The sequence below is a fragment of the Chrysoperla carnea genome, chromosome 5 (genome assembly GCF_905475395.1).
Source record: "Chrysoperla carnea chromosome 5, inChrCarn1.1, whole genome shotgun sequence".
Taxonomy (NCBI): domain Eukaryota; kingdom Metazoa; phylum Arthropoda; class Insecta; order Neuroptera; family Chrysopidae; genus Chrysoperla; species Chrysoperla carnea.
This window is the reverse complement of record NC_058341.1, coordinates 73,533,216-73,677,394: the sequence shown is the minus strand read 5'-3', so window position 1 is coordinate 73,677,394 and position 144,179 is coordinate 73,533,216. Positions and strand designations below refer to the sequence as shown.

Below are 144,179 nucleotides of genomic sequence, written 5' to 3'. Positions count from 1 at the left end.
GCATAGGATATTTAGTTGTTATTTTCACTAGAATGAAAAAATTAATTGAAAATTTACACACTTTTCTGAATTTTGACCGCCATCTTTAAAGGGTATGTTTTTCTTTTGATTAGAGGTGTCACTAGGAATTGATCCGTTATTAGTCTATAAATTTTTTAAATTGTGAAGCCGCTATTTTGAAGAAGGTCCGCCATCTTGAATTCCAGTGGATGAAATTTTCGTTTCCTCGAATAAAATCACTCATATTCTTCCCTAGTATCACTGAGTAAAGTGCCTTGCTTTTTTGCATAAAATGCAGTTTTATTTCGCTAAGCCCTAAAAAACTGTCCATAATAATCAATAGTCCCTAAAACTGGACAATTCGATAATCAAGAACCCAGATGTGCAGACACCATTGTATGTATCCACAAACAATAAAATGTATTGTTTTAGAATTTTATTTGGCATTAAATCAACGGGAATACTTTGTTGTTGCAAACGCTTGCTAACGTCAATCCATCAGATGGCTCTATGTTACTGAAATGATGGTTACGCCATCTCACGAAGCGTGCACAACCTCGTTTTGATTACCACATTGTCAAGGATACGAAATTATTGTTCTTCATTGATTTCTTCGTTAATATTTCTATAATCAATATTTACATTATGAAATTTGCTATATTTGAAGTTGATTGATATTATTTTTATTTAAAAATGTATCGATTTGCAATAGAAAAATCTTACGTCCGGGTCACGTAGGTGTACTCATGCATATTTTTAAACCGTACGGTCTCTCTAAAACTCAATTGTGTACAAAGGGCCTAATTCATATTCATTTCTATGAAAAATACAATAAATTTTTTATTTCCAATAACTGTTTTTGGTAATAGATGTTGCTGATTAAAAGAAAAAACTGATTCGAAAAATATAAATTTATTCAATAAAACATAAATTTTACATAATTACCTATATATTTTTAACAAAATGTAATAGTTATGAACTTATAAATAATTACGTTTTTCTACATCGTTAAAGTATGCAATTTATGAAATTTGCGTGAAATTTGCGTGCGTAGTATACTCTGCAACAAATAATTGCAAAACAATATCTAAGGAGCTTGCATGTGCTAGGTAGTGTGTACCTAATACGGTTGTAAAGTTATTTTTTGTAAAGTAGGTATTCGAATTTCATCAATTTTCATCTTACTCTAGCTCATCACACTTTATTACGGACAGTGTAATTGTTTATGCAGTAAAGAGTTAAGACAATGCCGCCACTTCCAGCCAAACAGCAAAAAAAAACCATTAATTATAATTAATTGATTGATCAGATACTGATATAATTTTTTTTTTTTATGTTTGACTGAAAATGGCGGAATTGTCTTAACTCTTTAGTATATAAATAATTACATTGTTCGTAATAAAGTGTGATGAGCTAGAGCAAAAAAAAACCATTAATTATAATTAATTGATTAATCAGATACTGATATAAATTTTTTTTATCTTTGATTGAAAATGGCGAAATTGTCTTAACTCTTTAGTGTATAAACAATTACACTGTCCGTAATAAAGTGTGATGTGCTGGAGCAAAAAAAAAACCCTTAATTATAATTAATTGACTAATCAGATACTGGTATAAATGTTTGTTGTTTTTTGTTTTTGATGTTAGATTGAAAATGGCGGAATTGCCTTAACTCTTTAGTGTATAAACAATTACACTGTCCGTAATAAAAAATAATAATAAAGTTTATACCAAATATTGCATACTTTAACGATGTAGACATTACACGGAACTTTCAAAAAAATGACTATATTTTGGAATTATCTTGACAGTTGTCATATTTGATCCACATGCCATTTCTATACGAGATGCAATTGTAGTGTCCAATTTCCTGAAAGTTCCGAGTAATGTTTTTGTCGAGAGGTTTGCTAATTTTAAAATTTACTATTCCGGAGAGAATTCCGGAATGACAAGTCAAATGTCTTGGGAATATGTTTGAAGAGAACATTAATTTCTTCTTCACTGGCATTATACGTTTTTCTTATGATGAACGTTCCTGTAAATAATAAATAAATGTATATTATTGGCTATTTGTTTACAAATTTAAAGTCAGTAAGTGCAAGTTTAATTCCGTGATAGAACATCCAAAATATTTTATGATAATTAAAAACTAGGGTCCGATAAAATACGCTTGAATTATTAATATAAAATTGATTTTTTTATTAAAATAATGTAAAAGTGTATATAAAATTTTTGAAGTGTGGGTGCTTCGTGACGTTAGTTATCAGAATAATAGTCCTCTAAAAGTTCCGATAAAGTAACTGGAACTATTTGCAGACATTTTCGTCTTTCTCCATTGCATTTGCTCCATTTTGACACCTTTTTTGATGAAGGATATTTTTCAAACAATTTTCTACATAAATGTGTCACTGTGACTTCACATTTAATTATAATTAAATCGTTTGTTGAGTTTAGATTTTCTGGAAGGATTAACGCTCGCAATCTATAAGATTGTTTTTTAATCCTACGAGAGGCCATTTCTCGAACCAATTCAACAAATTTTAAAGTAGCATCTATTTCTATTAAATTTTGTATGACTTCGAAGTCGAAATACGCTGCAACAAACAATTGCAAAACACTATCAAATGCGCATGTGTTAGTTAGCATGTATTTATTTTTTTCTATTGATATTGATCTTAAAGATAATGTATTTCCATTGCGAATTATCGGTATTTTCTGCATTATTTAAAATTTGGCAGCTTGCACATACCCTTTTTTGCCCAAATTCTTCTTCATCCACTGGTTTTACTTATTACATGTGAAACACGTGTGTGCACCAGAAGGTTCGTGTCCATTTTTGCAACAGAACATTGGGTTTCTTAATTTTTTTTTTTTTTCGTCTTGTTTTGACTTATTTGTACATTATGCCAACTTTAGCCTATCACTCATAAAATTAACATGTTTCATAATAAACAAGTCTGCACGCATTGGCGTTGTGTCTGTTTTTAACATTACATTTTTAATTATGTTAATATCGCTTTCCACTGAGGCACTGCTTGCTGGTATACATAACCAAATTTTTTTGATACACACAGGACCACAGTGGAAGCAGTTTGATGTCCTTTAGAAGAAAATCAGCCAATTTCTGATTATAATTCCCATTATCTATGGTACCCTCTTCATCACTTGCCAGTAAATCTTTAACGGTTTTATTTATGTTTTGTCCCCATCTGCTCGATTTATTTGTTTTTTCGCCCAAAGCTTTTGTTTCGTGTTTGTTTTCGCCAATTTCTTCATTTATAATTTTTGTTTCGCCTTCCTCTCTAACATTTATATCTTATATATCATTTTTTCTACTGGTAAGTTTGAAATCAATTTTTTTAATTTTTGTTTGTAAACCTCAAAAATTGCCTTCACTTGTCGCACCTTCAGTTTCACTCTGACTAATTATTAAGAGGCCTTTTAATAATTCTTTTCCGCCATTTCTAAATCCTCTCAAATGATCAACTGCCCTATCAATGATAAATAATATTTTTGGATTCGTTTCTTTGAATCTTTTAGAAAATTCATATATTTTTTAATAAAGTTGCGACACGTCTATTCGAATATAGCAAGCAGGCAAAGCTTTTTTACTTTTACACGTATCCGCATATTCTTCTAGCGTATGTGAATTTGTAAAGCAACGAACTGCTGCTGTTAATCGGACTCATTCCATCAGCCAACATTGGATGATATTTGTATGATGTCTTTCAGATTACATCTGTGTGACTGTAAATAGCTCATTTTTTTCAATAGTTCATCACACAATTATACAAAAATATGTCGCCTGTTTTTTTTTTTTATCAGCCTTTTAATTTTTGTTTTATTATGCTTCCTGTAGCATAGATGTAAACAGACACAGTTTCATTTGATGCGTATAAACGGTTCACATCTAATTGGAAATTTGACCAATAATTCACAACATTGGATTTAATCCTATGTTGTGAATTACCTTTTTCATTGGGCCCAATTTCATTATTCCTATTGAACTTATAAGATCTTTATGCAAATATTTTTCTTGCTTTGACTTGTATTTAGAATTTCGCAAAACATTTGATCGAAACAAATGCGGAGGCTCAATTTTATCAACGCATTCCATAAAATTTTCTGCCATATCGACTCTTAATTTCGCATCTAATTTTTGTGCAACCGCCATTCTAACTGGATTTCTAGGGTGCGTTTTCCACAAAGATTCCCTTCACCTTTAATAAATTTACATTTTATTTTTGTAATCATAGTTGCATTGTTATCAAAATAACATTTTATTATTGATCCGCATTTGCATGTACCACGTGCAAACCCAATTTGTGCGTCCTATATAATTTTACTCCTTTAAAATTGAATCCGCACGATAATTTCGTTCATTTCCAAATTTTTTCGCTAAATTTCTGCTGCCAAGTTCCTAATTAGAGCATAGTTTACTCGCGTGTAGCATAAACCTTTCCTTTTTCTTTTCGTTTATATATTTTTTTGATAATCATCACAAAGAATTCGTCCTTTGGTATGGTTATCGTAAATGCCAGTATATCCGAGTCATAAATTGTTTCATTTGTTGTGTTAAATGTTGAAACATTTGATTCCCCGAGTTTTGGTTCAACACTCGACACATCCGAAATTTTTGTAGATCCATCGGGAAATGTACTGTGTGGTGGAGAAACTGAAGGCTGCCTGCTTACGATTAGTTTTTCTTTAATTTTGTATCTGTTAAAAGTGACAAAGGTATATAGAGACGTTGGTGAAACAGTATTGTCCAATTCTCTTGATATTCGTATCCAAATCGCATTTAATTTGGATACAATTTTCTCATTCTTATCAACAATTTCATCTTTATACTGTATGATAGTATCTCTATTAATTTTTGGGGACCTTGCGCGTACCATGATGAATGATGAAAATACTTAAACTAAACGAAATATCACCGATCTTTTAAGATAAATAATACAGTTTTAAATAGTCAAAATCACACTCGAATCTGATGAATTTAGGTATTGGGTTTTTGATTCCACACTTTTATTTTATTGAATTTGTTTATTAAAAATATAAAAGAACATATAATTAAAACAAGATGCGTCGTTTGTGGTTAACTGTCAACTTTAGTATTATTCCATTTTATGTTGTTGGCTACCCTGACTATTCTGGGGCTTGAATTGCACATACGAACATATTCATATGATAAGACATTCTTCAGATCACACAAACATATTCATACGATCATACATCCATTCAATCACATATTCCAACAGAATCAAGATAGTCAATCGATTATAGGTATGTATGTAAATAATTTCTGATTATTATATTAGCTTATGTCTTTATAAATTTTAAAAAGAACTGTAATTTCACAAACATTAATTATAACAAAAGCAACAATAAAACTCACAAATAGTTTAAGATACCTTTATTTTCAAAAAAAATTCACGGAGGTGTTATAAAGTGCATTTTTGTAAAAAAGTTCAAGGAAGTTTTCTCGTGTACAAACTTTAATATAACAATATTATTAAGTAAAAAAAATATTGTTATATTTAAGATTGTACACGAGAAAAACCGTCTGCCAATCAATTTTTAGTGTATTGAACAGTCTTGCCTTTTATTTAAATAAATGCCAGGCTGTAAAAAGTTTATCTCTGTGTTTTACATGTTAATTTTTAACTATGCATTAATTCATTATGAATGGTATTTTATATATTTTTCTGTTGCTTGTGACTGTATAATATATTCTCTATCATTGGCAAACTGTAAAAAATTGTTTTTCTGTTACAATCTGGGAGTCTATTTGAAAAAAACATAAAAAAGATACATATGTGTACAATTAAAATTATATATTATCAATTTTGTTTTTGTGAAGTAGAACGACTTGAAATTTCTCTGCTCATCGGTTATAATTTTTATCGAGTCGGTAGTATCGAGTGCCCGGTCAGCTATTCCGTAGGTGTTTTGTCGAGTCAGTATTTTCAAAACTGAAAAAAGTAGTAATAATAAAAATTAAAACTAATTCTACGCAATAGGCACATCGGCACACCGGATCAAATCTCATCTCGATGATTGATCTATTTTTAGAAGTATAATTTTAGTCCAACTACTTGCCAATATTGTTATCTGAAAATTCAACATTATTATCTATATATATAAAATGCTTTGTCCTGAATGACTGACGGATCATTGCACAGCCTAAACCGCTGATCGTAGAGACTTGAAACTTAGAGAGTGTGTTCTTTGTATGACGTATTCATCCGATAAGGAAAGAATTTCCAAAATTCACCTCCTAAGGGGATAAAAAGGGGATGCGAATTTTGTATATGGAAAATCTATCTTAATAATTTTAAAGACAAATATAGATCAACGTATGCATGTTTGCCATGTTACTATAGTTTCTTTTTTTTTTTTAATTCATGTGGTTTATAGTATTTTACAGAGTATTTTAATTATGGTTCTCACAAGCGGTATGCAGAAAGGCTTATTTATAAATTGAAAGTATGTAACTATATTTTATCGTTGTACGAAATATTCGAAGCTACTTTTTCAAAGCTACTTAAAAAACTGAACATTCAGTGTTATATTTAACGGAGTAGGATCCAATATACAAGTAATAGCAGCAGGAGTCTCGTAAGGGTCAATTCTGGGTCCTCAGCTATTCTCATATTACATAAACGATCTACCAATCGACAATGACACAAAGATGGCGCTATTTGCCGATGACACTGCGATATACAGAGCCTTTTCTAATGAAAAATATGCCCTCTAAAACTAAATTAGTGAAATTTTCACTAATTCAGCTAGTGAAATTTTTTTCACTGTAAAATTAGTGATTTTACTAGATTAATCAGTGAAAAATTCACTATCTCAATTAGTGATATCAATTTTCAATAATTCAATAGTAGTTTTCATCAGTTAGCAGTTGCTTTGTCACTAATTGTATTAGTAGACAGTTTAGAATTCACTAATTATGTAGATATTTTTACTTGGTTATCAGTGATTTTATGACTAATTGGATTGATGGCTTTGATTTTCACTAATTTATCAGTGATTGTTCCCCTTTTTATTTAGAGTATGCTCTTTATTTATTTGTATGAACCAATCCATATAACATACTTGTATGAACCAAGACATAACAGTATAATATCACAATATTTTAGTTTTATGACCTACGATCCTTTCGTTACTTCAACAGTTTCAAATGATCTTTCGTGCAAAGAGACTGTCAAATTTTGATTTAAAAATTTTGATTCAGAGTAAGTGAAGTTTTTTCTCTTGTTATCAGTTACATTGCAAAATTTTAATCACAGCACCGGCACACAAAAAAAAGTACGTGGAATGTGTATTTGACCGGACCTAATGTGATTTTTCAAAGTTTTTGGTTCTAAGCACGTACTTTATGTATACAAAAATACAAGAAAAAAAAAAGTAAGTAGGTATAAGTAAACGTAAGTTCTACTCTTTTTAAGTGTACAATAGTAAATATAATTTTTTTAGTCCAATAATTATTTTATATGTTTCTAGGAAAGGAGGAATTAGAAAAATTTTTCCGAAGAAGTAACTGCGAACTCTAAAGAAAGCATACGACCCTGCATAATAATAGAATCGGGACAATCTGGAAACAGTTAATTTTTCAAGGCGATGGAAGTAGGCAAAAAACTGAAACCAATATTTGCAGTTGATTGACTATACAGATGTTATTATGTGTTAAAATTGGAGTATCCAAAGGAATTAATGAATTTTTATAATTTAATCGATTACTTTATTTTTTAAATGGGAGTAAAACCCAAAAATATTGTATCAGCTATTTATTAAATATTGTATCAGCTATGTTATTCATTAAAATCAATAATGAAATTCATAATAGTTTCAACATAAGTTAACAATAACAAAGTCAATAAAATTTTTATTAAATGAACATATTTTTTCCTTTTCCTAATAAAAAATTGTTTTACTTACAAGTACCCAATTGAATAGAATAGTATTTTTAACTGATAAATTAGTGAATTCTGATAATTCACAACAATGAAAGAATTAGTAAATTCAGTTAATTTAATTGGCGATTTTCACTATTTCAATAAAGCGTTTGATGTAACTAATGGATTAGTGAAAAGTACTGTCACTATTAAATTAGTTACTTTCACTCACAAATTAGTGATTTAAATTTTCACTTATAAATTAGTGAAATATATTCCCATTTATCAGTTAGTGAATTTTATTTTCACTGATGAATAAGTGATTTCTTTTTTTAACAGAATCATTCAGTGAATTTTCACTAATTCTATGTTGATATGATCAAATTAACTTTTTGAATAATTTAATTCTGAGTTCGGAGAAAAAAATTGAATTTAGTAGATCATTATGATACAAATTGAGGAAACTAAAATCTAACATTTTTTGATGGTCGGAAGGGGTCCAAAAAAAATGGTAAAGTGGCCTAATCCGGTCTTTCGCGTCAGACACCGTCGGATTGAGTTAAAAATAAAAAGTGTTCAATAAGCTTACGCGCCGTAAAAAGGCGAAAAGAATGAGCTGCGAATGAACCCGATTGGTCCATCGATGTCCCCACAAATTGCAAAAAACCATCGATTTTGCTCGAAATTTCAAAACTTCATAGCTCTTGTTGTTTTAAAGATTCAAAGCTGAGATTTAAATGGATTGTAGCTTTTGTACCCATGAAGTATCACACACAATTTCAGCAAGATCGAATGTATACTTTTTGCAAACCGCAGCTGAATGCAAAAAACAGGACTTTTGTAAAATGGCCCTAAAAAAGTTGTGGTGCGGTAACGCGCTATTTTTTTTACGCGAGCATATGCTTCAGTAGTTAAAGTAATACCTACTAAAGAGCCAACCTCTCATCTTTAGTAAAAGTTCCAAAAATATTACTTTTAAATTACTATTATTTTAAATTATAACATTAAAAATAGGATGGGAGTAATGAGAGCAATTATTAAGAGACAGAAGTTATGTGACATTATAGTCTTAATAATTGCTCCCATTACTCCCATCCTATTTTTAATGTTATAATTTAAAATAATAGTAATTTAAAATTAATATTTTATTAACTTTTACTTAAGATGAGAGGTTGACACTTTAGTAGGAATTACTTTAACTATTGAAGCATATGATCGCGTAAAAAAAATAGCGCGTTACCGCACCACAACTTTTTTAGGGCCATTTTACAAAAGTCCTGTTTTTTGCATTCAGCTGCGGTTTGCAAAAAGTATACATTCGATCTTCCTGAAATTGTGTGTGATACTTCAAGGGTACAAAAGCTACAATCCATTTAAATCTCAGCTTTGAATCTTTAAAACAACAAGAGCTATGAAGTTTTGAAATTTCGAGCAAAATCGATGGTTTTTTGCAATTTGTGGGGACATCGATGGACCAATCGGGTTCATTCGCAGCTCATTCTTTTCGCCTTTTTACGGCGCGTAAGCTTATTGAACACTTTTTTATTTTTAACTCAATCCGACGGTGTCTGACGCGAAAGACCGGATTAGGCCACTTTACCATTTTTTTTGGACCCCTTCCGACCATCAAAAAATGTTAGATTTTAGTTTCCTCAATTTGTATCATAATGATCTACTAAATTCAATTTTTTTCTCCGAACTCAGAATTATCTAAAAATTGACGCCACTTTTTTTTTATTTGATCACACTATGTGGCTGGATTTCAACTACAAAAATTAGTGAAATTTCACTGTGATTTAGTGAAAATTCACTAATTTAATTTTAGAGAGTGCGATAATTAAATTACAAGAAACTTTAAATAACTTTATGAAATACTGTACAAAGTGGAAAATAAAAATAAATGCGGCAAAAACTGAATGCATAGTTTTTAGTCACAAGAAAAAAATAAGATTAGGAGAACAAGACCTTTCCATTAAAATAGATAATGAACTGATTAAACCTAAAAGTAATGTTACCTAGGAGTTATTATAGATAAAACACTAAAATATAACGAACACGTAACAAAAGCCTGTAAGCAAGCCTTTAGTATAAGAAATCCATTATTTCCACTTATAAATAAAAAAAGCAAATTATCTGTCAAAAATAAATTAATATTATACAAAGCTTTGATAAAACCCATTCTATTGTACGCAACACCAATCTGGACTAATGTATCAAAAACACTCATTCAAAAAATACAAACAGTACAAAACAAAACACTCAGACTAATAGCGGACGCCAAACCTGGTGAAACTAATCACCAAGTTCGTAGAAAATTAGATATTAAAGACATTAAAAAAGACATTTATTTACAAATTCAAAAATTCTATGAAATTAGTGTTGAGCAACATAAAATTTTGAAAGATGTAGATACTCTAAACAGGGACAATGCACCGTTCAAAATCAAATACAAATTACCGCACTCACTTTTGTGGGATAACCATGGTACATAAAATAGTTATAAGTCTAATTTTAAGCATTAATGTAAATATTAATTTTAAGAGATATTTTAAAAACAAATAATTTATGAGATTTTTTTTTTAATTTTTACCCCAAACAATTAATCAACTAAACAAATAAAAATATTAATATCAATAATAAAATTATAAACAAAACTGGTTATATTGTCATATACAATAGTTACAGTAATTGTAAAATGCAGTAACATACTATGTATAATGAATTTTTATAAATATATTTTTCTTTTGCACAGTTTATTGTTGTACGAAATATTTTAAGCAATGTATATACTGAAAGTTCTAGCCGACAGAAAAGAGAAGATATAAAATTTGAATTATTTTTAAAGATTTCATTCATTTCTAAAGGAAAAACAGTATAATAGATTTTCTTACAAAATCAAATATCCTAGAAAGAATATTTAATACAGAACTGCTAAATAGAGTTAAACATGAACACTATTTTCCTATTCAAATTTTAAGTATTAAAATTGGTATCCAATTTCTGTTCTTAAAAATAAATATTATACACTAATCAAAAAATGAAAATCACTTGAGTTTTTTTTATCATGAAATATCATGATCTATAAAAGAAAAAACTGAACTGACTGACAGGACTGATCGCTCAACACTTATAATCCGGACAATTTAGACAATTGAAATAACAAAAATTCCGACAAAGCCAAATTTTGGTGGAGACCTTGGGTTTACCCTAAGAAATAAAAATTTAAAAGTCCCCATCAATGCCATGCGAGCTTAGAAAGTTATTCGGGGTCAAAGGTCCAAATTTTAGGGTTTTTGGATTTTTCTCAAAAACGGTAAGTTTTATCTCAAAAATACCTCAGACCAAATTTGTAAATCTTAAAATTCTCTACAAAAATGGTCCTTATAATTTTTTTTGTAAAATTCACCGTTCCTGAGATATCGCGATTGTAAGAGTTACGTTCTACATAATATGCACACATTTCCACACCACCTGTGAGGTAGTGTTCTCGGTGCATTTTTTTTAAAGTGGTTTCCCCGATAGGCCTATTCCACAAACCATTATGATGTAATTTTGAGAGATAATACTTATTTAACTGTATGATTATTATTTAATTTAATTGTAGTTAATGATTATTATTGTAGTTTTGGTTTCTTCTGATATTTCAATCTGATTCATATTCTTCACACTCATATTCAACTATCATGTCTTCTCCAATTTCTTCTTCTTCTTCTTCATCAAAATCACATGAATCTCCCTCTGTTGTATTCAATTGAACATTAGAGCAAGTCTGACCTTGGCAATTGGTACACGCTGGAGAACACTCTAACCCGACTTTTCTACAGCCGTATTTGGCACTACAACCTTTCTTTCAATTGCAAAAAATAGTGTTAAGAAGTTTTTCTGGAGCAGGGGGGAGTAAAGTTTGAATCGGTTCCAAAATATTATTTATTAATTTCCAACCCCAGTTTTCAGGGTTCAGTTGATTGCCTTGCTACGTCTGAACTTGATAGTATATACTCGATACAAGTGTTGAATAGCAGATGCCGATGTTGGAGGAAGACAAGATAGTTGTACTTGCTTGTTGTTTCGTGTATTTTTGACAAAGGTTAAATATCTGTACTTATCAATGCAATCTATTTTTTTTGGAGCTCCATAAACAGCAAGAAGAAAGCGAATTCCTTTCGTGATTATTGTTTGAAGTGGAGAATTAATTTCCGTAAATACTTTTGCGCAGTCAATTAAATCTTTTTTTTCAAATAATTTTAATACTGAAGTTTTGCCCCTTCTGTACATTGCCGATGTAGTATTAACTGTCTTGGTAATTGTCTACAAAACAGATAAATGTTAATTTTCCAGGCTTCTCTGTAATAATAATTCTACGACCATACTTTCATCGTAATTTTATAATTCTGTTATCTAAAGCTACATTTTGACAAACATTCTTTAATTCATCTATCGTAAACTGGCAGTCGCCACTACTTTCGAAGCACCGCGTTGAAGAGTGTTAAAAAACTCGCTATTTAAAAATTTAAGAAAAGAATATCTTTTGTTTTTTTTTATAATATAGTTACAGTTTATTGATTTATTGACATTTGATGTAATACTAAAAAATAAAGCTGATAATTGATTTCAAAAATAATAAGAAATATTTGTCTAAAAGTTTAATTAATTAAGAAATAACTAATTATTAATACCTTAATCTAATCATAACATTTGTGGCGACCGTGACAGGACTTATTTAAGTGTGATTAGGATTGAAAAATTTATAAGTTGGTTATTATAAAAATGACGAACGTACTATTAGACAAATTAAAAAGGAGCAGGAAAGCAGCACGATCAGCGTTTTCAAAAGGTGTTTAACGAAGAAATAAATCAAGAGGAACCTATATATGAAGATGTTCAAGTCGCTTTTCAAATATTAGAGGTTAGATCATTTAGGTTAGATGCTTTGAATACTAAAATTTGTGAAGCTATGGTAGAATTGACGGCTGAAAAAGAAGATCATGAGAAAATAATGGAGGATGAATATGAGGTAGCAGCGGAATATACAAGTAAATATTTACGTGCAAAAATTAAGGTTATTAAATTGAATAAACGACAAAATCAACCGGAACAACGACAACAAACTTTTCAACATGCTCCAACCACTGATAATGATTCTAAAAGGAGATTTAAGTTACCAAAAATTGAATTAAAAAAATTCAGTGGGGATTTAAAAGGCTGGTTGCAATTTTGGAGTCAATTTAAATAAGAGTATCACTAAAGAAGATAAGTTCCAGTATTTGACTCAAGCAATGATTCCGAATTCAAGAGCAGCTGATTTAGTAAACAGTTACCCACCAACAAATGATAATTATGATAAAGTTATTGATAGTTTAAAAAGTCGTTTCGGTAACGATGAATTACTAGTTGAAGTTTATGTTCGAGAATTATTAACATAAGTGATAAATAATGCTATCAAATCAAATGAAGAAACGTCATTGTCAAAAATTTATGATAAATTGGAGGCACAATTACGTGCTCTTGAATCACTTGGTGTTACAAAAGACAAGTGTGCTGCAATGTTATATCCTTTAGTTGAATCATCTTTACCAGAAGAGTTAATAAGAACGTGGCAAAGGCAAGCAACTGCGATCAAATGTAAAGACAATGGAGAAAGATTAACTAAATTGACAGAATTTTTACAAGATGAAGTTGAAAACGAAGAAAGACTTAAAATGGCTGTCAATGGATTGAATTTAAATGAAAATAAACATTCAAATAATGTGAGTAATGTTAAATTTAATAAGAAGAAAATAAAGACGACAAATGAAACTAGCATTCCAACAGCTACTGGGTTACTGACAAAGGAAGGTAAAAATGTCAAACAGAATTTTAAAACTTATACTTGTATATTTTGTGGAGAAGAACATCGGAGTTCAAGATGTGGAAAAGCGAAACAGATGACACTTGATGATAAGTGGAACATCGTTAAAGAAAAGAATTGTTGTTTTAATTGTTTGATACTAGGTCACAATACACAAGCTTGTAGAATCAACTCAAAATGTCAATGGTGCGGGAAGAAACATTCAATACTATTGTGCCGAGGAATATTGAATCCAGAGAGCTCATCAAGAGAAACAGCCAAAGAAGATTCAAGTAAATATAATAAAGAAGCCAACTTAGCTAATTTGTCGTTAATACCAGAAGTTTGTCTTCAAACTGTACGGGTAATATTAAAAAATGGAGATGAAAAACGCATAGTAAGAGCAATATTGGATAGTGGGTCTCAACGATCATATATTTCAAAACGAGTAGCTTAAGAAATGAATTATCAATCACATTGTAAGAATCAAGTTGTCCATTTGCTGTTTGGTGGAACTAAAACAAAACCACAGGACCATAAAGGTTATTTAATTCATCTTGAAAGCTTAAATAATCAGTATGCTGCAATTTTATGGCGTTTGATCAAGATATAATTTGTCATGGGATTCCTAGTATTAATAATGGACCATGGATTCAAGAATTATTAAACAATAATATTATATTAACTGATGTGAGTCAAACTTTTGATCCTATTGATATTTTAATTGGTGCCGATGTACTTGGAAAATTAATGACTGGAAGATTACATAACTTAGAATGTGGAATGACAGCAATTGAAACAAGGTTAGATTGGACTTTGATGGGTAAGAAACCTACTTTAAATTATTCTGAAAATGATGCAGCATTAATTGTAACATCGATGTATGTACAAGAAGCTGATATTTCAAATTTCTGGAGTTTAGGTGTTATAGGAATTACTGACCCAATTGAAACAAAATCAAAGAAATTAGCTGAACAAGAAATTTGTGAAAGATTTCGTGAAACTGTAGTTATTAATAACGATAAAAGATATGAAGTATGTCTTCCATGGAAAGAAAATCATCCTCAACTTGAATCAAATAAAGAAATTGCTCAAAGAAGATTACAAATTACGACAGATAAATTGAAGAAACAAGGACTTTATGAAGAATATGATCAAGTACTAATGAAATGGCTAGATGAAGGAATTATTGAAAGAGTTCCAGTTGATGAAGAAAACTCTTGGGGCCATTATCTTCCTCATCGACATGTGTTGAAAATTAATAGTACAACTAGATTGAGACCAGTATTTGATGCATCAGCGAAATCTAAGAATGGAATATCTTTAAATCAATGTTTAGAAACAGGTCCTAATTTAATAGAATTAATTCCTTCTATGCTTTTACGTTTCAGAGAGAAAGAAATAGGAGTAATTTCCGATATTGAAAAAGCATTCTGGCAGATCAGCGTTACTCCAAAAGATCGGAATGTCCTACGTTTTTTGTGGTGGAAGAATGATGTTATTGAAGTTTTACGACATTCGCGAGTAGTATTTGGAGTAACTAGTAGTTCGTTTATACTGGCTGCTACTGTTAAATTACATTTGGAGTTATTATCAAAAGAGGACAAGTTTAAAGACATGTTGACATCTATAATCAAATTAATTTCATCCTTTTATGTTGATAATTGTGTTACTAGTGTAGATTCTCTTAAAGAATTACATCAATTTAAAGAAGAATCAACTTTATTAATGGCAGAAGGTGGTTTCAATTTTCGAAGGTGGGAGTACACTCATAACGAAGAGCCGCATCGTTTAACATCAGTTCTAGGTCTTACTTGGGACAAGAGAGACGATGTTTTAATACTAAAAATTTCAAATTTATCTGAGACAATTCAAGAAAAAATAACAAAGAGAGTTATTTTGTCTATCAGTCATAAAATATTTGATCCAATCGGTTTTGCTTGTCCAGTATTATTGTTACCCAAGTTATTGTTGCAGAAAATTAATACTTTAAAATGGGATATTGAAGTTCCTCAAGAAATTAAAGAAGATTTTGAAAAATGGTATCATCAGTTAAAATTATTAGAAGAAGTGAAAGTTCCACGTTGGATTTCTAGTACTCATAAAACAGAGAGACAAACTTCATTTCATGTTTTCGTTGATGCTAGTCAAGTAGCTTATGCGGCAGTTATTTATATGAGAACGCAGACTGATACAGATACGAAAATACAACTGATTGCTGCTAAATCAAGAGTATCTCCAAATAAAAAGATGACTATTCCACGTTTAGAACTTCTTGCAGCAACTATTGGTGCAAGACTGATGAAATCTGTCCTTGAAACTATGGTTTATGACCAACAAGAGATTTATTTTTGGAGTGATTCAACGACAGTATTAACATGGATACAACAAGAAAGACAGTGGGCTACTTTTGTTTGGAATCGTGTTCAAGAAATTCGTAAAATAACAAATATTGAATGTTGGAGATATGTAAGAGGAGTCTGGAATCCAGCTGATCTTCCTTCCAGAGGGTGTACAACAAGTCATTTGATTGAGTCAAAATGGTGGGAGGGACCAGATTGGCTTTATAACTCTGAAGAATGACCTGCAAGCAAATATTATATTAATAATGAAGAAATAAATAGTGAATTGAAGAAATCAGCAACTAAAAACGAATCTGTAGATGATGTTAATTTAAATAATGTTTCTGCCACAATGAAAGAAAACGAGATAAATAAGATAAATAATGATGAATGGCATTTTAATTGTTTTACACAATACAGTAAAATCGTAAGAATGTTTGGTTGGATAAACAGATTCATTTATAACGCTCAAGTCACTATTGAATCAAGAAATCAAGGAGAACTTTCTGCTGAAGAATTTTTTAATGCTGAAAATATCGTGCTAAGACTTGTTCAAAAGGAATGTTTTTCTGGAAATCAAGATCCTCGAATCAAAGATTTTAGACCATATATAGATGAATATGGGTTATTAAGAACAAAGACTTTAATATCTAATCGAGATGATAACCCTGATTTTCTTGAACCAATAATATTAAATCCAAATCATTCTGTTGTTTTGAGTCTAATAAAACATTATCATGAGAAACTACAACATGCAGGTGTACAAACAGTCTTAAATAAAATCAGAGAAAAGTTTTGGATTCTTCAAGGAAGAAAATTTGTTAGATCAGTAATGAATAAATGTATTATTTGTAAAAGATACAAAACTTCTCATGTTGATACAGAACCTACAGCTTTACCAAGAAACAGAGTAAAAGATGCAGTGCCTTTTGAAATATCAGGTGTTGATTTTGCTGGTCCAGTTTATTTGAAAGAAAATCAGAAGAGTTGGATATGTTTATTCACTTGTGCTGTTTATCGGACTGTACATTTGGAACTAGTAACCTCACTATCTACAGATGCTTTTCTAGAGGGGTTAAGACGTTTTATTGCACGCAGAGGTAGGCCTGCTATAATTTATAGTGATAATGTTATACAATTATCGTTACCAACGAGAACAATTTCACCTACTTGTACCTTAGATTTATGATTTGCTTGTGGTTGTCTTCGTGATAATTGACCTAGATATTCAACTCGAAAACGTTCACGTAAATTATTTCGTAACTCTTGCCGATATCTAAACCTCTTTTTAAAATCCATTGTTTCAATACAATCCAAATCAGGCACTTCTGTACCTGATTTGAGGTTTTGTGATATCTAAACCTCTTTTTAAAATCCATTGTTTCAATACAATCCAAATCAGGTACAGAAGTGCCTGATTTGGATTGTATTGAAACAATGGATTTTAAAAAGAGGTTTAGATATCGGCAAGAGTTACGAAATAATTTACGTGAACGTTTTTTCGTGAACGAATTTACGTGAATTGTTCTCCTTGGTAACGATAATCAAAAAAGTTTAGATTGGCCTCTAGCTAAAGTTATTGGAATAATACCTGGAAAAGATGGTGAAATAAGAGTTGTTAGACTGAAGACTGCGAATGGAGAACTTATTCGACCAGTGCAACGAATTCATCAATTGCAGGTACAGTCACCTAATGAACAGATGGTCCTTCAGGGAAATGTTGAAAAAGGAATTAAATTACCTAAAGCAAAGAAAATAACATTGCCAGAGGAAGATCAAGAAAAAGAAAATGATTCATTTAAAGAAACAGTAATAACGACTAGATACGGAAGACAAATAAAAGCACCAAAAAGATTTGGAGTAAATGATTAATTATGTTATTGATGAAATTATTTTCTTTGTGTTCATTTGTATTAAAATGTTAATTTTTTTTTTTTTTTTTTTTTTTTTTTTTTGAGTTAAAAGAAAAATTAACTCAAAGGTGGGAGGATGTTAAAAGTCTCGCTATTTAAAAATTTAAGAAAAGAATATCTTTTGTTTTTTTTTTTTTATAATATAGTTACAGTTTATTGATTTATTGACATTTGATGTAATACTAAAAAATAAAGCTGATAATTGATTTAAAAAATAATAAGAAATATTTGTCTAAAAGTTTAATTAATTAAGAAATAACTAATTATTAATATCTGAATCTAATCTTAACAAAGAGCTTTGGTGACAGAGTATCTCCCTGTCTTAGGCCGCGATTGATGGGAAATTTCGGCCCACATGTTTCCAATCGCAAATTTGCTGTCATGTTGTTGTAGATTTTCTGGATTAAACGGACGTACTTGTCTTGAACACCGTATCTTTTAAGTGCACGCCAGATGTATATAAGTTCGACAGTATCGAATGCTTTATAGTAGTCTATAAAAGCAATAAATACTGGTATATTATACTCTCTACTCTTTTCTATGACTTGGCAAATAGTTTGCAGGTAATCGCTAGTAGAGAACCCCTTTATAAAGCCTGCCTGCTCTGATGCTTGGTGGTAATCAAGATCGGTTTGTATGCGCCTTAATAAAATTTTGGAAAAAACATTGTACAAACTAGAAACTAAACTAATTGGTCTATAATTTTTGAAATGATAGTGTTGAATAAAGATGTCAATATATTAATTAAATTGTCACCACCGAGTTTAAGAAATTCATTCACTATTTTGTCTTGACCAGGACTTTTGTTGTTTTTCATAGATGTCAAAGCAGCACACACTTCACTTCTTAATAATTCTGGCACTAGACTACATTCGCGTTGAACGTAAGGATAGCTCACTGGATATTTTTCACACACTTGAGAGTTATATAATGTTTTATAGAAATTTGTTGCCGTGATAAGTATTTTATTTCTATTTCCATCTGTAATACCTTGTGTGGTGAGGGCCGGTATCCACATTTTGGAGTCGAATAGATTCTTATTCAGTTTCTTTATGTTTACACTGTCTTGCAGATTTTCGGCAATTGTCTTGTGGTTTGCTGCTCTGATTTCCTTCCGAATTTGTTTTTTAACTAGTTTGTTTGTTTCTATTAGATCAACTTTCTGTGCCATTGCTTTATTTGCCAGGTTTTGGAGCGATGTTCTCTTTTCTATTAAAAGTTTTGTATTTGTCGAAAGGATACTGTTTTTTGCTTGGTTAGCTGTTTTTAGTAAGGTTTGGTTTGCAGCTTCTAAAATGATAGATTCCAAGTGGTTGAAAGTGTCTTCAATATTGTCATTTTGCGTTGTATTAATCTTCGTAAGAGCAGTTGAAAGAGCTTCTTGATATTGACTTATTGTTTTTTCCGTAAGTAGCATTACCTTATTAATATTTAATGGAATTTTACGTCGACGATTTTTGATAAATTTGACAGAGCATCGTACTAGTCTATGGTCTGAAAAGAAATTAAAGTTGTTCAGTACGTTTATATCGGTCACCGCATTGAGATCGTTAGTAAGAATAAAATCAATTTCATTTTTAACATTTCCATTTGGTGATTTCCAAGTCCATTTTCTTTGTTCGCGTTTTTGGAAGAAAAGATTGACTATTTTTAAATTATGTTCGCATGCGAAGTGGATTAAATTGTTTCCCCGATCGTTGCTACTTCCGATTCCATATGTGCCCAGTACCTGTATATTGTTTTCTGCGTTCGTTCTTTTTCCAAGCTTTGCGTTGAAATCGCCTATAAGAAAAATTGTGCCTGTCTTAATTTGCGATAGCACGTTGCGTATTTGGTCATAAAAATTAGTAATTTCTTCGTCGGAATAATTTTCAGTTGGTGCGTGTACTTGAATAATGGTGCAGTTGGCTGAATTATTAATTTTTAGCTTTAAGATCGCTATCCGTTCCGATATGCCTTTAAATTCCAAAATATCGTTTTTCCAACATTTTTTTACAGGAAATCCGACCCCTAGCATACCTTTTCTTTCACCATAATAGTAAAGGATGTAATTTTTATATTCTATTATTTGATGACCATAACGCCGTACTTCGCAAATGCCGATGATGTCCCATTTGACATTATTCAAAGCATTCTCGAGTTCTAGAAGCTTTGAATATCCACTTAACGATCGAACATTAAATGTGCATAAGTAAAAGTGTTCTTTACGTATTCTGAAGGGTGTTGGTCCTTTTCTCCCTCGTTGACCAAACGGCTTGGGAGCAATTCTGTTTTTCTTTCGTGTTTGTAATATTCATTTGTTCCATCATATGTTTGTTTTATAGATACTGGTTCCGTGTTTTCATTTGTCTCGTTCCGTTTCGGTCGCTGTTCGTCATAATAGCTATTCTGATTTATTCTTTCTATTCGTTTTTTGATGGTTTGTACTCTTGATGGTGGTTGTGATGAAGAAAGTTGGAATGATGCTGTACTAGTAATTGGCGTGGTTAAGGAAGTCGCGGAATTCGATCTCGGACGCATGAAATCTCTAATATTGGGATTCTTAATAGAAATATTGGTTGTTTTCGTGGGATTTGATATTTTGGATCTTTTGAGGTCATTTCTTTTTGGAGTTGTTCTGATTATTTCTGGTGAGTTGGAGGTAGTGCGTTTCTTATTGTCTGCCTTAGAGGTTGGAATATTATCGGTTTTATTTACTTGGGTTTGGTTTTCAATAGGTTTACCTCCTAGAATGACTACTCTGTCTTGCCTTAGAACTGCGTTTTGTCCTAAGCTACGCAATCTATCTACTTCGGGTTGTTTCTCTCTTCTTGCTGCCAAAACTTCTGGGGAAAAGTCTTCCTTGATAGTGATATTAAAATCTCTCAAATAGTTTTTGCTTCTAAGTATTTCGATTTTCATTCGCCAAGAAACTAATGCGACCATAAGTGGGCGGTGTGTGTTGTTCAATTTTTTAGCTAATCTTTTGATAAAATCTAAATCGCGTATCCCAAAATCAATTTTCATCATATTTTTAATTAAATCTATGATAATATTTTCTAGTTGAAAATAATTAGTCTCAGTTTTCTCTATACCGAAGAATATGAGGTTTTCTTTCGTAATTCTTTATCTATGTAGTTTAATTTGTGCTCATATATGCATAATTTTTGTTTAATAATTTCTTGTTCTCCTAGAACTTTTTCAGGTTTATCTTCAACACGGTCACTTACTAACTTGATGCTCTTGATATCTTTTTGCATTTCCAAAAACATTTCCTCGATTTCTTCAGACATTTTATTTAAATAAAACTTTCGGTTTGTTTTGATAACAAAATCAATTTGACAGATATGATGTATGTATATTTAATAATAATGTAATAATGATAGAGTTCAACTCACAATTTTTACTTAATAGTTAACACTTGAGTACCAATAAATGCACTGAGACTGTCACCACACTCTGGTATTGGTAGTAAAAATGCACTATAAGTTTATGGTTCACTTATAATATTCATAACCTTTTAACTATCTAATATTTTGTTCGAAATATTTTAAATGAAACAGCGATTAACACGAATTACAATATATGTATTATAAAAGATGTAGAAAGTTTTAGAATTATAAATATCAATTTATGCTTAATAATTTCACTATGAATTTAGAAAAGAAACAGTAATTATTTAACGACTACACAAAACACAACTGTATAGGCGCGAAACGGAACTCTGTAATTTGATATATTAGTTGTTAACTCATATAAGGGATGAGTATTTTGTTGTACTACGAGGGTAGTAGCAATCTGTACCTTATTTTCGTTAACGCCATTCATATCGAGTGAATTAATTTTAAAATCTATCAATGGCCACCCTTTGGGGTCATCTAATAGCCATTGGGGACCATGAAACCATAATTTATTATTAATAAATTGTTGTGGATTTAAACCACGAGAAGCGCAATCTGCTGGGTTTTGAGTCCCTTCCACGAAAAACCAATTATTGGGGGAAGTATTGTCGTGAATTTGAGTAATTCTATTTGCTACAAAGGTTTTCCACCTACTTGGATCAGAATTAATCCAATGTAAAACGACTTGTGAGTCAGAAAAGGCATAAACATTTGAAATTTTATAACGAGGGTCATAAGTATCAATTACAAATTTAATCAATTTAGATAAAAGAACTACAGCTAATAATTCCAATCGGAGTATACTATATTGTTTCATGGGTGAAACCTTTGGTTTGGCTATAACTAAATTTATATGTGTTTGATTTGAAGAATCTACAACACGAAAGTAAATTACACAAGCGTATCCCTTCAAAGAAGCATCTGCAAACCCCACCAGAGTGCAATCGCAATTGTCATTGACACTAAGATGTCGTGAAACTTTAATTTGAGAAAGGGTCGGTAACTGTTCCTGAAAAGTCTTCCACAATGAAACAAATTTTGATGGAGGTTCGTCATCCCATTCGAGCTTAATCTTCCATAATTCTTTTATTAGACATTTTGCAAAAAGTGTAATGGGAGCTAAAAATCCTAAAGGATCAAAAATCCGAGCTAATGTCGATAAGATAATTCGTTTCGAACATTTGTCGGGAGAAGTATTAATTTGGAAGGAAACAAATCTGATTTAGCATTCCATTTTAGGCCTAAAATCTTTTGAAATTCATTATTATCAAAAGATAAAGAATGAGAATTTAAAAAAAGTAAATTTGTGGGAAGATGTTCTAAAACTTGTGGTATGTTACTGGACCATTTAACCAATGGTAAACCCCCAGCCCTGAACATTTCAATTAGTTGGTCACACAACAGTTTAGCTCCTTCAGGCGTGCTAATGCTTCCACAAATATCATCAACATACATTGAATTTTCAATGAATTTAGATGCTGTAGGGAAGTTTAATGCTTCATCATGAGCTAGCTGTTTAACCACGCGAAGAGCTAAATACGGACTAGCAGTAACCCCAAATGAAACGGTCGTTAATTCATATGTCTTTAAATGTTGAGAAGGGGAATCTCTCCATAAAATTCGTTGATATCTATGATGAGATGGATTTAATGAAATTTGACGATACATGTGTTTAATGTCAGAAGTAAGAGCAATGGAAAATAAACGAAAGTTAAGCAAAATGGTTACTAAATCAGTTTGCAATTTGGTACCTTTGTGAAGAATATCATTAAGGGATTTCTGATTTTCACCTATTGCACTGGCGTCAAAAACGATTCTAAGTGGTGTGGTGGAATGACCGATCCGTTCAACTCCGTGATGCGGAATAAAATAATACGGACCATCATCATCTAGTTTTCGATCAACTTCGATCATATGACCCTGAGATATGTAGTCATGAATGATTTCGAAATACATTTTGAAAAAGGCTTGAGAGTGTTGAAACTTTCTCTCGAGGGAGAGAAATCTACGAAAAGCCATATTTTCTGAATTTCCAAGGCAAGTGGGATCTTGTTTAAAAGAAAGATCAACAATGTATCTTCCCGAGTCAGATCTACAATGAGTTGAATTAAAAATTTGTTCACACTCCTTATCACTAGGACTCATAGGAGATGAAGTGGGTAAATTTTCTATTTCCCAAAATTTAGAAACTAATAATTCTAAAGAATTTTCAAATGAACAAAAGGTTTGAACATTTGTTCTAACAGGATGTGTAGTGGGAGCAGAGCCCATAACTACATATCCCAGGGCTGATTGCAACGCAACAGGAAGACCAGGAGGACCAGTTACTTTCCCGCTAGCGATTATGTGTGCATATAAATCTGCGCCGATGATTCCATCGATAGCAGGTAGAGCGAAATAATTTTCATCTGCAAGAAGTAAATCTTTCAAATGTGATAATTCATTGGCATTAACTAAAATCGGAGGCAATTTGTCAACAATTTTATTTATAACTAAACAATCGAGGGAATATTTAGTATTATTATCAAATCTGGAAGAAATAACCAGATTAGTTCTTCCTTTGATAGGTTTGGAGGTTTGTCCAATTCCTACAACAGACGTGTAAGTTTTAACAATTGGTAAACCTAAACGATTAGGACAATTGAATGTTAAAAAATGCGATTGTGAACACGAATCAAGTAACATTCGAAGTTTATGAATTTTATTAAATTGATCGAAATAATGAACGAGAACAGTTGATAACAAAAAAATTTTGCGAGCACACTCTAGTGGGATGTTGCGCGGACAACTCATGAGATGAATACCCAACAAATTTGTCTGTCGTATCTGAGGATTGCGATCCTTTATCACCAGAAGGACTCTCATTACTACCGCTGCAAAATGTAAAAAGGTGTGGTGTTTTGCGAAACAAATAGAACATTTTTCTTTTGATTTACATTTGTTTGTCAATGTTTGCTGAGGGATGAATTTGATTTTTAACAGCATTTCCATCTCCAAAACAACAGTTGATAAATTTTAATTTAGTACCAGTACCATTGTCGTTATTTGGACGTTTTCGTTTAAAGCATCGAAAACATTTTCCGATGAAGAACCATAGAAGTTGGAATAGTTTGAATTTATAAATTAAATACATGCCCATGAGTGATACAAATGATGACAACAGTATTTTTGCATAATGTAATATTGAGTCTTCATGTTGTATAAAGAACGGTTTATTTAATTGCTGTTGTAGCTGTTCGTCAAATTGATTGAGTCTATGTTGTGCATACTTTAATTCTGAGAGGTCCACATGAGTTATTTTGATTGGTTCCAATTTTATTGAATGTAAAGTGGTTTTATTGATGTCTTTCTTTACACAACAATCATCCTCAGTGATGTCGATTTTCGGTATGAACAGTTTCAGCGTATGATTGGATAATGATAACTGCGGTTCCATAGTATAGAAATTCGAATGAGCTTTGCAGATGCCATTAATTGTTAAAATTCCAGTATTTTGTAGAATGATATCGTCGTCTTCGTCGTTCATACAAAGTATGGTACATTGTGTTGGATTTGTTAAAATGAACAACCACTGATTGTTTGAAATTGGTTGCCAAATTTCGGTGGTAGCGTGTAACGTATTTGTTTGACATGTTGGTGGTATTTCTTTTGTGGTGATAACGAATAAGGCTGTTTCGCATGTGTCTTCCGCTCGTTGTCTGGAATTACTTATTTGATTGCATAGAAATTCCGTTGGTTTGTATTCTTGACAATTATCTAAATTCTTTATTAAAGCATACTGTGTTCTACTGCGAGAAACTAGCATATAATCGAAATCGTTCTTTACGTAGGCGAGGATTTCGGGATTTATTTTATGTTGAGCAGGTGGGGGATATATTTTGTAAAGATCTATGGAAGTTACGGGAACTTTAATTACTATTATTAATTTGTCGTCCGTCATAAATGCTTTGGGTTTAATAATTTTGTAATAGTACTCTAAATTTTGCCAACTTACATCTATGGGTAGATGATACTTGATGGTTGCTTGAAGTTCATCAAACAAAGTTTTAGGTGAGATAATATTGTAGTCTATTATGCCATGACGTGCTAAAGATATTGACACTGAATATTTCGTTATTTGTTTTTGAACCATATCATTAATTTTTTTAATTAGTAATAAATGATCAATTAAAGCTATTTGCATAGATTGTCCATTTACTATTCTCTTTGTTTCGGACATGAAACTATTAAAAATTTTTATATTAGTATTCAATTTTGCCTCGACTGTATCGAGAACAAGTATAGTTTGGTTTATATTTTTAATAGTGTCAGATATTACGCGAATTTGACTTTGCATCAACACGTGAGTCTGCTTTTGATCGTTTATTAATGATTCAATGGAGGTTTGATAAAATTCAGCATCAGAACTATCGGGTATCCCAAATAACCATTTAATAGGATAGCTTACAACGTTGGCTAAACCTCTTTTGTTTCTGCTATTTAATGAAAAGTGGTGATTATCAATTTCTTCTAATTGATTTCTTAGATCTAATATTTGTGATTCTAACATGGTTAGCGTCATTTTACAAGTACTACCGTCATTTTCGGTGACTAAACTACAAAATGAAATAGACTCCGAGAAGTATTTTGTTGATATGTCTAGCATGTTATGTAAGGAAGTGAGATTGTAATAGTGAATTAAGGAAATATATTGATTAGCAATTTTTGCATTGCCTAGATTTAAATAAAACAGACCAGATGTTTTATTTATCTTAGTTATTTTGTAATTCAACTCCTTCGTCTGAATTGATGATATCAGCATCATCATTAGAATTATTACCATTTGTATGGTCAGCATCTGAAACATATGGTTTCAGTAAATTATAGTGATATGTTTTTAATTTATTTTTTATTCGTAAAGTAGCCGTATTATTATTATGAATTTGAACTATTTTATACGGTCCACTGTAGCTTGGGTCAAGCTTTTTATCGTGGCGTGATTTCCTGACTGCATTTTGCAGTAACACCAATTGATTGTTTTGAAAGAATTTTTTATCATAGTATTGCTTATTCTGAGTTTTTGATTGTAATAGATTCTTTTTTGCTGCGTCCCTAATATCTTTTGCCCTTTTCATCAAATCTTGCGTAAGATTTTGATAGGTTGGTTTTTCCTTTGGTTTTTCGATAGCTCTAGGAATTTGGGGAGCTTTACCAAAAACAAGTGTATAGGGTGTTTCATTAGTAGAACGATTGATATGAGTGTTATGGCTATGAACTGCCAAGTACACTAGTTCGTCCCAAGTTTCTGGACTATTATCTATGTAAGACCGTAGGAAATTTTTGATTGTGGAGTGGCTACGCTCGATTGAAGCATTGGACATCGGATGATATGGGGTAGTTATTTTATGCTTAATCTGCAACAATTTAGTTAATTCTTTAAACAGTTTGTTTAAAAATTCGGTTCCTCGGTCAGTCCGTATAGCGTTTGGGAATCCGAATATAGAGCAATATTTTAAAAAGTGTATAGCACACACTTCATAAGTTGCTTCTGGAATTGGATAAGCTTGCACAAATTTTGTTAGCTCATCCTGTATAGTGAGGATATAACGATTTCCGTTTTGTGTGATATTGTATGGTCCCATGATATCTAGTGCAACGGAATCATTGAAATCATCGGCAATAGTGCTAATAACTAAAGGTGTTTTAGTAATGTTAGGTTCTTTAGTCATTTGGCAAGTTTTGCAACTTTTAACATATTTTTCGATGTCTTGTTTGATTCCTTTCCAAAAGTTTTTTTTTTTATTTCTTGATGCATTCTAGATATGCCGGGGTGACCTGATAGTATATTGGTATGGTAATCGTTTAGAATTTGAGGGATTTGATCTCTATTAGGATGTATCAAATCTCCTGTAATTAGTTTGATTTTTATTTCGTCAGGCATTATGTAATCAAGCATAGATTCGAAAGTTTCCTGCTTGATATTTCGCGATATATTTGGAATATTAATAATATTGATATTCTTCTGATTATTGTAGGTTAATAAACTCGCAAGGTTGTTTAGAGTTTTATAGAGATTTTCATATTCGATATTCTCATTAGGTGTTTGTTTTAAAAATAATAAATATATTTGCTGATCTTGCTTTGTTGTGTTAAGTTTTATTATTTCATTTAATTTAACACCTCTAGTGTTTTGTAGATTACACTGGGTGGTAATAATGTACATTGAATATGAGTTATTCAATGACATATTTGTTGAGTACGGAATGGCAAGGTTTTTTAATTCATCAAATGGTATGTTTAATTTTTCGTATTGTCTAGGTTCTAGATTTTTTTGATGAAATTCTTTAAATAGATTGATGTTTGTTTGTATAGTATTTACTTGTAATACAGGACGGCTTAATGCATCCGCATTTGTTAGTGTTTGCCCGCCTTGTATATTATCTTATATTGATATTCTAGGAGTTTAAGCCTCCATCGAACCAAGCGTGACGATGGGTCACGACAATTCATCAGCCATTGCAAGGGGCGATGATCGCTTATGATAGTAAACTCAGACCCATAGAGGTAGGGCCTGAATGTTTTAACCGATTGAACTATAGCCAGAAGTTCCTTTTCGGTGGTACTATAGTTTCTCTCTACTGCGTTAAGAGTCCTCGAATAGTAAGCTATAGGTTTGTCTTTATTTATAGGTCCTTGTGATAGAACACTTCCTATAGCATCATTTGATGCATCAGTAGTGAGAATGAACGGTTCGTTAAAATTAGGATTCTGTAGCAAAGGGTCTGTAGTCAGTATCGTTTTTAATTTATTGAATGCTTCAATGAATTTTTCATTAAAATTAAAATTTACATCTTTTTTTAACAACAACGTTAAAGGTTTAGCAATTTGGGCGTAATTCGGGATAAATCGTCGGTAATAACCGGTTAAGCCTAGAAAAGATTTGATTTCTTTTGCATTTCGTGGCTGTTTACGTTCGACTACTGCCTTTATTTTTTCTGGATTTGGGCGGACTCCGCGGTCGCTTATTATATGCCCGAGATAGCAAACTTCCGTACGTAGGAATTCACATTTGTCTGTTTGTAACTTGAGGTTGTGAGCCCTAAGTGAATCGAATATTCTGCACAATTTTTGATTATGTTCTTTCAGGTTTTTTCCGAAAATTATTATATCGTCTAGGTAGACGAAACAGTCTTGTCCTAGATTATTAATGAGTACAGTATTGATTAATCTTTGAAAGGTACTGGGTGCATTTTTCAACCCGAAACTCATACGATTAAACTGATAGTGTCCACGAGGAGTTGAGAAGGCTGTTTTTGGTTTGTCTTCTTCTTTCATTTCCACCTGGTTGAAACCTGAAGCTAAGTCAAGCGTAGTAAAGTATACGGCTTCACCTAGTTGGTCCAGAATTTTCTCTATGTTAGGGAGTGGGAAAGAATCTGTTACTGTGACGTCATTTAGCCGTCTATAATCGGTCACAATTCTCCATTTTTTCACCTTGCTTGCATCCATTTTCTTTTCGATAACCCAGAGTGGAGATGACCAAGGAGAAGTTGAGGGCTCGATAATACCCTGTTCTAACATTTTATTGATTTGAGTTTCAACCTCTTTTTCATGTACTTTGGAGTATCTGTAGTTTTTTGCTGCAATAGGTGTTGGATCCGTAACGATTATTTCATGTTTGATAGTTGGAGTAGAAGTTAGTGTGTCACCCGGTAAGAAGAATAGATCTTGGTAACCTTCACAAATATTTAAAATTTCCTCTTTCTCTTCACTATTCAAATGCGATAATCTTAAGTTATCGTGTAAGCACTTTTTTCTGTGATTATTGTTTTAATTGTAAATGAGTTGTACTGCTAGTATTGTTTTTAAATCTAGGTGATTTAATTTAATTTCAGTACTTAGTGCATTTATTACTGGATACGTAGTTGTATCAGCTGTTATGAGTATATTGTGTGGAATGCTGATTCCATCAATTTTAGGTGTAATTGTATCGTTAGTAATAACACAATTATTTTTATTTTTTGTAATAAATTGTACAGGAACATGATTTATTGAATTTGGTTTAAGATAGAAACTGCTATTAAATGTAATGGAGTTAGTTTTATAACTAATTTCTGCCTGATATTCGGTTAGAAAATCATGCCCTATTATCCCATCATAAGGAATGTTATAGCCTTTGTCGACTAAATGAAAATTAAAACGAAATTCAATATTTGGTTTGTTTAAATATATTTCAATTTTACCAAGTGTTCTTATTTCGCCATTAATTCCAGCTAAAGTGGTTTTTTGTTCAGGAAAGTACCTCGTGATACCATCCTAGATTATATTATTTAATTTAATGATAGAAGTCGATGCTCTTGTATCTATTAAATATTTAAAACTTTTTACTTTTGATTGATTAGAATCAAACGTAAGTTTTTTGTCATTTACTCCAGAGTGTAAGATGACGTGGTCGGTTGATTTAATAGATCCGCAGTCACGACCGACGACTGGGATTGATCGAAGTTTAAATGATTTACTTCAGTATTAATTACATCGCTTTGTGCGATACGAGGGTTTGGATTCATTTGTAGGCTTCTTTGTTTTTTGCGGCATTCGTCTTCCGTATGCCCTCGAAATTTACAAAAATTACAATGCTTAGAGTTGTAATTCGATTGTCCTGTTGTGGACGATGAAACATTAGTGTTGTTACTATTTGAATTGCTTCGTCTGCAACCTTTTGTATTGTGTGATTTGTTTTTACAAATTTTACAATATTTTGTTTGGTTACTTATAGTTATCTTTTTAATGCGGGATTCGGAAGCGAGACTCATTGCCTCGTTAATCGTAGCAAATTGTTTGTGTCGCAGTATTTGCGATATTTCGGGAATAGTGTGATGAGTGAATCTTCTCAAAGCTATTCTATTAATGACTCTCACCTCACTTTCGAGAGTGTGAGATGTTGTTTGAGATTCCGCAGCAATTAGGCATTTGTTAGTAATATTATCTAACCTAATAAAGAAATCTTTTATTGATTCGTTAGGTTTTTGTTTGATGGTTTCAAGTTGTTCCATCAAATAACTATATGATTCTACCGGTTGGTAAATTAATTTAAGTTTGTCTCTTAGTTGTTTAAAAGATTGAATTGAACGCATATTAAGTTTTGTTTTTACTTCGCTGCTTACTTTGGAAAATATTAATAATGTTAAAGGTATTTTTTGCGCTGCGGACGCTATTTCCAAAGCATTGCTAGCGTTTTGAAGAAAATAACTTAATTCTTTTGAATCCCCTTTAAACGGTGTTATCATCTGCGCGATGAAGGTTAAGGGTATCATTTCTGTGTTAGTATTTGTTCTAATATTTGATTCATCAACTGAGCTTGAATCGTCGTTTGCATTTTCATTTAAATTTACAGCTGTGTCGTTTAGATCGTGCTGTGATCCATCGTCATCAGTCGCTCCAGGGGTTAATGGGTTTAAGTTTGCTTGAGAACCAGAAGTCATTATATAGTTAGTGTAAAATTTTGTTTAGGATTTGAACGATTTAAATTTTGCTATTTTACTCTAGTAAAATAAACAGTATGACTTACGGTTTTTTCGGCGAAAGGACGAGTTCTTGAGTTTTCCTTTAAGTACTTGGTACACCAATCGGGAAGCTAGAGGTATCTTCTTAATTTAACTTTTTCTTGATTCAATTGTTAGAAGAAATTCCACCGCTACGTCACCAATTTATGTCGTAATCCAGGAGTTGTTCCAGGAAACGGTTGAACCTTTTAATTAATTTTACTTGGTATTACCAAGGGCAGGGCTTGCTGTCACCAGGTTGATCCTTGTACGTAGATCCCAAAACGGACGGTTACTTCCAATCACAAGTAAATTATTATAATTTACTAAAGTCAAAACTTATTGCTGACTTATGCAGAATTCAGTTTATTACTTAAATCAATTTTTATATTGATTTTAATGTTATATGAAACTTCCTTCCTTTTTGCAATTTAACACTTGTTGACTATTTTGTATTATAATTAAAAATATACCGGAGACTGTATTAAATTAATTATTTATTTATTAAATAATATTACAATTTGAATAAAAATACTAATCTGATTTACATTGGATTTTGTTTCTCAATTTATATAATTATTATTGCTTATTCAGCAATATGTCGCCATGATCTATTGATCATGCTCTGTAAGAAATAATTTGGGAAATATAGGATAATTCAAGATACTGCAATGTAAGTATCCCATTCCAGTCAAGAAGAAGTGACTTAACCAAGCCACGGTTAATGTAAGAAGACTTCCTATATATGACATAAACATGCTTGATACTTAGAGTGACGAAAGCGCCACTGGTCAAGAACTAAAAATATATATCATATTTAGGTCTGTTCCGATAAACAAGATTGAGTATGAAATTGTTTGTTCAGCTAACAAAAATTTCATAACACAACTAATATTTTCCGTAATGTAAACCACCTTTTTATATACGATTACCGCCACTCCTAAACGTCCCAACAACAAAACCTTATCTAAACAAGGTCAAATGTCAATCATTGATTATTCAATAAAATTATTTTTTGTTTTTCAAAAATTTGTAAATAAGTCAGTTGTAATTTGTACAAATAGCTATATAAGTAAATATTGTCAGGTTAATTAAATACATGTAACATGTAAGTCATATGTGGAAAGTTAGAGGTGTTTAAACATAAGGAAGGTCCAGATTTATTGTTAATCGACCAAACTGATCTAATCTCATTTTCTATATTTCAGCTTTTGAAATAAAGAAGAAGTTAACATTTTAATATTAGGGTCATTGGAAGTTATACAAGTTCAAATCTTCACCTTCTTTTGGTTTTAACTTTTCACATATGACTTACATGTTACATGTATTTAATTAATCTGACAATATTTACTTACATAGCTATTTGTACAAATTACAACTGACTTATTTACAAATTTTTGAAAAACAAAAACTAATTTTATTGAATAATTTTTATCCACTTGACCTTCAAGGTAAATAGTTTTAGTAAAATAATATGTATTTTTAACAAAATATTGAACAAGTTTTTAACTTGTTTGTATTACCTGTAATTACGTCATAAACAAAACAGTTTATAAACCTGTTAAATTTTTAATTTATCTTTATGTTCTGATGATCCAAATGATCGAATACATGTAGAACAATTAATTTTTCTTTTGAAAATTTAAAAAAAAAAAGTGGATTATGCAAAATAAATAAAGTAATACAAATATAAAATTTGTTTTAATTCAAATATAATTACGTCATCACCAACCAGGAAAGGGTAATTAAAAAGAAACTGGCTAAAAGGACAGGTAGAAAATTAGGACCTTTAATAAATTGTCCTAAATTGTTGAAAAATTAAAAAAATTATTGTTATTTAAAATCAATGACTATTAACAATTCAAATATCAATCGATATATCGAACCATTGACTAACCAATTTAACAATGTTTGTAGGAATAGTAATGATCAGTGGAACTTATTATCGTAAAACCTGATAAGTAAAATTAAAATGTAAAAAACAACCCTAATACTATAGAAGAAGATAAAAACGTCGAGGAATTATTAACATCGTTACATCATGTATGTATTTCGAACAAATAATAAAGTTATAATTTACTGCACTACATTTAGTGGTATTCATGATATATTTATTGTAAATATTTCTTCACGAACTAAAAAAAAAAAATTTCTAAAATCGTAATATTTCTGGCATTGACTTATACAGTGCAACCTTAATATAACGAACCTCAATATAACGAATTCCTCGATTTAACAAATTTTTCGCAATCCCCTTGAATTGTCCATAAGAATCAATATAAAATATACCTCTACATTACGAATATTTTTTGCAAACAGTCTCTTTATAACGAATTTTCAACTATAATAAAAAATTTAAATACCTCTAAATAACGAAATTCGTCAATTCAAAACCTTTATATAACGTATAAAGTCCCACCAATATATGACAGTTAGTATGCTCCATAGTATTTAATTCACGTCGCGAGAGGTTCCGACACTTTTTTCCTCTTTATAACGAATTTTAGACCAACTTAACCTCATTATTACGAACCTCAGTTTAATGAATTACTTGATATAACGAATATTTACTGATTCCCTTCAGATTTGTTATATCGAGGTTGCACTGTAGTTATACATAGAGTAAGCATTGGTAATCTTTCCATACAGTGAGAAGCGTGCCAGCATCTGAGGTAATTGCTTAAGTAAACAAGGGACATTTATCAAAAGAATACAATTATCAAAAGAATATAGAGACAAAATGTTTTTTACAGCAAATTCAGTGATTTCACTGAACTTTATTCCCTTTTTGACTTAAAAAAATACTTATCACGAATCACTTTACATTTTTTTCATACGAATCTACAATTTTACCTAAGCCATTAAGTCCCTCGTCCTCAGATGTTGGCACGCTTAAAGTCGTCTGACACTCAGTCTATGTAATTCTAACGTCAATGATATCTGGCAGCCCTGAACATGTGATGTATGTGGTAAATTCAAAAATTTAAAATGTAATTTGATATTTATATACAGCAAATTAATAATACACATATATCTATTAATTATATTAGAATTATTAAAAAAATTAGATGATTTAAAAATAAATAAATAATTATTTATGAATATTATTAATAACTTGTACAAACATAATTGTAAACCAATAACAGATAAACGTAAAATAAACATAACATAATATGATTCAAATTAAGATGAGCATTTCTGTGGGCTGTATTATGCATTTTGTTAAAATATATCCCCTTAAGGACCCACAATAAAAATATTTAGCTAGATTATAAAATTATTAATTAGCTAGACCGGTTTCGATTGCTTTGGCAATCCTCTTCAGTAGCATTAAACCTCTTAAAATTAAAAATTAAAAAGTCTTAAAATTAAAAAATATTTACAAATCCGAAAAAAGAACCGCATCAATCTGAAACAAATAATAATAAAATATTACCCTTAAAATTAAAATAAAATATTTACCCGATTATAATAATAATAAATCTTTATGTTACACCCTCTAAAATAATGTAACTGCCTGCTTTCACCTAAAACACAATAAAATATTAAGTTTTAATCCTAAGATAGGATTATCGTTATGAAAATATCAGAAAACCAAGGGATTAAGCCTGAAAATAAAATATAAGATAAGAAAAGTTGTAAATATAAAATAAAAAACACAGAAATAAAAATAAAAATAAAGAGAAAATTAGATTACCAACAAATTAAAAATTTTTATCCTCGGTATACCTAAAACAGAATAAATAATTAGAATTTAGAAAAACCTGTAACAAACCAAAATAAAATTAAATGAAAATCAGCAAATTGCCTGCTTTACTTTATTCGAGAACATATATTCATCCTTTTTATATATATGTTCGATTGTTTTCAAATCAGCGATTTACATTTTTTTATTTATTCCAGATATTTCTAGCATCTCTTTTCTTTCGATGCAACATAATATATAAAGCAGAGCAGGCAACGCTTTTAGTCAGTACAATATATAAGTTCATTTTAATCAAGTTAACAATCAAAAATAGTGCAAGCTCTTGTGAATCAGTTATTGTAGTGAAATTTTTTAAACGTCTATAAAACAAATTGTTTTTTTTTTTTTGTGATATAAATTGTTCACTACATATTAATAAACTTAGGTAGAATAGCAATTTATAGTAAAGCATTTGAACTGCAGGCCAAGAAAGGTAGGAATTGCATAAATTGGGACTGACTACAACTCCATCTATACTTAATAATTAAGTATTGATCCTAATTAGTTTTTTGTTAATTATATAAATAAAAAAGCAAAAAGAACAACAGGCAACGAAGAAAAAAAAACTTTTTATAAATGGATTAAACAATTATTATTAATAATAATTAAAAATTCCAAAAAAATTCCCAATTTCCAGAGAGAATCCAAAAATTTATTTTCAATAAATAATTTAAATACAAAATTATTTTTCCAAAAAATTGATTTAGTGGAGAGCCGTAAAATTTAGTCTAGTGTAATTAAAATTTTGTTTCTAGTCCTAATTTAATAAATTTTTAATAGGTAGCGACTAGGTGAAAATGTGAGTTTGGGGTGTAAATAACATAGTAAATAACAATTAACTTCGAGACTCTTGGAAATTACGAAATGGGGGTTGGGGGATTTAAGGCAAAAAATGATCTCGTAGAGGAAAATGGTCAGCAGGAAAGTTCTTGATAATAATTAATTTTAAAACTTTTGTAAGGAACTTTTTTCAACATAACCTCAAATTCTATGAGAAAATCGCGAAAAACTGTTTTTTTCGTTTTTATTCTTTTTCTCGGTCAAAACAAATTTAATTTCCATGAAACTTTGTGATAGTGTTTCTTTTTAACTACAGAAAATTCATGAATTTTTATGAAACCAAAAAATAATTTTTTCTTTGAGATTTTTCAAATTTTCCGTTAAAATTTCTCATTTCTCAACGACAAACTCTCTGGATATTTTTTTCGATTTTCATATTCTGCTTGGGCTTATTTAAGCCGTTGAAATGTCTATTTTAAAATCGCCTACCTATGTGTAGGTTTACATTTCATTCAACCGCTTAAAATCCTGAAAAACCGAAAAAATCGATTTTTCGTCTGTAAAGACGATTACTCCAAAACGAAAAGAGACATAAAGCTAAAATTTTTATGGCGTGCTCAAGACGTAAAAAGTGAGTTAAATTTAGTAAATGAGCACATAAGTCAATTGGGTATTGATTGGATCCGTAGGATCCATCTTGGAAACCGTTATAGATAGAACAAAAATTTAAATGTAAAGTATTCCTTGTAAAAAAATATACAACTTTTGTTTAAAACATTTTTTCATAAACATCATCGTGTACCCGTGAGGGTGAAAATTACATTAGAAACATTTAAAAACAAAGAAAAACTCAGCCTTGGTCAATTTGTACATTTAATAATAATAATAATAATAATAATAGTAATAATAATAAACAGCCTCAGTGTCAATAACGTAAACAATACTGCCAATTGTCAGTCTAAGCCTAGACCTTCCACATGTACGCAATTGACAAAAGGCCCTCAAAAATGAAATGGGAAGGTTTGATGTTAAATATGCATGAGTTTCCCAATGATATTCAAAATTATGGTAAACTAGGCTATAACTGGAGTATTTAGCTCTCTCTATATTTTTTAAATATAGACGATTCGTGTATTCACTGATTATATTATTAATGTTTTGCAAAGATAAATCAGCCTTCGACCAAAGTTGTTCCATATTATTAGTGGATTTTTAACTGCAATGCCCAATTATATTTATTTGCCGTTCAATCGACGTCATTGTTGGCGAGATAAAAGAGACGGTCTAAACAAATTTTTGGTAGCATACAATTATTTAATTTGAGAACGCTTCTCCAAAATAGAAGAGTTGCGTGGAGAACTTTGACAGCGATATGCCGTTGGCCATTTTCCAGTCGAATGATGTAATTAGGTGTATGCGGGGCAAGTGAAGCAGTATTTTGAAGAAGCTCGTCTGTACTACTTCGGTTTCATTTGTTGACATAACTGCACTTGTCGCAATTCTAGCCTTCCGAACAAAATTTGTGCAAGTTTCGTAAAATATCGAGGAACTGGAAAATGTAACTCGAAGATAGTTAAATTTGCCGACAACATCAATTTTATACGCACCAAATTTAAATATTTCATTTTTGTTAATTCTTCCACCCCTTCGAAAGAGCATAATTTTTTAATTAGAGCAGTTAATGGTCAATTTATTAGTTTGTGCATACTTATTCAAGATCTCCAGCTTCCTGTTTAAGTCATAACAACTATGTCCAAAGATTACTAAGTCATCTGCATACAGCAACAGTCACAAATTATTGAAGTCGTCTATTTTCAGACCCTGAGCACCGTAGCAACGGAAAAATGACTCGATATCATTAATGAACATTGAAAATAAGCACGGGCTCAGAGATTCTCCTTGTAGTACACCCTCATTAAGATGAAACTCTTGTGTGAATTTACCGTTGGCTCTTATCCGGAAGGTTGCGTTATCATAAATCGCTTTGAGAATTCGGATAACTATTGAGTTGACGCCATAACGATACAGCTTATGCCACAACAGTTGTCGGTTGACCATATCAAATGCTCGCTTGAAATCAATGAATGCAGCATATACCTTTTTTTTGGGTTCTGTAAATGTTATTGAACTACTGAATTCAATATAAAAATGTTATCAGTACATCCGCGCCCTTTCCTAAACTCTGATTGATTTTCAAATATCAGGTTCCTCAGCTCAAAGTATTAAACGTTCAAGAAGTATGTTTGAAGTATTGCATAGAGCAATACCCCTATCCCATATGGGGTTTTACCACTGGGCAGTGCATCGACCAATATCGGTGGCCGAGCTTCCGAGCCTCGGCCAAATTCCGGCTGAGCACATTACCAGCTTATGGCCGATTTTCGGTTGTCCATTTACCGTATGATTACCAATCTACTGAATTAACCTAAATTGCCAGTTGTATTATTTTTGAAGTATTAAATACACTAGATAAAGATACCAATGATAAGCTATTTTAAAATAGCAAAATAAAAAACATAAATTTTGTTAATTAAACAACTTAATTTTTTTACTCTTATCTAGGTCCTAGGAACTCCAGAAATATGTCATTCTTATTATTCATTGGAAAAAATTTTTCTTGTTACATCCAGTTATTATTATCATTGATAATAAAAGTGCACTTATTTGCTTTAACCTCACTTTTATGGTCCTTATTTTTTTAAACATATCTTCATATTTTCTTTTACGCAATAATCTCATTATCATCAGCTGATCAGTAACTGATGCCATTTAAAAAAAAAAAAAAAAAACAATGTTTATTTATCACATATGTTTAAAAAAAATATTTCAAACATTTTTAAACTGCACAGTTCTCACAGTATGTTTATTTCTACCATAGGCGTCCCTACGTAGGGGCACGGGGGGGGGGGGGGGGGGGGGACGTGCCCCCCAATAATTTTAATATGTCTCAAAATATAACACCACAAAAAACCAATAATTTTAATGTGTTAAAATATAACACCACAAAAACAAAAAATTAACTAATAATTTTTATGTCTTAAAATATAACACCACAAAAACCAATAATTTTAATATGTCTTATAATTTAACACCACAAAAACGAAAAATTAACTAATAATTTTTATGTCTTAAAATTAAAATATAACACCACAAATACAAATTTCATACACAGTCAAATGAATCATTATCTACAAATAAGATGGATATTATTCGACTTGTTTCGACAACTATTATTTGACTAGTTACAACAAATAAATGCATCAATGCGTAAAAGTAGGAATGTGTTATTATTACATTAGTCTTTTACGATTGCAACTATTATGAATGAGTATAAGAGCTAGCAAAAATATTTGTTTATGAAATTTTTCAAATTACGACTAAGGACTGTTTAATAAAGGCCATAGTTTTTAAAGTGTATGTTTGTATTAGAACATTGAAAGTTTCTGGATTATTTTTTGTTCAGTTTTAATTAAAGATTTGTTTATATCATTTTTGAAATGACGAATTAGGATTGTTTAATTTAAATCGCAGTTTTTAAAGTTCGTATTAGAGTATTGAAAGTTTCGAGATTATCTTTTCCTCACTTTATTAATTATTTTTAATTCAAAAGTAATTTATATGTGTGTGTGTGTGCATTTTGGATATTTTAAATAGGACTTGAATTAACAGTTTTTTTCCACCATAAATAAATTAAAATGTCGAAACAGTTTTCTTTGTTCAAATATTTTAAAAAAACGGAAAACTCTGGAAATATGAATGAGTGTACTCCATCGACTAGTTCTGAGTCGACTAAGAGTCCACCTGAGTCGAAATTGTTGGATTCATCCGAAGAGGAGTTAAATAAAAAGTATAATGAATCTTCAACATTTGCATTAAATGACCCTGGACATGGTATCAACGCTATCGATATCACGGTAGGTCCATACCAACCAGTGGTTGACTTCCCAACAATAAAAATAGGAGGAAAATCACGCAGTTTTAAGGCTAAATGGTACAAAGAGTTTCCATGGCTTGAATATAGCAAAAAACTAGACGCAGCTTTTTGTTTTCCATGCAGATTTTTTTTTCAAAATAAATCAGGAAAAGGAGAAGATAATCTTACATTGATTGGGGTCAAAAGTTGGAAAAAAGCTTTGGAAAAATTTCGCAAACACGAAAACACTGAAGTGCATCAAAAGGCTAAACAGTTTTGGCACGAATACAGGCATACAGGTGAGACAGTTTGCGACAAAATTTCCTCTGTCCATACTATACAAGTTGACCAGAATAGAAAATATTTAAAATTTATATTTGAGTCGATTCTATTTCTGGGAAAACAGGGCTTGTCTTTAAGAGGCCATGATGAAAAAGAAAACTCTTTTAACAGAGGTAATTTGTTAGAACTATTGACATTAAGGGCAAAAGACAAAAAAGAAACATACGAAGGTTTGCTTAAGTCAAAACTTAATTACACCAGTGCTCGAACACAAAATGAAATTATTGGGATCATTAAAACCAAAATTATTCAAGACATTGTTGAAGAAATCAACACATCCTCGTCATTTTCCTTAATTTGTGACGAAACAACCGACATAGCCACTAAGGAGCAACTATCTATTTGTGTACGATACCCCTTTCAAACCAATAATAAAGACTTTAAAATAAAAGAGCGATTTTTAGGATTTGTGGATGTAAAGGATACACTTGCTACAACATTGTTTTCAACCATCAAAGAATACCTTGAAAATACAGGTATTGATTTGAAGAAAAATTTTCAAATATGAGTGGCAAATTTAATGGCGTCTCAGCCAAGTTTAAATCAATTGAACCGAGAGCAATATATACTCATTGTCATGCTCACTTATTAGATTTGGCTATTGTCAGATTTTGCGAAAGCGTAAAAGGTCTCAGGAATGTTTTGAACATTACTAATAGCCTGTATAATATTATAATGTGTTCGTCAAAAAGGTATGCAATTTTTGAAACTGTTAGGAATGAACGTGGTAATGATTCCGTTCATTCTAAACTATTTTCGCTGTCCAAAACGAGATGGACTATTCGCCACCGAGCATTAAAAGTGATTTTAGATAATTTTATAGAGATTTTGAAAACGCTAGACAAAATTTCAGACGATAATGCCAACGTCAAAGTGGCAGCAGATGCTGATGGCGTGCTGAAACAAATTTGCAATTTTGAATTTATATTTTGTCTAAAGTTTTTGTATCATATTTTAAGTATGACAGATATATTATCAAAAGAATTGCAAAGAGAAGACTTAAATATAACCACTCTCTTTCCAAAAGTAAAATCATTGGTGAATTGTTTTACTGATGAAAGAAATGAAATAGAATTTAATAAATTATGGAACGAGACCAAGCAAATGTGTGAGGGAATAAGCGTAGAGGGATTTAATATTAGCTCCCCAAAGGTGCAAAGAAGAAGAAAAGTTCCTAGAAAATTAGATGACAACCCTAATACCGCATTTTATGAAACGTCAAGTAAAGAAGATTTGAAAGTGAATATTTTCTATGCTGGGCTGGACGTTTGCATAACCAACCTCAACCATCGATTTTCAGAAAACGATTACACGAAAATTAAAGACATTATAGATGTATTATTAGAGCTAGAAAAACCTATTGATGAAACAAAAATCATCACATTAGATGCATTTTATGAATTAAATGGAAAATTACCAAATGAGTACAAAATGTATAGAGCCTTTGCAATTACCAACTTTATCAACTCTCAAGATAACATTGAAAAACCGTCCCTTAGCAAGTATGCAAGTCTATTTTTAAAATATGATCTAAGTAAAAGTCTTCCATGCATACTACATTTTTTTGAGATTAGTCTTTCCTGGCCAATTACCACTGCAACGGCTCAAAGGTCGTTTTCCTCACTCAGGCGTCTAAAAACCTATCTTAGGAGTAAAATGGGCGAGGATCGGCTAGTAGGATTAGCTTTGATGGCCATTGAGAGAGAAAAGACAGCTGAGCTGATGTCGGATGTAGGACTCGATATGTTGGTCGAAAAATTTGCTAGTATGCATGGTAGAAAAGTTAGTTTGTATTAAGATGGGCAGATTTTTTATCACAATTTAAATAAAGTCGTATCTTTATTCTAAGTATTAATATTACAATTTTAAAGAAAGATTGATTTTTTAAAGAAAAGACTGTTTTTTATTAATAATTTTTGTTGAGTTTTTAACATTTTAAGAAAAGGTTGATGTTTTTTGTATTTTTATTAATTATTATAATTTTTAAGAGTGTCAAATTTTTTTTTTTTTTTTCAATACTTTTTTGTTTGATACCTATAAATAAATACTTAAAATTTATAACGTGTTTATTTAACTACAACTTTTTCTTCAATTAACAATTTTTTTTTAATACTATTGGTGCCCCCTCAATAATTTCGTCCTCGGGACGCCTATGATTTCTACTAGTAAAATCATGGCAATATAAGTAAAGTTAGGCATACGAACGGCAGCCGTGACTCGAGTATACTCTCTATAGAGAAAATTGTCTCTGGCGCCACGGTATTAGCCGAACTTCGGCAAATCAACGGTAACCGAGGATCGACCAAGGTTCGGTCTTCGGCAAAATGCTCGGTCATCCCATATGGGATAATTCTCCGGGTTGTTTGAGTCTCCCTTTTTATGAATCATGGTAAGGACAATTTGTGACCATCCCTTTGGAATGTCACCTGTACTCAACATTTTATTGAACCAGCAGTTCAGTTCCAACACTGACCACGTCTCACAAATACACCACACATCAACATTTTGCGTAACACACACATTAAACATATTTTCCAAACCTTCAACATTCCAGAACCGTATGACCACATCCTTTAAACTGAGTTGACAATGTTCTTTGGAGCAAAGTTTTTTGAAGACGATCCGCTCTGAGTAGATAGATTTTTGGAATTGTTGGCATTGGAACTAAAAAAATTTTGTATAGATAAAAAATCTGTACGATGAGTATTGGTTTTTTGAAGTTTTTTTTCGTTTTTTAGTCGCTGGTAAATTCTGTTTTAGGGATTCCGTTTCCGAAGACGAAGAAGATTTTTTTTCACTGCCAGAGACGTTAAGGGTGGAAGTTTTCTCAGTTTTATTAGCTTGCGCGTTGTTATGAGATTTAATTTTGTTTTCTATCAATTCAAAGTAAAATATTTTCTCTGGGGTTACGAGCTTATTAAATCTTAAAATCGCACGTACACCCTTCTCTCTCTCTCTTGATGAAGTAGCGGCAGTAGAGCTCTTCTTTGCTTCATTGTTTTAGCTGTGAAATATTCTCTGACGTATATGTTAGATCCTTTAAGGTTTGATCTAGCTTTCAGAATTTCTGTTCTTTTATTCTAATTTGACAATTTTACTAGAACACGTACAAATCCATCGCCTTGAAATTTTATTTCGTAAACACTTTCAATTTCATTTATGGAGCAGGTCATTTTGCTATTTTAAATGTCCAGTATGATTGAATTTAATTGTTTATTGTTAACGAAATCTCTTGGAAAATCGAAAATAATGTTCTTCCTTTTAATTTCTCCCTCAAGAAAATCACAACGCGAATTAAGAGACAAATGTACTACACTACGCAGCAGGCCAGCGCACTAACCACTACGCCCCTATATGTGTTGTTCAAAGTTATGATAATAACTGATATTTCAAATTGCACCTTTCACAACACTTAAAATTACGAGATTAATTGTGAAAGTAAAAATGTGTTGAAGGTCACCAAATGTTATGTTAAAATATTTTCTAAACACTTAAAAACTTTACTAATTAATTGATTAAATGAGTTAATTGATTAAATTATGTTAAAATTTTTATTAAAAATTGCTTTTTTTATGCACAAAAACAAGGTGTTGACAACTTGAAAGACAAAGTAAGGCTGAATTTGTACATTTGTACAAGGTTAATTTGTACGTTTTAAAATATAAAATGTGAAAATTAGAACATTTAAAAATTTTTTTGCAACGCCTAACACCTTGGAAGATATATTTTACAACATTTTCGAATACTTACATTTTCTAATTTCCTTGATTTTTAATAATCGATAAAAATCAGTTTCGTCTTCGGTTAAATTGTACAATTAAAAATTTTTATTACGACTTTCTGAGCCATGCAGCCGGACCTTGCCATACATACGTTTGGAAGACCAATAGCTTACTCATGTATTGGGTCAATGTTATCGATAAAATGTGGTGTCAACCATGCTCAAAATTTCTGGCTGTAATAACAGGTGTGGATGTAGGAAACATGGCTTGAAATGTACTCTTTGTGTATAAAATGCTTTGATAATTGCTCAAGTAGAGAGGAACTAACATTTGTAAATATTAAAAATAAACTGCCATTTATGAATTATTCTGCATTTTAATATTTCATTCTTCATTTGAAGTTCAAATGTACATGTAACAGAATTCTTATCGTATATTGTTCCTTATCGGTTATGTATTTATTATATGTTATCAAATATTTTTTTTTTATAAAAATATAGAATTACAATTTATATGCAAAGAAATTCAGTGTGTTTTCACATAAATAATGGAAAAAAAATGTTTCAAACAAAAGTTGATTATTTTTTTACAAGGAATACTTTACATTTCAATTTTTTTCTATCTATAACGGTTTCCAAGATGGGTCCTACGGATCCAAAACCCAATTGACTTATGTTGCTCATTTACTAAAATTAACTCACTTTTTACATCCTGAGCTCGCCATAAAAATTTTACCTTGATATCTCTTTTCGTTTTGGAATAATCGTGTTTACAGACGAAAAGTGCATACACATAGGCAGACGATTTTAAAATAGACATTTCAACGGCTTAAATAAGCCCAAGAGCAGAATATGAAAATCGAAAAAAACATCAAGAGAGTTTGTCGTTGAAAATGAGAAATTTTAACGGAAAATTTGAAAAATCTCAAAGAATAAAATATTTTTTGGTTTCATAAAAATTCATGAATTTTCTGTAGTTAAAAATAAATTTTTACACCCTCTTCAACCGCCATTAATGTACCTATTTATGGTATCTTAGGGTCGCAAATAATATCTTGGTAACAAAGGTGATAATCAAAATAAATACAATTTAAAATTTTTGTTATTGATTTTTATTTTAGCTTTAGCTCTAATTTTTGTTTACAGATAGATAACTTGAAAAAAATAAATTATGCTTAACTTGAAAAATTATGTGACAAATTTTTCTTAAAATCGAATATATTGCATTTTTAATTTTTCAAAAATTTTTATTTCGAAAACTATATCTATATCTAGATAAAAAATCACAGTACTTTTTTGCTTAAAATAAATCAAAAATACAAAAATATTATTTATTTTGAAAAATTCAAAATTTTATACTTTATGCGAAGATATCGAAAATCAAAATAATTTGTGGAAAAGTGGGGAAACTTTTTGTAATGTGTTAATAAGACCCCAAAGAAATTCAACCAACGTAACCTATCAATAAAGAAGTATAGGGTTCCAGCAGGGGTATATGTGATGTGCTGGAACTTAGCAGGGTGATTTTTGAATTTAAAAAAAAGGAGAGTTGTGCTAGAATGTGCTAGAGTTGTGCTAAAATGTGCCGTCGAGAAAATTGGAAACTTCAAAAAAATACAAAAATAGAAAAATTAAATTTTTCGTCAGCAGGATGATTTTGTTTTTTTTTAAGAAAAAAAAAATATTGGGTAAAATTGTGCTAGGGTTGTGCCGCAATGTGCCGTTGAGAAAATTGGAAAAATACAGAAATGGGAGCCAAAAATAATTTTTTTGTAAAAGTTGATTTCGTTTTTTTTGAAAAAATAAAAGCTGGGTAATATTGTGCTAGGGTTATGCCACAATGTGCCGCTTAAAAAATTTAATTAGCCCAAAAATTGTTAAAGCTATGAACGGAAATTGATTTTGTCCATAACTGTTATTTTTCTTTGTAATTGTACACTTTGTATAACAAATGCCTGTGTCAATACATACATAATTTATACATACATAATTTAAATTGGTTCGCACATACATATGAAATGTATATTTCTTCTATTGGACTTATTAAAGAAAAGGCAAATAATAAGCTTTAAAAGACAATTTATAAATGAATTATCTTATAGACCAATTATGGAAATCTTTTTCCACCAGAAAACAAAAAGATAGCTCTGATAATATTGTGAAAAATGTTTTAATATTGATGTTTAAATATATAATATCTATTTTTTCCGTTTCATCGGCTTTAGAGTACAAGGCCATGCATAAATTTTTCGGGTGAAAAGACCCACCAGGAATAGATTGTTATAATATTGATCTGTAAGATTATTCATAGTAAAGAATTATTTTGTAAGATATGATTTCTTCGAAATTTACTAAAACCATTTCTGCATTTAAAATAAACAATTTTACAAGGACAATATTTGTTCATGCATGGAATCAGTTAAAAACATGGATAATATTTGTGTGTACCTATTGACAAAACGCAATTGTATAACATATACAAACAAACAAAAATACCAATGCATTTAAGCAAAATAAATCGCTTATAACTTTAGCAATTTTCAAAGTAATATAATTTTTTAAATGGCACTTTATGCACAACCAGAGCACAATATTACCCAAATTTTTTCGAAAAAACGAAATCAACTTGCTGACAAAAACATTATTTTTGGCTCCCATTTCTGTATTTTGCCGAATTTTCCAATTTACACAACGGCACATTGTAGCACAACTTTAGAACATTATAAGACAACTTTTGATTTTTTTAAACTTAAAAATCACCCTGCTAACTTCCGCCAAAAAAAAAATTTATTTTTGGCTCCCATTGCTGTATTTTTTCGAATTTTCTCGGCAACTCTAGCAACTCACAACTTTGATTTTTTTAAATTCAAAAATCACCCTGCTAGCTTCCGCCAAAAAGAAAATTCATTTTTGGCTCCCGAATTTTTCCGAATTTTCCAATTTTCTCGACAACTCTAGCACATTTCAGCACAACTTTTTTTTTTTTTAAATTCGAAAATCGTTCTGCTAACTTCCGCCATAAAAATTTAATTTTTGGCTGCCAATTCACTATTTTTCTAATTTTTCAATTTTCTTGACGGCACATTGTAGCACAACCCTAGCACAATTTTGTCCAATATTTTTTTTTTCGAAAAAACAAAATCACCCTGATGACAAAAAAAGTATTTTTGGCTACCATTCCTGTATATTTCCGAAATTTCCAATTTTCTCGGCGGCACATTGAAGCACAACCCTAGCACAATTTTATGCAATTTTTTTTCGAAAAAACGAAATCATTCTGCTGACATAAAAACTATTTTTGGCTGCCATTTCTGTATTTTTCCGAATTTTCCAATTTTCTCGACGGCAAATTGCAGCACAACGATAGCACAATTTTACCCAATAGTTTTTTTTTAAAATCACAAAATCACCCTGCTGATGAAAAATTTATTTTTTGGCCGCCATTTCTCTATTTTTCTAAATTTTCCAATTTTCTCCACGGCACATTGTAGCACAACTCTAGCACATTCTGGCACAACTTTTCTTTTTTTTAAATTCGAAAATCACCTTGCTAAGTTCCAGCCCTTGTATGTATATCCCAAATTTTTTTTGAAATGCTTATTTTGGCTTAAAATTCTCATCTAGTAAATATTTTTGATCGCTGAATACGAATTCGATGTCAGATTACACGAATTCAGCCACGTATTCTAAAAATATTGCTATTTTTAGCCCGAAATTCCACTTTTGACACAAAAACGGAAAATTATTATTATTATTATTATTATTATTATTATTATTATTATTATTATTATTATTATTATTTATTTTCACCATAAGATACAAACGTACATAGGTATAGTCAACATGAAAATTAAATAAATTAAATTAAACTATAAATAAATTAAATTAAACTATATGGGCACGACGTTACAATATGCTTCTTCAGCTCACGTTTAAATTTTGGCATGCTCTCTATGTTTTTTAACTCTCCGGGAAGATTATTGTACAATTCACTTCCAATAATTTCCGGAGAGTTTTTGAACTTTTGCAATCTATAGTTTGCAATATGCAAATCATTATTATGACGAGTGTTATAATCATGTATTTCATTTCTAAGTGGTAGGTTTTGATAATTTTTCCTGATTAATATTAATAGCTCGTAGTAATAAATGCCATAAAATGTTAGCAAATTATTCCGCTTAAAATGATTAACACATGATTTTCGATAATCAAGATTAAACATGAGCCGAATAATTCTTTTTTGTAGTATAAATATTCGTGTGCAGTCTGAACATTGTCCCCATAATATTACACAATACTGCATGGCAGCATATACAAACGCATGATACACAGCCAATAAAGCTTCAGTGTTATGCGTTTGTTTTAATTTTTTGATATAAAAATAAGCCGTGCCTAACTTTTTACACACTGTATCCACATGTCGATTCCATTTCATACCTTCATCCAGAATTATACCTAAAAATTTCATTTCGCTTACTTGCGTAATCGGATATTTTATTGATGACGTAATAATTGATGCATCAATAACTTTATTTTTAAAAACTAAAAATGTTGTTTTAGTCATGTTTATAATTAAATGATTATTTTTGCACCAGTCAGCAAATTGTTGTATTACAATATTCATTTCATTCATTAAACTATGTATATTATCTGAAGATAATATCACAGAGGTATCATCTGCATACATTAATAATTTACCATACTGTATAAAGGACGGAAGGTCATTTATGTAGGTCAAGAACAATAATGGTCCAAGATTTGAGCCCTGTGGAACTCCAATGTTGACACAGAGTGGGCTTGATTTTATACCTTCAACATCCGTTATTATTTTTCTATTATCTAAATAGGACATAAACCAGGAAAGTGGAAGTCCTCTTAGCCCAAGACTTTCTAATTTATTTAACAAAAACCTGTGATTTACCATGTCGAAGGCTGAAGTTAAATCAAAAAATAGTGATAAAACATATCTTTTTTTATCAAGTTCTTTTAGAACATGATGCGCAAATTCATTACTTGCAGAGCAAGTAGAGTGTTTGGGTCGGAATCCATGTTGGCATTTAGTCAAAATGTTTTCCGTTTCTAAAAACTCAGAGAGTCTATTGTACATGATTTTTTCTAAAATTTTAGCAAATTGCGGTAGTAAAGATATAAGTCGGTAATTTTCAGGCTTCGACATTTCACCTTTCTTAAAAATTGGTTTTATCATACTGATTTTTAAAATATCAGGAAATATCCCACATTCAAAAGATAGATTGTAAATATAAACTAGCACTTCCGCTAATTGGGATAAGTTTTCTTTTATAAGTTTAATAGGTATTTCATCAACTCCACATGAAAATTTGTTCTGCATTGATGAAACAATATTAATCAATTCTAACTTAACTACTGGTCGTATAAAGAACGATTTAATGTTAAGGCACATTAATATTTGATTTTCTACCAAATCATTATTGTGGTTTTGTCGGAGTTTTTCGATAGCAGCTGTTGCAAAATATTTGCAGAAAGTTTCTGCATTATCTTTTTTTATCAGTGCATAATGAACCATCCTCACTCATTAACTTAATTTCCCCGTTATTAGGCCTCTTTCTGCCTAAAGAATCGTTAATAATTAACCATTGTTCTTTAGTGCGATTGCTACATTCAAGCATTCTGTGCTTAAATAGCACAGATTTTGCTTTTTGAATGTTGCCTTTATACTCATTTTTTTGTTGTTTGTATGCTTGCATTAATCGGCTATTGATACTAGCCTGGGCTAAATCGTATAAGTTTTTTAACCTCTCACTTTCCTGTATTATGTCGGAATTAATCCAGTCATTTTTTTTTTTTTTTTTTTTTTGTTTTGAGTTTTTTTTATTGGTATACTAACATCAAAATAAAATTGAAAAATTTGCCAGAAAGCATTGTAAGCATTATTAATATCAACACACGCATACACATTATTCCAGTCAGCAGAATTTAACAACCAAGTGAAATACTGCATATTTGAATAAGTGAATGCTCTTTTATAAATATTATTTACACAATTGTCATTTTCAAATTCATTTATACACAGCTCAAGAAATTGACCTTTGTCATGATCCGATATACTCGTCGATATGTTAGCTATTTTGTAATAATTATAATAATCTATATTATTAATAATCATGTAATCGATACAACTGCTGATAGATGTAGTTGTACGAGTTGGTTCTGATACCAAATTTTTTAAATTGTACGAATTTAAAATATCTAACAATCGCCGTTTAGCTGTAGTCTCACTCAAATAATCAATATTTAAATCACCACAAACGATGACATTGTTTTTTTCTGACCTTAATATAAATATTCTAAAAGTCGAACAAAGTTTTGTTCGAACAATGTTATATCCCCATCCGGGGCTCGGTAAATAGTCACTAATAATAATTTTTCTTTATTTTTCTTATACACTATACCCGCACATTCGAAATGAATTTCCAAGTATAGGTTTTTTAACTCAATTTCTTTCACATATTTATTAATGTTACTTTTTGAAAATATCACTACACCTCCATGTTTTCTGGTTTTGCGGCAGCAAGACGCAGCTATGGAATAATTGTTTGGTAAACAACAACTTAGTGAGTTTTCATTTTGCCAATGTTCCGTTAAGCATAAGAAGTCAATATCATACTTCTTAATGATAACTTCAACTTGCTCAACTTTATTAAACAAACTTTGGATGTTTTGGTGGAGTATTTTTGTGCGAAGTTTTAAATTATTCATTCTCGATGATTCTTTTATGAGTCTTCCATTTTTGTTTTTAAATTCTCCCAGGTTGTTGCCTACGAAAAAAATACCTTTTTACTATTGCCCCTTTTGGCCAAAAACTTCCATCGTACATGGTATCCTCGAGATCCGCATTGGCTGCTATCTTAAAGCAGGCATTTGTTCCTTTTGTTTCCAGTTTTGACACCTCAAATATTTTACCAGGAATTTTTCCTTGTAAATAATGGAGTATTTGCTCTTCGGTGGTAGTTGCGTTCATTCGTCCAAGGAAAATCCATAACTTTCGGTCGGCAGCAGAGATTGATTCAGGTTCATTTGAATTCCCGACTACTACTCTTCTTTTCCGTCTTCTTACTTCCGTAAATCCATCTGAATCGTGATATTGTCCACTATTGCTTCCTCCAGGATTAATAGTATTAATATCAGGATTAGGCATTACTCTATTTATAGCCAAATCCTTAATAAGTTTTTGTGCGTATGTCACTTGCTTAGTTTTCTGTGGATCGTTCGTTTTTTGTTTACTGTTTGTTGTTGTTTGGTTTGCGCCTCGACTAATTGTACTTAGCTGAAATTCACTATTTTCAGTACCTTGCATATCATTATTTTGGTTCACAACTTGGCTTAATGTATTCAACTCCATCTGTTGTTGAATGGTATTAGACGCCATTGTTGTGCCAAGCTGGATTTTTTTTATTTCAGCAACAAGATTGTGGTTAATTTTGCGTAACTCTTCAATCTCCAATTTTAAAGGCGTTACAGCCTCAATCACTATTTCTCTCACTGTATCACGTAAAACACTTAACAGACTATCACTTAGCATATCTTTAGGAATATTTTCAACTTTTTTAGATTCACAATTATCATCTTTTTTAGCAGCACTTCTGGTGGCGTAGTTCTTATCCGCCATTTTTATTACGTATCCGCCATTTTTATTAAGTATTTATGGTCCAAACATTGCTCTAGGGGGTATTTTCGATTGCTGATTACGAATCTGATGTCAGATTACACGGATTTTGTCACATCTTCCAAAAATCGTGAAATTTTTGGTAAAGAATTTCAGTTTGTAGGCTCAGAAACGGCATTAAGTGTTTATCAAAAACAACGATCGGATTCGTAATCAGCGGCCAAAAATACCTCCTAGAGTAGTAAGTAAATACCCCCTTAATTAACCGTTTTTGTGCCAAAAAGTGAAATACTTAGCCAACAATGGCTCGGTTTTTAGAATATGTGATAGAATTCGTTAATCTGACATCAGATTCGTAATCAGCGATCAAAAATACCTACTAGATAAGATTTTGGACGATAAATACTTCGTTTTTCGTTTTTATGCCAAAAGTGGAATTTCAGGTCAAAAAGGGTACCATTTTTGGAATTTGTGACCGATTTTGTGTTCTCTAGCATTGGATTCGTATTTAGTGGCCAAAAATACATACTATATGATCATTTTAAACCAAAATAGCCATTTCAAAAAAATTAGGTCTACACATGCTCACCTCGGGAGCCCTATGGCACTTTATGGCTAGGTTAAGTTGACTGAATGTTGCTTGGGGTCCTATAAACACGATGCAAAAAGTCCTATTAAAATCGGTGCTGTTTCCCCATTTCTTATGCATCTCTCTACTATTAATTATTCTTTGGCAAAAAGTTTTTTCTTTGCGCTTGTAATTGCTCTCCCCCAGTATGAATTAATATTTTTTTATTCATAACTTAAAATGTCATTCGAAACATTTCTCTTTTTTAGAAATTTTTTATATTGGTGTATTAATATAACTTTTTTTTAGAGTTAAAATTAGTCTATTCTTTGTGTTTTTATTTTGAGCGACGACTCGCGTGGCCAGAGGTTCATAGTCCCATATAGCATGTGACATTGTACTTATAAACTTCGAAGGACTGTATGAGTTAAATTCAGTATATGCGAGCGAAGGTACGAATATATCGTTACCTATGGGCACCATATCAAGAAACTGTATATTTCCTTGTTCAGCCTCTCCTGCTTGCATCCTTCTTCAGTACTACGTGGTGGTTGTTCACGTACTTCTTCTTTTTCTTGCCAACGCTGTTGTTGCTCGCGTAATCGTTCTTTCGTTGTTGTTGCTGTTTTTGTTGAATTTCGAAATATATTGTTTTGCAAATCTCTCCTTAATTTTTGTAATTCTTCTGGTAATTTTTTTATTTCCTCCTTCTGTCGTTCATTTTCTTTTAATAATCGTACATTTATTTTGTTTTGCATATCATTATTGACTTCCTAAAAAAAAAAAAAATTAGTGGGTATTAATAAATTACAAGAAACGTTCTTCAATGCAACACTTAACAATCAAATTTAACGATGTAAATAAATTATTTTGTGGAACTTACTTCATTATTGATAATTTTTGGGATGTTTGATAAAAACTGCGTATTTTGGCAACTTACGAAAGTCCTTCCAAACAAAAATTGCGGAACTTTTTAAAATAGCACTATGGAATGCAAACGGCCTGGTCGATCATAAATATAAACTAGAAACATTTCTAATACAGCATAATATTGATAATATGCTGGTTTCTGAAACACATTTTTCAAAAAAGACTAATTTTAATATTCCAAACTATATTTTGTACAACACCAACCATCCTGATGCCGATAGAAGAGCAAGAAATGGGATTGCTGTGATAATTAAACAACACATCAAACATCATTCTCTAACGGAATACAAACAAGACTTCTTGCAAGCTACTAGTGTGATGATTGAAGACTGGAAAGGACCCCTCGCGATTTCTGCAGTTTATTGTCCACCAAACTATAGACCAAACAAAGAGGGCTTTATACTATATAAATATATTTATATCAGGAGGAGATTTTAATGCAAAACACCTTCACTAGGTATCTAAAATTACTCCCCCTGGAAGAGGAAAGATTCTTTTCAAGTCATGCAAGAATATCACCTGGGGCATTCATCAACATACGAACCAACATATTGGCCCACAGATAGAGCAAAAATCCCCGATTTACTAGACTTCTTTGTAACCAAAGGGATTGGTTCAGCCTACTTAACAGCCAAGTCAAATCTGGATTTATATTCGGATCATACGCGAGTAATTGCTACAGTAAATGCAACGTTCAGAACGGACTGGGTGAAATGTAAACACCATGTAAATTTAAAATTGGATTTAAAAATCCCTCTTAAATCAAAAGAAGATCTCGAAATTGCAATCAACAAGTACAATAAAATTATTCAAGACGCTGCATGGGATAATACCCGTGAAAAGTCACTAAAAAACAATTGCAAAACTGTCCGGTTAATGTAAAACAGAAAATTGCGGAAAAACGCCGATTGCAGAGAGTATGGCAAAACAGTAGATATCCATCTGGCAAAATGGTTATGACAAAGCAGTTAGTGAACTAAAAGAGTTGATAAACACGCTAAAAAACGAATCTTTTAACGCTTATGTAGAAGGGCTTGGTGCGACTAAAGACCAGGATTATTCTTTATGGAAAGCTACCCATAGATTAAATCACCCACGGGAGCCAATTCCACCTATTCGAAAAAGTAATGAGGACGAACTAATCTGGAAAAAGCAAACGTTTTTGCAAAACATCCTCAAGAGGTCTTCACACCATCACCATCTGAATGTACAAAAGAAGAAGAATCTGAAATTACAAATTTCCTCAGTGCACCATACCAAATGTCAGAAATTCCTGAACTTTTTACCGTGAATTGCCTAGAAGAGGTGTAGTTATGCTGACAATGATTTACAACGCCGTTCTTAGGCTAGGAATTTTTCCCTGTCAATGAAAGGTTGCCCAGGTGATTATGATTCCAAAACCTTCGCACGATGTTACGTCATATAGACCAATAAGTCTATTGCTTATATTTGGAAAGCTCCTGGAAAAACTTCTGCTTAAACGTATAATCAATTTGGTTTCCGTAAGGAGCATGGCGCCAATGAACAAGTACACAGACTAGTTAAAATCTTAAACCAGACGTTCGAAGAGAAAAGCTACTGCTTCGCTGCATTTCGGGATGGTAGCCAAGATTTTGACAAAGTTTGGCATGCAGGATTACTTTTCAAAATAAAAAATTACTTCCACATACTTTGTATTGCATCATCGCATCGAATCATATATTCAAGAGAGATACTTCCAAATCAAGTTTGATGATGAAATAAGTGAACTACATAAAATTCAGGCAGGAGTCCCTCATGGAAGTGTACTTGGGCCAACTCCTTATTTACTGTTCACTGCTGACTTACCAACAAATGAGCTTACTACACTAGCCACATTTGCCGATGACAAAGCTATATTATCTAAGCATTCTGATCCTAATATAGCTACAAATCAGATTCAGCAGCACTTAATCCAAATTAATCAATGGACAAGACAATGGCGTGTAACTATCAATGAAACAAAATCCGCTCATATTGTATTTACAAAGTGTTTCACCGCAAGTACACATAAATCCCACCAAAAACATAAATGTGTAAAAAGGCGTAGATGTCACATAATCCCAATAAACTCAATTACTTCACCCCAAAAAAGTTGTGAAATCCCGTAGAAAAAAAATTCTTCGAAAAAAATTTATAAAAATGGCATAAATTTATTGAGTAACTTTTCCATAAAGAAGCATTAAAGTATTACATTAGCAACTTTTCGGTGACTTCATACCCACACGCTCCTGTATAGGCGTGCGTTATTGCTCGGAAACGATGAGAGCCGTGAACGTGAAATTTGATTTACGGCGTCCCAGAGTATATATCTACTTAAGTTGAAAATTTCAACATTATAGCTCAAGTAGTTTCTGAGATATAAGGGTGTGGAAAAGGGCTATTTGACGTCCTGTATATATAGTCACAACAAAAACATTCACATTTCACATACATCATCATACATTACCCTTTCAATTTTCCATTTAATAATCTACGCTTACGCACTGTTGTGCTATATGATAGCAAAATTATACCACGAGTTGACTGCGTAAAATATCTTGGAATACATTTAGATAAAACAATAACTTGGCGCACACACATTTGGAAAAAGCGAAAACAGCTAGGTCTCAAGTTTAGCAAGTATTATTGGCTTTTAGGTAATAATTCACAATTATCGCTTAGAAATAAGTTGTTAGTTTACAAAGCAGCCTTCAAGCCAATTTGGACCTATGGGATTCAACTTTGGGGCTTCGCTTCAAACTCAAAAAATCAAATATTGAGATTCTTGAAAGATTTCAGTCAAAAATACTCCGATATATGACAGGTGCTCCCTACTTTATTCCTAATAGTGAAATTCGAGAAGACCTAAAAGTGAACACAGTGAAAAGTGAAAAAGTAAAATTCAGTCATTAAGTATTTATTATTAGAAACACATACAATTACATTTTAATTTAACTGAAAATAACTGTTTTTAGAGACTAAAACTAAAATTAATGAATTCATTCATGCTTGCGTGAGTGTAATTTGTTGTTTTTTTCCCTTTGAAGAAAATATTTTTAGATTTTTGTATTTCATGAAATCAAAAACTATTATTATTCTAAAATTTTCTATAACAAGTGAAAACAAACAATGGACTGAGTTAATTGTTGAAATACCACGCATAAACAGTGTTGATTACTCTCACTCACATTACACATACATATATGTCATACATACATAACTAATATAACTGATATTCTCATATAATACATACTATGCAATTTACGCCTAATTTGCGCACTCACGGGTAAGCAGTGAAGTTTACGAAAAAATGTTTCAAACAAAAGCTGTTTATTTGTTTATAAGGAACATTTTTTACATTTAATTTTTTGTTCTACCTCTAATGGTTTACAAGATGGGTCCCACCGACCAAGACCCAATTGACCTAAGTTGCTCATTTACGAATTTGACCTCACTTTTTACGTCCTGAGTACGCTATAAAAATTTCTTCTTGATATCTCTTTTCGTTATCGTGTTGACAGACAGACGTACAGACGGACAGACAACCGGAAATGGACTAATTAGGTGGTTCTATGAACACATATACCAAAATTTTTTTCCTAGCATTAATATTTTTAAGCGTTACAAACTTGGGACTAAACTTAGTATACCTTGCATACTACATATGTGCATGGTATACAAATTTTTAGAATGAATAAATTACATTTCTTACAACGAAGTACTGGAAATTTATATTTTCAATACAAAGGTTCTCGAATATCACAAATTCTATTGCTTACCTTATTAATCTTATTTAATTGAACAACATAACTTTATTCTTCCTTTTAACATTTGCGTTATTAATATTAAAAAAATATTTTGAGTTCACTTTATTTATATAATGTACTACTTGGTGCTTGTAAAATTACTATGACAGTACAAATCGGTCCTGTACAGTAGAAGAATTCAAGCAAAAAACATTAATTTGTTTCAAAACCTAATTTTTTTCCATGTTTTTTGAGGTCAAGTTGGAAGATATTTAATTTAACTAACTAAATAAGACAAATTATAAACATTATCATATTATTATTATACCATGTATATATGAAATATATATACATAGTATAATAAGTTTAGTCCCAAGTTTGTAACGCTTAAAAATAATGATGCTAGGAAAAAAATTTTGTTATAGGTGTTCATAAAATTACCTAATTAGTCCATTTTCGGTTGTCCGTCCGTCCGTCCGTCTGTGGACACGATAACTCAAAAACGAAAAAAGATATCGAGCTGAAATTTTTACAGCGTACTCAGGACGTAAAGTGAGGTCAAGTTCGTAAATGAACATCATAGGTCAATTGGGTCTTGGGTCCGTAGGACCCATCTTGTAAACCGTTAGAGATAGAACAAAAGTTTAAATGTAAAAAATGTTCTTTATAAAAAAATAAAAAACTTTTGTTTGAAACATTTTTTTGTAAACATCACTGTTTACCCACGAGGGCGTTAATTAAGTGCAAATTTTATAGTATGTATTAATATAGGAATATCAGTTGTGTGTGTGTCTATTTAAAAGTAAATATCTTTTGTTATTTACGTGACGTCAAAAAAACAAACGATTGCGCATCAACACTGTCTATACATGGTATTTCAACAATTAACTCAGTCAATTGTTTGATTTCACTTGTTTTTGTTTTCATTTATACTTTGGTTTATTTAAAAAACGAAAAGTGAGAGAGATAAATTTTTGCAAAACAGTATGCCTGAGTTTAAAAAAAGTCAGTTTCAAAGTTTTTTCGAATGATATGAGAAAAAATTTCAGTGCGATGATTATTTCCAAAGGTACAGGATTTTAAATCCAGAATAGTCAATTTTGCTTGGAAAGCGAATATCTTGATCCAACAAGCGTACGGGAATTTTTTCCAGCTTATTTTCGAGAAAAATAATAATAAGGAAGCTTTCGAGTGGACCAATTTGTTGTAAAATAATTTTTTAAATTTTGTAACTTTATATAAAATGCATAGACTACAAGCCCATGCTAAACTTTTTCAGGGTGAAATGAGTCACCGTAAATCAAGTTGAAAAAGATGCTCCTATATGTAAAAGTAAGTTTAGGCACCATGGCAGTGGCAGCATTCAGTTTTGGGCGGTATAGGTGACAAAATGAATGTCACACTCCCTGGTGTCTCACCCCTACACCAGCAAACATGCACGGCGTTGCTGGATACTAACTTAGCATGAATATTCGAAGCTACCCTCTAATTGAATTTATGACTCAATTAAACATTTTTACAAAATGCCATTCGTTAGGTAACGGTTTGTCCACCTTAGTTCACACCCAAAATTTGTTTGCTTACCCTTCAATCTTAAATTTTGAGTAAATTAAAATTTGACATCAGCACCCCCAAATGCGAATTTAAAAAAATACATGTCATTCTTTCGACAACGGTTTGTCCACCCCAAATTTTTGTTTGCCAGCCCGTAAAAATAAGGTTATTACAAAAAAATAAAATTTTACTCTACTTCACAATTCCATCACAATTTATAAAAAATATGAATGGATGGAAAGTTTTTTTATAAGTGGAGTAAAATTTGATTTTTGTCATAACTTTATTTTGATGGGTTGGCAAACAGAAATTTTGGGTGGATAAACCGTTGGTTAACGGATTTCATTTTCACTTTGTGAAAATTCGCTTTTGAGGACACTAAAGAAAATTTTAATTTCCTCACAACTTAAAATTGAATAGTGGAAAATTATAAATTTTGGGTGGCCAAATAATTTTCAAACGAATGACATCTGTATCTTATGAAAATTTGTATCTGGGGGGTGCTAGTTTCGCGGGGCTACGGTTATTCAGTTGAATTAGCTTTCGTTAAAATTCTTCCTACATGAAAGAATTAGCCTTCGGCTCTTGGGCTAACACCTGGAAATCGAAAAGGTCAAAAACTTATACAATGCGGATATTTTTATTATACATATATATTTTTTTATTTATAAATTTTTTAGAATTATGTAAAATCTTTATAAAATTATAAATTTGTACTTATATAATAAAAAACGAGGTCGAGGTACTTTGTTCAACACATGGCTCGATTCCGTTAGTAGTTGAAACAACATCCGGAACTTATTCTATCATTTTTTTTATTCTTTCCTCGCTGACCATCATATTATCGCCGGTTTGTACATCTTTTTTCCAATAATGTTGAACTTTCTTTACCCTGATAAAAAGTCCGATTGAATTCCAATTCAAATTTCCAATTCATTCCGATTGAATTCCAATTCAATCCAATAGAATCCAATATGAAATTTCCAATTTGGTACCATTTATGAAATGCATCCAATCGGATTGGATTCAATCGGAATGAATTGGAAATTTTTTCCAATTAAATCCGATTCATTTCAATTAAATTTCGATTCAATATTTTATTTGGTTTCAATTGGAACGAATCGGAATGAATCGAAACGAAATCGAAAAAATTCCTATTTATGAATCGGAATTTAGACTTAGGTTGCGGGTTCGAAACCAGGCAGCGGCAGTGTGAACAATTTATAATTAATGGGAGTGCAGATTTGATCACATTGTCGTCGCTTGGATAAGAACGAAGTAACCGACTCCACCCACATCAAATCTTTTGTGATTTTATCTTTCTTGGTAATTTTCGATGACGAATCACTAGATGATGTACTCGTTGTTTTTTTTGGTTTACTAATTTCATTTTTAATATTTTTTCGTGAAAATTGACGTTTTACATGGTCTTCAACGTCAGAACATCGCTTCAAATTCACTACGGAATTCACAGTTTTACATTGTTCATTAAAGTAGGGGGTAATTTGTCATCATTTTCACTACTTTTCTGTTTTATCATATTCATTGTTTCTGCATTAACTAATTTTTTTTTATTAACGATTGATGTTTAAACTTTAGATTTAGATATCTGTGATTTTCTGCTTATACTTAAAGAAGCTTGTTTCATCCTCCAACCTTCTGAAAAAAAAGAAGAAATTTTACATCCAATTTTTTTTATCTACCCTCGGCACTAAAAACAGGTGGCAAATTTTTTTCGTTAAAATTTGCATGCATGTTGCTTTTGCACGGTCCTTTTGAGTTTTATATCATTTGGAGAAAGAGAATAAGCTCAATGTTTGTAATGAAGTACCGCATGGAGCACCCACATGTAAAATATACTTGTAATGTAAAAATTGGTCATGAATTTCCGATTGTTTGGACGACAATTCTGATCCAATAATATGTGAATAATATTGAACAGGCCTCGCCGATTTATATGGGAGCTGGTGAAAAATCTTTGTCTGAGTGTACTCAACAAAATTATATTCATGCGAACTTGTGGTTTTTTGATTTGCACCCACATGGTGGGACAGAAGTACCCCACTTCCGGACACCACATTTTGCACCACTTAATAAAACTATTGGATTTTATATTTTGGGCAATTCTCAGCATTTGACCCTTGACGTTTTTTACCTAACCTCACGGTTTTCGAGATGTAAGCATTTAAAAGAAACAATGCGAACTTTCGCCGATAACTCGTTATTGACGAAATTAAAGATTATTTTGTGGTTTCGGTCAAAAATTTGAAAGCCATTATATATTATATTTTGGACACTTCTAGGTAAGTTTTTACTCGTGACAATTTTCAATCTCACCGTTTTCGATATATAAGCGATCAAAAAATAGAAAATACGAATTTTACAATGAATGCTTTTACAATTCTAATGAAACCATTGTTTTCTTGCCTTTTTAATTTTTTTTCATCTGATGAAGGTGTCTCTTTCATGGTAATTTTCTTTCCTAGAATAAAATTTCCAGAAAGTGTTAAATTTTCGGTTTTTCGCAAAAATATGGATCAAGGAGTCATTTTACGGGTAAACCACTTATTATAAAATCGAAAGATAATTAAAAATGCTACAATTTAAAAAAAAATTTAACCCCGTAGGAGAAAATGGCAGCCATTTTAAATAATTCACTAAATTGGAAATTATGGCCGAACTATTGAACGGATTTTGCTAAAATTTTAATCGAAGGTTTTAAGTAATAAAACCTACTATTGATATTAGTTTCATTAAAATCAATCAAATATTTTTCAAGTTACAGTCAAATGAACTGTTTTACCATATATATATATATATATATATATATATATATATATATAACTGGGAGGGGAATGGACGAAATCACCCCAAAAAAATATGACGAGTAGTTCTTAACATTGACTACAAACCTACCAAATTTGGATATGCACCGATGCATTTCCATTTTGGACGCCATTTTATTGGTTGGACATGTTGCACCACTTCGCAAAAGTAAAAATTTCAAAAAATACTTATTTTGATGTGAAAAGAAAAACCCCAAAGTTTCGCTGCCCGAACTTTTAATCCACATAACAGTCTTTTTTTTGCTTAGTTTTACTTCAGTATAGTGAATGCTTTTACAATTCTAATAATACCATTGTTTTTTTGATCTGTAGAAGGTGTCTCTTTCATGGTAATTTTCTTTCCTAGAATTCAATTTTTTTTTTTTATTAATCAATTCCGATACTATGTATTTGAATTTAGTTTTTCAAAAATATTTTTGGAAATTAGGGATGAAGATTGTATAAGATTGACTGGATAACAATAAAATACTCGTAATAATTACCTAGCGATATGATAAACAGACGTTCAACACGAGGTCGAGGTACTTTGTTCAACACATGGCTCGATTCCGTTAGGAGTTGAAACAACATCCGGTAACAAACTTATTCTTTCCTCGCTGATCATCATATTATCACCTGTTTGCACGGTCCGATCCAGCGGAGCGAGCCGGGCAACAATGTGGGGGCGGCAAATCCTGAAAATATAATATACAGTAATCTCGATAAACGGGACTCAATAAGACCAGAACTATTCGGAAAACAAGGATTATTTGGAAAAATTAGTTATAATTTATAAATAAAATAGAACTCTGAAAAACACCATTGGAATCTATGAACACTCGAATTGAAGAAAAATTCTTAGCAATATGTGATTGGTCGGAAAAGGACTCCGTAATATTAGATAGGAAAATGGCTTTCTGTGAAACTTTTTCTAACTCACTTTGCTCTCACGACCAATATGCTCTCACGACCAAAAAAATTTTTATCGAGTAGTTTTCGAGCTACGGGTAATCAAAGCTGCATATATATTATAATCATAGTACCTACATAACTAGGAAAATGGTTTTCTGCGAAACTTTTTTAAACCGCCTCTAAAATGTTCTTCGGATCGTTCTGATCACAAGATCTCATGGCCACGAACTTTTTTAACGTGTAATTTTTGAGCTACGGGCGATCAAAGCTACACGTAAATTATAGTTATAATACGGTCTATATCGAAAACTGAGAGCTTTTAATAAGAATGATCCAAAGAACATTTTAAGGGTGGGTTAGAAAAAGTTGAACAGAAAGCCATTTTCCTATTTTTTAATATTGCGGCCATTTTCCTATCACATATTGTTTAGAATTTTTTTTCAATTCGAGTTTTCAAAATCGGTTTAGCCTTGGACAATTAGTTCTTCGGGTTACTTTAATAGTCAATTTAGATCCTAAAAGATAAGAGATGGAATAACACTTTCAATTAGAAAGTTGATCTTAACCCTCAACTAACATTTTTTATTTAAAACATTTTTTCGAAAATCGTTAGCTTCTATAATAAATGCTTTTACAATTCTGATGAAAACATTGTTTTCTTACCTTTTTAATTTTTTTTCATCTGATGAAGGTGTCTCTTTCATGGTAATTTTCTTTCCTAGAATACAATTTTTTTATTAATCAATTCCGATACTATGTATTTGAAAATGGTAATACTAGTTTTGTAGAAATATTTAAAAAATTAGGGATGAAGGTTGTAGAAAATTGACTGGATAACAATAAAATACTCGTATTAATTACCTCGCGATATGATAAACACACGTTAAACACAAGGTCGAGGTACTTTGTTCAACACATGGCTCGATTCCCTTAGTAGTTGAAACAACATCCGGTAACAAACTTATTCTATCATTATCTTCTTTCTTCGCTGATCATATTAAAACCGGTTTGCACGGTCCGATCCAGCGGGCCGAGCCGGGCAACAATGTGGGTCGGCAAATCCTGAAAATATGATATACAGTTATCTCGATAAACGGGTCTCAATAAGACCAGAACTATGTGGAATTTTTATACCATGTATATATGAAATATGCATAGTATATTAAGTTTAGTCCAAAGTTTGTAACGCCTAAAAATATTCATGCTCCGAAAAAAATTTTGGTATAGGTGTTCATAGAATCACCTAATTAGTCCTTTCCGGTTGTCCGTCCGTCCATCCGTCTGTGGACACGATAACTCAAAAACGAAAATAGATATCAAGATGAAATTTTTATAGCGTACTCAGGACCTAAAAACTGAGGTCAAGTTCGTAAGTGAGCAATATGGGTCAATTGGGTCTTGGGTCCGTAGGACCCATCTTGTAAACCGTTAGAGATAGAACAAAAGTTTAAATGTAAAAAATGTTCTTTATAAAAAAATAAACAACTTTTGTTTGAAAAATTTTTTTGTAAACTTCACTGTTTACCCACGAGGGCGCTTATTAGGTGCAAATTTTATAGTATGCATTAATATAGGAATATCAGTGTGTGTGTGTAGCTATTTAAAAGTGGATATCATTTTTTATTAACGTGACGTCAAAAAACAAACGATTGCTTCATTAACACTGTCTATACATGGTATTTCAACAATTAACTCAGTCAATTGTTTGTTTTCACTTGTTAAGTTAATAATTTCAGTTTCGGTATTGTCCAATTAAAGGATAGTCATCACCGACCGACATCTTCAAAAAGTCAACGGTCTGATCTCCATAATACCACAAGTCACAGGTGCACTTGTTGAAAGTGAACTGGTGGCTTTTTAAAAGTTGATTTTATACTTGTGGGTAGTACACATTTAAAAAATAAGCTAGTGTAGCGCCACTTTCTCTTAAATTGATTGTGAGCCATTCAAGCTTCCGTAGCAATAAGCTAATATAATATTGAAATGAATAATAATTAAATTAGGGGCCATTCAAAAATTACGTCACGGTAAACGCCATTTTTCCCTCCCTTCCCCTTCGTCACGCTGAATCACACTCTTCGTGACCCTTCTAAAAATATTACACGAAAACTACTCCCCCTCCATAGGTAGTTAATTTCGATCAAAAGTATACAAATACTGATATTTTAAAATATTCATTACTTCAATAAAAAAAATTTCAATGACTATCTATCGTGAGAGAAAAATAAAATTAACAAATTAAGAAAAAAATTTAAAGAAATGTTTGATGAATTTCGTACATCACGTTTCCTAAGAATGCCCCGCCCCTTTGTCACATTAAGCGATACTCCTCCCTCTCCCCAGTAGGCAAACATATTATATGACCTAAAAAAACAAAAATTTTTATTTGAATTAAATTAATTTATGAAAGTTAAAGAATAATTTTCATAAATAAATTCTAAAAAAAAAAAAATAATGTTAGAAAGACCCAAAATATACCAAGTGTTTTTGTACCACTAGGCATATACATATCTGTAGTATGACAGTATACATCCGTTTAGTAATGCATCTAAGCGAGAGGTATTATATACATGTATTTAACTTTAGTTGGGAGACGCTTGGAGAGTGGAAGTTTTTTAGTTAATTAATAATATTTGTATGCAACAAAACTCCCACTCTCTGCATGCATACAACAAAAGTCTTGTGTTTCGTATCTGTAGCCTTACAATATATGTATATAATACCTCTCGCTTAGATGCATTACTAATCGGATGTATTCAGTCATACTACAGACATGTATATGCCTAGATGGTACAAAAACACTTGGTATAATATAATATGGTTTTTAAATCAAATTCTTGATCAGAACCACAAAATAATTTCTCAGCAAAAACTCGCACCTTTTTTTCAAACTCTTATACAAGGCGGTTAATTTCAAAATCACTTTACTGTTGAATGAAAATTTAAGAAATAAACACTTAACGGAAGTAAGTGTATTTGAAATGTATTTCTTCTAATGGCAATAATAGACCAGTGCCGAAGCATTCAAAGATAGTAGAAAATGAAAAAAAAAATTACAGTAGGATGAAACCCATTAGAAAAGCAGGGGAATATGATCAAAATGAGAGGAAACATAAATTACGGTCGATCCGAGTTCGGGAAGTGGGAGGGGGTGAGCTTTTAAGGGTAAAAAATGGTTTATCTTGATTTCCGGCAAAACTACAAGTCCTATGGAAAAAAATTAAATGGCAAAGTTGTAGGCAATAAAAAGATCTACAACTTTTGTATTTGCAATTTTTTCACATAACCTCAAAATTTAGGTGAAAAATTCAAAAAACCAAGTTTTTGGTTTTTTATTTATATCTTTGTCAAAAAATTTTTTTTTTCTTCGAAATTTTGTGAAAACTTACCTTATTATGTCCCGAATACACTGTAATTTATTTCATTAAAAATAATTATTTTTTCGCTTCATTTTAACTTAATATCAGAAAAGCACCCTAATTTTCAATCGAAAATTCTGACGTCAAAATATCAGCTTTTTTCAAAAAGTTTGGAGGCTTTTTGTTCCTTGAAATATCTACTTTCTGACGGTGTGAAAAAACAACAATATTTTGAAAAAGTTGTAGAATCTTCTTTAAATAATATTTGTAGATGCCTATTTATTGCTGTTTCAAGATAATTGCCGGAAAAGGAAAGAAAAGTATCGTTAATTCTATATTACACGCGAAAAATTTGTCAAATTTGGCCAATGTTTTTTACAAAAAAGATGAAAGTAAAGGAAATATAAAAAAATGGATTACAATTAATCAAATCTATTTATAAATGTAAAAAAGAAAAAATAACACTGAATCAATAAAGGTTTAAAAAATATCAATTGGTAAAAATTAAATCATTCTTCATTTTGGCAAACCTCCCACCCACAGAAGGAGCAGCAGAACAACATTATTACAGAGCATATTATCAGCTTTAAACTTGGTTGGGTAACGAATTGACAGCAACAGATTGGGGCTGGAAGCAACATCAGCGTGGCAGTATGCCCAAATTTACAGAAAATGATTTAATTCCGGAAGTATTGCTCAAAACTATTTGCTGCAGCTGTAAAACTGAATGTAACAGTTTAAAATGTGGCTGCCGAAAACATGGTTTAAAATGCACAAATTTATGCACTAATTGTCATGGTTCTGAAAATTGCTCCAATATGGAAGAAAGAATCTACGAGGAAGTAAATGATTCAGAGGAAATTATGGATGAAGAACCAATGCAGACTGGAAATAACATTGGAGACGAAGATGATGGTCTTGAAGATTTCGACGATCAACTAGAGTTGGAAAGATTTGTCGAATCTGACGATGAAGAAATGCCTCCAAAGAGACAAAAACTAATGAATAACTGATTAGAATTTCAGATAAGGTATTTATAAATAACAAATTTAACGTTTTTAAAAAAAAAATTTAATGATTAACGTAATCAGAATTAAGTTTCTAAATTCAATAGTACGATTTACATGTATATTTATTTTGTATGAGATTTTCTATGACATGAATGTAATTCGAGTAAAATAAATAAACTTTTTAACTAAAAAAATTGCAGCAATCACATTTTTTGATGAAATTGTACATAGTAATTAAAAAAAATTTTCGAATTTGTTTTTTCAATTTTTTGCATTTTCTAAGAATATTTCCTATAGTAATGTATATTTTTTTTTACACCATCAGAAAGTAGATATTTCAAGGAACAAAAAGCCCCCACACTTTTTGAAAAAAGCTGATATTTTGACGTCAGAATTTTCGATTGAAAATTAGGGTGCTTTTTTGATATTAAGTTAAAATGAAGCGAAAAAATAAATATTTTTAATCAAATAAATTACAGTGTATTTGGGACATAATAAGGTAAGTTTTCACAAAATTTCGTAGAAAAAAAAATTTTTTTGACAAAGATATAAATAAAAAACCAAAAACTTGGTTTTTTGAATTATTCACCTAAATTTTGAGGTTATGTGAAAAAATTGCAAATACAAAAGTTGTAGATCTTTTTATTGCCTACAACTTTGCCATTTAATTTTTTTCCATAGGACTTGTAGTTTTGCCGGAAATCAAGATAAACCATTTTTTACCCTTAAAAGCTCACCCCCTCCCACTTCCCGAACTCGGATCGACCGTAATTTATGTTTCCTCTCATTTTGATCATATTCCCCTGCTTTTCTAATGGGTTTCATCCTACTGTAATTTTTTTTTGTTTCAAAAATTATCTACTCTGGTCTATAACAGCAAAAATAAAGAATTGACTTAAAGACACTAATTTTTTTATTTATTTATGAAAATTATTCTTTAACTTTAATAAATTAAAGAAACTCAAATAAAAATTATTTAATAAAATCAATTAAGTAATTTATTATGAAATAAAGTACAGTGCAACCTTAATATAACGTACCTCAATATTACGAATTCCTCGATTTAACAAATTTTTCGTAATCCCTTTGAATTGCCCATAAGAGTCAATGTAAAATAAACCTTTACATTACGAACATTTTTTGAGAACAACCTCTTTATAACGAATTTTCAACTATCCAAAAAAAGTGCAATAATTTTAAACTATCAAAATTGTGCAAAAATATCTCTAATTAACGAATTTTGTTAACCCAAAACCTTTATATAACACGAAACATAATTAATTACCTCTTTATAACAAATTTTAGACCAACCTAACCTCAATATAACAAGCCTCAGTTTAACGAATTACTTGATATAAAGAATACTTTCTTGTTCCCTAGTCCCTACCAATTTGTTATATCGAGGTTACACTGTATTAAGAAATTTCAAGTTTATTTGCATGCAATTAATTTTTTTTTTGGGCAATTCGTCGTTACAAGTGAAAACAAACAATTCACTCAGTTAATTGTTGGAGTGCTATGTGTAGACAGTGTTGCTTACTCTATCACATTACTCATATATGCGTAATGACATACATAACTGATAATCCCATATTAATACATATTATAAAATTTGCATCTAATGTGTGACCTCGTGAGTAAACAGTGGTGTTTACAAAAAAATGTTTCAAACAAAAGTTGTTTATTTTTTTTATAAGGAACATTTTTTACATTTACTTCTTTATATTATTATTTTTACAATTAACTTTTGTTCTATCTCTAACGGTTAACAAGACCCAATTGACCTATGTTGTTCATTTACGAACTCGACCCCACTTTTTACGTCCTGAGTGCACTATAAGAATATCATACAAAATCATTCTCCAATGTGATAATGGTAGGGAGTTTGTAAATATAATTATCCCAGAATTAGCAAATATGCTTGATGGTGTGAAAATAATACACGGGAAGCATCGCCATTCCCAAAGCCAGGGCTAGATAGACGAGCGAATCAAGATATTCAAAATATGCTTACAACCTGCCTTATCACTAACCAAACAACCAAGTGGTCAGAAGGTTTAAAATATGTTAAACTGATGAAAAATAGACCTTTTCATGAGGGTATAAAGCAAACTCCCTATGAAGCTTTATTCGAAACAAGAATTAAATTGGGTTTGAAAACATCAAATTTACCTATGGAATCTGTTGAACAGCTGGAAACAGAAGAAGATTTAGAGCAATTACTAGAAAGAGAACACACAGTCAATTCACCTTATAGCAAAATCGCTGAAAATGATGAATTTTCCATTGAAACGTTAGATATAATTTTGGATGATGGTTTATTATGCAACCAAATTAAAGATAAAGATGGAAATTTTGACTTAAATTCTGTTTTAAACAAGAAGCCAATTTTAATTGATAATGCTCGAAAGAAAGCAAGGGAAAATTAAAAAAATCAAGCTATCAAAAAGTGTAATCTTTCGAAAGAAAAATTTCCTGCTGCTGTGATTGGTGAGTTAGAGTTTCCATTCCAGACGTTGATCGTGGTAAAACGGATCCAAAAATTTGATTTGTGTTGTTTTGTCTAGGGATGACGATAATAATTTATATAAATTAGGAACTAAACAAGGAGTAAAACAATCTTATTCTAGGCATGAATTCGCCATTTGCGAACAAAAGTTTATATCTTACGAAAATGTTCCTCAAGATGTTGAGAAATCGGTAAGAGAAATTATAGGAATGCAGTCCCTTACAGTCCCTTATATATATTCAGTTCACATATACCTAACTTTTTGGGAAATGTACACATGTTACGGTAAAAGTGTACATTTCCCAAAAGAGTACATTTACCGTAACATATATATACTAATACCGTTTCTTGTTCAGAGGGAGTCCTCATCAGTTTGTGACTGTCTTCTGGTGTCGTTGCTGCAAGCATCGTTTTCTCGAAATCTTCCGTGCTATCAATATTATAATTTTCAGTAAAATTAGCGATGTTACTTGCATCACTTAGATCGTCTTCTTCCACTCTGCTTTCAGTTTCATCACTGTTATAGGTATCTTCTTCGGTTTGTCTTTTATTTAAATTTTTCTTCTTCTGACTTCCATTTACTATTTCTTTTTCTTTATAAGTTTTATAAGCTTTTAATATTTCTGTGTTTCTGTCCTTTTTTTACGTTACTTTTATTCAATGCGTTCATTTAAAAGGAAAAAAAAATTAAACTGTCTTAAACAACTTTTTCCGCTTTTAAGATTGAAAGTACATACTTTTCTTTTTTTCTTTGCTACAGCGGATTCATCTTCGTCGCTTGAATTGTCAAAATGACGATATATTAAATTTGGGATATCGAAATCTACTAGTGCGATCATTCAATTCTGCTACAGTATCTGAAATCAAATATTTTCATGAAAACAACAACTTTTAATGATAAAAAACTTTAAATTTTCAATGATTTATGTCTCCAAATCTCTTAGATTTTCAGACTTTGTAATTTAAAAAATGAAATTTTCAATTTAAATATTAATAATTACATGCTAATACGACGATTAGTATGAAATAAGTATAGTATATTATGTATTCATAACAATTTAAAACTAATAATTTATGAATAGCTGAATAGTATATTATTTATTCATAACAATTTAAAACTAATAATTTATGAATAGCTGAATAGCAGTAGATTTTTAAGGGAGCCGGTGGAAAATGATTGTCTGAGTGTGATGAAAAATGTCATATACGTGAGTGCTTGCGCTTTTTTTATTTACGCCCATGCGGCGGGGCAGAAGTTCCCAACTCCCGGGCACCATGTTGTCTTTATTAAATATTTAAAAAAAATATTGGATTTTTAAAAAATTGCAGATTTTTTCCGAAAATTCGTTGTTAACGAAAATAAAGATTATTTCGTGGTTCGAGCTATACATAAAAAATTTAAGCTTATTTTTTGACATTAATTATAAATTTTGATATTTAAGTTATAAATGTTTATATTTTAGGCTCTTCTAAGAGTTTTTATCTCATTATTTTCATTTTTTACTTGGCCTAAATTTGAAAAATTAGCACTATGAAAATAAAAATTATAATTTTTGAAAAAAAACGTATTTACTAAAAATTTCTTTAAAATGATTATTAGTCATACAAATTTAAATTTATATTTATTATATTTTGATAAATTTTTGTCAATAATTTATACATTTGGAAAATCAAAACTTTCTAAAATATGGTCTTCAAGAATTTCATCTTGAAGATTTTCGTCTTCAAGGTTTATGTCTTCGCTATTAACTGGAATGCACTCTAATCGATTGCTGCAACCGTTGATGCTGCAGTGCTGACATACTTGGCTGCAAAATAGCATCATTTTAAAGAAATTTTTTGTGAATACTTTTTCATTCAAAAATTATAATTTTTATTTTCATAGTGCTCATTTTCAAATTTAGGTCAGGTAAAAAATGTAAATAATGAAATAAAAACTCTTAGAAGTCAAGAAGTATTTAGAATGGTCCAAAATAAAATGCCATATAGTTTTCAAATCAAAAAGGATGAGGTTTGGTGAAAATTGTCAAGAGTACAAAACTGCTTAAAATAGTTTAATTTATAAAATTTAAATACTTTCAATTTAAATTTTTGACTCGAACCACGAAATAATCTTTATTTTCGTCAACAACGAATTTGCGGAAAAATCTGCAATTTTTTTTTCAAATGCTTATATCTCGAAAACGGTGAAGTTAAGTAAAAAGTGTAAAGTATCAAAAAATGTTTAAAATTGTCCAAAATATAAAATTCAATATTTTTTTAAATAGTTAATAAAGACAACATGGTGCCCGGGAGTAGGGCGACTTCTGCCCCGCCGCATGGGCGCCAATCAAAAAAAGCACAAGCACTCACGTATATGACATTTTTCAGTACACTCAGACAAACATTTTCCACAGACTCCCATAAAAATCTACTGACGAGGAAAGAATTCCTCAGTTAGACGGTTTTTTTGGTTTCATTTCCTCGATTAATAATATAATTAAAACGATTTAAAAAATATCTTAATGTTTGCATTAAGGTCAGATTTTTTTAACCCTTTTAATCCCCGAACCAAATAAAGAGGAGTGTTAAGTTTGACCGCTATGTGTGTCTGTGGCACCGTAGCTCCTAAACGGAGTGAGCTGATTTTGATTTTTTGTTATTTTTGTTTGAAAGGTAATTTGACAGAGTGTTCTTATCTATGTTTCAAGTGCGAGTGTAGGCTTCCGTACCTGAAATATTTGACGGGGTTTTTAAAATTTTGTAAATTTAACCTGTTAATTATATTAAACCTTACTTATTATAATTTAATCAGGGCAATTTTTATACATTTCCATATGAATAAATTAAATAATTGCACATAAAATAAAAAAATGCCCATGGACACTTAGTTTTAATACTTCTTACTTTAATACTAATAATCAAATTAACTTCTTTAAAATTGTATAGATAAATTCATTGTTGAATTGTATAGATTGAATGTATATATTTGTTCGCCAATTATTTTTATATTTATTATATATTCATAAAAAATTCAAACTTTGGTAATTTAATGATTAATCCTTGAACATCGATAAAATAAAGCGACAGATTTAATTAGGAAAAATATCAAACAATATTTAAATATATCATAAAGAAAAAACAAGTGAAAACAAACAATTGACTGAGTTAATTGTTTAAATACCATGCATAGTCAGTGTTGATTTCTTTATCACATTACACATACAAACATGTGACACATACATAACTGATAATCAAGTATAGTACATATTATAAAATTTCCTCCTAATTGTCGCCCTCGCGGGTAAACAGTGATGTTTACGAAAAAATGTTTCAAACAAAAGTTGTTTAATTTTTGATAAGGAACATTTTTTAAATTTAAACTTTTGTTCTATCTCTAACGGTTTACAAAATGGGTCCTACGGACCAAGACCCAATTGACCTATGATGCTCATTTACGAACTTGACCTCACTTTTTACGTTCTGAGTACGCTGTAAAAATTTCAGCTCGATATCTTTTTTCGTTTTTGAGTTATCGTGTCCACAGACGGACGGACGGGCGGACAACCGGAAATGGACTAATGGTGATTTTATTATCCTATTTTAACACCTATGACAAAATTTTTTTCCTAGCATCATTATTTTTAAGCGTTACAAACTTGGGACTAAACTTAATATACTATGATATATTTCATATATACATGTAGTAAAAATATACATATTTAATTAATTTATTCTTACCGTCAATTTACAATATCAAACACTTAACAATTGTTTCTTTTATTTCGAGATGAAAATTTTTATGTCTGTTAGTTAAATAGGGTATTGCGTTAGTTAAAAATAAATCATAAAATTTGAAAAAAGTTAAAATTTATGTAAAAATATACTTAAATATTCTGATTTCAAGTCATAAAAGCACTTTTTTCTTTTAAAATATTAAAATTAAAAATCGTAATTTTTAAACTATATATCACGTGACCTAAAACGCGAGTAAGCCCTGCTGTGATGTCATAGCGGTTTGAGGCATAGACCATCAGTTAGTTCAGTGTAGACAGTTGGGTATAATATATACATAGATAAGTATTTATATTTATATTATAATCAGATGTCTATGAATATATCCGTCAAAATTATTTGTGTTATTTCGTATAGTGATACCCATATTACGTCATCAAATTAGATTGACAGTTTAAAAAAGGTTTAAAATTTAATTTAAGTTTTTGGCAAGAAAGCTTGTGTATTTTTCCGAAATAAATTTTTGGTGGCTTTTTATTAGCAAAATCAACATTTTGAGGTACTATGTGTATGACAATACACAGCTCAGAATATTTTCATATTTCATTACTAAACTGTTCACACGATTATGAAATTTATATTCCTAATAAATAAAACATATCAAATTTGAACAGAGACTCCAAAGATATTATGAGTTATTAAAAATTGAACACACGAAATAAAAGATAAAAATTTTAAATGTATAAAATATATGAGCTTGTATGAAAATGGTCTTTATCCTATTTGCATGCCATTAGAAAACTTATAATCTTTAATTAGCTTTGAAAAATTATCTAAAAAATTCGATTTTAAAAATTACATACAACTTAATTATGATTATTGAATTTTATAAATAAGTTTTCAAAGTTAATTAAATATTATAAGTTTTCTAATGTAATGCATATAGGATAAATACAATTTTTATGCAAGACAATAGCCTTATTATTCAAGAAAAGAACCTTATTATATAAAGTAATAAAAATATCTATATAGTCGATTATACTAATTTAGTTTTCCAGTACATTCAGAGATGACATTAATTTTCAAGCGATAAAAATTGTTTAGATTGTGTACTAATACCATGGTTGTGAATTATCACAAAATATTGAATTACTAAAAGTCTTTGAAAATACACTACCTAAAACAGGGTTGACCAAGACCACCACATATCTTATGTTTAAATTCATATTCAGAAACTTACTTTAAAAACATTATTTATTGAGTATATTTTTACTAACTATTACATTGTTATAACTAAATATTTTTATAATTTTTGTACATTCTAAGCATATTTAATAATAAATAAGATAATTAACAACTTATTTTTAATAAACTGTTTCCATTTGTTCATTTTTAGGCACGAAAAATATCTTTTTTCCTATTTTCATAAACGAATTTGTATTTTACGTATTTTTTACTGTATTTGTATTTTACGCTTTAATTTAGTTTTTTTTTTCTGACGTTTTAGTAGCATTTTTTTGAAAAGTAACTAAACTGAATTTTTATCCTTAACAAGTGAAAACAAACAATTGACTAAGTTAATTGTTGAAATACCATGTATAGACATGCCATGTTAGTAAAAAAAAGGTAGCCACTCTTATAGAGCCACTTATATATACATATCATAGACACAACTGATATTGCCATATAATACTATATAATTTGCTCTCTCACGAGCTAACAGTGTTGTAACGAAAAAATGTTTGAAAGTTGTTTATTTTTTAAAGAAACATTTTTTACATTTAAACTTTTGTTTTGTTCTATCTCTGACGGCTTACAAGTGGGTCCCACGGACCCAAGACCCAATTGACATGTGTTGCTCATTTACGAAAAGAAATAGTATGTATGTCCTGAGCATGCTATAAAAATTTCAGCTTGATATCTTCTTTCGTTTTTGATAATTGAAATGGTAGGGAAATTGTCAGGCGGACAGATAGACAGACAGACGAAAGGACAACTGGAAATGGATTTTATGAACACCTATACCAAAATTTTGTTCGTAACATCAATATTTTTAAGCGTTACAAAATTTGGAACTAAACTTAGTATACCTTGATATATTTCATATATTCATATTATAAAAATAGCATTTGAGAACATTTTGTCTATTTGACATTAACACAAAAATGGCGAACAATCTTACTCACATATACAGAGACACCTACTAGATATAAATAATGGAAAATACCGCTAAAATATAAACGTGTAATTTTATTTAGATTTTACAATCCTCCATTATAACCTAGAATTTGTTTAGACCGTGATTTATATACCTAAACTATGAATATATTTTCTATCAACTCTGTGTTCAGGGGCTTAGCACGTGTACTTCCAGTAAAATTTTGTAAAAGTATATTGGCTGAAATATAAAGATTTAATTTTATTATAGATTTTATGTTCTTTTAAATTTAGATAAAAGAAATATGTCGAATTTAATACAAGGAACTGCTTCGGATGAATTGAAACGTATTGTTTGGGTAGACCTGGAGGTAGGTTCAATAAATAAATGTTAACTTATAAATAAATTTTTATTTTTGTGTCAATAATTTGTAGATGACTGGTTTGGATATTGAAAAAGATCATATTTTGGAGGTAGCATGCTTAGTAACTGATGGAAAACTAGATATAATTGCAGAAGGTCCTAATTTAATTTTACATCAACCTGTAGACGTTTTAAATAACATGAATGCTTGGTGCTTGGATCATCATGGAAAGGTAACGAAAACGAAATAAAATAAATTGTAGAAATTAAATAAACTGAACATGAAAAATTTTAAAATAATTATACGCTGAGAACTAAAAAAGCTTTTAAAAAAGTAGGTATGGTGCATAAACTTAAGAATTTTAGCTCAGTTCAATACTTTTCGAGAAATCGATTTAAAAAATAGTTTGGTAGTTTGTGTATTTAGTAGACAAAATAGTACTTTCTCAGACGAGTCTAATCAAATATTTGAATAAAATCATTCGATAATTGTCTTTAGCCTAGTTGGTTATTACAAACTTGTAAGCGCGCTGACGCCCATAAATTTAAAGACCGCACTTTCTAACCTAACTGACTTTTTTCAACACCCTCAAAAAAAACAGTTTGCGCCCGGTTCCGAAAAAATCGTAGGTTTACTTCTAAAATCTCACCTCAAAATTCTTATTTCCTCAACTAAATAACGACATTCATGTAGCGAGAAATGTAAAGAGAATTCATGTAAAGAGAAAATTACTTTTCCGATAGAGGGCGGGAATTTATTTTCCCATACTTGTTACATTTAAACATCCTTTTAGAATACTTTAAGAGTTGAAATTTACAAGAAACACAAATCGAGATAAATGAAAACTTTGTTGTAGGTGTGCAAATTATCGATGATTTGATAATTTTATCTTCTTTGTTTATTTCAAAAATTCTTGACTGGGTATTCGAACATGTTGAAATAGTTGGTAATGAGACTAAACAAGGAAGGTAGAATCTAATTCAATGTTATATTGACTTAGGCCTCAAATTTAATAAGTGAATTACTGAAACATGAAAAGAGCATGAACGCTGCATCAAATAAGGTATTTTTTTTATTTATATGTTGTTTGTAATGTAAAGGCAATGTTAAATCCAAGTTTTGGATCTCGGCAGACGACCGGGTCATTCTTAAAAATAAAAAAAATTTAACCTTATTTCAGTTTTTTCGATTTTGACTCAGAAGGCCTGGTTTTTCATCAAAGATTGTGAAATCATTTTTAAAGTAGGTTGGCAACAATTTGAGGCCAGAACGGTTTTTATAGGATCAGAAGTTTTGGAGATAAAGCTTTTCAAAATTTGGTCAATTTTCAAGTTACACGATTACTTATCCACAGATGACATGCCATACGATAATAAAGTGAACGAAGCATTGCCGGTGCCCGTCTGAATATTGTTGAAAACCCTCCTGATCTGTCAAAAGACGACATCCTGGACTAACCAGGTCCATTAAACAAGTCTTTAAAAACTGGTGTCAGATTTTCAGATATTTTGCATCCATGTATTTACACATATATTTCTTTTTATACCCTGTGTATATGAAATATACACTCTGTACCTAGCTAAGTTGGCTACTTTTTGTTTGCGAAAAAAATTTATTCTTTATAAAAAGCGCTGCTTTCAAAAATATTAACATTCAGGTATTCATTGTTTATAAATTTAGAACAGATAATAAGGGAAACGGTTCAATAAATCATTCCAGAGATATGTAGGAGTGTATTTAAACAATTTGATGATTACATGTATAGAACACGAAGGTGGATATGTTGAGGCAAAAACGAACTGAAGACTGTTTTTATTTACGTCAACAATAATACTTGTAACGTAATGGATGGAAAATAAATAGTCTGTAAACATTTATTTTTTTATAAATATTTTAAATTAGCTAATAAACATTTCAAGTATGGATGACTGGTTAATTTGGATAACAAATAACGTGTTTTATAAATAGGATTTGCAAAATTTAATTTAAAATTGAAGCGGTCAAAACATTCCCTTCGTTAAAAATTCATTTCTAAACAGTTATCTTCAGTTCGTTTTTGTCTCAACGTATCCACCTTCGTGTTCCATACATGTAATTGTTCTTTTACGAAATTGTTTAAATACACTCCTATATATCTCAGGAGTGAATTATTGAACCGTTTCTCTTATTATCTGTTCAAAATGGTCAACATTTCTAAACAACCAATAACATTCCTATCGAACTTTCTCAATTTATAGACACCCTGTACATTCGATGTCAAAAGTGAATAGCTGAATGTTAATAATTTTGAAAGCAGAGCTTTTTAAGAAGAATAAATTTTTTTCGTAAACCTTATAATAAAAAAGTTTTCCATATGTTGCCAACTTAGCTAGATACTCTGTATATGTAATATATATCAAGGTGTACTAATTTTAGTCTCAAGTTTGTAACGCTTAGAAATATTGATACTAAGAAGAAATTTTTGGTATAGGTGTTCATAAAATCAACTAATTAGTCCATTTCCATTTGTCCGTCCGTCTACCTGTCTGTCAGCACAATCACTGAAAAACTAGAAGTAATATCAAGCTGAAATTTTTATAGTGTGTTTAGGACGTAAAAAGTGAAGTTGAATTCGTAAATGAGTAACATAGGTCAATTAGGTCTTGGTTTTGTAGGAACCATCTTGCAAGCCGTAACAGATAGAATAAATGTTTAAATGTAAAAAATGTTCCTTATAAAATAATGAACAACTGTTTGAAAATTTTTTCAATTGTAAATATCATTGTTTTCCCGTGTGGTCCCAAATTAGTAAATGAATTTGATGTCCATTTTCTCTAAAACCATAACAGATAGAGAGTTGAAAATTTGTATGCAGCTTCAACTAGTAAGTCTTGAAAGAGAGGACGCCATAAATCAGGATGTGTTTATTTTCATCAAACTTTGCCCTCTTTGATGGACCTGGATGGTCCAAGTTCTTTAGAGAGATTAGGATCAGTCTTTTAAGAGATCATTAGGATTTTCAACAATATTCAGCCGGGCATCGATAATTCTTTGTTTACTTCATCTTCGTTTGGCATGCCATCTATGGATGAGTAATCGTTTAACTTGAAAAATTGACCCAATTTTGAAAAGCTGTATCTCCGAAACTGTCGGTCCTATAAAAACCGTTCTGGCCTCAAATTGTAGCAAATTTAAAACCCCTGTGGAAATAGCACCCCCAAATGCGAATTTTCATAAAATGTTGATAGGATTCGTTTGTCCATCATTAGTCCACATTGGTCCACCCTCTAATTAAAAGTTATGGCACAGTCAAAAATTTGTACATCAGCACCCCCAGATGCAAATTTTCATAAAATGTTTATGTTATCCGTTTGAAAATTATTTGTTCACGTTTGTCCACCCAAAATTTTTATTTGTCCACCCTTCAATTTGAAGTTATGAGGAAATTAAAATTTAGTTTAGCACCCCCAAATACGAATTTTCACTAAGTGTTGATTTAAATCGTTTTCCATCATTTGTTGTTAAAATTTAGCTTGAATTCGCTACAATACAAAAAATGTTGCCAATGATGCTTAAAAAAGCTGACCATTACATTTTTATAAATTGTGGAGTAATTTTTTACGTTTTAATGAATTTGTTATGGAGAAAAATTTATATTATCGAATGCCGGATGAATTTTTATTTTCGTCATAACGTTATATTGACGGGTTGGCAAACAAAAATTTTGAGTGGACAAACCATTGCCAAACGAATGGCATCTGCATTTTGTAAAAATTCGCATTTGGGGGTGTTAATGTCAAATTTAAAATTCATCATAACTTAAAATTGAAGGGTGGATAAATAAAAATTTTGGGTGGACAAACGTGGACAAATAATTTTCAAACGAATGACATCTACATTTTTATAAAAATTTGCATCTGCACAATTAGAGAGTGAACAAATGGAAATTTTGGATGGAAAAATGTGGATTAATGATGGCTAAACGAATCCAATCAAAATTTTATGAAAATTTTCTACTTTAAAAACGACCATACAATCTTCAATGAAACTATTCCATCCGGGTTAAAATCGGCAATAACTTAAATAAGGTCAACATTTTTTTTTTTTTTTTTTAAGAATGATCCGGTCGTCTGACAGGTTGAAAACTTGGATTTAACATTTCATTTCAATAGAATAACGGAAAAAGATATGGCATTCGTGTTGTCGGTTACAGGTCAGAAATGGTTTTAATCTATGGAGGGGGGTACTCACATAATGGACCTACCGAATCCGCTCGCCCGGAACCTGGGGACTGGAGTTTGGCAAAAAAAATTTTTTGCTTTCTTGTAAGCGATGTAACTCGTAAATGGTGCACTTTAGGATACTGGTGCTGTGGAACTTTTTGTTCTTTAGATGTTTTTCTAAAACTTTGAATAAAAAAAAACTCAAAAACAATTTTTTTGTTGCAAATTTTTTTAAACCGCTGTAATTGTAGTTAATATTGAATATGAGTATAGGCAACAAACTTTCAGTTTTATTAAGCAATTTTGCTTTTTCGATCCCCGTCATTGAAATTGCGATCGGATAAAAACTCAGACCTTGGGGTCTACTCAAATTCAATCACTTTTTTTCAGACACCTAGTGCAAAATGGAATTGTGCAAAAACAATTAGATCAAATGAAACGTTTCAAAGCTAATTTTGTTCTTTGAGGTATCAATTTATCCCTACAAAATGTAGGGGTAAATTTTTTTAAAACAATTATTTGCAAACAAATAAATTCATTTGAAAAATAGCATTTTCTGGACCTGTAACCAACAACAACACGTACAATCCTCAATTCTATTGGCTAATATATATTTGATGCAACGTTCAATGTTTAATTTGAATTAATTAATTCGCATGTTTTGTGTCGCTTTCTCTCTGCTTAAGACTTATAAATTTTACAGTTGATCTATAAAAAAAACAATAAGCCCCTTCTTCACCTCTTATGTTATCAAATCGGCTTGGTATGGAATTAGGCGCAATAAATCAATAATTAGAACGAAACTATAAAACATAGAGAGTTACAAATTTTTGGGAACCTTCAAATAGTGGATTTATTGATTCAAATATCATATCAACCCAATCTGATGTATTTTAAGGGGATGAAAAAAGTAGGGATGTTAAAACTTTTATGTTAGAAAAAATTTATGTTTTAAAATTCGTTTTAGAATCCGCATATTTGAAAGTCATTAAATATTATATTTTGGACGATTCTAAGTACATACTTTTTGACTCTTCACAATTTCCACCAAACGTTACCGTCTTCGATATATATGCGTTAAAAAAGTATGGGTTTTAGCTGAAAATTCGTTATTGCGGAATACAAAGATTATTTTGTAGTTTTGTTCTAATTGATTTGAAAATAGTAAGCGTTTGAAAAAAAACACGTGTATTTAAGTCTCAATTTCAGCTAAAAATAAATAAAAAATATTTTTTTGAGCTTATTAATTAGCACTTGTTCAAACGCTTATATATCGAAATAGGTGAGTTTTGAACTTGTAAATTTTTAATTTACGTCCACATAGTGGGACAGAAATACCCTACTTCCGGACACCATATTCTTTTTATTTAACATTTAATAAAATTATTGAATTTTATATTTTAGACGTTTCTAAGCAATTTTTGACCCCTGAAATTTTTGTTACCTAATTTTCTAACCGTTTTCGAGATACATCACCGAAAATTCGTTATTGACGAAAATCATGATTATTTTGTGGTTACGATAAAAAATTAATTTGAAAGGCATTAAACAATATTCACAAAATGTGACACAAACTCATTCATTCACATTATTATTCACAAAATGTGAATATTGTTTAATGCCTTTCAAATTAATTTTTTATCGTAACCACAAAATAATCATGATTTTCGTCAATAACGAATTTTCGGTGATGTATCTCGAAAACGGTTAGAAAATTAGGTAACAAAAATTTCAGGGGTCAAAAATTGCTTAGAAACGTCTAAAATATAAAATTCAATAATTTTATTAAATGTTAAATAAAAAGAATATGGTGTCCGGAAGTAGGGTATTTCTGTCCCACTATGTGGACGTAAATTAAAAAAGCACAAGTTTACATGTATATGATCTTACACTCAGACAAACATTTTCCACCGGCTTTCATAAAAATCAACTACAGTACTTTGGCACATACCTATTTTGGTGGAAAATCGAAACGGACCACAAAATTTTTTCAAATCTAAAATTTTATACCATTTTAATTTTTTTATTATTCAATTAATCGAATTTCTATGGTTCGTCTGTAAGGCGATGACAGGTCAAGACGCTCCATTTTCTCACTTCTGCCTCGAAGAGCGTTGGAAAGTATAAAATGAGGAAAAACTTACGAAGTTTGTGTCTGGTTTCCGAAAATTTCATATTCTATTTTCGGAAACAGTCGTTGAATACCAGCTCTGTCATGTTTGGGTACTGAATGATAGAACCTACCATTTTAAAACGATAAATCGAGTTGTATTAAAGATTTGATTTTCTAGGAATAAGAGTTATGATTAGATACCGTAAGATTCACAAAAAATTTGCACCCAAAAATCTGTCACTGGCTTACAGTCCAACCCATCCATAGGAAGAAATTTATCTTTTTAAAATTCTATTTCAATTTTTAAGACAGGTTTAATTCAAGAATCATTAAAATCGAAGTTATCACTACCTGAAACAGAAAAAATACTTTTGGATTTTGTTGAAAAGCATGTTGGAAAAGGTGTATGTCCGTTAGCAGGAAATAGTGTTTACATTGATCGATTATTTTTACGAAAATATCTTCCAAATTTTAACGATTATTTGCATTATCGCATTATTGATGTATCAACAATCAAAGAATTATGTCGTCGTTGGTATCCAATGGAATTTAGTGAACAACCGAAAAAGAAATTGGTTCATCGGGCTATGAGCGATATTAAAGAAAGCATCAACGAATTAAAATATTTTAGACAGTCCATATTTAAATAATAGTTTTTTTTTATATTATTTGTAAATAAAGCAGTATTTTAAAGAATTTCATTTTTAATTTATATATTTAAAATACTCTGTATACAGGGTGTTTTTTACCCGACTGAGCAACACAAAGGAGTGGTAATTTGTTTATCAGTCAACATATATGTGTTAGTATATGGCGCGCTAGAGACCAAACGCGTGGGCCGATTTTGATATTCCAGGCGTCGATCGATTTGTCTTAACCTTGCGAGTGCTACTGACGATATTGCAGTAATGAAAATTCAATATGGAAACAACCAGACGCCATATTGTGAAAATCTGTATATGTATGTGGTACACTAGAGACCAAACGCGTGATTCGATTTTGATGATTCAGATGTCACCTAAAAATCAATATGGCCACCACCAGACGCCATATTGTAAAAAAGAATGTATGTGTGTTCCTATATGACACACTTGAGACCAAATGCGTGGGCTGATTTGGAAATTTCTGACGTCAATCGATTTGTCTTAACCTTGCAAATGCTACTGAAGATATGTCAGTAATGAAAAATGAATATGATAACCACCAGATTCCATATTGTGAAAATAATGTATATGTGTTCCTATGTGGTGAAATAGAGACCAAACGAATTAGCCGATCGAGACCAAACGAGTGAATGATTTCAATGATTCTTAAGCCAATCAATTTGTTCCAACCTTGCAAGTGCTACTGAAGATATGGCAATAATTAAAATTCAATATGGCGCCCACCGCCATATTGAATTACGGTAACTATGTCAAATATAGTATCGTTCAATAGCTATTAAATAGACAAATCGATTAACGTAATAATCAAATCGGATTAAAACCGGTTCACGAGTTCGGTCTCAAAGGACCAAACATACATACATACGTAGCTGAAAATGAAAGTCGACAAATTATGGTAAGTGAGATATTGTTGAATAGGTATTTGAAAATCGTAACTAGAAAGAGTACAATAAAATAAAATACAAATATTTAAAAAATAAAAAAAAACCGACTGACTAAAATATAAACTGAAAAGAAAAAGAGTCCAGCAGTTTACATAGCGACTTAACAATCGAGACCCATTAAAATCTACACCGGCTCCAATATTTCTAATAATGGGCCCCGACTGTTTAAGTCGCTATGTAACTGCTGGACTTCTTTTCTGTTCAGTTTAGTTATTAAAATAAATACCACGATACTCGAAATAAAATTGTATATTAAGAAATTCTATTTAAAAAATACAATTAAAATCATACAACGGACTTACATGTCGCTAAATATCGATATTTCGATTGCAACGCTAATATATCGACATTTAGCGACATGTAAGTCCGTTGCATGTTTTTTAATTGTATTTTTTAAATAGAATTTCTTAATATACAATTTTATTTCGAATATAGTGGTATTTATTTCAATAACTATGTCTCAACTCGACTCGACTCAACTGTTCAGTTTATATTTAAACTCAGTCGGGTTTTTTGATATTTTAAATAGTTTTTTTAATTTAAGTTGGCATTGACTTTGAGCAAAAAATGTTGGGTGTGTTAGCGCACATCTTACGCAAACATTAAACTTGACTAAGATTTTCAAGCTCAAGGGAAAGCTCACTCCAATCCATAACTGGTAATCGACAGACGAACACTTTAAATTAGAAAATTGTTACTAAGAGTGACATTTTTTGTTTGAAACTTTTTTCCGCAAACTGTACAGTTTAGACAAAAACGGACTGAAAAGTTATACCCAAAATTGTTTTTTCGTTTCAAAATTGTTATTTCGTATAATTGTTTCTGAAAAATCTAGACACTTCGAAAAAAAATTTCCAAATAATGCAATGTGAAAGTGGTTTGTTTTCTTTAAAGGCCACTTCAAATTGAATGAATAAACAAGCTAAAAGCTAGATTTTTGATATCAATTTATCTAAACTATTCGGTTTACAAAAAAATGTTTCAAACAAAAAATATTTGCGTTTTTATAAAGAATAACTTTCTAATTTGAAGTGTTCATCTAATGTTTGTCAGTTATAAATGGTGAGGCTTTAATTACACCTGAAAACTTAGATCAAATTTGATTCCGGGATAAGATTAGCATTTGTTCAAACGCTTATATATCGAAATAGGTGAGTTTGGAACTTGTAAATTTCGCAAAAATGTGAATATTGTTTAATGCCTTTCAAATTAATTTTTTATCGTAACCACAAAATAATCTTGACTTTCGTCAATAACGAATTTTCGGTGATGTATCTCGAAAACGGTTAGAAAATTAGGTAACAAAAATTTCAGGGGTCAAAAATTGCTTAGAAACGTCTAAAATATAAAATTCAATAATTTTATTAAATGTTAAATAAAAAGAATATGGTGTCCGGAAGTAGGGTATTTCTGTCCCACTATGTGGACGTAAATTAAAAAAGCACAAGTTTACATGTATATGATCTTACACTCAGACAAACATTTTCCACCGGCTTTCATAAAAATCAACTACAGTACTTTGGCACATACCTATTTTGGTGGAAAATCGAAACGGACCACAAAATTTTTTCAAATCTAAAATTTTATACCATTTTAATTTTTTTATTATTCAATTAATCGAATTTCTATGGTTCGTCTGTAAGGCGAACCTGAAAACTTAGATCAAATTTGATTCCGGTATAAGATGTGTGCCATTGAAACTAACATTATTCGTTTGAAGCATTTCCTTCGATTAAATTTATTTATCAAATTTCAAGAGTATATCAACCTAAAAAAATCAATCTGTATGTGATATATATGTATCAAGGTATACTAAGTTTAGTCCCAAGTTTGTAACGCTTAAAAATATTGATGCAATGAACAAAATTTTGGGATAGGTGTTCATAAAATAATCTTATTAGTCCAGTTCCGGTTGTCTATCTGTCCACCATCAACACAATAACTCATAAAAGAAGAGATATCAAGCTGAAATTTTTATAGTGTGCTTAGAATGTAAAAAGTGCGGGCGAGTTCGTAAATGAGCAACATAGATTAATTTGCTATCTGTAAGACCCATCTTGTAAACCGTTAAACCAAAATAGAACAAAAGTTTAAATTTAAAAAAAATTCCCTTATAAAAAACTACTTTTGCTTGAAACATTTTTTCGAAAAAACCAATGTTTACCAGTGAGGGCACAAATTAGGTTAGAAACATTACCTACTATGATGTATACAGGTTTTGTACATATTTTAAACTTATACGTTACATATATTATGTATGTATGTGTTTGTTTGTTTATAGCATATACTATATCTACCCAGGAAGTGAGAAGAAAAATACTCGTATTACTTTGTGTGTAAGAGTGGCTATCTTTCTTTACTTACGAGAATGGCTATCTTTCTTTTAGATTGCGTAATCAACACTGTATATATATATTGGTCTTTTTTACAAATAAAATATTATTATTATTATTATTATACATGGTATTTCATTAATTAACTCAGTCAATTGTTTGTTTCCATTATTTGTTCTAATAATCACGTTGAAAAACCAGACAGATTAATTTTTGTTAATACTGATATGTTTTTGTTGCACATTCTGCACTTTCATTTATACATTTCAAGTTGTAAAGATGAAATAGTTATGGTATAGACTACAGGCCCATGTCAAAAAATGGATGGGTCATATGAACCACCAGAGCATAAAATAATAAACTTGTAAACTGTCCAACTGAGTGCTGGTGAGAATTCAAAAGCGCAGGTAGAGTGAGTACCTTTTGGGTCATATATTTTTGTACGGCATTTTTACCATCGGTAAATCCATGAAAAATAATAAGAAAGCGCGCAGTGCCGTAAAAAATGATGCGCCACAAAGTCGGTAAATTTTTTTGATTTTCTGACAATTTCCAGGGTAAATTTGGTCATTTTATTCTGTACGGCATCAGTTTCATTCTGTTTCAATACAGCTTCTAATCCATTATTCCGAAACGCCGTACAAAAATCATGCGACAAGGGAAAAAAATCGAGGGTTGCAACCCTCTCTCTGTCCAGGGGGTGATTTAAAAAGTACGGCTTCGGTTCCAAAACATTATCTAGTACACAAAAGTACTATTGAAAATAATGCCGTCAAAAAATTATTGCTCATTTGAATGTATATTAATAATTATCTCGATTTCCTGGAATACTTGATTTATAAAGCTGTAAAATCATTGGACTCTGTACGGCAACTTTTTTTTAAACATGACATTGTTACAATCGTTATATAGTATTGCCGTTCAAAAGAAATTGTTCTAAAAAAAATTATAGAGAAATGCAAAAAATGAAATTTTTTAAATTATTGCAAAAGTTTAAATATTCATAGATTAATAAAATATAGCAATTTTCTAGATTTTCATTTTGTTCTAAATAGTATTAAGATAAATAAATTAGGGAAAAGTGATGCCGTACATTTTAATGCAGACCATGTCTTTTAGGCTGATGAAAATGATGTTACCATTTTAAGAGTGTAGTACTTTATGGCCATTTGATGTACTTTGACTACTTAGCACACAGTACAGTATAGGCAGGTGTAGATAAATGCCTACAAATGCTAAACGTCGTAACAGAACGTCGCCTCGTAAGCGATGTATATGTAAATTATATTTATTTAATATTTTTATTACTTTTTTATCAACATGAACTTTCAGATTTGTACAGCATTAACTTTTTATAAATTATTACATTAAGTACAAATAAACTATCTAAATGTCGTATAAAAAAATATCTATATATTCTTACATTTCGTTCTATGGAGTTTTCCTTGAGTTTTTATTCCCCTACAAACCTTTGGACCAACGAAAATGTACGGCATGTAAAAAAATATTATCTACGCATAAAATACTTTCAAAATAAATTAATTTTATGTTGTTTCAAATCACCCCCCGGACCACGGAAATAGAGAGGGTTGCAACCCTCGATTTTTTTCACTTGTCGCATGATTTTTGTACGGCGTTTTGGAATAATGGATTAGAAGCTGTATTGAAACAGAATGAAACTGATGCCGTACAGAATAAAATGACCAAATTTACCCTGGAAATTGTCAGAAAATCAAAAAAATTTACCGACTTTGTGACGCATCATTTTTTACGGCACTGCGCGCTTTCTTATTATTTTTCATGGATTTACCGATGGTAAAAATGCCGTACAAAAATATATGACCCGAAAGGTACTCACTCTACCTGCGCTTTTGAATTCTCACCAGCACTCAGTTGGACAGTTTACAAGTGACGGCATAGAGCTGAATCTTATTATTTTATGCTCTTATGTGATATATATGTATCAAGGTATACTAAGTTTAGTCCCAAGTTTGTAACGCTTAAAAATATTGATGCAATGAACAAAATTTTGGGATAGGTGTTCATAAAATAATCTTATTAGTCCAGTTCCGGTTGTCTATCTGTCCACCATCAACACAATAACTCATAAAAGAAGAGATATCAAGCTGAAATTTTTATAGTGTGCTTAGAATGTAAAAAGTGCGGGCGAGTTCGTAAATGAGCAACATAGATTAATTTGCTATCTGTAAGACCCATCTTGTAAACCGTTAAACCAAAATAGAACAAAAGTTTAAATTTAAAAAAAATTCCCTTATAAAAAACTACTTTTGCTTGAAACATTTTTTCGAAAAAACCAATGTTTACCAGTGAGGGCACAAATTAGGTTAGAAACATTACCTACTATGATGTATACAGGTTTTGTACATATTTTAAACTTATACGTTACATATATTATGTATGTATGTGTTTGTTTGTTTATAGCATATACTATATCTACCCAGGAAGTGAGAAGAAAAATACTCGTATTACTTTGTGTGTAAGAGTGGCTATCTTTCTTTACTTACGAGAATGGCTATCTTTCTTTTAGATTGCGTAATCAACACTGTATATATATATTGGTCCTTTTTTACAAATAAAATATTATTATTATTATTATTATACATGGTATTTCATTAATTAACTCAGTCAATTGTTTGTTTCCATTATTTGTTCTAATAATCACGTTGAAAAACCAGACAGATTAATTTTTGTTAATACTGATATGTTTTTGTTGCACATTCTGCACTTTCATTTATACATTTCAAGTTGTAAAGATGAAATAGTTATGGTATAGACTACAGGCCCATGTCAAAAAATGGATGGGTCATATGAACCACCAGAGCATAAAATAATAAACTTGTAAACTGTCCAACTGAGTGCTGGTGAGAATTCAAAAGCGCAGGTAGAGTGAGTACCTTTTGGGTCATATATTTTTGTACGGCATTTTTACCATCGGTAAATCCATGAAAAATAATAAGAAAGCGCGCAGTGCCGTAAAAAATGATGCGCCACAAAGTCGGTAAATTTTTTTGATTTTCTGACAATTTCCAGGGTAAATTTGGTCATTTTATTCTGTACGGCATCAGTTTCATTCTGTTTCAATACAGCTTCTAATCCATTATTCCGAAACGCCGTACAAAAATCATGCGACAAGGGAAAAAAATCGAGGGTTGCAACCCTCTCTCTGTCCAGGGGGTGATTTAAAAAGTACGGCTTCGGTTCCAAAACATTATCTAGTACACAAAAGTACTATTGAAAATAATGCCGTCAAAAAATTATTGCTCATTTGAATGTATATTAATAATTATCTCGATTTCCTGGAATACTTGATTTATAAAGCTGTAAAATCATTGGACTCTGTACGGCAACTTTTTTTTAAACATGACATTGTTACAATCGTTATATAGTATTGCCGTTCAAAAGAAATTGTTCTAAAAAAAATTATAGAGAAATGCAAAAAATGAAATTTTTTAAATTATTGCAAAAGTTTAAATATTCATAGATTAATAAAATATAGCAATTTTCTAGATTTTCATTTTGTTCTAAATAGTATTAAGATAAATAAATTAGGGAAAAGTGATGCCGTACATTTTAATGCAGACCATGTCTTTTAGGCTGATGAAAATGATGTTACCATTTTAAGAGTGTAGTACTTTATGGCCATTTGATGTACTTTGACTACTTAGCACACAGTACAGTATAGGCAGGTGTAGATAAATGCCTACAAATGCTAAACGTCGTAACAGAACGTCGCCTCGTAAGCGATGTATATGTAAATTATATTTATTTAATATTTTTATTACTTTTTTATCAACATGAACTTTCAGATTTGTACAGCATTAACTTTTTATAAATTATTACATTAAGTACAAATAAACTATCTAAATGTCGTATAAAAAAATATCTATATATTCTTACATTTCGTTCTATGGAGTTTTCCTTGAGTTTTTATTCCCCTACAAACCTTTGGACCAACGAAAATGTACGGCATGTAAAAAAATATTATCTACGCATAAAATACTTTCAAAATAAATTAATTTTATGTTGTTTCAAATCACCCCCCGGACCACGGAAATAGAGAGGGTTGCAACCCTCGATTTTTTTCACTTGTCGCATGATTTTTGTACGGCGTTTTGGAATAATGGATTAGAAGCTGTATTGAAACAGAATGAAACTGATGCCGTACAGAATAAAATGACCAAATTTACCCTGGAAATTGTCAGAAAATCAAAAAAATTTACCGACTTTGTGACGCATCATTTTTTACGGCACTGCGCGCTTTCTTATTATTTTTCATGGATTTACCGATGGTAAAAATGCCGTACAAAAATATATGACCCGAAAGGTACTCACTCTACCTGCGCTTTTGAATTCTCACCAGCACTCAGTTGGACAGTTTACAAGTGACGGCATAGAGCTGAATCTTATTATTTTATGCTCTTATATCGTCCTATATACGTCACCTGGTGGAACATATGACCCATCCATTTTTTGACATGGGCCTGTAGTCTAGTAGAACACCAAGGGAATTTTAAATTTAGGGTTGAAATTATTTGTACCTTATTTTGAACTTTGAAATATCGAAAGCTAAATAATTAAATAAAATTTTCTATATTTTAAAAATTACTTTAGATATCGAAAAATTGTATTCTTACATTTCGTCTTATATTGGCAAGTTATAAAATAATTCACCATCAAAATTTTATCCGGTAAAATTTCTAACAAAGTGTGCTGTAATTTACAAGAAAATATTTTCATCTGAATTGTTATGATATAAGTAAAATTGTAAATAATGTCCGGGGGGACCTCCAGGATTAAAAAATTTTCTACAGAACGGTCTCCCGACAGTAATTATAATTTTACTTATCATAACAATTCAGATGAAAATATTCAAATTCATTTAATTCAATTTAATGTGAAGCTACAAGTCTATAAATAACAGACGGAAATACATACACTTAATTGTTGACTGACTATTCGTTGTGTGCGTAGTCATGGTAGGGACAATAAAATCGATGCCAGCGCTTTAAGTGAAAAACTTTGTAGTTAAAGGGGGCTGTTATGACTAATTTGCAATTCTTTACATGTTAATGTAATAGAAATGTCAAATTAAAATTATTGAAAAACACGAATTAATTAAACTTAATGCATTAAAAATTGTGAAAATAAGAAATCAAATTGAACAAATATTATTTTTCAAATGTAAATTATCATAATTATTTATTTAAATTTGTGAGACAAGAATATTAAATTTTAAATGTAAGTCTTAAATGCAATCCATACAATTATATACGCATCCATACAATTCTATAATTAAAGTAGTGTATCGTTATCATGGAAACGAAACTCACGCACGGAGCGAATATGACATGCTGATACAAAATATTAACAGATGGAAGATATTATATGATAGTATATATATAACACTGTAATCCGTGCATTTTTTGTGACACTCAGATATATTTAACTTCTGACAAAACCATGGGTCTCTTAATGAAAATATTAAGTCCCAATTATCAAGTCCCACGGGAATGCTGTCGAACGGGATAAAAAGTATTCTATGTCCTTCTCCTGGCTCTAAACTACCTCCCTGCCTCGGTTCAGCCGTTCTTTAGTTATAAGTAGTTTAACTAACACGACTTTGTTTTATACATATATATATAGATGAAACAAATACATACCACTGCAATTATTTCACCAGTATTACTTCTGAAATACTTTTGACTAACGATGTCTTCAGCCTTGAAATGTCTTTCGCCAATAAATTTGGAAGTATCCAAAACTGAAATTCCTCATATTGCTGTTTCCCATTTTTTATCACGACATTTTGTGGCTTTCTAAAAAAGGATTTTTTACTATCCCTCTCTTTAAATTTGTTTTACAACTTTTTATAGCACAAAATTTCATTTTGGTATATATAGTATATATATATATATTTAATAAAACTGAAGTTTATATGATATATGACTAAGTTTATGAGGATGTAATTATAACTGATTTTTTAACAGCAATGAAAACAAAAATATATTTTAATAAAATTATTTCGAAATAACAGTATGAGAATAAGTATGAGAGTGGGAGAACAGATTCATGAGAGTGAGAGAACAGGTATATATATGTTTATAAAAATATATCTTCTTATTTTTTCTAATGATATTATTAAAAACAGAACACGATACATTTCTTGTAGCTTTAACATAAAAGTACCACTGGAGGTGCCGCGGTTTTGTAGGAGGTGCCAATTGTTTGTATTCGACATATGTGGCGTCACTATGTACCAGTTTTGGGAACTACTTAGATCATATATTTTAAATAGATAAGAACAGCGTATACCAAGTATGTATATTTTGGCGTCAGAGAGTAGATTAACTAAGATGAAAATACAATATTCAAACAGCTGACAGAGTCCATTTTGGAGGCCTGGTATCCAATGCGCATGATCGTATGACCGGAATCAGCTGCTTCAATGATGTGTTTATATTTCACATTCACATGTGCTTAAAATAAATAAACAAAATTTTATTTTGTTTTAACGTTCAAACGAGTAATATTGTTAGATAATTTTGCGTTAATTCTATGATAAAAATTTTTTTAAATGGGAAAATGGTAATTTGTTTAAAATATACTGTTTTAACTTTATTTAAAAGTGGTATAATCTTATTTTAAATACGCGCCAGGATATTATGTTGTATATTAAGACATGCGTATTATGACCAGACCTCGGCATTTATTATCCTTGTCAATCTAAATTTGAGACGTGGTTCTCACTCTGTTGACAATTCCAGTAGTGAATTTTCAAAGATTTTATATATATATGACTGTGATCAACAAAACAAACATAAATCTAACAATGCAGTCACTAAGTGCTGGGAAGCATACTGATAAATAAAGGAACGCAAGCAATGGCATAAAAATAATAATTTTTTATTCCGATTCAAGTAAAGAGCGCGAAATTTAAATATATGTTTAAAGAAAATTAAAGATACGAATTTATCATTTAAACATAATATTCTTTGAAAAAAATAAGAAATTAAAAAAAAAATCAAAAGAAATACATAGTTCAAAGTTTATTCGATAATTTTATAAACGCAGCAAATATGCGATGTTGCATATTGTCAAAATGTCACTGACTATTAAATGTCAAATAATTAATAATTTATAAACTAGTGGGAATACCGTAAATTTAGTATTAAATAGTAATATTAGTTTTAATTATGTTTAAATTATAATAATCAATTCTCAAAAAATTTTTGAATAATTGTTAAATAAAATTTTTAGTAATAATATAAGAATTACATATGCAAAGATGACTACAAGAAAACGCAGTGGATCTGGTTCAAAACGACAATTAAAAGAAAAAGTTGTACAAATATACGAATCATTTTTGAAAGGGGACGACTTAGAAAAAACAAATCCAACATTTTGGGATGAATTATTTTTATTGAAACCAAAAGTAGTTAACTTAGAAAATGAAATACAAAAGTTAAATAGTGATCAATTAGTTGCGTTAAAGGAGAATATTAATTCATTATTTTGGCATTGTATTGAAACGTTAGGACATGAACATCATATCAGAGTTGTGTACGCGTTGCAAACGCTGTGCGCGCTTGTCAATTCTATTTACAAAAAGACTGCTATGGAGAATGGTTTCGATGTTATCAATATTTTGATGGGATTCGATGTGGCTGAAGAACGCATGCAATTGTTGTTAACGCATATTAATGTGTTTCTCACAGGTAAATTTGGATTAAGCAATATGCAGCTGTTTGTTTCTCAGCTAATTTATGATTAAAGAGTTCAGCTGTTCTTTATAGAACAGCTGCGCTGTAAAAAATGAAGAATTAGACCAAGGAATCGACTACTCGTCAGTTGATTTTTGTGGGATCAGGTGGAAATGTTTGTATGAGTGTGCTCAACAAAGTCATATTCATTCGTACTATGCTTTTTCGATTTACGCCCATACGGTGGGGCAGAAGTACCTTACAACACATTCTCTTTATTCAATATTGAAAAAAAACTGTTGGATTTCAAATTTTTGATGAATATGTGAGTTTTTCAAACTCACCCCTTTTGAGATTAAGCATTTGAAAAATGCTCGTTTTTGACGAAAATAAAGATTATTTTGTGATTTCGGTCAAAAAATTAATTAAAAAGCGATTAGAAATTATATTTTGGACGATTTTAAATATTTTTTGATTCGTTACAATTTTCACTAAAACTCACCATTTTCGATATACATATAAGCGTTTAAAAAAAAAAGTACGGGTTTTTGCCGATCGTTTTATGTATATCGATTTTTAAACGCTTATATATATATCGAAAATGGTGAGTTTTTGTGAAAATTGTAACGAATCAAAAAATACTTAAAATCGTCCAAAATATAATTTCTAGTGGCCTTCAAATTAAATTTTTGATCAAAATCACAAAATAATTCTTTATTTTCGTTAGAAATAAGTTATCGGCGAATATTCACATTTTTGTTTTCAAATGCTTATATCTCGAAAACGGCGAGGTTGTGTAAAAAATGTTAGGAATAAAAAAATGCTGAGAGTTATCGAAAATATGTTATCGGCGAAAATTTACATGTTTGTTTTTCAAATGCTTATATCTCAAAAGGGGTGAGTTTAAGTAAAAAATGTCAGGGATCAAAATATGAAAATATGAAATCCAACAGTTTTTTTTTTCAATATTGAATGTACAGAATGTGTTGATAAGACTTTTAAGGTCGGAAGTTAAACTGTTTGTATGAGGATGTAGAAAACAGTCAGTTTGATCAGAAATTGTGGTATTTAAATTTACGCGCTTACAAGTTCTTAATAACCAATCATGCTGAAAAGTCATGAAAATAGAAAAAGCTATTGGATTTTACATTTTGAACTCTTCTAAGCGTTTTTTTTCTTTGAAATTTTTTTCTCAACCCGACTGTTTTATAAAAACAAACTTTCAGAAAAAAAAAAAAAATTCGTTATTTTGATGAAAATTTGATATTGACAAAATTATCGATTGTGTAGTTTTGATCAAATATTTGATTAAAAAACAATTGGATGTTATTACTTTTTGTTTTTGTTTAATTTTAATCATGTATACGATATTTATTTACATCACACAGCGTAAACTAAATATTGACAAATATCTTGTCTAGTAATCTTAAAGAGAATTGACAAAAATACACTAGAACCAGGACTCGAACACGGACTTCTTGGATTCATTTCAAGCGCCCTACCAATTAGGCCATTCGAGTTCTAGACACAGAGTGCAATTTTTTCAACTCATTGATGTGATATTTTGGACATTTCTAATCAATTTTTGTTCTTTGGCTTTTTTGTTCCAAACTCGCGTTTCCCAAATGTCGACGTTTTTAAAAAAAATCGCTTTTTAAACTAAAATTTGGTTATGAATAAGTTTAACGTTTATCGAGTGGTTTTGATCATATATTTGAGTTGAGTGGTCAAATCATTGGTTTGATTTTATATTTTTGATATAAATCTTTTTTTACACTATTTTAAACACTTTTGCATCTTGGCATTTTTTACCAACCCTCATCATTTTCGGGATATAGGCGGTTAAAAAATTGTAATAAATTCGATTTCAATAAAAATTTAGAAAACTCAATTTTTTAGCTTCTTAGTTATTTAGTTGATAATCTTCTAGAAGTGCTTAGAATAGTCAAAAATATAAAATTAGCTTAAATTTTCTAATCAAATATTTGATCGAAACCACTCGATAATCGTCAAACTTGTTGATAACAAAATTTTAGCCTTAGCGATTTTTTTTTAAACGTCGACATATCGGAAATGGCGAGGTTAGGTGAAAAAAGTTTAAAAACAAAAATTGTTTAGAAATGTCCAAAATATAAGATTCAATTGATTTTGAATCAAAACCACAAAATAATCGTTTATTTTTTCAATAACAGATTTTCATTAAAATAACGAATTTTGTTTTTTGAATGCTTGTATTTATAAAACGGCGAGGTTTAAGAAGAAAATGTTACGAAGACAAAAAAAAAACCTTAGAATAGTTGAAAATATAACATCCAATTGTTTTTTTTTCTATTTTCATGATTTCAGCACGATTGGTTATTACGAACTTGTAAGTGTGCTCACGTCTGTAAATTTAAAGGCCACACTTTCTGACAAAACTTTTTTCTACATCCTCATATCAACAGATTGCAATCGGTTCCGATTTTTTCCACGATTTTTTTCAAGTGTTTTAATAGTAATATCAGTGGAGGAAGGGTAAAAACGTGTCAGGCTTACAAAATTTGTTCGAGCTCGAAGCAATTCTATCCAAGGTTACACTGTTAGAAGCTAGCAGAAAGAGGGGAGTTTACGACTATTCGGTTGCTGTTACAACTTTTCATTTCTTATTCATTGACTTATCCACTCAGTATTAACGATGAACATGGCTTATTCTGTAATTCTTAGATATGGTTTGTTTTATTCCGTTACTCTTTCGTGCTTTGGTAAATACATCAGGATGATTTCTCCCGGTCATGTCATTTTCCCTTTTTTTAAATGTTTATTTTTTCCCCGACAGTGGCGGGAATTATATGTTTGGCTGGTATGTATGTGTGTTACTACGTAGGTATGTTCAACAGTTCCCTCATAACTTCTAAACTATTTATCATTATAATTTAACAAATGAGGTATCGTTGAAAGCGTCCTGATCGTACGCTGGCTATAGGCTATGTGATGTCACATTAAATTGAATATGGCCCTACTAGAGGACATACGAGTCATGAACAGTTCGATTCGAAATGTTTTTCATCAAAAATATTTTCATCTACACTTGTTATGATAAGTAAAATTGTCATTACAGTCAGGAGACCTCTTTTCCGTCATGTGGAAAAAGTTTTAATCTTAGAGCGTGATTTCTTAGTCGCCGGGGTTTTAGTTTCTGAACTTTATTCTAACCAAATTGATAAAAAAAATTTGTTGTTGTGCTTGTTTCAGATTCAGAATGATTTCTTTCGGTCATGTCAAATTGCCCAATTCTTTTGATGATTATTCATAATTATCCGGTCAATTTACACATCCATAAATGAAATCCATAAAGTCCTCATCGATCCGATATCTGGAAAAAAATGTACTCGTGGTCTAATGTCACAATAACGGGTGATTTTCAGCAAAACGGTAAGTTTTAACATAAAATTAGTTCAGGCGAAGATTATAGGTCAGCTAATTAACTATAAAAATGTTTCAATACTTTTTTTTCTTAAGAACTACTGTTTCTTAGATATAACGATTCAAAAAGTTGAAAGAGTTGTAATCGTCATAACATTCAAAGTGTCAAAATTATGTACTATTTTTACATGCAATAACTGGCTGTGATATGACATCTGACATCTGCATTTTTCTGGAGGAGTAAAACAACAGTTTTTATAATGTTTGAAAAACAAAATTTAGTTTAATGTGCTGAAGTTTTTAGAAAGATTCAGCTTTTTATGGAGATTCAGCTCCAAAAGAAGTTATCACTAACGGAATTCGCTTTCTTATTTCTATGTACGGTGCTCCTAAAAAACTATCTGCTAAATAAGTTTCGATATGCATACGTTTCGTTAAAAAAAAAAACTCAAAATAAAAAACAAGTGCAATTAGCTTGTATTCCTCCAACCTCTGTGGCTGCTCATCAACATCTTTTTCGGGTGTATTACCAAGTTCAAATTTGGTTTGGTTATCCGCTGGACCCAAAAGACTGGAATTGGAAGTTGGTCGATAAAACTCTTCCATCTTTTTGATTCGTTATATCTCAGAAACGGTGGTTTTTATGAAAAAAAAGTAATGAGACATTTTTTTATATCTAATTATCTGTTCTATAATTTTCGCCTAAACTAATTTTATGAAAAACTTACCGTTTTGCTGAAAATTACGAAAAATCTTTTTTTGTTACCTTTGAACCCGAGTAAATTTTTTTTCCAGATATCGGATCGATATCTGGAAAATGAAATCTAAAAACTTTTTAGATTTCATTTATAATGGTGTTTTGAACAATCCTACCAATTTTGAGCTGGGTGAGAATTTTTGTACCTTCACTCCTATTTTTATACTATGTATATATGATATATATCAAGGTATACTGAGTTTAGTCCCAAGTTTGTAACGCTTAAAAATATTGATGCAACGAACAAAGTTTGGTATAGGTGTTCATAAAATCACCTAATAAGTCCATTTCTGATTGTCTGTCTGTCTGTCCGTTTGTCAACACTATAACCCAAAAATGAAAAGAGATATCAAGTTGAAATTTTTATAGCGTGCTCAGGACGTAAAAAGTGAGGTCGAGTTCGTAAATAAGAAATATAGGTCAAGGTCTTAATATGCTTTCATAAAATCCTTTTTGTTTACATTTTTAATTGACTACACAGACAGAAAGGTTACTTAAAGTTAGCAATTTTTTTAATCGACCTTAAACAAAAAAGGAGGAGGTTATCAATTCGACTGTATTTTTTTTTTGTGTTACCTCAGAACTTTCGTCTGGGTGAACTGATTTTGAGAATTCTTGCTGGGGCTTCCCTTGTGGTCCTATTTCATTTTGGTCCAGCTCTGACAACGGCATCCATGAGAAAACCATAAAAGTCTTAAATTTGCATCAAGTATGCACGACAAGAGGACGTATAGCTCAATATAACGCCAACCGATTTCGATGATTCTTTTTTTAGTGACAAATTAGTTTAATTCAGATTCACTAAAAATTAAAAATAAAAATAAACTTTTCCAAAACAAATTAATATGCACTAAAAAGTAAAAAAATAACGATAATATAATGTAGTTAAAATTATTGTTATTTTTGGATTCGGTGTCAGCCAAGCTAATGTAGCAAAATGTTCTGGCAGAGTTGTTTTCTTGGCTGACACCGACTTCAAAAATAACAATAATTTTAACTACATTGTATTATCTTATTTGTTTACTTTTTAGTGCATATTAATTTGTTTTGGAAAACTTTTTCTTTTGAAGTCGGTTTTATTTTTGTTAAAAGTTTTTTTTATTTACTTACCTAAATATTACTAGGAATCACCCGTAGAATTATTTAGTTCTTTTTGTGTTATTCCACACAACATGCATCAATCGTTTTTATACCATGCATATATGTAATATGCAAGGTATATTAAGTTTAGTCCCAAGTTTGTGATGCTTAAAAATATTGATGCTATGAACAAAATTTTGGTATAGGTGTTCATAAAATCACCTAATTAGTCCATTTCCGGCTGTCCGTCCGTCCGTCTGTGGGCACGATAACTCAAAAAGGAAAAAACATATCGAGCTGAAATTTACAGCGTACTCAGGACGTAAAAAGTGAGGTCGAGTTCGTAAATGAGCAACATATGTCAATTGGGTCTTGACTTATGGGTCCGTAGGACCCATCTTGTAAACCGTTAGAGATAGAACAAAAGTTAAAATGTAAAAAATGTTCCTTATCAAAAAATAAATAACTTTTGTTTGAAACATTTTTTCATAAACATCACTGTTTACCCGTGAGGGCGCAAATTAGGCGTAAATTGTATAGTATGTATTATATAAATGTATGTGTAATGTGATAGAGTAATCAACACTATTTATGCATGGTATTTCAACAATTAACTCAGTCAATTGTTTGTTTTCACTTGTTTTTAATTGCTAATAATAAATAAACGAAAAATTGTTTTTTATAATTGACATTCTAAAGAAATTTTCGTTATTTGGTTTATTTATCGAGCATAGACAAATTGCTTAGAAATAAGCAAAGCCTACGCTTTTGCTAAGCATTTTCCATAGAAAATAGACTTTTCTATAGAAAAGTTTATATTATACATACAACGTTTCTGACACATAGACAACTAATTATAATATAGATGCGCAACTACAACATGTTTTATCATATGATAAAACATGTTGTAGTTGCGAATCTATATTATAATTAGTTGTCTATGTTTTAAAGTCTTTATGTAAACTGGACTTGTTTTTGTTTCTTTTTAGTTTATATTTAACTCAGCCGAGTTTTTTTAATTAATTTTTATTTTTTATTTTACTCTTTTTAGTTAGGACTTTCAAATACCTATTCGACGATACCCCACTTACCATAGTATGTAGACTTTCATTTTCATCCTTTGTATGTATGTTTGGTCCTTTGAGATCAAACGCGTGAATCGGTTTCAATGATTATTACGTTAATAGATTTTTTTATTTAATAGCTATTTAATGATACCCTACTTGACATAGTTAACATAATTCAATATCGCGTCTGGCGGTCGTCGCCTAGTCATTTGGTCTCTAGTGTGCCACATAGGAACACATATACATTCTTTTCACAATATGTCGTCTGGTGGTGGCCATATTGTATTTTCATTACTGACATATCTCCAACAATCGATTGATGTCTGAATCATCAAAATCGGCCTACGCGTTTAGTCTCGCCAAGTGTGCCACATAGGAACACATATACATTCTTTTCACAATATGGCGTCTGGTGGTGGCCATATTGACTTTTCATTACTACAATATCTCTAGTAGCACTTGCATACTTGCAAGGCTAAGAAGAACCGATTGACGTCTGAATCATCAAAATCGGCCCACGCATTTGGTCTCTAGTGTGTCATATAGGAACACCCATATATATGGACTGATAAACACATTCCCACTCTTTTGCGTTGCTCAGCCGGATAAAAAACGAACGATTGCGTAATTAACACTGTTTATACATGGTAGTTCATTAATTAACTTATTCAATTGTTTGTTTTCAGTTGTTTGGTTTAATTTGACCGGATAATAAACAACTTTCTTGTTTTGCTTGTTTCAGGTGAATTTCCCAATAGTTTAAAACAACTATGTTTAAAACTATTGTTAGTGTTCGTAACCGGGACAGAGAATGTGAGCAGTAACACAGTGTTGGAGTATGTGATGGCCACTCAAACATTTGAATCACTTATGCAATTATTACGATCAGCTTCATCACGTCAAATGCACGGCTACGATGTATTACTTCTTCTTACGCTATTAGTCAACTATCGTAAACATGAAGTTGCTAACCCGTACATCGTAAAACTTTCAATAGTTGATGATGAACTAGCATTAAATGGTTACGGTCAAGTGATAACAGCATCACTGCAAGAATTCTGTCGTGAGTTTGTATCACAACAATATGAATCACAATCGGCATCATGGCTGTCATCATTAACGAATATTGTTGGTAATATATTTTTATCTGAAGAAGGTGGAATACGAACACAACAGATTCGTGCGAATAATGCATTACTGTTGGCGCTGTATGAAGCGATACATTTAAATCGTAATTTTATAACAACTTTAGCTGCCACACAAACAGATGCTGGCAGTAGTGCAGGCAGTGCACCACCATCACCAGGGAATACATTAACTGTTGGTAGTACAGCACCAGATCCAACACGACTTCCTATTGATATAATGGCACAGCCTTCCAATTTATTAGTTACTTTTCTTCAATATTGGTGAGTAGTTAATATTCATTTTATACAGTGTGTTGCATTTAAGATGAAGACACCGTCATATTTTCGTTATTTATAGAAATATGATGACCTAGGAATATTTGTGATTTTTGAAAACTTTGTGAATCAAAAAATGTATTTATAAAGTTTTATTGAAATTCCTAGTATTATTCAATCCTTGCATATCTGCTTAATCGAAATCAGAACTTTAAACTCAGCCTAGTACAAATTGAGTCGACTCTTAATATTTTGCCTATCGTCAGAGATGGTTAGAGTTATCGAAACTACTAGAAAAAGTTGAATTTGTCCATTTCTACATTCCATAGCATACCTAGCTAGAAAAAGTTAATTTTTTAATTTTATAGCGAGCGAACTATGAAATGTAAAAACTGGACAAATTGATAATTGAATAGTCTTAACTTTTTTTCTTGAAACTGAGTTATAAAAAATTCCCGTACGAGCTTTATGGACTAAGATATTTTGTTTTCCAAGCAAAATTGACATTTTTTAATTTAAAATCCTGTACCTTTTTTCATCTCATTCGAAAATTTATACTGCCTTCTTTTAAGCTCTAGGATATTGTTTTGTAAAAAATTTTATCACTCTCTCACTTTTCGTGTTTAAGTCAAAAAAATAATTTTTCCATTTTTTAGGCACAAATGCTTTAACAAAAAATTATGCTTTAATAAAAAAGGTAAAGCGTTAATGTAGAAACCTTGACTAAATATTTATTTTAATTATTTGTATGTAGTACTACAGGTAAAATAAGCATAAAGTTTGGCGGCAAAATATGTACAACAATGAGACTTTGTTTAAAACTTTATCTTTGCACTAGGGGGTATAGTCAGGGGAGGAATTTTAAAAATGCAAATTTTATAAACTAGGCGACTGAGGTGTCATTTTCTATGTATTTTTTTACGCTGAATACCATACCCATACTTATAGGATCAATATTTTTCGAGATATGAAGGGCGAAAAAATGAAAAAATACGTTTGAATTTGACGATTTTGTGTAATAATTTTTTTCATGAAAATCAAGATCGCTTCCTCGCAAATATTGAAAACAAGAAACAGTTGTGAAATATATTGTCAGATAATCTTAAGCAGAACAATTTCGAAGGTGGTTGTTCTAAACTATACAAACAGCCATTGAACAATCTTAACATCGCTTACCAACAATATTTTCTCAAGATGTGGATGTCATGGTAATAAAGATGATTTCTCTCAGTGATAATGAGAAGCCTATACTGTTGCTTAAACCCAAAATTGGCTGGAGTTAAAAGATAAATATTTTGTTCAACCGACTTTCAACAGCAGCACGTAAATGTGATAGATTACATACTCACAGCACATGAATTTTCAGGTTGTGACACAACCAGCGCTGTTCATGGCAAAGGTAAAAATCAGCATCTCAAACTCCTCGAGAAAAATTCCGGTTTAGAAAAGTGTGCTGCAGTCTTTAACAAGACCACTGTTACAGTTGAAGAAATACGGAAAGCAGGTGAATCTTTGTTCCTCCAACTGTATGACGCCAAACTCAACAACGTCACTCTTGATAGTCATCGTTACATATTGTTTAACAAATCTTTGAAACGTGCCACAGCGAAATTAGAGACTTACCACCTACTTCTGCAAATGCGATGCAACACTCTTTCAGAACATACCATCAGTTCCAACAATGGCTACGAAATAAACTGAATCCTGAAGAGTGGGGTTGCAGTCGTCAAAATGGTGATATGTTCCTTCTTCGCACTACCTATATGAGAAAAAAAAGTCTTCTCTTGAAAAGGATTTTCATTACTAAAAATAATTGATTTCATTTAACAATACATACGCCAGGATGCTACACACGAATGATTTTAACATTTAACCGAATGCTCCTAAATACTGTGAATTTTAAGATTATGACCGTACGACATGAACTTACCATTTTCCAATACTTTTTACATGTTTTATCGCAAAAGATATATACTTTTATTAAATGTGCACATTTTACAGATATAGTTAAACCGGTCCTAATTTCTTGTTAAAACTAAGAATAATAGAATCATAAATATACTGCCCTGTAACAAAAGTGGCGAACTTCAAAAAATTTTTAATTTTTTCGAAATTTCAAACTGGTATATGTTGGTGAATAATAATTGAATCTGAATGAAATATGATCCGATAGCTTGCAATTTCCATATTTTGAATCAATGTCTCAAACATTTTTATCATCCCTTAATAAGGAGCAGGACTGAAACGTTGAGAAAATTTATTAATTAATTTGATATGAATTGTAAAAGCGTGCATGAGATGCATAAGCGTTTATACAAGAAATAGGAAATATTCATGAAATTTAAATTTAGTTCAAATATTTTTTTCCGTAACTTTATTGGCTAGGCATTTGAACTAAACCATTATTTTAGTACTTAATATCTTTTTAATTACTTAAAATTGATTATTAAAAGTACAAATACAGTGAGAGAAATTCGAATTTCTAAAACGGAAATTCGAATTTTCAAACGGACGTGGCGTCATAGTATGTGGGTTGTCAGACTTGTTGACATACTGTATGGTATTAATAATTTGTTTGTTATTACCATGGATATATTATATATTACTACATCCGTGGGTATTACACCTGCAGTAAACAGTACATTGGCCTGTCACTAACTGACAGATCACATATTAATACGTCATCAACAGAGAGCGCCAAAAGGACTGCGTTTAAACATCTCAAAATTATTCTTTATTTATTTATTATTTGCTTACACTTAATTACAGCATTTTTTAAAATATTTATATTTTTTACTATGCTATAACGGTGTAAACAATGAATTAAAAATATTAAAGAATACATGAATTGTCCCTATTGAATATGTGAAATCGAAAGCTTGTTTATTTATCTTTAAAATGCGTTTATATTGTTTTTTATACGACCTTCTAAGACCGAGTTATTCTATTCGTCGACAAAGCAAAATAAACTGCCGTATCTCCTCAAACAATGACCTTACAGAAATAAACCGGAACTCATTCGAAAGCTTAAACCTTTATGTCTTTGGAAACTAAAAAACCTATATAATACTTTACAGTTTTGTCACAAGGGTTCAAATTGTGGAAAATATTGTTCTAATTGTTTATGAACTTTGAAAACGGGTGCACAGGATCCTAAAAGTTTTTTTTTAATAAAAAATCCAATAAAAATACTCGAAAGTTTGTTCATTTCTTTTTAAAACTCGCTACCATTCAACCTTTCTTGGCTAAGTTATTCACTGTCAAATCAAAATTGCTACAAAAAACCAATAAATCTATAAAATCAATATATCAACAAAAATATGTTATGTTATGTTCATAGTTTTATGAAATATGTTACTTGTTCTCGTAAAACTCCAGAGAAAAGGTGTATACTGATGGTCCTGGGCAACAGGTCCTCGGGGTCCATTTTCGTTGTGATGTTCGAGTTCAACGGTCCAAAACCCCACAAGTAACAAAATTAGCCTCATTTCCATCGATATTTAGTTTTCATTTTTTCCAATTTTTCATTTCTCCCACATCACTTTTATTCACAAAGTTTGTAGAGGTCTCACAATCGAATGCAAACCGCATTCCGATCTGCCTTACTACTCACAAAATCGAAAGTCCATTGCTTTTTGCGGGGCAGTATAGTACTCCTCTAAATTGGTTAGATGAAGAGATATAAAACTGATAGCTATTTGTGACATGTAAAAAATATTTTTTAGCTCAATCGTAATGCAAGATACCAAAACTGAAGCAAGCACAAACACTGTAAAGTTATGTTTTGTAATACTTGGATGCATCAGTGAGGACCAATATGCGAACACAATTATGCATGATGTTACATTATGTTTTAAAGTTATTATTCATCGATTACCGATGCGGCATAGAAAAATACCACCACCAGATCGAGCAGCTCCGTCACAACCATTGGCTGCAACTTTATTAGGTATGTACATATTATTATATTCCTTCCCATAGAACTAGTAGACTGCGCTGTTGTTAACGTCATGCGTTAACAACTTTTATATCTACGAAATTTTTCATATTTGGAGATTTCTCTAGTAGAGGCCAAAAATTTTTAATGGCGTGGTTCTTACAAAGATGGGCAACAATTTATATTAAATTTTTGTGTTAGGTATTTCTAACAATATGAGCCTACAAACATTTTTTCCCGAAAAGTTGACGATATTTAACATGTAAGGGATGGGACTCCATACTATTTTAAAGATATTTTTGAACATTTTCAATTCGCGTTTTTGCTGTAAAAATAACTGCATCAAAAACTATATATATGTAAATAAACATATTAGGGATATTTCAGCTAAAATAGGATGTAATTGACCGTTTAGTTTACGAAAGAACAATAAACAAAGATTCATTTTCGTAGAATATTTTGTATAATCCAGAAGTGAATTGTACAAGCTAGGGATACGATTTTGAAAGTAGAAATTATATTTAACTTAATTTACCAATAAATTGCTGGTAAATTACCGGACAATTAATCAAATAAGTTTTTAATGCCATCTAGCATATCTACAACGTATTACCGAAGCTATTTAGCATAACGAAGGATATATTAATATTAAATGAAATTTTGTCGATTAACGTATCGAGTTGAAAATGGGCCTCGTCACTAAAGATGATTTACGTTGGAAAAAAAAATCATCCAATTGTCGATTCAAAATCCATTTAACAAACGCTCTTCGCTGTCCAAGGAGCTTAAGCTCTTTTGTCAATTAATCTTTGTACGTATGAATTTTCAAATCTATTGTTAAGATTCAATGAAAAGTGGTTGTGGAAAGACCAATTTCCTGAGCTCAACTTTCCTCAAAAATTTCACGCACTGCTGTAATGTTTTCAGTGGAGCGACCAAGACGAACGCGTGTTTCTCTTTTCACGTCATTTACACACCCAGTTTACTCAAATTTTTTCAATAATCTTACAGAGGCTTCTTATTTTGTTAACTGTGGCTGCAAAACTTTCACCAATGGACCAAGAGCCCGCTGCAAAATCTTGGGCCTATCGAGTTACCGGATAAAACCTGTTTTTTAGTGAAGTACTCACTATTATATTTTCAAATATTGAACGGCTGCCATCCTGAGTGGTGCACAAATTTTTAATGGTTTTTTAAATAATCCATTATACGTGCAGTAATCGTACCGAACGAGTTACCGGTTAAATTTTTGCTTAAAATTTACTACTTACCGTGTTAAACAATACCCTCATTTAGTGCCTTCATAAAAATGAATTAATCACCTTGGCAGGACATTTTTTAGTTTTTTTTTTTAATTGTCAGCAAATGTACATATCGAGTTACCGCTTCAAACTTACCTCAAATTAAAGTTCAAACATTCCTCTGTTTAAAAAATATTTAGTGCCACGTTTATTTTATATCTAACACTGTGGCATCAAACGTTAAACATATGTACCTGATTAATCATTCGTGACTCAAAGGATTTAGGGATGGAGTAAAAGTAATACATAATAATAACATTTATAAATAAATTCAAATGAAAACAACATTTTTAACATTTCTTAGAAAATGTTCTGCAACAGAGGTCGATGTGAATTGATTTTGGAAAATTATTAGCCTAGCATCGTCTACGCTATTACAATTAATACCATACAGCTTAGAAGTATATTGTTGTAATATTTCCATATCTTTAAAATTATTAATTTCATCAATGTTGTCTAAGTTTACAAATACTAACTGTACTTGCGAATTTTTCATAAATTCTTTGAAAGGCTTAACTGTAACATGGAAAAACATTGTTGAAATCGCCAAAAACTAAAATTCAATTTTTTAATGTATACATTTTCAATGTATATTGCCTATGATAATTATACCATTAGACATTTTCATCATTAATATTAAAAACGTTTTCATAATTAATATTTGCATTCCCTATTTGTTACCTGTCATTTTATATATAAATTTCTAAAAAATTTTCATTTTCATTGCTAGGAATGGATTATTAGATTTTAAAAATAATTGAAAGAAAAATCAAAAAGCTTAGAATTTTTTCGTTTCCTGAAAAATTTCAAAATTTTCCGACTTTTTTTTCTAAAAAAAAGAAGCTAAAGACAAAAAAATTAGTTTTTTACATTTTACTCGTTAAATTTGAGATTATGTAAAAAAATGGTAAATACAAAAGTTATAGATTTTTTTATTACCAAGAACTTTCCAATTTAACTTATTTCTCTAAAATAAATACTTTAGCCACAAATCGCTAAAAACCATTTGTTACCCCAGCTGTTTTAAGTTTGCTTCCTGAGTTATACATATTATGTCCTACACAAAGAAACGGGTCCGATCCTGCAACTAAATTTTTCAAATTTACCTAATATCAGAGGTATTTAGGTTGGTGTAAGTATAGAAGTCACTCTAATAGATAGCCACAGTCGTGTATAATTTCAAACTAATTTGGGCTCTCGCGGATAAACAGTGATGTTCCGAAAAAATTTTTCAAACAAAAGTTGTTTATTTTTTATAAGGAATATTTTTTACATTTAAATTTTTGTTCTATCTCTAACGGTTAACAAGATGGGTACTGCGGACCCAAGAACCTATGTTGCTCATTTACGAATTCGACTTCACTTTTTACGCCCTAAGCACGCTATAAAACTTTAGCTTGATATCTCTTTTCGTTTTCGAGTTATCATGTCCACAGACGGACGGACAGGCAGACAACCGTAAATGGGTTAACTATGTGATTTTATTAACACCTTTACCAAAATTTTGCTCGTAGCATCAATATTTTTAAACTTTACAAACTTGGGACTAAATTTAGTATACCTTGATATATAGGTGGGTCATTTTAATCTATAATGGCTAATAGCTCGTTTTGTAGCTGACCCTTCAATAAATTACTTAAACAAAAGTTCGCTGGGGACATTATGTTCTGACATCAGATTGGATCTAGTTCTGTGGGTTGCTTGAATAGTCAATTTAGATCACAAAGGTGAGAGATAGAATAACACTTTAATTTAGAAAGTTGATCCTCATAAAAAAACTAACATTTTCAAATATCTTATTATTGCATTTAATCGAAAGAAAATGCGCTACTACAGAAAAATGTTTGAGCTAAAAGTGGTCAACGGCAATAGAGGACATTCACTTGTGTCCATGACTTTGACCTACAATTATCGATAAACATTAAGCGTATTTTCTTTCGATAAAATGCTATAATAACATATTTTTAAGTCGCATTTCCTCCGAAAGTTAACGTTTTTCGAAAAAATGTTTTTAAAATTGTAACTTTTTTTAATGAGGATTAACTTTCTAATTTAAAGTGTTATCTCTTACCTTTTAGAATGTAAATTGGCTATTGAAGCAACCCATAGAACTAAGTCCAATCTGATGTCAGAACATGATATCCCCCACCAAACTCTACAATTTTTTTTAGGTTATTTTTTGATTGGTTAACTACAAAACGAGCTATTAGTCTTTATGGATTAAAATGACCCACCCCGTATATATTTAACAAGTGAGAACAAACAATTGACTGAGTTAATTGTTGAAATACCATGCATAGACAGTATTGATTAGGCAATCGTTTGTTTTTGCACGGCATGTAAATGAAGAGAGGTAGCCAGCCATACATACATGTCACACACACATGACTGATATTTCCATATAATACATACTGTACCCCTTATGGCTAAACAGTGATGTTTTCGAAAAAATGTTTCGAACAAAAGTTGTGTATTTTTTTATTAGGGAAATTTCTTACATTTAAACTCTTGTTCTATTTCTAACGGTTTACAAGATGGGTCTTACAGACCCTAGTCCCAGTTGATGACCTATGATGCTCATTTACGACCTTCGATCTCACTTTTTAAGTCTTGAGCACACTATAAATATGACGTACAGACGCGCAACCGGAAATGGACTAATTAGGTGATTCTATGAACATCTATACCAAAATATTGTTTATAGCATCAATATTTTTAAACGTTAAAAACTTGGACTAAACTTAATATACCTTAATATATTTCATATACATGGTATAACAAGATCACGTTAAGAGTTTTAAATTTTAATTCTTTATTTTTGTGATAGTAATTTTTTTAAGTTTTTGTAATAATAATTTTTTTAAGTAACAAAATATCATGCATTTTTTATAGCGGGAGAGATATCAAGCTAAGTTTTTTGCGTGCTCAGGACGTAAAAAGTGAGATTGAGTTCGTACATCATCAACATAAGTCAAGGTATTGGGTCCGTAAGACCCATCTTGTAAACCGTTAGAGATAGAACAAGAGTTTAAATGTAAGAATTAAAATAAAATAAATAAGTGCCTTATTATGTAAAGACAAATTTTCAATCTTTTGTTTGAAGCATTTTTTCGTAAACATCACTGTTTATCCCCGAGAGCTCAAATTAGGGCAAAACTTTGGTGTCCATTTTCTCCAAATTTATAAAAGATAGAAAATTGAAAATTTGTAGGTAGCTTTAACTAGTGGTCTTATGAAATATTCTCGAAAAACGAAAAAAATTCTAGAAAATGGTTTTTGTATATGGGTATACTAGTATATTATATATTTCTATCCATGGTATAATAATATTTAATGGTAAATTAATATTTAATACCTTAAAAATATTATTTAGTATGACGTACTTATTTTTTTCGCTACTATAACAATCTAAAAATGATAAATGAAGACCTATTTTCAGCGTTAAATTAAAATTATAAATAATTAATTAGTTAAGGAATCTTTTTTTTTGAAATATTGGCGAAAAATGAAATAACTTTTTTTTTCATCTTTAATTATTTATAACTTTTGCAATTTTATGTGCTGAAAAATGTTTGCGATACATTTTGCTAAATATCATTCCGATTCCAACGAGCTATCAAATGTATTTTTAACCCCCGAACCAAAAAAAAGGATGTTATAAGTTTTATCGCTATATCTGTGTTTAAAAGGTAGTTTAAAGGGGAGTGTTCTTAGCTATGTTTCAAATGCAAGTTTAGTTTAGGGTTCCGTACCCGGGAAAATGAAAAAATAGGCGATGATCCTCAAAATCGGTTCAGTTTATAGAACGCTTTAATGGAAAAGGTAATTTAATGGACAGAATTCTTAGATACGTTTCAAGTGTGAGTTTAGGGTTCCGTACCCGAACAGTTCTCGGGGGATTTTAAAAAATTTCTATATTTCACCAGTATGTAGACGTTTCTTATTAGTGAATTATGAATTTTTTTTATAATTTCATGAATGTAGACGAAAAATAATAATAAAATCTTTCGAGAGCTGTCTTGGTTTTTGAAATACCGAAAGCTAAATAATTTAACAAAATGTTCAATTTTCGATATTTTTAAAATTACTTCAGACATCGAAAAATTTCGTCTTTATCAAGTTTTACCATCAAAATTAAAAATATACATTTTTTTAAATTTGCGTCCCCACTAACTCGATTCATCCCTGATTAGTCAAGCACAACGAGTTTTTTTTTTTTTTTTTTCAATTTCCACCGACTACTCTTGGAGAAATCTATGAAAACATATCATCCATCTACCGTTTTACCATAAAACCAATGTTAAATATGCCTACTTTTGAAGTCATTTATTTATTTAAATAATCGGACAACCCCCCTAAAATTTTCAGAATTGATTTAAACCTAGTCCAACTTCATATAAAAAAATCATGCTTTTTATTTAAAATTGCCTTGATGCTCGCACATCCTTTAATCGATTCGAATTTTGATGATAATTTCCGGTCAATTTAAACATTTGAAGATATAAAAATTCGTACCCGACTGAAATTTGGTAGGTTTGAAAAATTTAATTATTATTAAATGAATAACGTAGTCTCTGTCCTTGAAAGTAAATGAGAGTGGTTTTCTTAGGAAGGAAGGACACAAATATAATACACTTTATTTGTGTCCTTCCTTCCCAAGAACACCTTAATTATTATTGTTGCGAAGACCATTTTGTAGCAAGTACAGTACAAATATTATCATTGCCATGATGAACATTTTCTTTTATTATACATAATGAAATTTACCAAAATTCAACATGCTACAAAAATCCCCATAGCTTTCCCTCGAAGACCTAACAATTTTTTAATGAAATTTTATTAATCACATTTTTTTCTAGATGTTTCGCATTTTCTTATTAAAATTAATACTCACGAAGTTGCTTTTACTTCACGAACTTCGGCTGCATTGAACCTGTTATCTTGCACTAAAAACTCCCATACCCAAAAAATAGTTATTTTCGGTAGATTTCCTTGATTTGCTTTGAAAATCCAGGGTCGATTTTTGGCGGCATTTTATTTTTCACTTTTGAAAAGTATATAATATAGAAAATACCCCTTTAAAGTTGATATTAACGACATATTAATACGACTGTTGACACTGTTATATTGTTATTGCTTGTCGAATTGACGTCACAGATCATTGTGACTTTTTTACAATTTTTTTCATAGCATTTTTATTGTTAAAAATGCGTAATTTTCGAGGTACCGGCTCTACTCGATCTATATTTTCATAAAAAATTAACAAAAAGTATTTCTGTTTTTCATGTAAAAGGTCTATTATTTTACCTTCAATCATATTTTCTATTTTGACCGGATCAATAAGAAACTTACATTTTTCTATTTACAGATCTTTTAGTTGAATTTATAATGAGTCATATGATGAAAAAATTACCTTTGGAACTATATTTATTATGCATGAGCGTTATACACAGAATACTATGTTATCAAAAACGTTGTCGAGTACGTTTAAATTATCAATGGAAAGAAATGTGGACGGCACTTATATCATTATTACGATTTGTTACACAGAATGAGAATAATTTATCAAAACGAATGGATATATTTGTTTTATGTTTGCAAGTCATTAATATTTTTAATTTATTTATCACCTACGGCGATACATTTTTACCAACGCCTGGAAGTTATGATGAATTATATTATGAGATTATACGAATGAATTCTGTATTTGAAAATTTAAATATCATGGGTAAGTTATTGTTTTCATTTACTTTAGACTTTCAATAGAGAAGTTGCATGTTTTTTTATTTTTTTTTTCGAAAGTTTACTAAAAATTACTAAGAAAAATTAAAAAAGAAAGTTTTTTAAAACTAATTTTCCATGTAAATTTACAATTGAAAATGATTTTTTTTACCCCGACTTTACAATAGCGAGGCTTATGTGTTTGACCGATATGTATAGCCATGTGTAAATAGCAACCCCAAATAGGAATTTTCATACACTGTTGATTGAATTCGTTTGTCCATCATTTGCCCACATTTGCCCACCCAAAATTTTCGTTTGTCCACCCTCTAGTTGGAAATTATAAATTTCGATTTTTGCCCCAATTCCTAGATCAGTTTTTTGTATTTTTAAAATACGTATTTTCGACTACCAAGTAGTCATCATCAGTAAGAATTAGCTAGTGAATGTTACTCTTTGCTAATTTGGTGGCGGACTGCACCAACTGCAATTAGCAAAGAGTAACATTCACTAGCTAATTCTTACTGATGATGACTACTTGGTAGTCGAAAATACGAATTTAAAAATACAAAATACTGATCTAGGAATTGGGGCAAAAATCGAAATTTATTTCGACATATCCTAGAGTTCTCATTTATTATCTTCGATAATATTTATATTGGAAATTATGACCAAATTAAAAATTTTTACATCAGCACCCCCAGTTGCAAATTTTCATAAAATGCAGATGTCATTCGTTTGAAAACTATTCACACATTTGTCCACCTAAAATTTTTATTTGTCCACCCTACAATTTTAAGGTATGAGAAAATTAAAATTTTCTTCAGCACCCCCAAATGCGAATTTTCCTAAAGTGAAAATGTCATTTGTTAGGCAACGATTTGTCTAATTTTGTCCACCCAAAATTTTTTTCGCTAACCTTTCAATCTTAAATTTTGAGGAAATTATAATTTGACATCAGCACCCCCAAATGAGAATTTTTACAAAATACAGATGTCATTCGTTTGGCAATGATTTGTCCACGTGTGTCCACCCAAAATTTTTGTTTGCCAATCCGTCAAAAACCCCAAGAATTACAGAATCGCGCTCTTAAAAGTATAAAAACAAGAAAATATTTTCATCTGAAATGGTTATGATAAGTAAAATCGTCATTACAGTCGGAGGACCTTGTAAGAGATTGCTCTTACATATGAAAATGCTGAAATAAAATGCGAAATAAAACCAAAAGAACTATATTTGAGAATTTATTCCGCAATTATGTGGAGTACAAACAACAGGCGTTGCTAAGGTAATGTTTGTATACAAAGCAAAGTCGTATCTATCGAATGTACATACATTCGATAGAAACGCAATTACAATGTCATTACATTACCTCCCCGGCCAGAAAAAAAAATGTGTGGGAACGAACTAAGAATAATTTTAATTTTGGTTTCCAGACATTTTTCTGAATGAAAAACAACAAATCAAAAAAAAAAAAAAAATTTTGATTTTAATTTGTGTGATTATTCGTAGTTGGGGGAAACCCACATAAAAAAAAATGGCCTTGCGGTGAAGTACAAGCTCTGACAATAGAAAATGTTAGAAATTGGTTTGTTGAAAATATGGTGATATTATCAAAAATATCAAAAATTTTGAAAACCAATTTTAATTACTTTCTAATTACATTTTCTAATTACAATGAAGAAATACTTAAGAGTCTGTAAATTCTTCACTGTTGTACTTCATTGATGACTTGATGATGTTGAAGAAGAAATCGAGATGATAACGGGCAATGTATGTTGACAGGAGTTGAAAGAGCCACAGAAGTCATGAAACAACTCACCAAACCTAGACGAAAAGATGGGTGCTACGTAAAAAGCTCTTTATGGATGTTAAGCTTAACAAGTCTAAGTTTAAGGGAGGGATTCAGTTCATCATTTGAATTAAATTTATAGATCGAATTTGAATCATCTTTTGAAGATAGTGAAATTTTATTAATTTTTGGTAAAATTATGCGAAAAGTTTTCACTGTCTTCGTTACAACGAATATCGATTGTATATTCGTCTATGAAATTCAAATAATGAAAATTTCGATTTAATAAATCTTCATTTTTAGAATTAATAGCATTGGATAAAGAATTTAAATTGGTCTGAATATAAAAATTTCCATTTGAAATGAAACTATGAAATTTTTTGATTCCAAAGACCATCGCTAATAATTCTTGAGAACATTTATCAAACCTCTGTTCAGTATCAGTCATTTTCCTTGATGCGAACGATAAAGGTTTCCAAGTACCTTCAATTTTTTGTTTTAAAGTAACATTCAGTCCTGTAGGTGAGGAATTTGTTACTAAACAAGTTTTAGCATTCGAAACTGGATGCGCTAATTTCGGCGCATTTAATAACTTTTGTTTGATCAAATTAAAAGCCGAAAGCTGTCGTGCATTCAAGGAAAGATACTTCGCTGAGTTTTGACTGTATTTGAGAAGCTGATTCAATGGAGCCAAAATTTCCCAACAATTCGGAATAAACCGATTGAACGGATTTATTTTCCCCAAAAAATTTTGAAGAGATTTAGGGGTGTTCGGAATTGGGAAATTTGAAATTGATTCAACGATAGAAGGAGATGGAGAAATTCCTTCAGAATCAATTTGATAATTCAAATAATTTAATTTTGAAACGCTAAAAATAGATTTCGATGAATCTATTTGAATTTTCGCTCCTTTGAGAATCTCAAATACAGTTTTAAGGTGTTGCTTGTGGTGAGCATCAGTTTCGCTAAAAATCAGTAAAGTGTCGTGTAAGATGAAGACAAAACCGAAATCTTTAAAAAGTTCTGCCATAAATTTAAAGTTTGATTGTGGAAAATTTTGTAAATTAGGGGGAACAAATAAAAATTCAAAATTTCCAAAACTGGTATTTATGGCAGTTTTTTCGATATCACTTTCTAAGATAGGTATATGGTAAGAAGGACTCTGCAAATTCAATTTTGTAAAGACCTTTTTACCATGTAATTTAGTTCGTAAATCGTTTAAATTATTTGAAATTGGGGATTTGTCAGGTAATGTTATCGAATTCAGTTTACGATAATCACCAGATACATGAAAAGAACCATCAGGGTTTTTCTTCATATACAAGGGCGAAGACCATTTCTTTGAAAACGATTGCCTACAAATTCCCAAATCCAATAGGTTCGAGAAATAATTTTTTGCAGCGATGATTTCGTCGTATCCGAGATTACGATAGTTCGAAAATATCGGACCTGAACTCGTGACAATACGATGTCGAAAAGTATATTTCGAGTTATTCTGAGAAAGTGATTTTTGTCGCGAAATATTTGAATCAGTTACTAATTTAGTATCTGATTTGAATTTTCTGTTTTTGGTGGATTTTTTAGTAAACAGAGGACACTCACCATTAGCAAGATGATTTTCAATATGTGAACTTTTTAATCCGTCAACTTTATTTGGGTATTTATGTGATTTTTGCTTGAAATATGATTTTTTTACGTGATGTTTATTTTCATCTTTAATTAAATTGTTATTTTTGTTATCTAAAATAAGAAAAGAACAATTGTTATTCGTTGGATGAATAATGTTGTGAATTTTATTCGCAAACTTGACAATATCTTTCAGTTCAACGTCATCTCCAAGAGTGACGAGTTGAACTTGAATTTGTGTGTCAAGCTTGAGCAAATAATATTCACGAATGAATTTATCAGGTAAATTCAATCCAGAAGTTAGAAACATCATAGTATTGTATAGAGATTCTGGACAGTCAAAATCGTTTTGGTTCAGTGAAAGGAATTTTTGGAGACGTTCTTGATAAGAAAGCCCAAATGCTTCCAAACAAGTATTTTTGAAAGCTAAATACTTATTTTGTTCAGGGGGATTTACTATGATTTCTCTAACACGATGAATGAATGGTTTTGGAATTAAGCAAGAAGCTATATAATATTTCGTAAGTTCATCATTAATATTCCCAATTTTAAATGACATTTCCAGTTGTGCGAACCAAAACTGGATGTCATTCGTCAGAAAATCTGGAAATTTTGGTAATGATGAACCTTCGAAATAAGAATTTATTATATTTCTACTTCTCGTTGACATTCTGTAATCAGGATTTTTGCATACAAATCCTGAAAAACATAAAGTCAAACAAATGTCAAAATAATTGATAAAATGTCAAAATATTTTTTCAATTATTTAAAGCGTAAAAATATAATAAAATAGCAAGCAAAGAAAGTAATAAATATGTTGTACATATCTTTTTTACTTTGGACGATGCACCAAATTGTAAGAGATTGCTCTTACATATGAAAATGCTGAAATAAAATGCGAAATAAAACCAAAAGAACTATATTTGAGAATTTATTCCGCAATTATGTGGAGTACAAACAACAGGCGTTGCTAAGGTAATGTTTGTATACAAAGCAAAGTCGTATCTATCGAATGTACATACATTCGATAGAAACGCAATTACAATGTCATTACAACCTCTAAAATTAAACAGTTTTCCACAGGACCGAAAAGAGGTCCCCCGACTGTAATGACGATTTTAGTTATCATAACAATTTCAGATGAAAATATATTCTTGTTTTCACACTTTTAAGAGCGTGATTCTGTAATTGTCGGAGTTTTAGTTTTCGAACTTTGTTTTATCTAAACTATAAATTTAACCGGCAGTGACGTCAACACTTCGCTTTCGTAACGCCATCACTCGGAGAAATTCCATTTTTTATTAATAATTAATAAAAAAATGGAATTATTAATTTTTTAAAAATTACTTAAATATACTTTAGATGAATTATTTTTTCATTTATATATGAATTTGTGAGAAAAAAATTAAGGCAACTTCTCTATTAATTGATTAGTTTAATAAGGGGCTCTGTACCAAATCTAACAATTTTCAAAGAATACTAATAATTATTATTAATCAACGTCATTCGCATCCATACTATTTACTGTAGGAAATGAAGCATTTGATCCAAGGATTAACTCCTCGTCAGTGAAAAATGTTTGTCTTAATGTACTCAACAAAGTCATATTCATGCGTATTTGTGCTATTCGATTTACGTCCATACGGTGGGACAGAAGTACTCTTCTTCTGGGCACCACATTCTCTTTATTTAACATTTTAAGAAAACTATTCAATTTTATTATATATTGGACAACTCTCTGAATGTTTTGATCCTTGACATTTCTTACCTAACCACACTGTTTTCGAGATATAAGCAATTGAAAAAAAGAATCGTTATTGGCGAAAATACAGATTATTTTGTGGTTCCGGTTTGCCCAGGGGGTGAAAAAATTTATGCTGAAAATGACCAGGGGGGGGGGCGATATAGGAATGAATTCAAATCAAAAAGTATCACACACAAAAGTCAATACTTTCCGAATTATTGACTATCGTCAAATAATAGAAAAATTTGACGTTTTTTGAAAAAAGTATTCTGTACAATTTTTAAAGTACTTTAAAAATCCATGAAAATTAAAAAAGTTTCAAGTCATTTGCATGAAAATTGAATGAGTTATGATGAAAACAAAATTTATCGGACGTTTATTTTTATGTTTTATTCATACTCCAATCATCTCAGGGTTTCACCTCGAAACCCTGTATGCAAAAAACTTTCTCAAAATTGCAAAAAACTGAAAAATTATATAATAATCAAATTTCATATCTATTCCCGTTTTTTTATTTTTTATGCAATACAAATTACATATATGATGTAATATTGTGTAGAAGTTGTCACATACATATGAATATGAAATTTGAATTGAAATCTTAAAATTCAAAAGACTGAAAAATTATCTTTTTTTTTTTTTACCTTTTTTGTCTTTCTCGCTTGGCCTGTGGCTCTTTTTATTCATTAAAAATAAAAAATTATTTCAACGAAATCTTAAATAAGAGAAAATTTTCAAAATTTTAAGACATAAGCAAATATTGTTGTATTACAACTTTGGCAAATATATTGTTGTGATATAGTATTATTAAGGGTAGTACATTATATCCTACCAAAAACATAAATGTGTAAAAAGGCGTAGATGTCACAGAATTCCAATAAACTCAATTACGTCAGCCCAAAAAAGTTGTGAAATCCCGTAGAGAAAAAAATTCTTCGAAAAAAAATTATTAAAATGGCATAAATTTATTGCGTAACTTTTCCGTAAAGAAACATTAAAGTATTACATTAGCAACTTTTCGGTGACTTCATACCTACACGCACCTGTATAGGAGAACAAAAGATAATCGTTAACCCCCTACTATCTCCCTCCTCCCCTCTAATGTTATGACGTAATAATTTTTTCACAACTTTTATGAAACATCAAAATTTAAATTTAAACAATCAAAGTATTCGTTAGATTAAAGTCAAGCACCTACTTAACAAAGGCCTAATTTTTTTTACTAAAGTAAGAAAATTATTGGTTTAAATTTCTTGTCAAGTTTCTCCTTAGTACGTATTTATTTAATATTTTACTTCGCAAGTGTTCGGAATATAAAAACGAATCTAAAAATAAAAAACTTGCGAAGTAAAATATTAAATAAATACGTACTAAGGAGAAACTTGACAAGAAATTTAAACCAATAATTTTCTTACTTTAGTAAAAAAAATTAGGCCTTTGTTAAGTAGGTGCTTGACTTTAATCTAACGAATACTTTGATTGTTTAAATTTAAATTTTGATGTTTCATAAAAGTTGTGAAAAAATTATTACGTCATAACATTAGAGGGGAGGAGGGAGATAGTAGGGGGTTAACGATTATCTTTTGTTCTCCTATACAGGTGCGTGTAGGTATGAAGTCACCGAAAAGTTGCTAATGTAATACTTTAATGTTTCTTTACGGAAAAGTTACGCAATAAATTTATGCCATTTTTATAATTTTTTTTCGAAGAATTTTTTTCTCTACGGGATTTCACAACTTTTTTGGGCTGACGTAATTGAGTTTATTGGAATTCTGTGACATCTACGCCTTTTTACACATTTATGTTTTTGGTGGTATATCACTTCTTTTTGCCAGGCAATAGTATTTAAGTTGAAAGTGTTTGTAACAATTTTAACTCACCATTATGCATACATTGAATTACTGTTGAATACTGAGCCTCGTACGTCAAGAAATATGCCGAACAAGATGTCATCAAAATTGTGTTATTTATAAATATTATAATGAAAATTTCATTTTCATATAACTGTTATTGATTATTATATAATACATTCTATATAATTTACGCCTAATTTGCGTCCTCATGGGTAAACAGTCATGTTTTCGAAAAAATGTTTTATGCAAAAGTTGGTTATTTCTTTATAAGGAATATTTTTTAAATTAAAATTTTTGTTATATCTCTAACGGTTTACAAGATGGGTTCCACAGACCCAGGAATCAATTGACGGATAATGATAATTTACGAACTTGACCTCACTTTTTACGTCCTGAGTACGCTTTAAAAATTTCATCTTAATACCTCTTTTCGTTTTTGAGTTATCGTGTTGGCAGACAGATGTGCAAACGGACAGACAGATATTATGTAACTGCAAATATTTAGGCCTTATTTATGGGTAATACGCACAGCTTGATTTCATATGATAGTTCTGCACATGAATTGATCCTGAATATTACAACGGCTCATACAGGGGCCTTATATTTTGTAAGTGCGCATATTTGGGTCTTATATATTGGTATTGCGCACACTTTGATCCCATATAATTGTTCTGCTCATGGGATAATCTGGAATATAACAACTGCGCACACATTGACCTTAAATTTTGTAAGTGTGCATATTTGGGTCTTATATATTGGAAGTACATACAGATTAATCACAAATTATAGTTCGGCCCATGCATTTATCCTAAATCTCACAACTACGCATTCGCTGAATTTATATTTTGTTACTGCGCGTATGTAGGCCTAATATATTGCTAGTGCACGCATGTGGATTACATGAAATATTACTGCGCATGGGTTGATTCTAAATATTACAACTGCTCAAACAGGGACCTTATATTTTGTAAAAGGGCATATTTGGTCCTTAAATATTGAAAATGCGTATAAATTAATCTCAAATTATAGTTCTGCGCATGCATTTTACCTGAATCTTAGAACTGCGCATTAGCTTAGTTAATATTTTGCTACTGCGCATATGGAGGCCTTATATATTGCTAGTGCGCACATGTGGATTACATGTAATAGTACTGCGCATGGGTTGACCCTCAATTCAAGCAAGTCTCTGTCGAATGTCCAAAATCGCATCTTTCTATAATTTAGAAGTCCCTTAGAATCGGTATAACTGAATCATTTATAGATAAATCAATTATAGTGGAAGTGATGGAAAAATAATAACGCCACTAACCTTACCATGTTTTGTTATCAAATCTAAACGTGTATACAAAATTTCAACTCAATCGGTTGAAGATATCTGCTTTAAAATTGAGTAATAAGATTTCCCCCCCCCCCCATTTAACAAAATATGGCGGAAGCGACGAGAAAATTCGATCAAGTCAACCATAAAAATTCAATGTCATTCACAGTCAGCGTGCTTACAAAATTTCAACGTAATCGATTGAGGGTGTCGGTTTCAAAATTGGGTTGCAAGATTATTTATTGTTGAACATAACAATACCATTGTTTTTAAGAAAATAAAATTCGTTGTCATTGCAACAATTAGTAGTGAACACTACAAGACATATAAGCAAAATGGTTTAAAACTTCTTGTGAAATTATATTTATCTTACTTTTTTTATATTTAAGGACAAAAATAGTTGGATTTTGCATTAACGAAAAAAACAGGACTGGTTATTTACTTTCTCGAGGGAAAATGATTGTTTATTCGAAAAAATGTTTCAAACAAAAGTTGTTTATTTTTATGCAAGGAACATTTTTTGCATTTAAACTTTTGTTCTATCTCTTACAGTTTTTGCTATAAAAGCAAATTAAAATTTTCCTAATTAATGTAACATAATAATTTTAATATGTTTTCTACATGGTACTTTGAATTTGATAGGGTCTTATTAATTAGATATATTTAATTTAATTTTTATAATATTTTAAGTTGGAAATATTGAAATACACAATTAATTTTTGATTATTTATTTAATATTTATTAAAATTTAATCAATATTTAATAAAAATTATATAAATAACAAATTTTTAAGCGTATTTAAGTTTTCCCATACAAATTGTATAGGAAAAAAAACTAGCCTTCTGATTGGTTCATATTTTACCATGTATTTTTAAATAGGCTAAAAATGCACCTTTAATTAGCGAAATTTCCCATTTCCCGTTAAAAATTTTGATATTTGGTATTTTTTCTGGGATATGATTTTTCTCTAATTTATTTTAATGAAAACCGCATCTTTCTACCATTTCTCAGTTTTGCTGTGAATTTATGTCAGTCAGTGACAAAATTTCGGGGCGTGGCCGTTTTTTGACGCGTTATTGCTCGGAAACGATGAGAGCCGTGAACGTGAGCTTTGATTTACGGCGTCCCAGGGTATATATCTACTTAAGTTGAAAAGCGCAACATTATAGCTCAAGTAGTTTCTGAGATATAAGGGTGTGAAAAAGGGCTATTTTACGTCCTGTATATATAGTCACAGCAAAAGCATACACATTTCACATATACAGCATACATTACACTTTCAATTTTCGATTTGCCATTTTTTTTAAATTAATCTACGATTCGCACTGCTGTGCTATATGATTTCCGTTCAATCAAATTAGATATCTAGTAGTAGTTATTTAATTTCAATTCATTAAAAAACGCAGCATTATAAAAATGAAATCGCTCTTTTTCATATTCATACGTATATCACTTCTGCACAATATTACTAGACCAGTAAGAATTTCATGAAATCGAACTTTTAGCATCATTTCATAGTACTTTTGGGCAAAAGATCTTTTCCCCTTATTTCGACCTTGGTGAATTCGAATATGCCGGTTGACCAACCGAAATCTAGACCGGAATTGAAATATTCATAATGGCGGCCAGATAGTGTCGAAAGCCAAAATTGGCACTGTAAAGCCCCCCTTTGACTTATAAATGCTCACAAAATGTGTAATTAGACGTTTTTGAAAATACGCTTAAAAATATTATAGGTTAGGATTTTTCAAGATGGCGACTAAGATTTCAAAAATTTACTCTAAAACAAAATTTGAACTTTTAATTCAAGTACAAAATATAAGACAATACTTGGTGAAACAAAAACGAAAGCTTATAGTAGCTTACAGAAAAATTGCTGGTGTGTTTCCCCAGAATTGCTGGTGTGTTTCTCCACAGTTTTACATACGGCACATTTGCTTTCTTACAATTGCCGTTGTATTATAAAGACTCTTACAGTGATAAATAACAACTGTTGGGCAACATTTAGGTACGGAATTTAGCGTCATGAGTTGATCGCCATCAACGTCCAGCCGTAATCTTCAAAGGGGAGGGGGCTAAAGATGACGTGGGAAGATGGGAATTCCCCCATATACAAACCTGAAATTATAAATAAATATATTTGATACCATTAAATACCGTTTTTACCGTCTTTCATGAAAATATTCAGGAGAACTCACTTGGTAATGGCATGTTTTATGTGCAGCCGAAGCACATCTGTACTCGCAACACCAGGATCAACCTGCATAGAAAATTGAATTATTTGTAAAATTTTTTCATAAGACAGAGGAAACAAACTTAAAATTATCTTTGACGTACTTTATACAATTTGACGACAAATGTCTCTACGTTTTTTTGTATGGTTCTCAAAACTTTGTAACAGATGCAAGTTTGGAAGTTGAATCATGACAAATTTCTAGATGATTGACTTTTTCAGGTGAAAATTTCTTGTGCGAGCACTTTATTTTGGCTAAGTGATTTACAAGAAGAAGTACTACATCAGCGTTTATCACAACAATATTTTAAGCTGTAGTGTCGACAGCATGAAAAATCCATACGGTTATCAGATGGATTCAACATCGGTGGACTCAACATGTGACAACTCCTTTAACCCTCTTGAGAAAACCACTTTAAGCTTACCAATGTTATATTCTAGTATTTTATCAGACAAAAACCTGCATAAGTCTGCATTGTTCTTCGAATTAATAAAAATCTACTCCAGTTCTTCGGTATTAGCACGTTAGAATCAGTGATTTCCCTGCGGAAAGCTGAAATATTTTGTAATTATGCTGCTTTATAAAAAGAATATTGAGTCATGGATTGAAGTAAAGTGAAGTTCACGTTGTATTTGACAGCTATTTGTCTCAATCCATAAAAGGTGAAGCAAGAAAGTAAAAAAGAGCAAAGAGTTCCGTTCCAGTAGACAGGGCAATCACTGATTTTAACGTTGCCGAAGAACTGGAGTAGCTTTTTATTTCTTTTGGAGAAAAAGGCTGACTTATTGACATTGGTGATCTTGAAGTGATGATCTCAGGACAGTTTTAGGGAATGTAACACGCTGTGCCCATCGATCGAACTCGCTTTTTGCTGTCGACAGTACGGCTAAAATTATTGTTGTGATGACCAGAAAATGAAGTGCTCGTATCTATGGACTATGAGCGTCACTGCACAAGATACAAAATAATTTCCAGTGCATGACATTTGCAAGACACTTTCAACTGAAAAAGTCAATCATCTAGTAAGTTTTTGCGATTCAACATCCAAACTCTACATCTATTACAAAGATAGGTGCCTGGAAGATTTTCTTCGAAAACTTAAACTTCTGAACGGACTTGGATGAGAACATTCTCTAGTACGTAGAGACGTTTTTCTTCAAATTGTATTACGTACGTCAAAAATGGTTGTAAGTTTGTTTCCTCTGTCTTATGAAACAATTTTACAAACAATTTAATCTTCTATCCAGGTTGATCCTTGCGTTGCGAGTACAGACCAATCACTCCTCCTATATCAGATACGCTTCGGCTGCACATAATAATATGGTATTACCTAGTGAGTTGTCCTGGATATTTACATGGATGACGGTAAAAACGGTATTAAATGGTATCTTATATTTGTATATGGAAAAATTCCCACGCCATCTATGCGATCAACTTATGCGTCAACTCATGACGTTAGATTCTATACCTAAATCGTACCCTGAAGTTGTTATTTATCACTGTAAGAGCATTTGTAGCACGAAGAACGGCAGCTGTAGGAAAGCAAATGTGCCGTGTGTAAAACTTTATACTTCCTTTCGTTTTTGTTTCACCAAGTGTTGTCCTATATTTTGTACATGAACTAAAAGTTGAGTTCAAATGTTGCATTAGTTCGGGTTTCGACACCACCTTGGTCGCTTCTTGAATATCTCATTTCCGGTCGAAATTTCGGTTTGGCAACCGGCAGATTCGGGCTCAGCAGGGTCAAAATAGGGAGAAAAGACCATTTTTCCAAAAATAATATGAAATGCTTCTAAAACTTTTACGGAGAGCCTTTTTCAATTTTATGACTAGTCTATACATCAAATATGTAATTTGTATTGCATAAAAAATTACAAAATGGAAATGGATATGAAATTTGATTATTATTTAATTTTTCAGTTTTTTGTAATTTTAAGAATGTTTTTTGCATGCAGCAATATATTTTTACTGTCTAGAATTATTACATTTAAGGATGTATGAGCATGGTAGTGGGGGCACAAATTTAAAAATAGATATTTTCAATTTTGATGCTAAATTTATATTATTACTTGACGATATAAGACGAAAAGTAAGAATAAAATTTTTCGATATCTGGTTTAATTTTCAAAATATTGAAAATTGAAAATTTTGTTTAATTATTTAGCTTTCGATATTTCGAAAACCAAGACACATATCGAAAAATTTTATTCTTATTTTTCGTCTACATTCATGAAGTTATAACAAAATTTATCATCAAAGTTGAAAATAAGATAAAAATAATTTTAACCCTTAATCTACCCTGCTCTTACATCCCTTATATGGACGGTGACACTTAGTTTTTTTCTTTTCTAATTCATTGCTAATATGTTTACTTTCTATTAAAAAGTTTTTTTTTTAATTTGTTTTCATTCATTCCAAATGAAAATTATCAAAAACTTGCAAAATATGTCGTTTTTGAGATTCCTCCATAAGAGCCAATATATTTTATATCGATTTTTAATGACTTTTTTCTTAAAAATTTGCACGGATACCTAAGCTGAAATTTTAACCACATATTCTTAGAGTAAAAGACTACCTACAAACAAATTTTGAGCCTTTAAATCAAACATTGTTGTCATGCTCATACATCCTTAACTCTCTTTGATAAGACGAGTATTTACGCCGTAAATCGCAAATATCGTTTGCTATTCCTTTAAATCCTCATCCCTCTTCATCGCCAAACATTCAGCTGTTGGATTTTTTACCCAACATTACTGATTCTTTTTTCGACCCTTTCCCGCTGAGTTTGCCCTGTAATGAATTTTTTTGTTAAAAAAAGTAGAACGCTTACACTACACATGTCTATTTTATTTGAATTTTCAAAAATACACTATGGGTTTGCGTCACCTACAAATCGTCAATCTCAAGGTATGGGAGCCTTCTTGGAGTTCACTTAACGTCCCCTATTTCGCTCGACCAAACCGTCAGATTAATATATTTCCGTTATCCGTGTGAGTATTACAGTTTCAATTTCAATATCTGACGTGCTCGAGTTACGTTATGAGTCTGTATTTTTTACATTTCTTAAGTCCAAAGGTCCCCCTGTCGGCTAGTTAAAAAGATTTATAGTACATTTTTTCTTAAAATCATCAACGCAACAAAATCAATAGGTCTCGCCGACGTTCGAGTTACTACACATTTAACATCCTGGGCAAAACTTTATGGCGGTTTCAAAGGGGGGTAGGAAAGAGTAAACCGGTAAAAGGTGGATTCTAACCGGTATAAACTCAAGTGCGATTTTCTTATTACAACATGTCCTTAAAAAAAGAAAAATAGTGTGGCAGACATAGCAAACTAGCCGTATGACGGTAATTTGTAATCAGGCCTGGGAGAAGTCCCGAAATCTGCTGTGAAACAAAGTAAGAAAAAACTGAAAAAAATTTCTACCGCTTGCCAAATAACTTCCATAACGACCGCATAAATCTTTAAAGTCATACTAGAAGCTATTAAAAAAACGTTGAAAATATGTAAGGGCAGTATTCGATAATATTTATTGATTTTTGGAAATAAATAAATGAATAAGAATAAAAAAATATACAAGTATAATTTAAAAAACCTCTGCCAAATCCGGTTTTTTCCTTGTAACTCTCACCAAACTGAATCGATTTTCTGAGCAAAGACAACATAGCAAAAACAATTCTTCATTAAATTAACTTTTAAAAAATAAAATGTATTTATCCGTTTAGGATCTACGGTGCCACAGACTGACACACATACACACATAGTAGTCAAAGTAACACCCGTCTTTTTGCGTCGGGCGTTAATAACTAGGTTAATAACGTATTTCTGGTAGGATCATCTTCAAATCCTTGTACCGTTCTAAAATGGTATGGCTATAGTTTTTCCTCATTTACTCTATCCAATATCTTCCAAAGAGTTAGCCCTAAGTGATTCGCCATAGTTCTTATTGCGGTTTTTGGATCAGCTCGAAAGTGTCGTAGAATGTGATTTTCTCCTCATCGGCATCATTATTCCGTGTTTTTTTGATGTCATCCAGTTTACCCAGTTTCACGTACACCTCGTAATGTTGTGCTGAATACACGTGTATTCAGCACATCTGATAGCGTCAGTAGACTTCAGACGAAACACTATGCATTTTAAAGAAAAAATATTTTAATCCAAAGTTTTTGTATGCTCACACGAAAGGCCTGTCAGGTCAAAGCAACCGTCAGATCCGTCTGCCATCAGAATTATCATCTTCTAATAGTATCAAGAATAAAACCCATTTATAAATTTCAAGTTTCATAAAATAATTTAAAAAAAAAAATTCCTTTTGGAATTTTCAAAGCGCCTGCCACCAAGGTGACCACTGTAGTAGTCGTCTGCCATTTCTTTTGTATGTAGCTATAATAGTATATTTGGAGATATCAAAACGGCAGCTTTCTTCAAATACATTTTTAGTTCGTCAAATTATAACACCTGTCATACCTGAGTGATGCTGAACTCACCGCGACGGCGCTTAGGTAGCAACCACCTCAGGTACGATAGGTACAAAGGACTAACTGAGGAAATTTTAGGGTTTCTTCAAGTATGTTTCGTCTGTCGTCTACTGGCTCTCTAGCTATGATGTGAAAGTGTTCCACGTATTTGCCATTGTAATTGAAGTGTTTCCATCGCACACCATTTTATAAAAAGTAACTTTTTCGGAAGTTAGAAGTAAATTTTTGATAACTTTTAATTGTTCATCGTCGTCAAGTTAATTTGATCAATAACGCTCATTCTAGCCTAATCGAATTAGAATATGAACCGAAAAAAAAAAAAGAATAGCAATTTTCCTTCGGAAATCGTTTTAGGGGCTCACTGAAATCTACATTTCGGTTTTCGGGATTTCAGCCCTATTGTGTCATCCGCCAACTTGAATTTGAAGATGAATTTTTGTTTATTGAAAAACTAGTTTATTTTCAATTTAATATTTGATCATAATCATACGATAATCGTCAATTTTGTTGATAATAAAATAAAAAAAAGTAAATAAATAAAGTTATTTCAATCACTTGTTATCTAAAAAACGGTGAGTTTTAGGAATAGTGCTTAGAATAGCCCAAAATATAAAAATCCAATCGCTACTTTCTTAAATTTCATGATTTTTTTGCAGAATTAGCTTGGATGAACTTCGTAAAAGCACGCTTTCTAATTAATATGACTTTGTTGAATACACCCATAGCAACATTTTGAGCTTTGTCCCATAAAGAATCATATTGTTTCATAGAATTGCAATCTTTTGGAAAATTATTTTCGGCTTCATTTCTAAGAGTATATGAAATCATGATTTTGTTTGAAAAATCTGTTGCTCAATCATGATTTGAAAACTTGCTCAAAGCAATAACCTAGATCAAAGTAATAGCTTCTGATTTAATATACAGTGTGTTGTATTTAAGATGAAGACACCCTCATATTTTCAACGCATATCGATTTGAAATTTTGCACAGGCAAACAGGGTGATGATTTATATTTTTTAAGATATTTAAACGAAATCTGAACTTTAAACTCAGCGTACTAAAAATTGAAAAATAGAACCGATTATTAATATTTTGTCTAGCGTCAGATATGATTAGAGATATCGAAAAAATTATTAGAAAAAGTTGCTTAGAATATTTTTTTATTCCCATGTACCGATTTTATGACAAAATTCGCATTTTTAATTTTTTCATTATTTTGGTCTTTTACTTAAAATTATTACAAGTTTATTGAAATATTTGAATACATAACACTATTAAATTATCAATTTGTCCAGTTTTTATATTCCATAGCACACTAGTTATAAAATTAACAAATAAACTTTTAACTAGTGTGCTATGGAATGTATGTATTCAAATATTTCAATAAACTTGTAATAGACCAAAATAAAGAAAAAATTAAAAAAGCGAATTTTGTCATGAAAATTTGTAAAATATTCTAAGCAACTTTTTCTAATATTTTTTTTTTTTCGATATCTCTAACCATCTCTGACGCTAGGTAAAATATTAAGAATTTGTTGTCTATTAGCCCCATTTGTCTATTTGAAGTAGGCTTTAAAATTTTGATTTCGGTTAAATAACTTGAAAAATGTGACCCATAACCCTGTATGACTGTTCAAAATTTCAAATCGATATTCCTATAAATAACGAAAAATATGAGGGTCTCTTCATTTTAAATGCGACACACTGTGTTAAGCTAAAAATATCTTAATATATTTCAGCAATTCGTTATTCAACTGGTGAAAGTGAATTACGTGAGAATGCAGCCCGTTTAAATACAGCATTAACAAATGTGAAAGCCATCATCAAACACTTCGCACCAAAAATTGAACAGTGGCTAAATTCACAAGCATTATCTACACCATCTGAAGATCAAATATTAGAAGTTGTACGTAAAAATTATGATAGTCTAACGCTCAAACTACAAGATTCATTGGATCAGTATGAACGATATTCAGAGAAACCAAAACATGCTGCCTTCTTTACAAACATGGTTCGTAGCGTTGTGCAAGATACAAAACAAACTTTAGATTTTGCTTCAATGGATTTACAAGTGATTCTACAAGATTTCTCCTCAATATCGTAGCATATGGCTGCTAGTGCTGCTGTATTTTCTATCTGCTGTATTCAAGAATGGGTCGTTATTGATAATATTATATATTTTATATAAGACATTGATATTTTATAAGTTAACAGCGATGGTAGAATTATATCTGGAATCGAATAAGTATAATCCCTATTTTTTACATTTTCTTTTGTAAATGATAAATTTACGATCTCCCCGAATAAAGTATTCATATTCAATTGTTATTTTGTATTTTTTTATTTTCATCATCCAGTTATTTCATTTGTGTAGTTAGTCTCCTAGTTATACGTCCACGGTCGTAGATAGCTTTTGCAGAGGATTTATTTTAAAATATTACTCTTTTATTACAATTAAACTAAATTTTCACAGTTGTTTATGGGTGCAAATTAATTGAAGTTTTATTTTTTTTAAGTTTTGGAGAAAATGGACACCAAAGGTTTTTCATAAGTTGCAACCTCACGGGTAGACAGTGATGCTTACGAAAGAATGCTTCAAATAAAAGTTGTTAATTTTTTTATAAGGAATAACTTTTACATTTAAACTTTTGTTCTATCTCTAATGGTTTACAAGATGGATACTTTTTCATTTGATTGAATGAGCGAGAAAATTCCAAAAATTGGTATATCGTGGTCAACTTTAAGGCTAGAAAGTCGTAAAAAAACGAAAATATGCACAAATACAACCTACAAAACAACTGTGGAAAATTTCAAAGATGCATGAATTTTTTCTTTATTACCATGATATTTTATTTAATTTTATTGGACTATTTAAAAACTTTTGAGTTTTTTTATACAGACCGTTTTCAAAAGCATTTCTAATATAAAATGTCAAATAAATAAATAAAAAATATCTACTATAAAACTACACTTACATGCATACATATACTCAATGTCAGAAAAAATGCTCGTTTTAAAACATTCTAAGTGTTACTATTATAACATAACATATGATGAGTACGCTTAGAATGTTTTAACTATGCCATTTTTTCTCACAGTGAGTACACATCTAGAGGCTTGTGGTAAGGTGTTTTAGGACTGGAAAAATTCGTCATTGAGCATGCGTAATATTTAGATGGAAAATTTTTGCAGTATTCAGTTTAAAAAATGCTCCTGAACGTAAAAGTGCATTTTACCGGTGGGTAACTCGGTAAGACATTGTTTAAAATAATTTTTTTTAAATAAATAAATAATATTGACGAATCGCTTCGAAAAGAAGTTTATCATATAATAAACCTTTTTCACATTTTTTTTTTAAATGATAGTAAATGTCCCAATAAATGGTTAATTTTTTCCCCATTTTTTTAACCATATGACCGAGGAAAAAAATAATGAAAATCATTCAAATTCAAATTGGCGAAAACGATCTGGAAACTCACGAAGTTATCGAATGGCGCTGTGACGTAAATTAGTATGTATTATATATTTTCAAACACTGTTTTGACATAGTTTGCATTTTTGTTTATTGAATAACTCGTTTATTTTCAATTTTACACGAAAACTGGTTATTGCCAAAAAGTTATTTGAAATTAAATTTGCTACAATTTTGTTTCATATCAATTTTTTGATAATATTTTTTCGCGTAAAATTAAATATAAACGAGTAATGCAACAACAAAAATTCACAAACACCTCTTTTCAGAAATAAATTTCGATTTTTGCCCCAATTCCTAGATCAGTTTTTTGTATTTTTAAAATACGTATTTTCGACTACCAAGTAGTCATCATCAGTAAGAATTAGCTAGTGAATGTTACTCTTTGCTAATTTGGTGGCGGACTGCACAAAAAACTAGAAAAAACTGATCTAGGAATTGGGGCAAAAATCGAAATTTATTTCGACATATCCTAGAGTTCTCATTTATTATCTTCGATAATATTTATACCTCTTTTCAGGTATATTCTCAGGTGACGTCAAATCAAAGTCATAAGTTTACGTATTATTTACGTAATATGTGAATCATATTCTTACCTCAGAAATAAGTCATTAATAGTACAAAATTGACAATCACTAACAAAAATTTAAACAAAAAAAAAAAAAAATAAATAAATAAATAAATAATTTAAGCTTTCTTCAGCCCTTAGAGCCTTCCTTTTCTCTCACTCATCACTTTCTCTATATATTCCGAATCTGTCGATATCTGCCTACCATCCCTAACATTTAAAGCCCGGTCCAGCGAAACCAAATCCTTCCCTCAAAACATTATCTCTTACTTCCGCACTTATATCCTGACATACAAAAATAAAATGATTTCCCGACTCATACCCTCCACATAAAACACACACTCTCTCACTGTTTATTTTATTTTTATTTTCCCACACATACCTTCCCATTTTAAAGTTAGCTAGTATTCTTCTTGTATCTTCACCAGCAACAATAGTTGTATTTGTCAAATTGAATTGCTCTATTGCTGTTTCAATTATCAATAAATCAGCATCATTATTAGCTTGTTGTACCAATATATTTTCAGCAGTAATTAGACCGTTAGAAAAATATTTTAATATTACAACTAAAGAGATGCATATACTTGGCGTACTCATACATATTATGACGATTACAACTTTTACAACTTTTTGAATCGTTATATCTCAAAAACGGTGGCTCATAAGAAAAAAAGTATTGATACATTTTTTTGTAGATAATATTTAATACCAACAATTTTAGTCTGAGGTATTTTTATGAAAAAACTTATCGTTTTGCTGAAAATTGCGAAAAATTTATTTTTTGACCTTTGACCTTGAATAAAAAATTTTCCACACAGGGGAAAATTGGGAAACTTTCAAATTTGTTTTTAATCGTATTTTAAACAATTTTACCGATTTTCAGCTTGGTGGAAATTTATGTAACCTCGAATGTTTAAATTGACCGGGCTAATTATTTTATATTATTTGTTTACAGTGTGTTAAATAATAAGTTATTTTTGTACCGTATGTCAATTAGAATTTTTTTTTTCAAAATTCTTACTGAAATGTTTTAAATTTTACTCGGATTAGTTCTGAAAAAGTCTCACTCTTATTTTAGCTAAATTTTCATAAAATCTTCTAGTAGAGTCCAAAAACTTATAGATAATAATGCAGTCTTAATAAGTGTTACATAGACCTTTTTTCAGAACACTGCAAGACTAAATTAGACTAGTGGTAGAGAAATATTTCCACCAGGGTTTAACGTCTCAAATATTACTTCTGGGAATTGCCCTTAATTCACATAAAAAATTCAAGTCCAGTGGATTTAAATTGAAAATTGATGGATTTAACATTCAAATCTTAAATTATAAATTTGCGCTGTTTTCCAGTGCCCAACCAGTATGTAACCTGTTAAAATTAAATACGGATATTAATTGAAAATTCAAACAGATTCATATCTTAAGTTATATTCTACACACAAATGTAGCACACAATTAAGTATTAGTCGCATCAATTAATACATAAAAAATCCATTCCCATTCTCAGGAAGTTCTATATAGCACCTCCGATTTTGATGAGACTTTTTAATTTTCCAATAAATCCAATGAAAGTGGTTTGTTTTTCTATAAAAACCATTTTTATTCAAATTGAATGAACAAACGTAAAAAAAGCTACATTTTTACTATCAATTACTGTCTAAACTATTCGGTTTACAAAACAAATGTTTGCGTATTTATAAAGAACAACTTTCTAATCTAAAGCGTTCATCTAATGTTTGTAAGCTATGAATCAGAGTGAGATTTTAATTGAACCTGAAAACTTAGATCGAATTCGATGCCTGTATGAGATGTGTGGCTTTGAAATTAACATTTTTCGTTTGAAGCATTTTCCTCGACTAAATCTATTTATCGAGTTTCAAACATATGTCAACTTGAAAACGACACCTTGTGTACTACTCGTAATTTTTTAGTTTTCTACGTAACCAATTTTAAAAATTCTTCCACCTGTAGAAGGCTACATCAGCACGCTACTATCAGCAACAAACATGGATTGTCTTTTATTTTCTAAAAAATTATGGTTTCACTCCAAAAGTTAAAATTTATTAAATAGTGAATAAAAGGGATGTTAACAGTTTGGCGTGATTTTTTTTCCACAAAAATTTTTAAAGCTCAATTGCATAGATATAGTTTAAACAATATAAATAAATAACTAGCAGTTATCCACGTTATAGCATTCTAATCCCTTACCTTCACTCACCTTATTTGCACAAAAAATTCCAAATGGGTAATTTCTAGTAATATAAAACTGTAAAAAAAAATTTAGGAACATTGACGGTATCTGTTAGCAGCTATAAATTTTCAGTTGTTAAGTTGTCGGTATTTAAAATTGGAAAAAATAGACCGAAAATTGTGTAGATCCAGAGTATATATTGTTATAATTACGAGTTGGTTGGTCGACTATGGAGTATTCGAATGGATTCTGAAATTTTTAGCCCTTGCTTTTAAAAATGGAACACTATTACAGAAATTAACTAAACTATTTTTAAGTCCGATGTTACGGATACAAATTTATACTCTTTTGAAATTTTTTTAACATTTTTAGTTCGCTCGTTTTTGCTGCAGAAAATAACTTTAACCAAAAACTAGATATATGTAAAAAAACAAATTAAGAATATGTGGAGCCAAAATAGGATGTAATTGATATTTTAGTTTACGAAAAAACAATAAACAAACATTACTTTTTGACGAATATTTTGTCTAATTCAGAAGTAATTTGTATAAGCGACAGTTGTTAAAAATAATGTTTTTAGCGACAATTTTCATTTTTGTGATGTTTTTTGTCTTTTAAAGGAAAACGATGCGCTGTATGAAAAAAAGTCAAGGTGCAAAAAATTAAGATTTAACAAAAAACGTCACTTAAGAATAATCATCTTTTATCGGTCGAAAATTAACAATTCCATTCTGATTTTTTTTCTACTCAATAAAAGGTGATATGGATATTTTATTCTGAATAAAATATGGTGTTTTGTTCATGGTCCTTAATTTGTTTATAGCAATTGAACGGTAACATATAAAAGGTCGTGATTATAGTCTTAAGGTGCGAATTCATGGTGACACTTGACGCTAGCTTTTAACGTCAAATTTGATCACATGGTATAATTTCGATAAGAGTGTCATTTAGATAAAAAAAACAGTGTCAAATCTGAGCGTCAAACTGTAGCGTCAAGCGTCAAGTTCACTTATCGATTTATGCTAATCCCTATAACCTATTTGGGTCAACAACAACCACAGAGGCAATTTAAGATAAAGGCGTAATAGCATAGGAATACAAAAATCTGCCAAACTCAATTTACTGCATAGGATTTGAAATCTGGGTATACCGAAATCTGTATCAATTAATTAGAAAAACGTTTTTTGAATGTTTTTGTTCTTACAAACAAGAAAATTTTTAAAATATTAATATACTTAACCTAAAATACCACATAGCCAAAACAAATTGACACATCATTGACAATTTTTGAAAATTCACTACTGGAATTGTCAACAGAGTGAGAACCATGTCTCAAAGTAGATTGGCAAGGATAATAAAATAATAAATGCCGAGGCATGTTCATAATACGCATGCCTTAATATACAACATAATATCCTGGCGCGTATTTAAAATAAGATTATACCACTTTTAAATAAAGTTAAAACAGTATATTTTGTACAAATTACCATTTGACCATTTAAAAAAATTTTTATCATAGAATTAACGCAAAATTATCTAACAATATTACTCGTTTGAACGTTAAAACAAAATGAAATTTTATTTATTTATTTTAAACACATGTGAATGTGAAATATAAACACATCATTGAAGCAGCTGATTCCGGTCATACGATCATGCGCATTGAATACCGGGGCTCCAAAATGGGGTTTTCCCTGTCAGCCATGGAGGTTCGAGAGAAGGAGAACGATCGCTACGCGCTAAAACATTAGCGCGCCTGTCCCTGAAAATTTGTAGAATTTATAGTTCATTTTTCAACTTAGCGATCCCAGCGCCTCACTAATTTTGTCCATATTTTGGGGACAATATTTTCTATAGCGATCGTTCTCCTTCTTTATAACCTTCATTCTGTCAGCTGTTTGAATATTGTATTTTCATCTTTGTTAATCTACTCTGTGAGGCCAAAATATACATACTTAGTATACGCTGGGCTCATCTATTTAAAATATATGATCTAAGTTGACAATAAATGTTTGTATATACCATAGAAGTAATAACATAGAACCGGAATGTGGCCATCCAAACGATTGATCGTTATAGAGGGAGACCTAAAAAAAGTACGCGTATAGTTGTCTTCGTCTTATATTACTTCTATTCGTGTTTATACAATAATTCAAAACATGAATATATGCGCTTTGTCACTGCTGCGAGACAAAGAAGGACCGTCTTCCTTCAAGGAAGACGGTCCGTTTTTCGGTCTGTTTTTTAACGGTCAATAATTCATTTATTGCGTTTCCTATGCTTTTATGTTATATACACGGTCGTATATACAGGTCTGTTAACTTCATATACCATCCCATAGAGTGAAGCGTGACCGATATAGTTGAACCGTAAAGTAGTTCCCGCGTGGAACACTGGTGGCGCATGAGTAGTCGTTTAGTTTTTAATACTTTATTTCGTATTGATAACTCAAACTTCGACAAGCACGCCATCTGCAGTCTAGATCAAGAAGCTCCAGTAGCGATACGCGTATCGCTCACAGGTTTTGGCAACGAGTTGTCAGACCTGTATATATGACCGTGGTTATATATAACCTTTTTGGTATATGCTGATCTAGAGTTAGGTTCTATGTTATTACTTCTATGACAACAACACATAGTTATATTAAAATACACTATGTTTTTATACAATGTGTATATGAAATAAGTTTGTAAAGCTTAAAAATATTGATGATACGAACATAATTTTGGTATACGTGTTCAAAAAACTGAATTAATTATTCTTATGTCCATTTCCGGTTGTCTTCTTGTCCGTCTGTTAATACGATAACTTAAAAACGAAAAGAGATATCAAACAGGGTATTCAGGACGTAAAAAGTGAGGTCGAGTTCATAAATGAGCAACATAGGTCAATTGGGTTTTAGATTCGAAGAACTCATCTTGTAAACCGTTAGAGATAGAACAAAAATTTTAATTAAAAAAAATAAACAACTTTTGTTTGAAACATTTTTTCTTAACCATCACTGTTTACTAGTGAGGCGCGCAAATTAGGTATTACATAGTACGTTTGTATTTTATTAATTACTAGTTTGATACCCGCCCGCTTCACTGAGCTTAAAAGTAAAAACCACCGCTTTATAGCCTCCATCTCTCTTGATCTCACTTATCCCTCTTCCATAGCACTTGAAGGGATTGTTTTACGCAGTTAAAAGATATACACAGTTTTCAATATTTTAAATTGTAAAATAGGCTTAATTTATTGAGTATATCAGAAAAGGCGGCCATGAATCGTTTGACATTTACTGTTTTAAATTTTAAATTTATGGCTTAAAATCATGGAGATTATAAAGAAGGAGAACGATCGCTACGTGCTAAAGCATTAGCGTGTCTGTCCCTGAAAATTTGTAGAATTTATAGTTCATTTTTCAGTCACCAGCCGCACTGTCGGTAAGTAGTATCTGCGAAGTTAGCTGTTTATGAGTACAAGTAGATGAAGTTAGTAACATTCAAATTTATAAAGTATTATAGATAAATTTATAAAGTAGAATAGATAATTTATAATTTATTCATTAGTAAATAATAATAATAATTAATAATAATTTCATTATTTCCTTTTCTTTCTTTGAATGATATTATATACACGTATATTAAACGTTGATAGATCATTTGAAATTAACGCTCAACAGCCCGCTTTTAATGAGAAAACTTAGCGATCCCAGCACCCCACTTATTTTGTCCATATTTTGGGGACAATATTTTCTATAGCGATCGTTCTCCTTCTTTATAACCTCCATGGTTTAAAATGATGATCATTCTGCTCCATCTGTGATCATTATTTTGAACCATAAATTAAAGATTTCTGTAAAAATTTAAAATAGTAAATGTCAGATTAAATTTAATTTTTTTTATTAAATATCTATATCTTTATAATTTATAGCTCATGTGTTATTCTGATGTATGAGCTATATTTCTGTACAGTTTCATTAAAAACCTTTCGCTAATTTTGGCGTGAAAGCTTAACAAACAAACATCCTTACTTTCATATTTATAATATATAGGCATACCCACATTAACTGTATATAACGTGTTTATTTATACTATTAATAGCAAATAATATGTTCACTGAAGAAGTGAGAAGAAAGATGCTGTTTTTAATTTGTGTGTGAGAAAGGCGATCTTTATTTACATACACTACGTAAAAAACAAACGCTTGCGTAATCAACACTGTCTAATCATGGTATTTCAACAATTAACTCAGGTAATTGTTTTTTTTTTTACTTGTTTATGATAATGTTTTATAATTATTAAATAATATCTAACAAGCTCAACTTTCTGTGTGAAATATTTTAAAACTGCTTCATAAATAATATCGATTGTATTTCGATAAAACATATACCAGCGTCAATTAATTGTAGCTCAAATATTTCAGCTTTGTCGCTGCTTTTTATCTAGAATATCTAGATAATACTCTGGTTGAAACTATACCATGTGATCAAATTTGCCACTAAAAGCTAGCATCAAACGTCACCATGTAATCGCATCTTTTTAACCGACTTCAAAAAAGGAGAAGGTTCTCAATTCGACTGTATTTCTTTTTAAGCTTGTTATCTCAGAACTTTCGACTGGCTGAACTGATCTTGATGATTTTTTCTTTGAAAGCTGGTGCTTCCCGTGTAGTCTCATTTCAATTTGGTCTAGTTCTGAATTTGAAGTCTTAAATTTGCATTAAAGTATGTGCGCGACAAATGGACGAATAACTCAATATCACGCCAACCGATTTCGATGATTCATTATTTTTTAGTGACAAATTAGTTGATGTACTTCAAACTTTTAACAAAAAAAAAAAAAAAAAAATCGACTCCAAAAAGTAAAAAATAAAAATGCACCAAAAGTAAAAAAATAACGACAATATAATGTAGTTACAATAATTGTAATTTTTGGAGTCGGTATCAGCCAAGGAAACTTCTGTGACAGAATAGATTGCTACATTAACTTGGCTGACATCGACTACAAAAATAACAATAATTATAACTACATTACATAATCGTTTTTTGTTACTTTTTAGTGCATTTCTATTTTTTATTTAGTAGAAGTAGAAGAAGATTATTCTAGGATTTTAGTAACCTCAAAAATTTAATTTTTTAGAACTTTCTTTATAAATAGCCTTCTGTTAATATTTCGGAAACGGTGAACTTTACGAAAAATGATAAGAGGCGACTTTTTGACGTAAAATGACCCTAGAAATTTATAATACTTGGTTCAAAAAGTTGACATTTCACAGTAAAAGAAAATTGATTAAAAACAATTTAATACGACTTTTGCCTGTAAACTCTAATTTTTGTTACTTTTTGTTTTTGTTTCATGCATACGATATTTATTTACATCAGGGTCTCTTTGATTATATTTGTTTATTTTTCTTAAGGGGCGTCTTTCGAACGAAAATATTTAAAGAAATCGAATCCGAAACATTTTCCGGTTAATACAATGAGCAAGAGTCCAGCGACCAAAAGCTTCTTTTATTATTTGACCCACTGATTATGAATTTGAAATTGAATGAAAATTCAATTGAATTGCATTTTTTTATATTATCCCAAATTTTTTTTAAATATTGATAAATATTTTATTTACGAGCTAGATGTATTTCGAATTTTTCAAAAATCTCTTTTAGGTCAAAATATAGGTTATGGTGCGTCACTGACCTTCATTAGGACCACATTTTCGCAATCCTGTCTCCTGATAGAGCTTAACTTCTCTGGAGCAAAATTAGAAGTTAAAGCGAAGAAAACTTGCCGATTTAATTGATTCTAATTGTTTACAAACTCCAACGAACCTTATTAAACTTTGATCCTTATTCCTACTATTAACGTGCATAAGTACCCCTGTGAAAATAAATCTGTTCTGGAACTCAGAATGTTTAGTTAAATTCAGAAAAATAATATGTGAAGTAAAACTATCCCTGAAAAGGTCTGAAAATATCAAATAAATTATTAATCAATCATTTATTGAAATTGGTAATAGATTAAGACTTTTGGGAAGAAATATTCTGTGTTCTCCTAGAAGACTTTTTCAGAATTAATTAGAGATTTTATGAAAATTTAGTTAGCAAAATAAATTAAGAGAGTTTTTTAGAATCAAACATTGAAATTTAAAACATTTAACATTTTCGAAAAATTAATGATACCTCACAGACTACAGAGAATTTATTTCTGCATTAAATTACAGGAATTTTTTTTTATTTAAATAGGTTCAGTAAAACATGTAGTGTCTTGCCTTTAGATTTCAATCACAACAATTGAAAAAATATACCCGGACTCCAATGAGTTCCAACTTGTTACAACCAAACAAAACAAAAATTACATATATACTTGGTTTATTTTTTTATATTAGGCTGATTCGGATAATTGGCAATTCGGTTTATTGGCGTTCGGATAATCTGCATTCTACTGTATTTGTTTTTGTCTATGACGACTTTACCAAATGTTTATAATTTTTACTTTATATTTATATTTTAAATTTAGAGTGTCGTATTTTATAACTGTGGAAAAAGTTGAAAAAACCACCTTGAACATATATTTAATATAAAAATGAATTGTTAAGTTTAAAAAATTTTATTGGTGATAATATAAATAACGTGAATATAATACTTAAAATTCTTAATTAAAGAAGTGAAGTTATTTAATAAGTTGTGAAACTATGACCGTAACCTGAATCATCTGGTATTTCAATTGTTTTTATCAAAGTTTATATAATTTTATATTACTATTAGAAATATATCATAAACACTATAAAAAAACAAATTATGTAAAAATTAGAACTTGTAAATAATCAAATTTGTTAATTTTAAAACGCAAATAGCCTCAGTAGCTGAAGCGTAAAAAAAAAAAAATTGTTAAGTACATTAAGGATCATAATTTCGAAAATGCACTATGGCTGTATAAACAATTTATTTGTTTATAACAAATTTCCTTCCATTTTGCACTCACTCCTTACTCGGCAGGACCTGTGAATGTATACAAAACTTACTCAGCATCTACATTATAAATAAATAAGCAATATAGCGGTGACTGGGTACCGTGTAGGAGAGTGAGAGAATGTGCCCATCCTACTCCTACCTGCAAAAGAGCATATCTTGTCTAGTTCTACCATGACATTAATTCTAAAAAACTCAGAAAAAGTCTTACTCTTAATTTATTTTGCTAAATCAATTTTCATAAAATCTTTTATTAATTCTGAAAAAGTCTTCTAGAATACCTATTTCTTCCGAAAGAGTCTCAATTTATTTGATATTTTCAGACTTTTTCAGAGATAGTTTTACATATATTCTTTTTCTGAATGTCAAACTAAATATTATAAGTTCCAGAACAGATCTACTTCCACAAGGGTATAATTTGTAGTAAGAAACCGCATGTTTTTCGTTTATTGATATGTATAAAATAACAACGTAAGTTATCAGCTATGGCCATTTTAGTGGAATAGTTTTTGGCTAATGAACGTAAACAGCGTTTATTAATAATTTTTAATAACATTCATTGTTAATTTTTATAAACATTCTTTCGTGTTTCCGGGTCTGATAAGAAATTTATAGTATAAAATATCACTACAATATTAAATTAAACGAAGCAGAAACATTTAAAATTTCTCAAAAATCTTTCTTAACTGTTATGAGCCTTCTGAATAAAAATTTATTTAAATTAAATTTATAGTATGTAATCTATTAAGTATTTTGAAATAAAATATAAAAATCACATTAAATATGAACAAATATAGATAAACTTTGACTTCCTAGTACATGGAGATAAACTCTGTTAGTCGAGATAAAATATCCGGTCAAACTGCCGAAGTATGGAGGTATTATAGACAGGAGATGTTGTAGTTCCAAACAAAACGGTATCTACAAGAACATATATATTTAAGGACATGAAACTCATATGCCGAGCTATAAGCGTCGTTCCTAGTCATCGGTCGTTACGTATTTTGTACTGCTCTTTACTTGATTGATACCTGTCCGAAACACAAAAGAATCAATTTTTAATAGAAAAGCCCTATTTTTAAGGCCTAGGGAACGCCTTAAAAATTTAGAGTATCTCCGGTTGTTAATATTTTGAAAAAAAAATATATTTAGTAACAAACATTTTTTAATTAATTTGAAAATATCTGATCTGTCTTTTACTGTCAAAAATAGATGGACTCCACTTCTGTTCTGAATAATAAATAAACTCTAAATTTATTCAGATAATCCTTCTAAGTTCAAATATTATTCACTCTCTGTATGGAGGTATAATGTGAAATTTACTTTAACAATTTTAGTTATTATAAATATGATAAACAGTGATTATAGATTTGAATAATTATGTCAGTTGTTTGTTGTTTGACTATTCGCTCCGAGCGTGAATTTCGTTTCCATGACAACGATACACTACTTTAATTATAGAATTAATGGATGCATATATAATTGTGTGGATTGCATTGAAAACTTACATTTAAAATTTAATATTCTTGTTTCACAAATTTAAATAAATAATTACGATAATTAACATTTGAAAAATAATATTTGTACAATTTGATTTCTTATTTTCACAATTTTTAATGCATTAAGTTTAATTAATTAGTGTTTTTCAATCATTTTAATTTGACAGTTTCTATATCATTAACATGTAAATAATTGCAAATTAGTCATAACAGCCCACTTTATCTCCAAAATTTTTCACTTAAAGCGCTGGCATCGATTTTATTATCCCTACCATGACTACGCACACAACGAATACAGAAAGCATGGATAGTAGAGAAAAGGATAATTATTAAAAAAATATATATTATACATTTATTTATCCAATACTCTCAAAATTAACCCTGCAAATAAAAATAGATTAAACTTTTTTTTAATTCAGTTTAGGTCGTTCTGCCATCTGGAATTTTTAGAATATTGGATAAATAAATGTACATATAATATATATTTTTTAATGTTTTAATGAAATGAGAATAAAGGTTTAATTAAAAAAAATTTTATTTTCAATTGAGTGCCATTTCACCTATTATGGATATAGTTGTTTATCATTACCACATGTCTCATTAAAAATGAGGTTATGGATTAATAAAATTACGACGCTCCTTTTTTCAATTTGACGCTGGACATAATTCTATTTTTTCAGGTAGATGAAATCCTAATTTGACGCTCAAAGCCAGAATTAAGCGTCATCATGAAATTACATCTTAAATCTTACTCTTATTACTTTGTGTATGATTTTCCAGAATCGTATAAATTCAAATTTAAAAAAAAGACATATACTAAAACATGATTGATGGGAGTGTCCTTTGTTATATTTTACATTTTCCAAAAGTCAATCGTTTTCCCAGAAACTGAAGAAAAGACTTCTTCAAAATTTGCAACACAAAAAATTTTTACCAAAATTTCGAGTTATTTAAGATTTTCCTTGAAAAAGCAAAAAAAAATTCCAGAAAATTGCAAAAGTTAGAATTATGAACCTGCTGTAGTTTAGTGAAAGCCTATTTTTGTCACTCGCAGCGCCCACTATAATTTCGTTTACGTTTTTTAACAGGTATACTTCTACTATCCATAGTCAAAAGTCATGTGTTAGTCGTTATCTTTATTTGTTTAAAAAAAATATATTACATTTATTTTTATTATCACAACTGGCAACACTGGAAAAAAAATCCTAACTTAACGTTGTTGCCTGAGTGTAAGTACTGTGTACGTATCAAAGAGGTTATATAACATAGAGATGTAAAGTGATTGTCCAGAATGTTGATCGTCATAGAAAGAGAACAAAAAAAAAGGACAGTATGTCTGTCTTCGTCTCTAGACCAGTATAAAGAATATACAACATAGAGGTAATAATGTTATTTCTATGATATGCTAACATGCGTTGTCAATGATGTGTCAATGTCATGTGATGTCAAAATATTTTTTTCCAAAAATGACAATAAAAAAATAAAATAATGCTGGGAAATTATTTGTTTGAAACAGTCGCCAGTAATGATTCCACCGTAGTGCAGAATTATTCACTCACGCCGTTTTTTTTTACAAAATGATCTGTCCTATTTACTAATTTTTAAATTTATATAAAACCAAGAATTGACCTTGTATATTCAAAATGATTAGGGTGTAAACAATATTGTACTAAATTAAATAAATAATTCCTTTATTGTGCACGAAACTTTTGTTTCTCCTAGAACCTAAAATACTAAACAGATTCTTAAAATATTAACGTTTTTTGAAGCCAAATTTTTTTACACCGGTATGCAAAATGTCTTGGTATCCAAAGAGTTTATTAAGGACAATGTTGAAGTTCGAAATATGAAAAAGATTGAAACAAACATTCTTATCTCCTAAATACTAAAAATAAAGAGTCGTTCAAAAAGAGGTTTCAGTTTAAATTGAAAAATAAACGAATGATTATTTTTAAAAGAGCTGATAATTTTATTTTAATTCAAAGTACAAACTACGAGGTTAGTATTGGAATAGAATATCTACCAAATCTCCGCTACGAAACTTCTTGCATATGGCCATTCCTCATGAGTTTTCATAACATTTTCGCATAATTGCGGAAGATTTTTGTTTTTAACACTTTGTTTTTTCAAATGACCTCCAAAATATTTGTAATCACTAGGACAAAAAGGATTATTTGCATACTAAAATTTTTTCTTAAAAGATCGCTAGTGGCCAGCCAGAAAGCTCTTATCCACTTTGTTCGCAGTTTTTCGTCTTTAGGTAACCTTAAATACTGCGATAATAAATTTTTAGGTCCAAAAAATTAACATCAAAATGACCAAAATATTTCATTAAAATTCACTGCAAACTTACTCATTTTTCTTTTCGGATGGTGCTCGTTTTTATCAGCACAAATACAGCAACATTTCCCATTTTTTCAAGATAATCAGTGACGGATTTAGGCTTGCTGCCGCCCTAGGCCCCGTGCGATGCGCCGCCCTTTTTGATAGAATGAATTTCAATAATTTTGATCCAGTTTTTTATTTTAAAGTACCTTAATTTATTGAAATATAATTTTTTAAATATTACTGATAAACAAGACAGATAAATATATGTATATATAAACTTTAGACAGATAAATAATTCATATTTTTTTAAATACTAATCAATTTCTTTTTCCTGACTTTGGTCCCTGCAAAAACGTCAATTATGTCGTCGTAATTAATTTCTTGGACTAGTGGTTGGGCTTCAATAGACAGTAATACAAGTGCACTAAGTCTATCTTGGCTCATGCTTGCGCGTAAATAGGTTTTTACCCTTTTAAGAGTAGAAAAAGATCTTTCTCCTGAACAATTTGTAGCCGGAATAACGGATAAACATCTCGAAGATTCCGTGAATGGAATACATTGCATATTTTTTGTGCAGAGCGTACATCTTCCATATTTACCAAGGAATCTTTCAGTTGACAATGTAAATGAATGCATACAGAAAGTAAAGAACATTACTCGATAAAGAATATCATTGATCGATTAAAAAATTAACATCTTACCCACACAGATTGAGAAGTAGATTAATGAATTGGATTATAATATTTTCTATTGAAAATTTTTTATAAACTAAATTATTCTGAACCAATTTTTATAATT

General features: G+C 30.6%; 3 protein-coding genes across 5 annotated transcripts; all 3 read left to right on the top strand.

Annotated features, from left to right (window-relative positions):
* Positions 1-14,325: 14,325 nt before the first annotated feature.
* Positions 14,326-16,317, top strand: LOC123301423. Its single transcript, XM_044884161.1, has 2 exons — positions 14,326-15,491; positions 15,645-16,317. Exons 1-2 carry the CDS (start codon positions 14,326-14,328, stop codon positions 16,315-16,317), a joined length of 1,839 nt encoding a protein of 612 aa, XP_044740096.1.
* Positions 16,318-74,431: 58,114 nt separating this feature from the next.
* On the top strand, positions 74,432-81,650 carry LOC123300087 (probable oligoribonuclease). Of its 2 annotated transcripts, none has more exons than XM_044882561.1 (4): positions 74,432-74,546; positions 74,615-74,691; positions 74,756-74,917; positions 81,309-81,650. In XM_044882561.1, exons 1-4 carry the CDS (start codon positions 74,483-74,485, stop codon positions 81,648-81,650), a joined length of 645 nt encoding a protein of 214 aa, XP_044738496.1. In that variant the 5' UTR covers positions 74,432-74,482. The 2 variants fall into 2 exon arrangements, with proteins under 2 accessions (XP_044738496.1, XP_044738495.1); XM_044882560.1 differs by having other exon boundaries at positions 74,432-74,552.
* Positions 81,651-92,055: 10,405 nt separating this feature from the next.
* LOC123300074 (armadillo-like helical domain-containing protein 3) lies at positions 92,056-128,704 on the top strand. 2 transcript variants are annotated; one of them, XM_044882547.1, is made up of 6 exons: positions 92,067-92,138; positions 92,221-92,678; positions 99,712-100,378; positions 104,098-104,321; positions 110,979-111,338; positions 128,116-128,704. In XM_044882547.1, exons 2-6 carry the CDS (start codon positions 92,249-92,251, stop codon positions 128,478-128,480), a joined length of 2,046 nt encoding a protein of 681 aa, XP_044738482.1. In that variant the 5' UTR covers positions 92,067-92,138; positions 92,221-92,248; the 3' UTR covers positions 128,481-128,704. The 2 variants fall into 2 exon arrangements, with proteins under 2 accessions (XP_044738483.1, XP_044738482.1); XM_044882548.1 differs by lacking the exon at positions 110,979-111,338 and having other exon boundaries at positions 92,056-92,678.
* Positions 128,705-144,179: the final 15,475 nt, after the last annotated feature.

Excerpts from the sequence above, each read along its gene's own strand:
- LOC123301423 (XM_044884161.1), top strand. The coding sequence starts at position 14,326 with ATGGCGTTTGATCAAGATATAATTTGTCATGGGATTCCTAGTATTAAT. Across the intron at positions 15,492-15,644 it reads GGTGGTTTCAATTTTCGAAG|TCATAAAATATTTGATCCAA; the intron begins GTGGGAGTACAC and ends TTTGTCTATCAG.
- LOC123300087 (XM_044882560.1), top strand. The coding sequence starts at position 74,483 with ATGAATATATTTTCTATCAACTCTGTGTTCAGGGGCTTAGCACGTGTA. Across the intron at positions 74,692-74,755 it reads TTGTTTGGGTAGACCTGGAG|ATGACTGGTTTGGATATTGA; the intron begins GTAGGTTCAATA and ends AATAATTTGTAG. Across the intron at positions 74,918-81,308 it reads GCTTGGATCATCATGGAAAG|ACAGGTTTAATTCAAGAATC; the intron begins GTAACGAAAACG and ends TCAATTTTTAAG.
- LOC123300074 (XM_044882547.1), top strand. The coding sequence starts at position 92,249 with ATGACTACAAGAAAACGCAGTGGATCTGGTTCAAAACGACAATTAAAA. Across the intron at positions 92,679-99,711 it reads TATTAATGTGTTTCTCACAG|GTGAATTTCCCAATAGTTTA; the intron begins GTAAATTTGGAT and ends TGCTTGTTTCAG. Across the intron at positions 104,322-110,978 it reads ATTGGCTGCAACTTTATTAG|ATCTTTTAGTTGAATTTATA; the intron begins GTATGTACATAT and ends TTCTATTTACAG.